Source organism: Gasterosteus aculeatus, chromosome 1 (genome assembly GCF_964276395.1).
Source record: "Gasterosteus aculeatus chromosome 1, fGasAcu3.hap1.1, whole genome shotgun sequence".
In the NCBI taxonomy this organism is placed as follows: Eukaryota; Metazoa; Chordata; class Actinopteri; order Perciformes; family Gasterosteidae; genus Gasterosteus; species Gasterosteus aculeatus.
Genome location: NC_135688.1, coordinates 27,437,410 through 27,566,935, shown reverse-complemented (window position 1 = coordinate 27,566,935; position 129,526 = coordinate 27,437,410). Strand labels below are relative to the sequence as shown.

At 45.6% G+C, this 129,526-nt stretch overlaps 10 protein-coding genes, 2 long non-coding RNA genes and 1 other non-coding gene across 22 annotated transcripts in view; 8 read left to right on the top strand and 5 right to left on the bottom strand.

The window, feature by feature from the left end:
- The first annotated feature begins 8,068 nt into the window (after positions 1 to 8,068).
- ccdc28a (coiled-coil domain containing 28A) lies at positions 8,069 to 12,837 on the top strand. Its single transcript, XM_040160255.2, has 5 exons — positions 8,069 to 10,536; positions 10,656 to 10,837; positions 11,003 to 11,157; positions 11,445 to 11,467; positions 11,615 to 12,837. The coding sequence occupies exons 1-5, from the start codon at positions 10,373 to 10,375 to the stop codon at positions 11,667 to 11,669; spliced, it is 579 nt and encodes a 192-aa protein (XP_040016189.2). The 5' UTR covers positions 8,069 to 10,372; the 3' UTR covers positions 11,670 to 12,837.
- Positions 12,838 to 13,030: 193 nt separating this feature from the next.
- On the top strand, positions 13,031 to 20,019 carry ect2l (epithelial cell transforming 2 like). 3 transcript variants are annotated; one of them, XM_040200169.2, is made up of 21 exons: positions 13,031 to 13,366; positions 14,267 to 14,379; positions 14,447 to 14,609; positions 14,696 to 14,963; positions 15,068 to 15,296; positions 15,424 to 15,541; positions 15,681 to 15,846; positions 16,090 to 16,218; positions 16,316 to 16,408; positions 16,541 to 16,747; positions 16,844 to 16,947; positions 17,058 to 17,231; positions 17,587 to 17,673; positions 18,018 to 18,127; positions 18,213 to 18,360; positions 18,440 to 18,513; positions 18,613 to 18,769; positions 18,876 to 18,941; positions 19,026 to 19,114; positions 19,224 to 19,396; positions 19,497 to 20,019. In XM_040200169.2, the coding sequence occupies exons 1-21, from the start codon at positions 13,247 to 13,249 to the stop codon at positions 19,628 to 19,630; spliced, it is 2,922 nt and encodes a 973-aa protein (XP_040056103.2). In that variant the 5' UTR covers positions 13,031 to 13,246; the 3' UTR covers positions 19,631 to 20,019. The 3 variants fall into 3 exon arrangements, 2 of the variants coding, with proteins under 2 accessions (XP_040056103.2, XP_077957053.1); XR_013467355.1 differs by having other exon boundaries at positions 13,047 to 13,366; positions 18,620 to 18,769; XM_078100927.1 differs by having other exon boundaries at positions 13,047 to 13,366; positions 18,306 to 18,360.
- Positions 20,020 to 20,461: 442 nt separating this feature from the next.
- Positions 20,462 to 67,118, bottom strand: filip1l (filamin A interacting protein 1-like). Of its 2 annotated transcripts, XM_040198105.2 has the most exons (6): positions 66,692 to 67,042; positions 49,747 to 50,079; positions 49,237 to 49,410; positions 48,979 to 49,157; positions 25,497 to 28,308; positions 20,462 to 21,194 (listed from the first exon to the last, which is right to left on the bottom strand). In XM_040198105.2, the coding sequence occupies exons 2-6, from the start codon at positions 50,071 to 50,073 to the stop codon at positions 20,991 to 20,993; spliced, it is 3,696 nt and encodes a 1,231-aa protein (XP_040054039.2). In that variant the 5' UTR covers positions 50,074 to 50,079; positions 66,692 to 67,042; the 3' UTR covers positions 20,462 to 20,990. The 2 variants fall into 2 exon arrangements, with proteins under 2 accessions (XP_040054039.2, XP_077957044.1); XM_078100918.1 differs by lacking the exon at positions 20,462 to 21,194 and having other exon boundaries at positions 24,728 to 28,308; positions 66,692 to 67,118.
- LOC144406161 (uncharacterized) lies at positions 50,362 to 51,826 on the top strand. Its single transcript, XR_013467361.1, has 3 exons — positions 50,362 to 50,830; positions 51,222 to 51,432; positions 51,513 to 51,826. It is a non-coding gene; the product is annotated as an uncharacterized LOC144406161 (long non-coding RNA).
- A 720-nt stretch (positions 67,119 to 67,838) lies between the features above and the next one.
- On the top strand, positions 67,839 to 72,118 carry LOC120835220 (uncharacterized). Its single transcript, XM_040204372.2, has 8 exons — positions 67,839 to 69,781; positions 69,972 to 70,044; positions 70,152 to 70,264; positions 70,351 to 70,449; positions 70,829 to 71,013; positions 71,197 to 71,254; positions 71,324 to 71,386; positions 71,466 to 72,118. Exons 1-8 carry the CDS (start codon positions 69,626 to 69,628, stop codon positions 71,931 to 71,933), a joined length of 1,215 nt encoding a protein of 404 aa, XP_040060306.2. The 5' UTR covers positions 67,839 to 69,625; the 3' UTR covers positions 71,934 to 72,118.
- A 9,968-nt stretch (positions 72,119 to 82,086) lies between these two features.
- LOC120826015 (uncharacterized) lies at positions 82,087 to 91,826 on the top strand. The gene is made up of 3 exons (XM_078100938.1): positions 82,087 to 82,147; positions 87,968 to 88,257; positions 88,880 to 91,826. The coding sequence occupies exons 2-3, from the start codon at positions 87,972 to 87,974 to the stop codon at positions 90,832 to 90,834; spliced, it is 2,241 nt and encodes a 746-aa protein (XP_077957064.1). The 5' UTR covers positions 82,087 to 82,147; positions 87,968 to 87,971; the 3' UTR covers positions 90,835 to 91,826.
- Positions 91,827 to 92,621: 795 nt separating this feature from the next.
- On the top strand, positions 92,622 to 94,751 carry LOC120826973 (protein jagunal homolog 1-B). 2 transcript variants are annotated; one of them, XM_040189614.2, is made up of 4 exons: positions 92,622 to 92,760; positions 93,316 to 93,413; positions 93,605 to 93,677; positions 93,760 to 94,751. In XM_040189614.2, exons 2-4 carry the CDS (start codon positions 93,325 to 93,327, stop codon positions 94,147 to 94,149), a joined length of 552 nt encoding a protein of 183 aa, XP_040045548.2. In that variant the 5' UTR covers positions 92,622 to 92,760; positions 93,316 to 93,324; the 3' UTR covers positions 94,150 to 94,751. The 2 variants fall into 2 exon arrangements, with proteins under 2 accessions (XP_040045548.2, XP_077957034.1); XM_078100908.1 differs by having other exon boundaries at positions 92,658 to 93,068.
- A 1,138-nt stretch (positions 94,752 to 95,889) lies between these two features.
- On the bottom strand, positions 95,890 to 97,784 carry LOC120826974 (uncharacterized). Its single transcript, XR_005713321.2, has 2 exons — positions 97,665 to 97,784; positions 95,890 to 97,362 (listed from the first exon to the last, which is right to left on the bottom strand). It is a non-coding gene; the product is annotated as an uncharacterized LOC120826974 (long non-coding RNA).
- A 4,205-nt stretch (positions 97,785 to 101,989) lies between these two features.
- LOC120825623 (cyclin-Y-like protein 1) lies at positions 101,990 to 105,737 on the bottom strand. 4 transcript variants are annotated; one of them, XM_040187356.2, is made up of 10 exons: positions 104,740 to 105,737; positions 104,563 to 104,637; positions 104,440 to 104,480; positions 104,186 to 104,289; positions 103,896 to 103,931; positions 103,460 to 103,511; positions 103,249 to 103,368; positions 102,973 to 103,139; positions 102,724 to 102,886; positions 101,990 to 102,633 (listed from the first exon to the last, which is right to left on the bottom strand). In XM_040187356.2, exons 1-10 carry the CDS (start codon positions 104,897 to 104,899, stop codon positions 102,517 to 102,519), a joined length of 1,035 nt encoding a protein of 344 aa, XP_040043290.2. In that variant the 5' UTR covers positions 104,900 to 105,737; the 3' UTR covers positions 101,990 to 102,516. The 4 variants fall into 4 exon arrangements, with proteins under 4 accessions (XP_040043290.2, XP_040043273.2, XP_040043280.2 ...); XM_040187339.2 differs by having other exon boundaries at positions 103,896 to 104,093; positions 104,740 to 105,560; XM_040187346.2 differs by having other exon boundaries at positions 103,896 to 104,093; positions 104,186 to 104,286; positions 104,740 to 105,560.
- A 32-nt stretch (positions 105,738 to 105,769) lies between these two features.
- trnas-cga (transfer RNA serine (anticodon CGA)) lies at positions 105,770 to 105,851 on the top strand. The gene has a single exon. It is a non-coding gene; the product is annotated as a tRNA-Ser (tRNA).
- A 417-nt stretch (positions 105,852 to 106,268) lies between these two features.
- Positions 106,269 to 113,611, bottom strand: gpr180 (G protein-coupled receptor 180). Its single transcript, XM_040189632.2, has 10 exons — positions 113,355 to 113,611; positions 110,601 to 110,744; positions 110,422 to 110,516; positions 110,216 to 110,321; positions 109,798 to 109,978; positions 109,674 to 109,723; positions 109,348 to 109,505; positions 109,057 to 109,254; positions 108,884 to 108,961; positions 106,269 to 108,433 (listed from the first exon to the last, which is right to left on the bottom strand). The coding sequence occupies exons 1-10, from the start codon at positions 113,491 to 113,493 to the stop codon at positions 108,278 to 108,280; spliced, it is 1,305 nt and encodes a 434-aa protein (XP_040045566.1). The 5' UTR covers positions 113,494 to 113,611; the 3' UTR covers positions 106,269 to 108,277.
- Positions 113,612 to 114,017: 406 nt separating this feature from the next.
- Positions 114,018 to 116,875, top strand: tgds (TDP-glucose 4,6-dehydratase). The gene is made up of 12 exons (XM_040191574.2): positions 114,018 to 114,260; positions 114,438 to 114,504; positions 114,585 to 114,653; positions 114,831 to 114,921; positions 115,027 to 115,175; positions 115,253 to 115,351; positions 115,427 to 115,486; positions 115,597 to 115,640; positions 115,730 to 115,895; positions 115,978 to 116,033; positions 116,142 to 116,239; positions 116,354 to 116,875. Exons 1-12 carry the CDS (start codon positions 114,214 to 114,216, stop codon positions 116,524 to 116,526), a joined length of 1,119 nt encoding a protein of 372 aa, XP_040047508.2. The 5' UTR covers positions 114,018 to 114,213; the 3' UTR covers positions 116,527 to 116,875.
- A 40-nt stretch (positions 116,876 to 116,915) lies between these two features.
- LOC120828139 (ATP-dependent RNA helicase DDX3X) overlaps positions 116,916 to 129,526 on the bottom strand; it is a 15,288-nt gene continuing 2,677 nt past the window's right edge. The window contains exons 4-20 of one of the 3 annotated variants that reach the window (XM_040191514.2): positions 129,208 to 129,411; positions 128,865 to 128,967; positions 128,354 to 128,485; positions 127,912 to 128,011; positions 127,686 to 127,821; positions 127,455 to 127,552; positions 127,189 to 127,287; positions 126,950 to 127,110; positions 126,713 to 126,857; positions 126,445 to 126,589; positions 126,078 to 126,128; positions 124,660 to 124,841; positions 124,434 to 124,551; positions 123,464 to 123,617; positions 123,258 to 123,382; positions 123,075 to 123,141; positions 116,916 to 117,608 (exon numbers count right to left, since the gene is read on the bottom strand). In XM_040191514.2, the coding sequence (XP_040047448.2) occupies positions 117,503 to 117,608; positions 123,075 to 123,141; positions 123,258 to 123,382; positions 123,464 to 123,617; positions 124,434 to 124,551; positions 124,660 to 124,841; positions 126,078 to 126,128; positions 126,445 to 126,589; positions 126,713 to 126,857; positions 126,950 to 127,110; positions 127,189 to 127,287; positions 127,455 to 127,552; positions 127,686 to 127,821; positions 127,912 to 128,011; positions 128,354 to 128,485; positions 128,865 to 128,967; positions 129,208 to 129,411 (2,126 nt within the window). In that variant the 3' untranslated portion in view covers positions 116,916 to 117,502. Of the gene's footprint in view, positions 117,609 to 121,773; positions 123,142 to 123,257; positions 123,383 to 123,463; positions 123,618 to 124,433; positions 124,552 to 124,659; positions 124,842 to 126,077; positions 126,129 to 126,444; positions 126,590 to 126,712; positions 126,858 to 126,949; positions 127,111 to 127,188; positions 127,288 to 127,454; positions 127,553 to 127,685; positions 127,822 to 127,911; positions 128,012 to 128,353; positions 128,486 to 128,864; positions 128,968 to 129,207; positions 129,412 to 129,526 lie in introns of those variants that run through there. The other 2 variants (XM_040191522.2, XM_040191541.2) reach the window with 2 other exon arrangements.

The window sequence follows — 129,526 nt, the reverse complement described above, 5'->3', positions numbered from 1 at the left end:
AGGGAGCGAGAGACAGTGGGGGGGGGGGTTGGGAGGGGTTGGCATTATATTCCTTTTTTCTCAATCCTTCACTTCCTCGCTCCATCTCTTCCCTCTGCTCGCCTCGGGCCATTCTCTGCCACGCAGGGCAGGAAAAAAAGAAAAAAGGAGTGTTGCACTTTCATCCTCTCGTCATCCTCTCTGTCCATCTACCCGACCCGCCGCCTCGTACGGGGAAAACGTGTGTGTGTGTGTGTGTGTGTATGTGTGTGTGCGTGACAGCGGGGGTTGACGTTTTGTTTCAACGCTAACATTAATCACACCAACTATTCCAAAGTTTTCCATATTTCATGAGTGTTCTTTGCATACGCGGCCGATGCGGCACTCTGCGATTCTCTTTAGTCTCGCTGTGCCTCTCTACGCGTTCCAGGATACCCAGCGCTCCTGTCAGTGTGATGGGGGGGGGGTTACAAATCCAACAGGGAGTTGGGCCAAAAATACCTCGCAGGGTTCACAGAATGCACTCGCGGTCGCAGCGGTGGCGTTTTTTCCGCAGTTGTTCGACTAAGTTATGGTTTGGCAAAGCTTGTCCGCATGAACAAATACGGCCTTGTTAATACAGTACAGAAAAAAAACCTGGATTTGGGATCAAATACTAAAAAACAATTAGTTGTGTGTAGTAGGAACAATGTTTGTGATGAAATGCCCTCAATATGTCACAGATTTGTTTGTTCAACAAAAGCCTTTAACGCTCACTGTTGGCTGCAAAGGAAACAAGTTCCTTGCTCTACTTACATACATGACATAAACATAATTTGGTTAACGACAACATACAACTGCACATACCCATGTATACTTATGTATACTTATATCTATGTTGGGCTCAATCTAAGCGTGTGCATGCGCAGAGAGCAACAACAACAACAAAAGATGATAGACCTTTACAAATATGTTGTGGTGATTATGATTTCTTGGCCTTCACTCCTTGGCTACATCAACGCTCAAGGCCGGCTGGAGCTAGACCCCGTCAAAATAAGAGCCGTCGCCGACTGGCCGACTCCCGACAACCGCAAGGAACTACGCAACGAGATCCCCTCACTCAGAAGCTGCATCCTTGTGCCTTCTTTTCCCGTCGACTCAGTCCCGCCGAAAGAGATTATGACGTGGGTTACCGCGAGTTGCTGGCGGTGGTTCTGGCTCTTCAGGAGTGGAAAGCTTCCCATCGGCCTCCTGCTGGTCTGCTGCGTCCTTTACCCGTCCCCAGCCGTCCCTGGTCACATTTCGTCACCGGGTTACCCCCATCCGAAGGTAACAAACCTTCTGACCAATCATGTGTTTAAGCTCCACGGGATTCCTTTTAGATATCGTGTCAGATCGTGGACCGCAGTTTGCTTCGCGTGTGTGGAGCGCTTTCTGTAAGGCCGTGGGCGCAGCAGCCAGTCTCTCCTCTGGCTACCATCCCCAGACGAACGGCCAGACAGAGCGGGCCAATCAGGATCTGGAAGCAGCACTACGCTGTGTGACCGCTCGTCACCCTGTCTCCTGGAGCTCCTTCCTGCCCTGGATTGAGTATGCGCACAACTCCCTCTCGTGCTCCGCTACAGGTATGTCCCCATTCATGGCTTGCTACGGTTTCCCAGGCCAAGAGGAGGAGGTGGCAGTCTCTTCGGTAGACAAGCATCTCCGGAGGGTTCGGGAGGTTTGGAGGAATGTGGAGGCGGCACTCACTCGCTCCGCCGAAAAACAACAAGCGGCTGGCCGACCGGCATCGCTCCCCTGCCCCTGAGTATGAGGTCGGGCGGAAGGTGTGGCTTTCTTCACGGGACCTTCCACTTCAAACGGAGTCACGTAAGCTGGAGTCCCGTTATGTGCGGCCTTTCACCATTTCCAGAATAATTAACCCTTCTTCTGTCCGTCTAATCCTCCCTGATTCGATGAAGATACATTCCATGTTTCTACCAATGACCTCAGCCCTCCGGCCGTTCCCCCTCCACCCCCCCCCGGCTCATCGATGATCACCCCGCGTATACTGTTTCCAGGGTACTGGACGTCAGGCCGCTCTCTCACTATCCTCACCTGTGGCCAATCACCAATCTGGCACGAGTCATAGCCTGCGGTCTCCCAGCCTCGTCGGATCCTTATCTCCCGTCGACGCCGCACGACTCGCCAGCACGCTGACGCAGCCTTTGCTCAGTATTTCCTTTCTGACCTCAAAACTTTCTGCTGGTTCTGCTTTTGGATCCAGTCCTCATTAACCCTAACATATGTATTAGCACGGTTTCCCCTTTAAAGCACATTTTAATCAAAAAGACTTGGATTGTAAAGACTGGTTGTGTAAACCAAGTTAATGATCCCGAGGTTGCTCATGATTCATCCTGAAGAGATCAGTGTGTGTCTGGAGACATTGCACTTCTTTCTGCCTCATCTTTTATATATTTCTTTAATCTGACTGAAGATTAGGCTGTTACTGTGTGTCTATGGGGCAGGTGTTTGTGTGTGCGTGCTGCGTGTGATGAATCAGTGATTAAATAAATAATGGTAACCTTTCCTCCTAACCTTTCTCCTCCTCTCCCTCCCCCGAGCCCCCGTCTGACCTTACAAGATCCACGCACATTAAAGACTTCTCTCTCTCCTTCATCTCTTCCTTTTTCCTTGCCCCCTTCTCTTCTTTCTTCTTTTTTGCATAACTCTCTCCGAGGCTCATGCACCTGTCAGGTGAAGACCTTTTCCTTTATTCCACATTTTGTTTGGAGCGACTCATGAGTAGAGTTTTGAAAGTTGTGCTCAAGTGAAAGTGTTGCTTGATCATTTAAGCGAGTGCTCAATAACAGTATAACTCTATATGTATACACACCAGACCCCCTGAAACCCCCCACCAGCCCCAGAATTAGGCATTTAGCATTAATCTGCGTGTGTGATCATTAAGATCTGCCGGTTCAAACGACTGCTCGACGCCGCGCTTCGCCACTGAACTCACCCAGAGGTCGCTGAGACACCGGAGTGTGCGTGTGTGTGTGTGTGTGAGTGTGTGTGTGTGAGTGTGCGTGTGAGCTGACTCCCTGCTCTCCTGCTCTAATACCCTGAGGACCTTTGGTTCCTCAACCATGGGAGGTCCTAAGCAACCACCACACACACACACACATCTTCAGAGGATATCAAAGATTAGACATCAATCATTCTCACCTCTTGAAGTCTTGAAGAACGAGCACCTCATGTGAAAGGTCAGTGCTCGCCTGGAGAGCCACGACGAGATCAATATGCAAAGATGAGGATGAATTATAGAAGCAGCGATGGTGGGAGAATGAGACGGAAACAAAGAGGGAGAAGATGTTGAGGGGAATAAAAGCAGAAAAAGAACAGAGCTGCTGACAGAATTGATATTTAACTTCACCTTTGACCCCTTAATAATGTCAAGCTTTTTTTTCCTAAATCATGATGTCTTTTTTCCGGGTGGTGCTTCGCGGCCCGGACACGGCGGGGACACGGCGGGGACCCGTCTGCTTCCCCTCGTTGCCGCGTGCATCGCCTGAGCGGAGTATTTCTTTACTTGTTGAAGTACAGGGTGATTGTTTGACCTTGGACCTTGGAGCTCAGGTCTTAAATGCTGAGCCCGGCTTTGCGCCGTAGCAGGAGTAATTGTACCACATGCACAAGTTTACAAGTCTCACATATTCCCTCCTTTATTCCCAAGGCCAGGATAACTTTTCTAATTTTCGGATGCGAGAATGACAGAGTGGTTTCTCTCCTGCAGGTTTGGACTTCGCTTGGCCCGGAGAGCTGAGTAACCGATGGAGATATGAGCAGCGGAGCTTATCTGTGAGCGCTTGGTGTGGGATACGTATGATGTCAGACCAGTTCTCATAATGCTTTCTAGGCTGCGTGTGCAGATAAGCTTTTGGATCTGGAGGAGGTAGAGACGCACGCAGGTAGCAAACAAGACACAATTGAATTTGGAGCGAGAGAAAGGGCCCATTTCTGTTTGTTTTTTCAAGTGTCTGATGTTCTACGCCGGGCCTACTTTAGCTCACCGAACTCCCTGAGCAGTGACCCGAGCGCTAAGCCCCCCCCGTCCAAGCACTGGGAAACTGGAACGAGGCGAGGAGAAAGAGAGGGATGGATGGCAAAGAAAGAGACCGACTGCGATGGGGGAGAAAAAGGATGGAGCGCAAAGAAAGGGAGAGCGGGAGACGAGCGGAGGCAGAGACAGACCGAGCGGCGGCACATGGAACGCCACGAAACGGAAAGAACTGACGGACGAATGGAACCCAACGAAAGGAGGAGAAGTGTTGGATGGAGGGATGAGAGGGAGAAGGCAAGGCCACCTCTCCTTCCCCCGTCTCCTCCTCTCGTCCCTCCCTCCACCCCCCCCCCCTCACCCCCCCGTGAGAATGCCGCCTGTATGTATGTGTTTTCTTCCTCGTCAGATCTGCCGCGCTTTCATTCGCACACAAAGACGGGACGTAGACGTACCTGGCACCGGGGGGGGGGCGTGAAGGAGCTGGCAGAGGTGTGTGTGTGTGTGTGTGTGTGTGTGTGTGTGTGTTTGTGTGTGTGTAGCTTACCTGGCTCGCAGACAAGGAGGCCTGTGAGAGGACGGTCTGTCTGTCTGAGATGTCCCACTTAACACTGACACACACTTAACCCGCTCGTCTCCAGCACGTCTCCTCTGTCTCCTCCCCCTCGCTTCACTCACATTCAGCATCCAGAGCCCACGCACAGACGCCGCGCCGCTGCCCCTCCAGTCAACCGCCGCTCCGTTCAGACACGACACGACGAGCGCCGTTTGCTTTGAACACAGGGTCGTTATATTTCTAATTGAAAACAACTAGCATATGCTAGGATGCTAACAGGCTAAATTAAGCAGATGGCCAATTTAAAACAAACTAACTGAAAACTTGTGTGTGTTAACGGGAGCTTCTTTTGAGATCCTGTGAGTACCTCGAGCTTCTTGCAATTAATCTCCACTGTAACTAATGAGGTGATGCCAATTTTGAAATTTATAGATATAACCCAGATCCTGCAGACGGGATACCACTATAATACAGTCTCTTCTTCAAATTGGATGAACCAGCTTGTGTATTAATCATTACTGTATTTAAAAGGAACTACTGCCTGCAAGATTGTAGCACTTTATAATAATAGCATATTATATTCCGTGTTTTCTAAGAATAGGGTTTAAAAACACAAAAGAGTTAATTGATCATTTTTACTGGATGAGATACATTTAAGGGCAGATCATTTTGCGTCCTTTTTTTTATTGGGGGGAAAAATTGGCTGGAAAGTCAAATTATTGCCTAACAGCTGCAGCACAATGAGTTTTAACGGCGGAGTGAAAATGTGTCCACGCTAAAGACATCGGAGGGTCTGCAATGCGACACAAACAAACAATAAACAAGGAAGCAAACAAATTGACGCATGCTTGAACACTAACACACACACACACACACACACACACACACACACAAAGCAATCTGCTGTGCTGCAATTAGCTTGTTTTAAAAGAAACAAATAACAGTAATTTCAACCGAACAGCATCCATAACAATTCACCGCTGGAGGGGAGCAGCTTTTTGAGCACACAGGATCCACTCATACATACGGATACTAACGTGCACTAGCACACACACACACACGCACACAAACGCAGTGGTCTGAGTGCAAGGATGCACATGCTAACACACACACTGAGCTCCAGAGCAGTAGAAAGGGTCAGCTCAGTGTCTGAGTTATTATGTTACTTTGTTCTGCCTCAGTGGGAAGGCTGCACCCCGCGCGCACACACACACACACACACACACACACACAAAGAAGTATTATCACCTATCAACACTCAAGGTGCAAATATAAAAGGGTTGGTTTGTTAATGGATTGAAAGAGATGAATAAAAGATTGGGTTTTAAAAAAAAAGGATGGTAGGATGATTGGCATCTGTGTGCAGAAGTTTGGCGAGGGGAGCCGGGGTCGCGTCTCTCCCTCTTTGCATGACCCCTCCCTGCCTCTATGCATCCCTTCCTTTCTGTCTGGGTGTGAAACAATGGCGGGAAACATCTGCGACTACTGGGTAATTATGGCTGAGCCAGAAACCAGCGGCACGCCGACGAGCTGCAGCTCCCCGCAATTAGTCGTGGACGTCCATCTCTCCCCGATGACCAGCGCGTTGTCTCCCTAGAGAGGAGAGGACTGATCTGAGGGGAAAGAACGCCACTAAACCGTCCATTTGGACAAGTCCTGTCCTACGTCCTAGTGGTGGCTGTCGTTGAGCAATAATTTAATTCAATTCCACCTACACTTGGTACTATTCGGTCTGCGTTTTAGATGCGAGTGTGCAAGCGAATGAACAGCTACAGAACAGGGCCGTGTACCGTTTCTCACTCTCTCCTGTCTCAATCTGCTCTCGTCTCCGTCTTGTAAAATCCCAGTTGATTCATTGTTCCACAAACTTTTCCACGGGGGGACGCGAGCTTCCCTCGCCTTCTCCCATTCACTGTGTCTTCATCAGGTGTGTTTGATTGGCAGGCGCACTGTGCACGCATTTACACGGGTCGGCGCGAGCTCTCCGCTGTCTTTGCTTGTGCACGTGCACCCTCAGAGTGTTTGTGTGTGTGTTTCTGTCTGCGGGTGCATTGTATGATGTGGACTCTTTTTCTCTTCCTGGTCCAGGAGTCCCCGTCAGGACCCTTAGGCGTCCCTGTGCCCGCCTGCCAAAAACGTCTGCATCTCCTGGACCCCCTCGATGCAGGGGACAGCCAAATGTCACTTGGACCCTCTACAGAGCGGTGAGTGGCGGACAGGCAGAGGCGGAAGGGGGAGAGGGGGGGGTAAAGGAGGACACAGGGAATTAAATGCGAGGGTGGTAAAAGTCAAAGAGGAGATAGGAGGATACGTAAAGTGGTGGGATGAGGAAATTGAATCAATATAAATGATGTTCAGTTCTTTTTTCAAGTTTTATTTGCTTCCTCTGCGACATGGAATGAAGATGCAGAGACTTGATGAAGGGAGCTCTAACATCTCCAGAGAGATGGGATTTAGTGGAAGATGCTACTTTTGTTTAAAGCTTCAAATCAGTTGAACTCTTCAATGCACTATATATGGAAACAAAGAACACTCAACATGTTTTTGTCAGTGTCACATGAAAACAAAGGTGACTAAATGGGTCGTGGAACCTGTCGAAAGGTAAAATCTCTGAAATGAATTGAGCCGAGAGCTGAATCCACGTTGGTCACTTTTAAAATGAAAGAGTATTGAAAACCACCGGGCATAATGTCACTCCAGCTCCAACAAGGGAAACATATTATATCCGGCGTGTTTTCCATCATACCGCATGTTTGTCACAGATTGTTCTGTGGCGAGGACGCTTTTCCTCAGCAGCTCTAATTTGTTTGGTGTGTAAGGCAATTAAATGTTAAATGCACTGCAACTCATCTAAATGACATCCAGCGATGTATCTGTCAGTCAAGCGTAAAAAAACTCAATGCAGCTTTTTTTTCTTCCTTCCGCCCGTTTCCCCCCATCCATCGCTGCCAGTCCTCTATGCATGTGAACGTGTCCGTCCCTCTGTGTCCATGCATGGGGGACAAAAGACACATGGAGTGTATATTCACACAGACGAATTCCTGATTCGTGGTTTTCTTCATCACTCTTAATAGGAAGATCCAGAAGATGTAACTTAGAATTATCAGTAAGACGAGGTGTGTAATTAAACAAGTTGTGATTCATTTACAATCCGATGCATAATTCAAGAGAAAAGAATGAACTGGCTGTAACTAGTAGCAGGCTCTCCAAACAGCACCTACACGGCAATTACACATGAGGGTGTGTGTGTGTGTGTGTGTGTGTGTGTGTGTGTGTGTGTGTGTGTGTGTGTGTGTGTGTGTGTGCGTGGGGTTACATCCACTAAGCTAATGGCTGTGTGGACGCGGCTGTCTAAACGTGTTCATCTGTAACATTTTATCCTGGTTCACCTCACTCAGCCACACGCCACAAGCACACGCACGAGCCCGCGAAGCAGGAGAGGGCAGGAGGGGAGACACAGCAACACGGAGAGGGGGGAGAGGGAGAGAAAAGGATCCACTTTACACAGCAGGGAGCTCCACCAAAACTCTTACAACTCTTTTTGTATTTACATTACATTTAGCTGACGCTTTTATCCAAAGCGACTTACATTGCATTTTTAATCCATGGCGTTTTACATTTTTTCCCCGGGGTAGCAATTAGAGGTAAGGTGTCTTGCCCAGGGACACAGCCGGGGCTCGAACCGCCAACCTTGCGTTTCCCGGCGCACCCTCTCTACCCACAATTCTTTCGTAAAAAATGTAAAGAGCTAATGTCGTGGAGATGGAACGACTGAATGATGCAGATTGATGAGGAACAGAAAAGTGATGGCTGGTGAATTAAAAGGTCCACTGAAGAAAGCGTCACAGTGTGTCGGATGTAACTCAAGAAGAAACCTTATTTTTCTTCTTGATTAAATGTATTCCCATTTAAATGCCAGAAAGCTCAGATTTAATGACATTCATTTCTTTTGATTTAATAATCTAAATTGGAGTTTGATAAACATGGGGTATTATTTAGTGACAAAAAACATTTAAAAAGCTTTAACTTAATATTTTTCATCAGGAGACACAAATACGGAAAGATCTTACGTATATCCTTTTTGGTAGAACGGAGTCCTGACCAAATGTAGAGAAAAGGGAAAATTTTCTCTCAAACTCTCATTTCCAGTGAATTATTTGGAGATGCAGCAACATTTAAAGCCAAGTCTCAATAGGAAGTTGCTACGAAGGCACCGCATTTTAAAACATCCTATTGACAGAAAAACAGGAATCTATTAATGAGACAGTTTCAATAAAGACGCTCCAAACTTTTACTGTTGCTCTATTTAACTATGAATCTGAGAATCCGGTGTAGGAAGACGGATCCATTCTGTGGCATTAGACCACTGGCATGCAGTCACAGCGACTAAAGTGTGACCTTTGAGTTTATATTATATTGCATTGGAATATTTTGGAGCTCTGTTTTTTCTTGACCCCTCAACGGGAAGCATTATCTGATGCTTTGAAATGCTTCGGAGTGACTTATAAAGGCCACCATGAGCAATGCAATTACAAACACTGAAAGAGAAATATTTTCCTTTTGGTGTCAGTAAAAGTGCTTAAAATCTGTGATTTGTGCATCTATTCAAGATTGTGACTGAAGTAGCATCACTTTACATAGTTTAATCCTCATTCAGAGCAAAATATTTGGTGTCCACTAATAATGGTTTGACGGTGGTTATGGAATAAAATTAATTACCGTTTCTAATATGTTCATGAAAATATGCACAGTTAATTAAATTGTACAATGTCGTTTCCGCATGTTTATCAGCTATTAATACTTCACTAAGAAGAACGAGATATGACTTATCTTTATTAGATGTTCGTCTATTTCCCCCTTGTGGCTATTTACTGAAACTACAGCGCAGCCATACTTTAGTGTGGTGATTTTAGATTTACATATCCACAAACTGAAAACCAGGACTAAAATAAACTATTTAATTTGGTGAGACCCTTAGAACGTGGACCACGTAGACTGAGAACTGAGACTTGTGAACGTGTAAGAAAGAGGAGTGCTGAGAGTGTTTCTCAATAATGAAGTAGAATTCGTTATTTGATTTTATTACCAATGTGTCAATACAAATGTTTTTTTGAATGCTTCAGACACGCGAGGCCACAGGAGGATTATCAAAATATCACGCGTTGATAGTCATTTGACTGAAGTTGTACCGTTTCCGAGATATTCGACACGACTGACGGAATACGGCCGACGTTGAGCCGCGTTCCAATTCGTAGCTGGGGGACCTTGGTGAGGTACAAGGCAGACTAGGTGAGCAACTTTCAATAGCATTTTAATCTTTCTTATAGGATATCAACTCTTATAATGTTCCAAAAGGCACCGCTCAGTTTTTAATCACCGCGTTAAGTGAGCTCACGTGCCGCACCTTACTCCGTGAAGTGGTAGTGAACACCTCCACATTTGGAACTCGGCCATGATCGGGTCCGTTGCGTCCCATCGAAACAGGAAGTTTTCAGAGCACAGGCGAGCCAGTTAGCCGCGGGCTACATGCGCGCTCTTCACGTTTCAACAAGTGATTGGTATGGTATTGACTATCCGTCATATGACGACAAGCTATAAACTCCGTGACAAGTGTGATTATTTTAGCGGGGATTCCGCATAAACAGCCTGGAGATTAGCCGACTAGTTAGCAGTTAAGCTAACAGTAAACTGGTCACGAAGCACGTAAAATAACGTTTACTGTCAGCGTGCTTTTTCCGCATGATCGTCCACATTGCGTTGCAGTGTCTTTTACCATCATATCGTATTATCTAGCTGACCAGACGGTACCGTAACATGAAGTTATGGAGGAGCGTAAGCTAAAGAGAAAGAGTCCCAGGACCTCCAACAACACCGATGCCCCGACCGGTGGCTCCGGCCGGAAGAACAACGCTTCCTCCGGAGGACGGCACGTCGGCTCCGGCCACATCGCCGGGGCTCGCTCCAGCCAGAGGAACAAAAATAGGAGGTAGCAATGCGGCTGTGACTGTTTTACCAACATTTGGATCCAGTATTTCACCCTTCCTCTTGAAGGGGGACTGTCACGATCTGTAATCGCTGGTGTTCTGTTGTCCGTGTCCCTTTCAGGGGAGGGAGAGACAAACCCAGGCATCACATGGGTGTAGGTGGCAGGTCTGCTCTGAACCAGGGCCAGGCAGCACCGATCATCCAGCACTCCTTTCTGACGGATGTCTCAGATGTTCAGGAGATGGAGAACGGCCTCCTCAGTCTCCTCAACGACTTCCACTCAGGGAAACTACAAGCATTTGGTAATTGTTGGACTTTTCACCAGAAAACATACTATGGCACATGTGTTACCAGCTGCAAACAACCCTGCACAACTTTAGAGAGTCATAGATATAGATGACACTGCATGGTAAATGAACCTTTATTATATGTTATGTAAAAGGCCAATAATGCCCCCTTCCTGTCAGACAACGAGTGCTCCATTGGCCAGATGGAGCACGTGAGAGAGATGCAGGAGAGGCTGGCACGTTTGCACTTTGACCTCTACAACGAGGTGGACGAAATGCCCGAGGACCAGAGGAAAGTAGCCTCCGACACCAACATGGACAAATTACTTCTTAATGTAAGACTGACATGGTCCTTTCTATTGTTTGATGACTGTAGCAACAGATGTTGATATGATAATGAGATGAAATGCAGCACATTGAGCTCATTGTGCCGTTGCATGTCATTTATAAAGCACCTCGACATCCCAGCGAGGACTTAGCAGCTTACCCTTCTCCTAAGGGTTAAACTCTTAAAGGGTTTAATTAGATTCTTGTTGCATATTGAACCGGATCAGGTTTAGAAGGTGGTCAAATATTTCGGCAAACTGCTGTAATGTATGAAAGGTGTTCTCTCTCTCCGCAGCTTGAGGAGCTGAGTTCTTCCATGTATCCTTTTGATATTCAACTTGCACCGGTTTCCCCTTGGAAAAATAAAAGAACAACTTCTCTGCCTTCAGGTTCCCGACCGTCCAGCGTTAATCTTGCGAAGCTCTTCCCACTTTTTGCTGTTGTTCCTTTACTCTGCTTCTCCAGTCAGAAACTGAACCTCGCCGACTCCCAAGAGGTCCCGAGGACTGCCAGTGTGTGATGCGTGCCACTGCAGCAGACACGGTGAAGCCAGTTCCAGGCACCTTTTCTCTTTAAGTATTGTGGCAGTTCACCAGCAACAGTACTGCAGGACGGGTCTCCTGTAAGGTGTCACAGCAGGGATGCACTAGATTCACTGCATTTACTATTTTTATCGTGGAATACTGTAGAATCTGACTAAACGGCAGGATGACAGTAATCAACCTCCTGAGATATGATTTCTTCTGATAAATCAGATACCGGGTTTTCTCACTCTCACAGTTTTATAGAACGAGTAATGTGAATAATATTTTAAGCTACAGTACGATGTAATCTTTAAAAATTTGCAAAGGTAAAGTCACGTTTTTTAAATGGTTTAGATGCGCAATGCATTACTAACCAAAGTGATATTGATATAAACCACTCACCTAGTTTTGTCCAACCAGCGATTCTTCCTTGAAATGAAAATCTTCAGTGTTTATCAGCTTGGATTTAAGTGTGTTGACTTTGACCTTGCTCCTGTAGCTATTCTCAGATGTATATATTTATCAAATCACTCTGTTGCACTTTGTCTTAATTGTTGTCTTGGCTCAATAAGTGTCTTTAATGCCACAAACAAACGACCGGGGGCAAACCTATTAAAATATAAAGTTTATAACATAGAGCTACCCAATCATGCATTTTATCTTAGACAATAAAAAAGGTTTCCTGGTGGCATTGTAGTGAAATTTAAACAATAGGAGCTGCGCCGTTCGATAATTAGCAGCAACCCCAGTTTGTGACTTTGCATCTCCTGCTCGATGGGAGCGGCCAGACATCAGCTCCAGCAGCCTGTGTTGTGCCGTGTTGAATATATTTGCACATATCCACAGAACATGCAAAACACATCACTAGTGTGTTGGTTTGACGCTTGAAATGACGCTGAAAAATGAGTGTTGACTCACAGCTATGCCTTAATGTTTGATTTAAATATTGTTGCGTTCTACCCTTTTGAATTGACTTGCACGGGGCAGGTTCTGTCTTAAGATAATATCGGATCATTTGATGCTGCTTTAAATGTGAATCCTACCTTATTTTGTCACTTCGTGTTTTAACCAGTGTTGGAGTGTTTTACTAAATGTTTGGTGGTTGTATTTTCATTGCCCTAATAAACATGTGGTCTGAATATACTGGCTACAGCTTTTAAGCAATCCATCGTTCCACCTCGTGTCCTCTGTGATGTCATTTTGTACTTGAATCAAAGCAACAAAACTTTGAAGCTACGACTTTAAGAACCCTGCAGATCACAGCATTGTAGAGCTTATGTATCAGGTTCTATTAACACCCGTATTCTCCTCAGTCTTCCTGCGGTATGCTGAAGATATGACACAGTCATAAGTCACTGCATTGATCAATTCATTGTAGTCTGAATGCGGTCATCAGACCAACGAGCTGCGTAATCGCGTGTGATCGCGTGCTTGTACACAGCGTGGACGGCTTTCGTTACTCATTAATGCGCACGAGGCCGTGTGAAGGAACGCGCCCGTCCTGCTGTTGGTGCGTCTCTAAGGTTACGCAGCACAGCGGTTTGTATCCCTGCAGGCCGAGGCGGTGGAGAAGATGGAGGCGAACGCGAGGTCCACCCCTCACGCGGGGAAGCGCGCGCAGCTCGGCGGGACGGACCGCGGGACCCGTTTCAGCAGCTGGACCCCCCTGAACCACAGGGCGGGCAACCTGCAGGTTCGACCCGGCCACTTCGTTTCTGTTGAGGGCCGCGGTGTCGTGTCGTGTCGCCCCGCAGCCTGCACGAGCCTCGCAGATTAACGCCCCGTTTTAACGCGGGACGAACAGGCTCGCGGGCCAATTAGTCTGATTGCAAACAGGTGCGCAAACCCGCTCTTCTTTTAACTTCCGTTAATGATGACGTTAAGGTAAATCCATTATTTGATCATTTAATTGCATATTTGGGAATATTGCGAGGTGGTTAGTAAATGCAATGTAGTAAATGCTTATTTGAACTTACTGGACTATTTTACGAAGACGGGCTTGTAGGAGTCATTCGTTGAATAAATGTCTTTGTCATGTAGCTAACTAACGTTATCTTTCTTTTCAAGCCAGACTCGACTTATAAAAACACAGTCAAGACAAATCAGACAAATTTTCCGCAACTGTTTTCAAGGAAATGTCAATTTACGTACGAATGTAAATTCTTACTAAAATGTATTAATAAAGAATGCATCTACACACAGACCAGTATGATGTCAAAACGACACTACATGGAATTTAAAACTTAAAGTGACTATCTCCACTTGGGATTGATGGCAGATCCCCCTCCGAGAATATCCAGTAAAACATCAAAATAAAAGCCCTTTAAATCGTATAAAAAGGCTTTAAGGATAACAGAGAAGGTGTCAAAGAGAATGATGACATTCTGATATAGGATTTAAAAATGAAAACCTTTCAAAATCTCTTTTGTGACCTAACTTCAAATCATATTAACAAGCCAGTCCATCTGTTGTCACACTGGATTTAAAATGAAATGGTCAATAGTTAGTTAATAACATGCCATGAGGTGCACCTTCCACATGTTCCTGACTAAGTATAATGCTTTTTTCATGTCCTTGTCCCATCTGCTTGCAGTTATTTGAAGAGAGGACCAACCTTGTGCTGCACTGGTTTGACCTGTGGACCGACAGACAGAGGAAGCACCTGTTGCACTCTCTGTTCACGCGCTGCACCAAGTCCCAGCTCAAGTAAGCGTTCTTGGTCCCTTCATGTCATCATGACATCATGTGTTGACACAACTCTGCATTTTTTCAGGTACTGCAAGGACTTGCTGATGGAGACGGTGCCTGTGACTGAAGCGGACTTCACGTCTGTGCTTCCACGCTTCCTGTCCCTGTATGTGTTGTCATTTCTGTCGCCCAGGGACCTTTGCTCCGCTGCCCAAGTCAGCTGGCACTGGAGGGTCCTTGCAGAGCAGGTGAGAGGCGAGGTGTTTGCTGTTTCCTGCAGTTTGCGCCTACTACATTCAGACATCTTGCGTTCCCTCCATCTCCCTCCTCCCAGGACTGTCTCTGGGCTGGCCGCTGCATCTCAAGAGGCTGGTTCCTTCCATACACTCCAGTAGAGAAAGAGTACGGAGCGTGGAAGAGCCACTATGTCTCCTGCGTCTCCACGCTGGACTGGCTCACCCCCAGGGAGGACGCCGAGCGGTACGGGACCCTCAATCGACAAAGCACAGAGACGATAGAAGAGGGTGAGGAGGAGGAGGAGGAGAGGAGGAAGGAGAGGAGGATACGACAGATGATCAGAGACAAACTAAGAAAGGAGAAGGGTGAGTAAAAAAACACAGCAAAAGACACACAATCTGAAAATCCTGCACAGTTATTGAGGTCATCAAAGATGCAGGTTTATTATTTTGTTCTTCACCCGTTGCAGAACACTCTATGAGAACCAGGAAACCCTGGGGCAGCTACACTAAGCCACAAGGAGGTGGAAGGGATCAGACGCGGAGGCCCAACTCTGGAATAACGTCCGTCTCTTTGCCCGCGCTCTCCTGGCCTCAGAGGACTCTGAGGTCTCCCAGCGTCTGTCTCAGCCTGGACAGGGAACAGCCCCTTGCTGCAACCCAGAGCTTGCAGAGAGTCCAGACCTCCAATCCTCACAGGTGATGGTCTGCTGATTTTATAATGCAGCCCAATGTCGGAGCTTGTCTTAGTCATGTTAGACACATCTGTTTACATTGAGACTGAAGCTGTGATGAGAATGTGAACTAAACCTCCATCATGTTTCAGTGAAAGACTCAGCAAAGCCAGCGGAGCGCTGTCCTCCTTCACCGCCAGACCTCCCCTGCCACAGGTGACCCCTCCTACCCTCTTGCTGCTGATCTCCAACAGAACTCCGGCCTACGAGGTAAATAGTCTTAAGTCAGCATCTATTTAGTATAAGAAAAAAAGTAGTGATGAAGTGTGGAAAAAATAAAAAGGCTCATGGGAAAGTGAGCGTCTCCTATTGCTCCTCGTCTGCTGTTTTCTCCCGGTGCTACATGTAGTTGGTGCTGAGTGGCGTGAAGGATGGCGTGGTTGTGGTTCTGTACGACCACAGAGGGACTCTCCCAGCTTTGTTAGCCCAGGTGGAGAGGACTCTTTCTGGGCAGAGAGCTCAGAGGCTGGGCCTGCTGGCTCCAGGCGGAACGGAGGAAGTCCATCTGCTCCTTGGTGAGAATTAATATTAGTTTGTATCTGAATGTGTGGAAACACTGCCGGGTTCATCAGTTAGGATTCTGTGAAGCACATCTGCTACAACCACTTGATGGCTTCTTTTATTATGATGGAACCTTTTCTACATTGTTATTTTGAACTGTACTGTATATAACTATTAATTCTGTTAACCCCCTAAAGAGCATTACTTTTCTTTCTATGAATCTGAATTCCATTTTGTTTTTTCTTTTGTCGCTTCAGGTTGTAGCCTCTCAGAGAGGACGCTACTGACCCCGGACCATAAAGGATTCTGGGAAAAGCTGGGTGGCTGGGTGGCACCAACTGGGGAAGGTGGAGGGATTGACATCTTCTGCGCGCTGGCTGCTTCTGGTGGGGGAATACAGACACACACACACACACACACACACACAGTCTTCTCTGTATCCCAGATCTTCCCACTCTCTCCTGCTTTCTCTCTCTTCCTCAGCATCTGGCATTGCTCTCATGCAGACTCTCTCTGCTCTGACGGGTCTGGAGGTTCTAGCGCCGATGGGTTTTGCCGCCGGAAGTTTCCAGAACAGTGAGTCGTCGACTGAAACACCTCCGCAGAAACCGCTTTATTAGACAGCGGCATCTAGCAGCGAGTGTGACATCATTGTCAAGCATGATGTCGACTCCGCAATAAATAGTCTGCTTCTTTCCCCTCTCTCAGTCCTGAGCGAGTGGTCTGACGGCGCCGTGCACACCGGACTCTCGGAGCAGCAGCCGGCCTCCCCGGCACGGCAGTTTGTGTGTGAGAGCGTTCTGCAGGGCTGGTGCAGACAGGCTCAGTGGATGGAGGAGGCTCTGGGGGAGCTGAGGGACTGCCGGGGGCCGCAGTTGCAGAGCGTGAGCCTCCAGGCCAGAGGCCGGGCGCTGGGTGGGTTTCATATGTGTTTGAAGATTTCAACAGCTGGAGCGTTTGCAAGTTAAAACAAATGCCGACGCGGACTGTGTCCTGTAAACCTCCTTACAGGTCATTTCCTTTGGGAGAAGATCTCCCTGGAGGAGCTTTGCGTGTCCAAAGATCTAAGCGAGGCTCTGACGGAGGGACTCACTGCTCTCACAACACAGGGAGAGGTGGGCATGTTTGCTCCACAGGAGCAGAACAAAAATAGAAGGTTATTCATGTGTGTTTTAGGTTGCGGATAACGGTTAACAACTCTTTATTTCTGCTCTCGCATCTTCAGACAAGAACTCTGGAGTTTCTTGCCAGGTTCCTGATAAGATGGAGTGATGAGAAGGAGATGGAGGGAGAAGAGACCCGTGGAGGAGGAAAGGGAGAAAACAAAGGATTGGAGGATTTCTCATTTGCGCTTCACGACTCAAATAAATGTGTCGGCTTGGTACTTGAGCTCCCACAGGTGTGTGCGTGTGACTTTAACATTCAGAGGAGGTTGAAGCAGCAGATTAGATTAGATTCAACTTTATTGTCATTGTACAGGGTACAAGTACTGAGGCAACGAAATGCAGTTTAACATCCAACCAGAGTGCAAAATAGCAATAAGTGCAGAGTATGTGCATATGTAAAGTGTAATAAGTGAATAAATAGATATGTACAGTAAAAAATAGTTTTGCAATATGAACAGTAAGAACAAATAGGCAGAAAACTACTATTTTGCAGATTCTGGAGAGACGCTGAGCCTCGCGTTGTTCACGTGCCGCCATCATGGAGCAGGCTTCCTCTTTTCATCTCGGGTTCTTTATATCTGTCTTCAGATGGTGTTCGATTGGAGAGGTGCAGCTGCCAGAGAGCTCCACCACAGCGAGTGTCTTTATCTGGGGAGACTGGGCTCCGTGCTGAAGGTGGGTAACTGGTAGACTATAACATGACAAACACCAACAGGAACTTCAGCTGCATGTTGAGAGGCTGAAACTGTGTGAACATCCTAAATAAATGAAGCAGCTGGACCCTTTCAGCAAACTGAGGATTTTATTTAATACCTTTCTAAACTATACATTGGTTGATGCTTTTGCAGCTGCATGGTGGACTTCTGCCTGCACATGAGATGGATTATTGAGACGTTTCAAGAGCAACCACACACCAAGCACGTGTTGTTTGTTTATTTAGATGCAGCCAAGGCTCAGAGATCTGTCATTATTAAATTATATCAATGCACTTATCGGACACTTGCTCTTTTGTGCTGAAGGTGTACCAGGAGCCGCTTACTGCAGCTCTCAACTCCAACAGAGCCATCCTCGGCTACGCTGACATACACATTGTCCTCAGCCCTGTCACACGAGTACTGGAGCTCAACAGGTACACGATCACAAAATATCAAAATATGTGTGTGACACTGTCTTGTTTGCGTGCCTGTGTGGACGTGATCGACGTGCGTTTGCAGGGTGTTTCATGCAGATTTACAGGCCCGGCTGCAGCAGTGGGGTGCAGAGCAGTGTGTTGGAGATGTGCTTGTAAAACTGTGCTCAAAACTCAGGGTCTACACCAACTACCTGAACAATTACACCACTGCCCTCATCACCATCGACAGGGTACGCCAATGCATGATTCCACCAACGGGTTCTGAAGCGTACAGCAGTCTGAGGAAGCTTTGCCTCTGTGTGATCTCAGTGCAGGGAGACGAAGCCTCTGTTTCGGGCTTTCCTGAAGAGAGCGGACAGAACTCTTGCAACACACATGCTGAGGTGAAGTAAACACTCATATTTTATTTTTTTAGAGGAAAGTTATCGTCCATACACCACCAAAACAGTATCAATTGATTGAAGCGTAGTGTGTTTGTGAAGTCTGCAGGAGCTTCTGCTGTGTCCAGCCTGGAGAATTCAGGAGTATGTGACTCTGCTTCAGGTGTTGTCTTCACACACGCACATCAACCACCCTGACCACACACACCTCTGCTCTGCCCTCAACACCCTGCTGGCATTCAGGGAGTTTATACAGAAGGTACAAGCCGCAGCACGGCAGCGTGGAGGCGGGACCTCGCGCTGTGTTTGATTCTGCATTTCTGTGCCGAGTCTCATGAACACGCAGATGTTTGCTTCCGTTTCAGTTGAAGCGCAACTCCGAGAGAGACAGCGTGATGGAGGAGACGCAGCAGATGATCCAAGGCTGCCCGGTAAAAACACAGCTCCCTCCTTCTCCTCCACGCTCATAAAATGTATGCGTTTGAGTGCCTTCAATATTTTGTGTGTGTGTGTAGAGCCTCAGTGAAGGAAACAGGCAGCTGATAATAACACAGGATGCTGCTTTGCTCAGAAGCTCTGATGAGCAGATTCCTGAGTCGCTCAGGTGCGTGGTGTTTTTTTATTTCCATTCAATGAAATATATATATATATATATACATATATTTTTATGCACTACGGTTTTGACTAAGTGGGTTTGTGTGGCCGCCGGTTAGGACCTACGAGCAGGTGTCCGATGTGGGTCTGTTCCTGTTTAACGACGTCTTGCTGTTGACGCGGCGGAACGTGCGTCACACACCGTTTGCGCTGGCTCACCGCAGCACACACACCTTCCTGGCCTCTGTGGCGCTCTGCAGCCTGGCTGTGAGGGGGCTCATACACACTCGCTGTGAGTTTTCACCATGGAAAGAACACGACGTGGGCTGAATGTTGGCACAACTTTCATTATCTTTGGCCATGTAATGGATTATAGATGTCTTTTCCTGTAGATGTGCGCCATGCTTTTGTCCTGGAGGGTCCTTCTCGTTCTTGGGTTTGTGCCACAGAAAGAGGCGAGGAGAGAGAGCGCTTCCTGTCCGTGCTGCGTTCGGCCATGAACTCTGCCCTGACTCAACACAAGTGACCACGGCAAACCGGCAAGAGGAGGTTTGAGTGCCACTCCTGGCCTTTTCTATATATGTTTAACGGCAATTCTTTTTCCACACCACCCATGACGTAAATACGTTGCACTACCGCCCCTCTGTCTGAATTCCACCTTGAAAGTATTCAGGTTACAGTTTAAAATATTAACAAATATAATGCTGTTGTCACAAAAATACTCAAAAATGGCATAATTGATTGTGATACATTTTTTTTGCATTTAAAATATTTTGAAAACATTGATTGATACAATCAAAGTATTTTGTCACGTTCTGCACACTTCACTCTAAATAATTTTTTTTCTTTTATGTATCCATACTTCAACACAATGCTGTTAAGAAAAAAAGCTAAATAAATCACAATACTCAGACAGTCTGGCTGATGCTGCCCGTTATTTCGGCACTGTGTTGTAGCTGAATTGCATTGGATATTAGCAAGTTCTTTGTTTGTTGTTTGTAGTTTCCTGTTTTGTCTGTTGTGTCTTGTACTGTACGCTTACTTACCGTAAACTGGGAACATGCGGGTTTTCCTTGTGTTGCATTCATATCATGCATTAATTCCTTTTATATTAAACCAGTAACATTAGCTGAACAATCCCAGCATCACAAGTAGCGTCTTCTCAGTAGATCCTTTATATCCAGCAACAATTTTAGTAAATTCTATGTCATTTTATCATGTGATTTTTATATAAATATATACTGATTATAATACCAATGATGTATATTTTAACTTCCTTTTTCAAAATGTTGATTACCAAATATATAAACTTGTAGATTTTTTTTCTATGAACATCTTTCATCAATCCTTTCATCTGTTCCAGGTATAAAAAGTTTATTGACACATTTCAGATATGATCACTGTCAAGTAGCTGCATTACGACACATCACTTATACACTTATGTACATTATTGCCACAATAATTAAAAATCTCATTTAATTGCTGCATCATTGTCAGTACGCCGACTAAACATCTTCATTACTGAGAGATCAATACAAAATGATGACAATAGAACAACATGTAGCGTACCTACTGATCAAGTATAACTTCTAACTTCACACCAATCTGTGACATTGGAACTACTTTTTACATTTTTGGTGAGTTTTTTGACAGATAAAGCAGCGTGGAGACATTAAACACATTGACCCAAAACACTGATGTGTGTTGGAGTCTTCAGAGCACCGCAGGTGAAGATTAGGTAATAGTGGAACAGTTATATTCTTAAGACTACAGAACTTTACTCTACTATGATTATTCTTTTCTCTTTTGTCTCATCTGTTATTTAGTTCATTATCGCATGTGACTTTGAGAATGATGTAAGCTGACAGCTTTAACATAATGTGGCATCACAGTCGGCGGTTCACCAGATTTGGGTTGTTGTTGTTGTTGTTGTGCTGATCGTTCCCGCTGACCGGAGGAGCGCCTGGCGGCTGACCCTTGCTCCGCGGCCCCGGGTTCGCCGCCGTGCCGCTGGTGCCCTTCTGGCAGCTGAAGCCCTTTGGCTTGGGGATTCTCGTGGGTCCCGGGCGCCGGATTGCTTCTAGAGGAATCTGTGGATGAAACACGGATGTAAACGAGTGACTTAAGGCACAGACGAGAAGGGAGAAGTGGAGCGGTGTGCGGTGCGTCGAATCGCTCCACCAGCTGAAGTGTTTTCAGTAGACTCGTAAAGATGTAATGCTGATGATGACCACTAGATGATATCAGATCCTATCTTATGGGCAGTAAGTGACCACAGTGCCAAACTGTTACCACATGACTGCTGCACTCAGGTTCTGACTAGTGTTCCAATGGAAATCATAACAACCTTTCAATAATGTTGCATATTCATGTTACATTTTAAATAACATATATATGTTATTTGGAATTACTTTTTACATTTTTGGTGAGTTTAATAACATATATATGTTATTTAAAATGTGCTCAACGTTGAAGGCTGCAATAATTGTGTTTTATCTTATTCAGTGTCACATAAGTGTGCTTTCATCAAAGATGGGTTGGAAAGGGAAAAAATCAGGTGATTGTAAAGAGGAATCTATACTGAAAATGATTGTTAGTTGCAGCCCTTGAAATTACATATTGTTTTTTATAGCTGTCTGGAATATCTTAGTTTATCACACAGCTATACACTTATAGCAGTGTGTTTGTTGCCTGGAAACCAGTGTTTGTCTTGAGCAGCACAATCTGCAAACAAGAGAAAATATCGTGGGAAACATCCCATTTCTCAGCTTCTCAAACTGCTTACTGCTGCGCCTGCTGTGTAATCACATTTCAATCAGTGTGTTTACTCGTGCCGCAGCGTGCCAGGAGACTGAGGTAGTATCGGCCCTCACACAGTAGAAACAGTATCCTGTTTACTGTGATAACATGTTTCCATCATCGCCAGTAACCTCAGCAAACGGAGCGCCGCGCACCCCTCACTCGTCCCGTTTTATGCTCCTCTCCTAAATACTCAACCGCGGTGATTTTGATAAACAGACACCGTGTGATACGAGCGATGATCCAAAGTGGAAGAAACTACCTGTTATTTAGTGCAGTACTCAAATATCCCTTCAAAATGTGGGTGAGTTGTAGTGTATTCATTGTTGCATTCAATCTTTTCAAGAAGCAAAAGCACAGCTTGGTTCTTTTTCCGTTGGCATTTTTGCAAAATTAACAATTTTTACACCACCCAAGACAATCTATTGTAATTACTGCACCGTTTTAGATACCTATATGTCCGATTGAGAAGGAAGAACCTTTGAGCTCCCTTTTCCACATAATCCCATCGATCCGGTCTACACTTTTGCAGCTGAGTGAAACTCCTCAGTGCTTCCATGAGTTTCTTCGCACCGCTCTACTCTCTATTCCCCAGCAGCGTCCCGCCTGACAAAAGCACTTGGCTGTGTTCAGTTTTTGAGATTTGACAAAAACCCGCAGTGAACTCTATCCTTAAATACTCATACGGGGTATGCATTTCAGAATAAATAGGGCTCGTGCTCCAGCGAAAGCTAATGGGCCGGAAAATCTGTACGGGCTGCGCGTCACAGGACTGTTGGCCTTGCTGCTCTCCTCGTATCTATCAGCGGTGCAGCAGGAGTTCAACTAAGTACTTCCTCTGCCCCGCGATGCTGGCCCGGCTGTTCCCACGGCAACCAAACACTGGGGTTTGTTTTGGTGCTGGTGTTGCGGTGGGAGCGAGGCTACTTCCACAGTGTCTGCCCCTTTTCACACGCAGTATGAAGCCTTTTGTTTAGAGAAAAGGCCCCATGCCGCTGCTTATTGTTCTTGCCTGGTTTTTACTGTTGCCTGTAGGTCAACGTGGGCAAACTCCTGCGCGGTTATTAGCATCGTCGGCTAAAAGGAGGAAAACCCGTTCTCGCCTGCAGTGTAATACACAACACGCCTTTTGGTATTGAAGCTTTATTCTCCGTGGCTGATTCAATCACGTTGGTAATGTGTAAAATTCCATTGCAATTTCATCCCCAAAGAGTGCTGCTTTTAACCAGCGGCGCATTGTGACGTTAGTGACTTGAACCTCTCACTGAGCAAACAGAAGCCTCACCGACTCCGGCCCAGCACGTCACTAGATACTCATTCCATCATTCTGGCAGCAACCAGACGAGTACGGTTTATGAATCGAGAATGTCTAAAGTTGAGTCGGGGTATTTATAATCCCAGCTGCTGGACGCTCTCGCATGCAGTGGTCCAATGAATAGCATCTTGTTTGCATCATCTCATTGCGCTGAGACGGCTTTGTGTCCGGTTTCTCCAGCTGTGCTCCTTCAATTTAATCATCTCTTCTTCGTATCGCTGGTGTGTTTGCGTGTGTGTTTGGGTTAGGGTTTGGTTTTGGGGGTTTTCCAGTTGTCTTTCTCTGTCTAAATGAAACTGATGGCTTGGTGCGCGTGTTTTTCTTTGTTGTCCAGTGAAGAGTAATGTTGCATTGAGTTCAAGCTCTCCAGATTTCTTTTTTACTTTGTTTGTAAGGGGAGGATGAATCCTACATATCGCTGACACTGAACACTGATGCAACAAAAACCTAATGTTGCTGTTTAACTTGCCACTTACTTTCTATTTAACATATATATTTTCTTAGATTAGCTTTGTATTAAGACAAGACATTAATGAATGTGCTGTGACAGATAATCTCATCCCACTGTATCCTCTCCCACATACCATCATCATCATAATCATCATCATCATCGTCTGACCTTTGGTCCAGATTTCATTTTTAAAAATTGCACGTACGTGGTAATGTTTCCACTGTGGGCACATGTAACCACATGTGGAACAACGCATACACATAGAGAAACATTTGTAAGTTTAACTGATGATTCATTTCAAAGTACATGATTCATGGGTGAAATGAAAATAAAACAGAAGTTTTGGGTTACTACCCGGTGAATAGCAAGCTATGGGAGACGTTTCTGCTGAGAGGTTAAACTTTCAACACATACATATGTGTTTCTGAAACATATGAGCTTTTCCAAAAGGGCTTTTTTATGTCGAAAGTCAGTTTCCTTCGTTTTTTTTCTTTCTCCCGGCACTGAAAAATGTGATTTTTTTTTAGGATTTTCTCTGTAATAACATGTAGATGCCAGATGGATGGTTTGTAGAGGAGTGCCCAGGCACAGACTCCCTCGCTCAAGGACACCTCAACATGTGGGATTGTTGCCACGGTAAACTAAAGTATTAATATCTTGGTTTGGGATGGAGGACCAGAGAGGGATTAACGCGTGTCATCTTGTGGCCTCAGCTGTGATCACGTCCTCAGTTGTAACCTTTTTTCAGTAACCTTCTGTCCTTACTGCGCTTCAGATTTAAAATAAAGTCCAGTGCAGAAGACCAACAGTCATTCTACCATATCGTGGACTTTTTTAGAATCTTCACAGCAGCTTAGTGGCGAACCAGTGTGAGGTTTCTGTGTGTGATTATGAAGATCACCATGGTTTTCATTCTTGGTCTCTGAGGGGTTTTTTGTGCTGTTTGAAGACACTATGACATCAGTCTATGATTTTAACTCGAGCAAGCAAACCCGTGAGAATCCCAGAAGGTTGTTTCTGTTTGTCCTGTAATCCGTTCACGAGCACAAAGGTTATTCCAGACAAATCTTCCACTTGGGTATCATTTAATTACGTCTAACAAAGGCGCAACAGTCTTTATGTTCCAATCTGAGGAAGTGATTTGTAATCTTTTGATTAAATACGGTGTAACATGAAGACATTTGATTGACAATCTCTCTTGTTAAGAAGTTACAGTGCATGCACCAAAAATATAATCAAACAACTAATTTCGATCTAATCACATGGTCTCGCATTACTTTTTTAAGTTTACACTTTCAGAACATGCTGGATTTAGTGAGTAAATGAAATATGCAAGCATGGATGACAAATTAGAAAACATAACACTTCTTTTTTCACACTTTAATTCTCATAAAATCCCAAAACTTAATCATAATGCAGTATGTGTAATATGAAGTATAAAAACTGGTATGATACATCAGTGTGAGTAATCAGACTACTTGGCAAATTTGCCACTGAGTACAATACAGTAAGTGCACATAAATTAAAACCTGTTGGTATGTTACGCTGTAGTGCTTTCAGATGGCACCGTGTTCTCATGCAGACAAACACTCGTTGGAACTTAATCACACAGAACCAAGCAAAGCAACCAAAGGAAAAAAGGAAACATTCAAACATGGGTTCCAGGGTGGGTCATACATCAAGTAAAACAGACATGTAAATGTATGGGGGTTTAGAGTTGGGGTTTAAGGGTCAATGGTTGAATTGGGTCTCACGGGCAGGATTCCGCAACAATGGATGGGATGGAGGGTCTTTGGGATTATCAAGTCAATCATAGACATTACTTACTGTAATTTGTGATGGTCTTTGGATTGGGGTGGAGGTGGGCTTAATTGTGATGCTACTTGTGATTTTGCTGTTGCCTTTTGCAGCAGGAGCGCTGCAGTTTGCAGTCGGAGTCCTTTGCTCCGGGGGTCCGGGTGTGTGGCATGGACTCAGTGTTTGTGACGGCGTGCTGAAGCTCTGAATGAAGGGGCTGCCTAAGTGAATGTGGATTTTGTTGTCCTCCGTGGTGATGACGTTGGGCCCGGAGCTGTTTGACCTCTGGACCTGCCAGTTGCTCTGCCTTTCTGGGGTCACGCGGAAGATGGCGTGCCCTCCAAGGACCTCCGCCGGCTCCGCGGAGATGGAGCGTTCGGGGGTGCCCGTCGTCACTGACACGATTTGTATCGGTGACATGGCTCTGTCTGGGGTCACGGAGCCACAGGAGTCCGGAGTCATTGCTCTGGAGTACGTGGCCACAGCGAATGGGGATAGAGCCCTGTCGGGGGAACACAGCTCGTCGGAGATCGGGGAACCTTTGGATTTCGGGGAAAGGGATTTAGCGGTCGGGGAAATAGAAGCGTTCTGGATGATGGTAATTCTCTGTTTGGGTGGACCTCCGCTTGTGGGTATGACGGCAGTGCTGGTGAACGACTGGATGTTCTCCGCGGTGGGACTGGTGATCTCTAGCGTTGCTGTGTTGAGTCCGTGGTCGGGAGTCACTTTGATGTGCAGAGGCTGCCCGGGACTGTGGGTCAGCAAGACGTCCCCCGGCTGAACGTGGTTGCCGTTCTGCCGCGGCGGCACTTTCCCGTTGACGTCTTTGTTTTTCAGGAACGGGACTCGGGCTCTTCTCAAGTTGTTTAGGTTGTTGACATTGGTAATCAGTGCCGGGCTGCACTTGGTGAGCTGAATCTCGTTGCTGTAATTGGCGTTATCCCCAGGTTCGCTCTCGCCGTACAGCTTCCCGTTCACCGCGGGTCGCTCCAGCGGCGCCGTCGTCGTGCAGCCGGGAGACGCGCCGTCAGGGGGCTCCGTTTGAACTTCCTTGGTTGAAACATGAAGGTCTGAAAAGCGCCTTCCATTCATGCCGGGACGAAGACTTTTGCTGAAGCGCCTGTATCTCTCAAGCTCCCTCGTGAGTGTCTCCATTTCTCTGGCCAGTTCTTTGTTCCGGACCTCCTGCTGGGTCAGTTTCCTCTGCAGGGCAGAGTGGTCAGTTTTCATGTGCGAGAACGACTCCTCTGCTCCCATGTATTCATGGATCTTCTCTTTCAGAGCCACCACCTCTCTGGTCAAATGACTGGACTTTGCCTCCTCTTCCTTCAGGCGTTTGTAAAGAACATGCTCCTGGTTGCACTCTTTCTTTTCAGCCAGTTGGTACTTTGAAAGTTCATTTCTGGATATTTCCAGCTCTTCCATCAAGGCTCTACCTTTTTCTTGTTCATTGGTGAATCTTTTCTCCAGGGATTCAAACTCCTCGGTTTTTAGGAGGTCTCCCTCTACCGCCATCATGTCCTTTAATTTGTGTCTGAGGCGCTCGACCTCCTGCGTCAAGTCCTGCACTTTGTTGTCTTCTTGCTGGAAGCGGTTAGCAATGGGTGCTTTGATGTTCTCCTCTTTAGCTTTGCTCCTCACGTGTTCTCTTTCTATGTTCTCAAGCGATTGCAACCTTTTCTTCATCATGTTGATTTTAGACTCTGAATCGCTGCTCTTTTTCTCTTCAGCGAGCAACTTGGCCTTCAAGTCATCCCTTTCCTTTGTAGCGCTGCACATTTTCTCCTCCAGCTCAGCATTTGACCTCAGCGCTTTCTTGCTCTCCTCAATTAGCTTCTCTGTGACTGACGTAACCTTGTCCTGCTCAGCCTGAAGTTTGCCAGTGCTGCTCTGGACCTTGGTCTCCATTTGCTTCAGCTTCTCGGCCATAGCTTTCCTCTCATCCACCAGCATGACTGTGAGAGTCTTCAACTTGGTTAGATCTTCCTTCAGGGTCAGCTCTGTCTTTCCCAGTTGGCTTTCAGCGGCCTCCAGTTCTTTGACCCTGACCTTCAAGACTTCCAGGTCACTCGTCAGGACCTTGGACACTGTCCTCTCCTTCTCCAGGTTACTTTTCAGTGAATTGCATTCTTGTTTGCTCTTGCTGAACGCGTCCTCTAATTTCTCCAAGTCCATAATTCTGTGGTTCAGTTTATCAAGCTCAGCCTTCAAGCTCCGGCTTTGATTGGCCTCCTTCTCCAGTTTCTTGTTGAGGTCCCTGCAGTGGTCTTCCATTCTGATCAGCTCTTCGTCCTTGCCCTCCATTTCAAGGACCCTTTTGCGTAGCTCTTCGAGCTCAGACATGAGGCTGGAGTTTCCACACTCACCCAGGCTGATTTTGTCCCTCAGCTCCTGCAGCTCCTCCTCAGCTCGACGCAGGGTCTTGTTGGTCTCCTCCAGCTCATCCAGCTGCCTGCTGAGAGTCGACAGCTTCTGGCGCAGTTGCCTGCTTTGGCCGTCCTCGCTGGTCAGTTTGGCCGTCATGGCCTCTTGTTCCTGATGGTAACGAGCGCCTTGGTCACGCAGCTCAGCCTCCAGGCGAAAGACCTTTTGCTGCTCTTCCTGCAAACGGGCATTAGCTGAGCTCAGCTCCTCCTGGGCTCGTGACGCACTGGCACTCAGCTCCTGGACCTGCGCCGTTTGCTGATTCAGCTGCTCGGTGAGACGCTGCTGTTCATCCACAACAATCAACGCAAACGACTTGAGTTTTGTCAGCTCCTCCTTCAGAGTTGTGACCTTTTGGTGATTCTCGTCGTCCTTTCTTTCTTGGTAGGCCTTATCCTGATCAATTAACAGCTTCAACCTGCAAAAAAACAAACGAGACAAAGGTGTTTTTTGAGCAATACAATTCAAACTTTCATATACAATCTATAAGCTACATTCATTTTCTTAACTTTCGAGTGAATATTGGAGCAGCACATATTTAAACCATGGATAAATGTAAAATGTCAGACTTTGTATTTGCTTATTTTATATATGAAAGGTGCACAATAAACTCTACACCCCCTCTGTCTTTACCTATTGGGCCCTCGTCTCCAAGCAGTGACACATCATAAACACTGTTATTTCCCCGCATTTGTGAGGTGGACTAACGTTTTTATGTCATGGAAAATTTAACACCTCATAAAAAATATTACTTTGACTTTCTCGGGTTTGGAGTCCGAAATACTAGTGGTTGCATTTCTTTTTGTTCCCTTGTTGCCAACTAATTCTCCTATGGTTTGGAAACCTGAGTTACTGCTGTAAATATCAGGCCTTGAGTTTAATAATCAGTTTCCACAGTATTTGACGGTGTAACATGTGGTCGATCAAGTCCTCCGGGAAATAATGTGAAAAGAAAGGCTGCCAAATTTCAACAATGACCTCTGAAAATGGTCTCTCCATATACGATTAGCAATACAATTGAAACGATGAGGACAATGTGCGAATTCACCACCACACACTACAAAAATCAAAGGCTGTACGGTTACAAATCGCTTTGAAAGCAGCAAAGACATTTATATTTCCACAACTGCTTTCATCTAATATTTCTGCACCCGAATGGGTTACAAAGCACGCGTGTTATGTCAGGGTACAGTGCACACGCCATTCCATGTAGCTGCAGTGTGCAGATGGGTTCAGAACAGGGCACACATGCCTCCGGTCCCTGTGGAAGGTACGTTATGTCTGAGTGTGTTCAGCTGCCAGGCATTTCCACACAGATGGCCCGCTGGCACCAAGCAATCCTTTAATTAAGGGGTTCCTCTCTCCTACCAACCCTCCTCCCCGCTTACCAAAACCAGCAGCCACCCTCCCTGTTTTGTTTTTTCTATACATTTAAAGGAATTCCCCCGGCTTCAAAGGCAATTACAGTCCCACAGAGTTCATACAGAACCCTCCCCCCCCCCACACACACACATACACTTATTCCACATGTACACTTGGATTGTGGGGATGACGTAAGTGTGAAAGGGTGGGTCACTTCACAGCAGTATGTCACTTCTTACTCCGGTAGCTGCTAAACGGGGGGGAGCGGCGGGGGGGGGGGGTGGACATGTAGCTGCATCCATGTGCTGCGATTAGATCCAAACAAACAACACTATGAAATATTACAACGGTATGCATACATACGGCTGCCTGAAGGGTTGATAAACTATTTCAATCAGCTTAGCTTTCAAGGACTCTTGATAACAACGTCGGGTAAGGAACCTTATCCTGGAACCTGCATGTGTTGCAAAATGACATTTTCTTTGAATGGATTGTGCAGGTAGAAACACAAAATGACTCAGTGAAACAAGCAGACATCTTTCCAAGCCTGCCGCTTCTAATCACTGTTTATTCAATCTTTTATCTCAGTCCTTACTGTTTTTCTAGTGATGTCATCAGCCAGAATAGAAATAGGAATGTATTCAGTTCCATTTTAGGGAAGGGAAATTCTGTTGTAATTGCTTCTAAGTCCTAAACCGGTCTAGTAGGACTCTCTGGACTATTAAAGGCAAATCCTTTGAGAGGAAACGACATGACTCATGTGCCCGAATCGCGCTGCCTGCCTTCCACCAGTGACCTCCCTTCTAGCCCTTTGGGATGTATGTACTAGGAAATGTTGGCCCAGAGCAACCGGTATTAATTGTAGTTCGATATCATTTTGTGTTATTTAGTTGGAGGGACAGTAGAGTCCTCTTTGGTCCCAACTCTTTTTATCTCACGGTGTTTAAGAGAACCGTAAAGTTTGACAGAACAATGTTTTGGAGGAATAAATAGTAAAGTGCTGCCATCAGTATTTCAAGCACCTGGCCACCCACGGCAGCCTGCAGTGGTTTCCCCTTAAAACGGATGCATGGCCGCCGTCGGGGGTCGTTAATGTGTCGTCGAAATGAGGGTTGCACAGATTTCCGGGGTGAGTTAGAGGCCCAAAGTGAGATCTCTTAACTTTACAGGGTTGATTCCTTGTTGCAAACGTGTGTTTGCCTGCTAACATTACTGACGTTAAAAGAAAGAAAAATAAACATCCATTTGGGAACAGTCTGGAAGACCCAAATAGCCACAGCTTCACAGAGGGCTTCCCTCTCGTCACGTGGCTCCCTGAGCTGGAAACTGTGGCTCACCCGCCTCTTAAAACCGTGTTACACGTTCCATATGTCATTTCCTAACCACAAGTGATTAGGTCATGTACGTACAGGCCGATATATCCCGCGCATCCACACATGGCCACCTCCGCTTCAACATGTGGACGGAGGGCGGAAAGCCCACATGTGGGACGGAGTTTGGAGGGCGGGCGCTGATTGATGCAGTGTGTGCACCGTACGTAAAGTCCACACAGGCTAAGTGATTTGCCCCCAGAGTGCAATCAACATGTGTCAAATATGTAAGTCTGATTTTTATGAACTTCCTGATAGTGGCGGTAATCTGGCTAAGGGACAGTCACGCTCCCAAAGGGTGGCGAGATGTGAGTCTGAAACCGTCGTTTATTAATGAGTAAGATGACACAGTGTTTGTGCATTAACATTATGGAGCTGTTTGCTAGTAACCAATTACATTTAGTGCTGTGCAATTGTGAGGTACTCGTACTTTACTGAAGTGTTTCCATGTTCTGCTGCTTCATAATTCAACTCCACTACATCTCACAGGAAAATATCCTACTTTTTAGTAATACAAACATGTGAATAAACTAATCATTAGCTAAGTTAAAGTTACCCACACGTTTAACCTGAAAAAATGGACGAAATATATAGATATATATAAAAATTATATATATATATATATACATTCATATATGGGTCTTTATATACTAAATGTGGCCCACAATTACTAGCTGGAAAATGAAGGGGCAAAGTCAGTACTTTATTTTAATCCAAATACTTTTTACTTTTGTAATACTTTGATGTAAAAGACATGGAATCCTCTTTTAAAACCATAGATGATTCTTTCCCCTAAACTCAAGTTCTTGAAGTGACTTTTAATTAAATTCTTATTAGTACTAGTATTTACTGAATATACGTTGTTACTGTTAAGCAGATAAGATTTTGTCTTATTATAAATTATTAAAGCCCCTGAAAGTAATCGATACCTTAAAATACCTGTAATGCCCGTTTGGTGCCGTTCTAAAAAACAATGGACAGTCCATAACGCCAGATATTAAATATAGTACGATCAGAATGTTTAGTGTAGTGTCTCCCGTACTGTTCCTGGTATACCGTGTTTTTACTTTACTCTCCCACATGATCTTTGCACTTTTGTATCTCATGTGCAAACTAAGTTGTCAGTATGAAAAACGTTGTGAAAAAATGTGACACGCTCTTACCGATAAGTGTGAGATTAATTACTGTACAAATAGCGAATATCTACTTCATGTCAGAATAGTTACTCCCAAATGTGCTTCAAAATGTTGTTTTAAAAATACTTTAAGCTTCCTTGATTTTGGTAAATACTTTGAGTTACTGGCGCTTTGCTGACTTAAAAAACATTCCATTAAGTGTGTAAAACTTCTTTGGCTGGTCGATTTAAAGATAAAGGTTTGAGAATAAACTTACGTAAACTACACAACAAATTGTAAGCCAAAAGTGCTGTTAAAAACACACTGTATGAAACTTAGTAGAACAAAGTACACACAACAGCAGCGTGAAACAATGCTGCGCCGAACATGTGCGTCTGTGCGTCTCCAATCCAATCAAAAGAAGTACTTTTTAAAGTGGAGTTGAGAGTTTAGTTTTAAAGCCTACCTGTGCCGAAAGCTTTCCCCTCTTCACCGCTGCGAGCTCATTATCTTCCCGTACAACAGCGACCCTCGACTCTTCCTCCGTGTGTGTGTCTCACGCGCCCAGCGCTCGTAATGTGGGCATTCCTCAGACCAAACAATGAGGGATGTGCTCCCTGCCTATGGACCATTACATCATCAGCATGCCCTTATATGGAGCTTCGCATCGCAGAGGCTCGCATGAAGGGGTTGCGCTTGCTCGCGTGGTGTGTACCTGTGCCTGTGTACTTCTGGGTGTTTTTTAGGGAGTGTCCCGAAGCGATTGTTTATCTTAAGGATGTAGCGGAGGAGAGGGAACGGTGGCTCATGTGTGAAATATCTGCTCAGGCGGCAGGGCAGTGGGAGACGAGAGACGCAGAGACTGAGTTACAGTATTTCCTTCTGCCTCTCGTCAAAGTCTTTTATTCCACCAAAGAGGAAGCAAAAAAAGAATTGGCTTTCATAGTTAATAAGAAGTCTTGCAAGGGGATTTGTAATTGAAACCAGAGCTGTTGAACAAGACAAGACATGCAAGACGTGTCTTTGACGTGTGACATGTGTATTCACATTTAGCTTAGCATAAAGAAAGGCGACAAAGGGAACCTGCTAGCCTGGTTATATTTAAAAGTAAATACTAAAATAACAGCTTTAAAGGTCACACTCATATCTTGTTTTTCTGGCATACAAATGCAAGTGTATAAAAGTACTCGTTTCTCTCTAAAATGTAGTTAAAATAAAGGCAAAACACCCCTAAAATGATATCCCTAATGCGCAGTCCTCGATTGCATGTACTTGCATGTTACTTTCCACCTCTAATACAGAGTTCCTCTCTGCTACCAACATTGTGAGAACATCTGAGCAGGGTTGGGTTGTTCCTACCTGTGGGTGTAAACGAGGCTTTAAGCTAATGGCTCTGCAAATAGAATAATGGATTTTCATGCAGCAGTGTAATTGTGAACTAAGCCAACACACATTGCTCTTTATCAGCGGCGCATTGTTCCGCTCACAATGCCTCAGTCTTTACTTTCATTATCAGATCACTCTCACCTAACTCGCACATGTCTCAGGCTATGCCTGATGATTAAATCCATCTTTTTTAAAAGTCTTAAGATGCTGCGTCATCCATTGTCATACGAGGGCAGCACATTTTAAAGGGATTTTGCACAAAGGTTATGGCTCAGTTATCAGTGTTTCTATTTGTTCTCACAAAAATGTGCCGTGCTCATTCACACCGTGAGGCCGGTGACGCTGTGTGGTGCAGAAAACATTCAGGCAACTCAAGTAGCGACTTCCTGACCAACGACGGGCAGCAGCAGGACCTGATGTTTGGTGAACGGGCGGCAATGCGTGAGGTGCAATAAGACAGCAAATGAGTCCCACGCATCAGTCTGTAGAACGCACGGCGTGCCCTGTGGCTGTGCGCTCTCGGCCCGTGTGTTGCCGCTAACTGATCCCAGGCGGGCCAGCCAATAACAAGGGCAAGACTCTTCCTGTCTCCTGCCTACCAATTGAAATATGTCATGGCTGCACAAAGGCTGAGGTCACTGTTGCTCAATGTTATGAGCTTTGCCACTCTGGATTCATTTTAACGCCATTATGTAAAAATACAAACACGCACTTGAGTCGCGCTTCATATCGCAACTTAAAGTTCTGCCAGAAGCTACGATGCACAATTACAAGACCACGGTCGGCCCCTCTGGGCTGTCATTCATTTCCAGCTCTAAAGGATGTAATTAGACATCAGAAGTAATGATAGGAAACCAGACGGGTTTGTTCAGCCTGGAGTCCACAGGCACCTCTCCATCATCCCCACGAACCTCTGGACAACTTAAGTCCGTACATTTACTTCCAGCAAAGTGTACTCGTACCTAAACTGTATTAGTTGCTTTCCAGATGTCGACAAACCCAACAAATGCCCCTGTGGACGTTGTTTAGTGGCACACGGAGCAGCTTTCGTGAGTCACAGCCGGGGCCGAATTCCTAAAAAGAGGCAAACTGAAAACATGTGGCCCCGACGACTTATGTAAAAACTTCACAGCGCTTTTAACCAATTGGAAGAGGCTGCTGTTGGATGGTAATGAATGAGGATGTGTTTGGACGGCCGCCTCGCGCACGCAGCGCCAACGGAAGCAACGGGAGTATTTCTGTTTGGTCGGGAACTCGCCATGTTGCCTGAGCAAACAAATTGGCCTTGGAGAGTTCTGCAAGTCTGGAGACCTTGGCCTCCAATCCCCCGACCACCACGATGAGGAGGAGTTTCCTCAAAGCACCGCATGGTGGTTGTCGCTTGTGTCGTTTGACGGTCGGGGACCGAGGGGATCAGAGGTTGGAGGAGTTTCGACCAGAAACCAGCCTCTCGCTCCTCAAAGAAATCGCTTCCTGTGTCCAGTTGACAGTATGACAGCTCGCTGGCTCAGAGAGGCTTTTCCCCGAAGCACCTTTTAAAGCAACATTTCAGTACTTAACACTAGGCCATGGGAACCGGGGAGCCGAGGAGCACACTCAGTTCAAGCAGGATTGATTTCGTGCAAGTTAAAAAACAATCCTTCAGTGTCACTCAGGCCAATAATCGAGCTCCAGCTTATGGCGGCAAATCACTGTCAAAATTTGAGAGCGCAAATCAGGTTGATGGGCGCGCGTAAATCAAACATCCGCGAGCAAATCTCTGTCTCGCGCGAGCAAATCTCTGTCTCACGTGACCAAATCTCCATCTCGCGCGAGCAAAAGTTTGTCACGTGTGAGATATTTGCTCCCTCGCGAAATGTGAACTTTCTCGCTCGCGAGGAGAGTCTCTGCTCGCGCTCGAAGGTGTTTTCTACGCGCTCGCTGTTTTTCCTTTTTGACAGTGAGGGGGCGGAGCCAGTCACCATGGTCTCTACACCTGATTGGTCTTTGGATTGAAAGTCGAAATTCTGAGATAAAACGTTGGCAAAAAGCAAACGACACCTTTATATAACCGTGGTGGACCGTAGATGAAAACCAGCTACAAGCATCATTTACCATCATTACCGGCACATTAAGAGCAATGCGTCCAGCTATCAGACCGGTCCGTCAGTCTGAATCTGAATATCTTGCCAACTTAACCGAACTATGGAGGAGCCTGGGCATATCTTGTATATCACATTCACTACAACCTCATAATTATTATTTTTTTTCAAAAAGTCGATCCGTATTGAAAGTTGGCTATTCACAGATTCTGACTTTTTTTCCGGTATTTTACAAATACGGACCGGTCTGCTAGCTGGACACATTGCTCTTAATATGCCATGAAATTTTGCTCGCGCGAGACAGAGATTTTCTCGCGGATGTTTGATTTACGCGCATGCATCAACCGGATTTGCGCTCTCGAATTTTGACAGTGATTTGCCACCATACCAGCTCCAATCAGTGATGTATTTTAGTTTGGTACTCTCTCCCATTTCCCTGCAACTAACTGTTTGTTGTTGGAACAAACAATTTGGTCATCCAAAATTAGATTCTATTCCTGGATATGGACATATTCCGGGCCCTGAGTGCTGTATACTTGAAACAGATGTTGGAGATCAAAACACAAGAGCGGGCCACACAAACATGTTTGCCGGGACGAGCCTCTGCCAAATGACAAATAGTGGCGAGGGGGAGATGTTTTTTTGTAACCTCTATGGGATGACTATCGCGCTGACGCGCCAGAAAAGAATGTGGAGGTTTTGGGTTTGCTTTGCACCAGCAACGTGTGCGGTTCTGCTAGGTAGTCGCTAAGCGCGGAGGGTTTCATTCCTCCTTTCATTTGCTAAAACTACATCGATGTATTTTTGATGGAAATTTGATGTTTCACGCAAACTGTGAAATCTTCTTCTCACCTGTCCTCACAGCAACTGGTTGTCACAGATACAATGATGTATTCTTTAATGTTGTACCAGTGAACACATGATATGAGACATTAAGCAGCATACGAGCTGATTGGATTGTGAATGCACACCTGAAAAGACACCTGGCTGATATTTTTCCGGTTTTGCACATTAATGTGCGTGCGTGTGAGCTGTCTGGTACGTGATATCTAACATTAATCTGATAAACCATTAATGACCAAACCAGATGGAAGGCTGATATTTCCTCCCTCTGTGAGAGCTGCTGTGGTGAATGCACATCTGTGTGCAACACATTTTCACCTTTTTTTTGTTTTTTTGTGCCCTGCAGTGATGAGTTTGAGACACACACTCACCCTCTCGCCCGTGATTGTGTTACGATGCCGCGTCTCGCCTCACAGCTCTGGGGCGATTACCTGACATCATCGGCTTGTAATCAACTCCATGTCTCCTTCCCTCGTCCCCTTCTCTCGCCCCGTCTCTCTCTTTCTCTCTCGCTGGAATTCTCTTTTTTTTTATCCACCTATGGGTGGATAACAGGCGTCATATGCCTGTTTCTGCTTGTTTTTTCTTTTATCTCTTTCTCTCGCACTCTTCTCCTGTTTTCTTCTGTTTGTCTTTGCTATCGGCCTCTCGCTTCTGATCCCAGTTGGGCTTTGATGTTAAAATGTGATTGCCAGGCTAAAAATGCTCATTTGCTGACCGTCTGTGGCCAGAATCTGTTAGTTTTAGTTTGTGTTCATGGTATTGTCCCCTCGCCATGCTGATTCTGCTTCACTCCATCGTCTTTTAGCTTGTATAAAAGTGAGTTTGGGGGTTGAATTTGACGGTTGAACCTTCTCAAAGTTGGTGTTGGGGACAAATGATCCCCTTCAGCCGCCCACACGTCATGCCACCATGCAGTGATACAAGATTAGAGGCCGGAATCAGTCTTGCAGCGTCAGATTGAAGGGCTGGACCGTGTAGACAGGCTGTCATTTACACACTGACAACAGCTATTGTCTAACAAAGGATACCACAGGTAGAAATTAAGAGAGGTGCGTGTTTGTGCGTCGTGGGCAGGGCAGCCGTGTGTCTGTGGTACAGCTGATAACCATTAACAAATGCATTTTATAACCGAATGAGTCGGTTATAAAATGAGTACTTTTAAACGACTTCGTTAGAGATTACTCACAAAACAAAAACACTTATTTCAGATCAAATCTGTAGAAGTAAATACTTCCATTCTTAGAGTATTCAACTAAAATGAGGTCCAGTAACTACTTAGTGCGATTAAATAGAGGGATGGAGTTGTATCAATATCTGCATGCAATCAATACACTACGAATCAAATGAATTTAGTACGATCAAAAACTCTATATCATTTGTCATGTAACAAAGAACTGTACATATATGTATGACTGCAAATATAAAAGATGTTCCCTCAATAACTAAATAAAAGTAGGGCTGCATTTCAAAATAAAAATAAATGAAATTGTTTAAATAAAGTGCTTCAATGAAAAGTTAAAAATAAAGGGAAGAAATGGTTACCTGGATGTTTTCTAACACAGTTAATTATATAGAACTCAATAAAATGAGCTTTTCCCCTCCAGACAAAGTGGTCCTGGGACTCTGGCGGGTGGCAGGTGTGTCCTCTGTAGAGGGCTACCAGAGAACAGTTACTAGTTACCGGGAATATCAATGGGTTTATTTTCCCATGAAGTGATACACACACTCAAACTAAGCTGTTCAGCTGTCAGGTGGGGACGGAGGAGCTGCATCCAGAGACTCTTTGATTCCCAATGGATTAGCATTGATCTCAAACGCTCTGCTCAGCCTCTAATCGGGTTTCAAGGAGCCGAGCTTTTCATGTCATGAAGCCGTTTTTCACACCTGTGCGCATGTAGATCCGCCTGTTAATGTATTTTTTTCCATCGTGAACACATCCATCCTCCTCTGCGCCCTAATCAGTCCATCCGTCTGCACCAAAACAACTCCGTGAAAGACAACTCCACTTCAAAGCCTGAGTGCTGGTCTGCACTTGACTAAATGCTAGTTCAGCCTGGGATCATTACACCACACGTTTTCAGGAATCCAAGTATTTTCTTAGAATTCAGTCAACTTTCGCATGTCCACCAACTCTTTCCAGAACACATTTCCAGAACGGTTGAGAGCAAACAAACTTCTCAAGTCCGTCATCGGCGCTGTGTATTCAACTTCACTCATGCTCCAACTTATCTACAAACACTGTCCGGCATCTTTAAACACAGGAAATGAGTTTCCCAATCTGCTCATCCTTTCAAAACGGCATTGATGGATGAAATCCCAAAATGGGAAATACGCTGCACTGATGGCTGGCACCACATCGCTACTCCAACCCCGGCCCGAGTGAAGGCCTGGCTCCGAAAGGCCGGCAGACACCAGGCTCTTTGCAGCAGATGAGCCGCAACGCAACGTGTTGCGCAACGGACATGACAACACACTGCTGGCACTTGTGCTGGGAGCCTCCTCGAGCTGTTCGAGGGGGATTTAGGTGTGACGCAGTGTGTGAAGGTGTGCCTGTGTAGGGCGTTTGTATGTCCCGGGTCTTTGAGTTGGCGTTCAGCAGGGATTCTTTCTGCTTTTTGTTTTCAGCATCAGCAGTCTATTAAGTCTGCGATGCCAGCGCCTTTTCAGGGAGGCATTCTTCTTCTCTATTGTTCTGTAGCCGGCGGCGCCAGTTCACCGCACGTTTCAGCCTCAATTGGAGTGTAAGCAACCTTTGCAGTTCACCTGCGGAGGGCTTTCTCAACATTAAGGGTCATGGTGGTAAATTATTTGTATGGCTGGCGAGTCTTTGACAAGAGTAAAACTAAAACATGCACACTTATATTTCCCCAAGAAGAAAAATAAAGTATATTATATTAATTATATTGTATAATAAAGTCTATTATTTTAATCTATGCAATAATAAAAATGTATTCAATTGGATTCACAAATTAAGGTTAGCAGCTGTCCCTCTACATTTGCTTCAAACCTGTCGCCTTTTTCTAGATTATTGACTTTGAAAAGCCTTTTTCCCTTTTCACATGTGTGATATTAACTTGCAGTTACTTTGATTAGTAAGTAAGTGGTGCTTTGATGGAACATGAGCAGGTTTGTCATGTAGCGTGCGTTGCCCCCGCCATAACCCTGAAACGACCTCGTAAGCTAGACGAGACAACTACCGGCAACATGCTAACAGGAGGCTACATGAAGGAGCGCACTGATGCGTGAATGCTTTTAAAGTTATAAAAATCAGAACTCCTGCTACGGTAAACTAACCGTTTTAGGTTTGATGCACTAATACAGTGTAATGTGAATTTCCAGTACGCTGCCCTTCATCAAACGCTGCCTATTGTCACTACTTGATCGTTTAGGTCTTCCTCGCCTTCCCTCTCCCGTCTCCCTCTTTCTTTTCCTCCCATGCCGTGTTAACGGCGTGCTCCCCTCGCAGCCTTTCCATCACAGCTGTCCAGCTGCTCGCTCTATTCCGGGACCCTCGCGCCCTCTTTGTGCTCAGGAGGAATGTAAAGGACAGTGATTCGGGGTGTGGGAGACAGAGCTGTGATGGACTATGAGTGTGTGATCGCCTGACTCAGTGGGTGCGTTAGCGTGACATCACTCCCCCTCCCAGAGAGGGGATCCTGGACAAAAGCTCTTTCTATTGTCTGCTCACTTCCTGTCCAGGCCTACAACTTTCATTATCCCACTTACTTGGAAACTGGCCTCGATTTGATACTTAATTACCTTGTGAGGAGAAGCAGACCGAGGCTCAAACCAGCAGCCGCCACGTCATCGCTCCAATTTTTCATGGACGTCGTCCCAACAAAGTTTTTCTTGGCAGCGTTTCCCCGTAGGTTTGTCGCATTTAATTTAATTGAGAGCTCCCAATAACTAGTCTGATTGCAGAATAGATGGATGCCTGATTGCACTTGGTGTTGTGAGGCAACTAAACAGACACTTCTCATGTATCGAGAGTCATTTCTTTTTTCGCATGATTCACAATGGAACACAATGTCGTCCTCGCCCTCGTCATCCTCGTCCTGTTTCTCTCGGGCCGACACTTGGCTTATTATCTTGTTTGCAAAACTTCGCCGGTTTTGGAAGCACAACTGCTCGGTTAGGGTCAGGAAAAGCATCATGTGTTTGTTTGAACCCCTCCTGCCTCTAAAAGCTTCGTACATTGTCGGTTTCATAATGCAGATAATTGAAAGCCTGCTGTGACCCACACACACTCTGAAGGGAGCCACACTATCTGATGCAGCCAGTAAATGGATATCTTTTCTTAACAGTCTCCAGATCATCTTTTATCCTGCAACCTGGTTTAAACGGGTCCGATCTGCTCCCTTTTGAGGCTGTTTTAACCATGACTTTATACTACGCCAGTCCATAAAATCTGACACCACTCAGGGAAGTAGAGGAAGGCGCATGTTACTGTGCTAAAGTGCAGCCCTGATGCTTTCTGGTCTCTTGGCTTCATTGGAATCCGCGTGGCAGAAAAACACTTAAAACGTTGATGAATTGCACCGGCGGGGACCACTCGCTGCGTGTCCCGGGGCTGCCTGAAAGGCTGCGATCAGCAGCGTTATTAATGGAAGGTCTGAATGTTCTCTATTCTGGGTGATGTCACCATCCGGATAGACACGACCAGCCTCACCTCGGTGACTGAAGACAACAGATGTCTCACATCTGGAGAGATTCCAAAGAGGCATTTCAGCGCAGTGGGTAACAAGGTTTAGCTGTGTCCACGGGCTTCCAGTGCAGATGAGGATTGATGGGGATTCTATTTTCTTTTAGTGCAATTAGCTCTGGCAGAAAGCCTAGTTTTACATATCTTTTACAAAATATAAAAAAATGTGAAAAACATCTGCTGCAGGTGCATCTTTATATGCCCCGATGAAAAAGGATTCTTTGGACTCCAAAATACCAATTCCAAAATAAGAGAGAAAGGCTTCCATTTAAAATACAATGTTAGAATTTGAAAGCGGAGCACTCTGTCTGGGGCGACGCTGAAGCCTAGCGTAGCTAAAGAATAGCAGCTACTTTTACGATATTACGGGTTGAGCCTAAAAATGGCTGTAATATACGGCTTCTCAAAATGTGATCTCATAATTTTCTTTGTTTAAAAAAATAGAAAAAAGTGAGCCTCAGGAATGAGCTCATGCTATACTTACATTAAATTAGAGAGATCCAGGCAGAGCATTTTTCTCTGTGTGTTTGCTCTTTGTGCAGACCGCAGATTGCGTACCTCCTGCGTGGCAAACTTTACAAGCCCTTGTGAAACTGTTGAATGCTTCTAAACAGACTAAGATGATATGAGGAGATATTCTCTACTGCAGCACTTTAACACTTCAATACTTTGTAATGAAACAAAACATTAGTGCATTAGTCTCTACTAGAGGAATGAGATAAGGAACTAGACTAAGAACCCAGATCAAGCGAACAAAGCACTAAACATTTACTGTTGACCTCGGCTCTCTGCAGAAGCCTCGTGAGGGCTTGGTGTCCAAACACTGACATGGAAACTTCCTCTTTGTCCCGCTGCACTAAGCTACAAGAGGCTTCTGAAACTGGATAGACCCTTTAAACCGTTTCCCCCCCTTTAGTCATACTACTCACCCACCATTTCCCACCTCTGCCAGAAGGACGAGCTCTGTTTCAAGCCCAACAAAAGTCAGATTTCATCAATTTGAAATCCTGGTGCAACGCGATGCGAAAAAAAGCATCTCTTCGTCCTTCAGAGTTACGAGGGGCAGCCAGCTGCTCGTGGCTCAAAGAGGCTGCGGCTCGTCACCAGGTCAACGCAACACCAGGACGGGACTTAAGTGGACTGCATCATTGAATCTTGGATAAAAACAGTGCAATTGAGGTTTTGGGCTTGGATCAAAAAGACGGTTTTACTCTGGAATCGACTTACGAGTGTGGTTGAGAGTTTCGGGCGGAGGAAGGTGGACGTAGTTTGTTTAGCTGTTATGACACTGCAGCTGAAAAATGTATTCTCATAACTTTTGTGTCACGGGAGCAGTCAGAGTTGTCGAGTGGTGGATTTGTTAGCAGGGCGCTGGTCTCTTCTGCCACAAAACGACTTAAGAAACCTTTTCTGTTAAGATGCATTACACTGAGAGTGGAATTACATTTCTGCAAAGGCTGAACGGGCTTGTAAACCGTCAAACATTGCTTCCACTTTGTTTTATAAACTATATTTCTCACAAATACGAAATGATTGAGTTGGAAGGACTTCCTTCAGATATGTATATACCATTGAGGGAAAGGTGTGTCTGAAAAGACAATGTTTACACTGGTTTCTCAGCCGCATGCAGACCGGTGCCAGCTATTCTCCCGCCTCCTGACCTCGCAGGAAGGCCTTCTCATCAATCATCCCCAGTAACTTGCATGGATCTGGGCGGGGAGGGAATTTAAAACCCCGCCATGGCTCTTGTTTCCTGGTCGGTCTGAGCGTCCCGTCAAAGCCCAGGATGCACTGCGACTCGCTGGTCCCTCTGACAGCTTTCTATTGTTCTCCGCCAAACGGTCAATGCGTTTCTAACTTTTGGTTTCCGTATCACATGGCGACACCCGAGCACCTGGTTCTCGACAGGTTTTCTAACACGGCCTCCGACAACAACCATAAACGACTTTTACATGCACTTATTTCCCCTGCTGCCTATGTTTAAATTCCTTTGAGATGATGAATGTTTGTATGAATACAAGAACATCCAACTCCCTTCGCCCCAAATAAAGATCTGTTTCCACCAGTAACTTAAAAACAGTGGCTTTGTTTTCCAGACAAACTTTGCTGCGGAAAAGTAAATGACACCCTGCTCCCCATAAACATTCCTCATTAACAGGCAGCACCTCCGAGTCAGGTGCTCCCTAACCCACTGAGAAGAGATAGTTCCAGCTTTACTCAAACCCCACAAAGTTCCTGCATGATGGCTCAAAAAAGTGTCTCTTTTATTGGATTAGAAAAAATGTCTTCAAATTAAGAAACTTCTCTGAGAGGTTGAATTGTTTGTTGAGGCCGTGTTCCGGGTGAGGTGGAAAGCTCCAAACGGAAAAGCAACAATAATTGCTACCGCTTATAATATTTGCTGCTTTGCCTGAACCGCGAGGTGTCCTTCATCAAGATGAGGGACGTCTGGTGGGACGTGAACTTCCCAAGTGAGAGAGAATACTTTTTGGCAACAATTTCCATTGTGTAATGTATTGAGAGAGAAAAACGCATCTAAAAAGTGGTCCTTTCTTGTGCCAAAAAGCGTCCCTTGAGCAGGGTTTTATTGCCTGTCAGGCTCGGCTGAAATGACTCTGCCTCTCAATGGTTGAAACAGGATATGAGGTCATGAGCTGTGCTGACATCAACGTCCTGAGTGGACTCATCTGCCAAGCTGTTGCAAGCCTATTTTAAACAAGTTTTTAGTTTTTCAAATACGAAACATACAATTAGTATATATTAGTACAATACATATTTTTTCATCACATTAAAAACACTATTAAACAAACGGTTACTTATTTTGGCTTTTAGTAACATATTTTATGTTGTTATGATTTTCCAATGCATTTTAAGCTTTCACAACTGATTTATAAACCAATTAAGGATGATCAATATAATAAATTATGTATTCCACTTATATTTTTTATTAAACGATAAAATTCTCTCTGACAAGAAAATGTACTAATCTATTGTAGAGCACATGAAAAATAGTATTTGTTATAGATTTGTAAGAAATGAATGTCCTCATGCAGCATAGTCTCATTATATGTAATAGCAGCCTTGTAATATCGTTATGAATTATCTTGTAGCCTTTTATAACCCAGTATGGAAATATATCATTGTTGACCAACACATGAAATGTCCTGCATCCAACTTCACAATGTGTTCAAGCCCGTGTATGTGCGCCTTTTTGAATACTAAATATGTAACTACTATATTCTACATCTCGGTAACGGCTTGTCTTTGCTCCAAACAAAAGACAGCGAGGCCCCGTCCACAGCTCCCATTCACCACAATGAGACATTTGAGCTCTTTCCTCCCTCCATATTTCACTCACTATCTCGACACCAAGTTGGCAGCGAGCGCGAGGCTCGTTGTTCAGCCGCCGGCTCCGAGGACGTAATGTGCGAGTTTCTCGCCGTCGCTTCCTTCCAGCCTGACAGGACGGGGGGGAAAAATTGCTTCCCTCTGCCACATTTTGCCGAGCAGTAACTCAAGAAGGTGTCCGCTAGAACAAACGTGAGGAGGAGGTAAATCAGAGAGATTAGTCCTGGCCTCTGGGTGAATTTATCCCGTACACGTCCTTCCTCGTATTTGCTCCGTTGCCCGTTGAAATCTGAGTGTGAGGCTCGTCTACCGCTTGGTTAGAGGCCGCGCGCGGGGTTCACGCCGAGCGGAGAAATGTCACGCTCACTCTGCATTAGCTGCATTTTTCACTCCCTTCCCTCCGCCCTCGTGCTGTTTCCTTTCACAAACAGAACGCGAGCTCGTACATCACTGCTGCACATTCCCAGTCACCAGAATCATTCGTCAGGCTTTGCTCTCCTCTTCTCCATCGCTGACAGACTGGCTGCGGCTCAATTTGACAGCAATATTTCATGTGCAGTCCTGGTCAGACGGAAGCCGTCTTTTGATGAGCACATGGGTGTCGCTGCAGACACCATCCAGTCCTATTCTGAGGCTTTTACCCCTTAAAGAAGTCCACTCATCATGTGACACTTATTAGAAAAGTGTAATGCAGACAATAACCTTTTATTTGGGCTTTCCGCAACCCTGTCTTTGAAACGAGAAGCTGCTTACATAGATTACTTCAAATTATTCCACTCTTACAAAACGCAAATGCTCCACTTATAGTTCTATTTCAAGGTTCCTCTCCTTGTAAAGCAAGTTGGAGAAAGGTTGGAGAGAAGCGAGCAGTGAGCCTTGCGTTCTTGTGGTCGGTGAGGTCTAATCGCTGCATTCTGTCAGGGAGATGTAATCGCATTACGCCATTCGATGACGACTCTGGGGCCTAATTACCACCTACTTTGCGGATGCAGTGGAGTAATACTTAGACTCTCACACACACTTTGAATACGGATGCGCACGTAAAAATGAGCTTTCATGTGAGCGGTGTCTGTTTTGTGTTACTGACTTTGGTCCCGTCACATCTACTGACCACGTGTCTCGACATCAGTGAGTAGTGGTGCACCTCTGCCTTTTTAAAGATGACATATGTGGGGTTTATGAGAATAGATACATAAAAGCAAGCAATGACAGAGTGTTGATCAGGAAATACGGCCAGCATGCCGTGTTCACACGAACGAGAGCAAAGCAACTTTCCCTTTAAATGCTCACCGATAAAACTAGGAGCTCAGTTCTTTTAACCATCGACGCTGTTATTTATATATCGCTCCCTAATACGAATTTTTGATGCAAATAGGCAAAATAAGGAAGTCTGTGTTTCGTCTTTGGGAAAGACCTCAAAACCATTTCAAACGCTACCAGAAATCCTCTTTTGCCCTTGAAATGGATTCTGAGCTTCATTCCCACTTGACAAAAAGCCCACTAACACCCACTAACACCTGGGCTCATTTTCAGTGGCAAAAGGTTACAATCTGCGTTCACTCTCAGGGCCGATTACTCTGCAGTAGTCAGGTGATGCTCTCATGTGAATGCACGATGAACCAATGAACAGGATGAAATGATTATGCACTCTAAGGACCATCGGGATCAATGACAGAAAACAGTTCATTCAATCTCGACAGGAACAAAAACTAAAAGAAAAATTGACCGTAACTGTCATTGTTTTACTAGCACTGAGTTCTGATTGGAAACTGAGGTTTTTCAAATAAATCACACTGCACAGAATCCTTTTCACTGCAGAGTCCTTCCAGTCTTTTTCTCTCTCTCTCTCTCTCTGGATTTGCCTTGTCAATCAATTCATTGTCCAGTTGCATATTTGTCGTCTGAACCAGAAGACATTCGCACAAAGTCTCGAGCTTCTTGTGGAGAGGAAGTCCAGCAATGACGCATTTGCCAGAATTTGGAACATAAAGGGACGTGTGTGTGTGCGCGTGGAGGCTGTTGCTGAATGTGTCACATTGGTGTGACTCCTGACCTCAACGCCGCTGGCGCTTTTAAGCGGACAACTGTAAATATTTTTAGTAACGTCAAACACTGTAGCCAGCCATTCAAGTTCCTTCCCTTAAATAGAAGTGCATTTCCTGTACCAACATTTCATAAACAGAACATATTTTACCCGAAAGATCGTTTGAAACTGACCAGATATATTCTCCACGAAAATAGCTCATCCTCTCATTTCTCACATGAGGCTGGCCTTGGAAAGGAATGTATGAAATGCAGCAGGCTGAGAGCGTTTTGGGAGGAACACAGGTGTGCTCCTCCTCAGTCAGGAACGACGTAACAGCCTCAGCAATCACATGGCAGCTGCTGTTGATAAATGAGGCAGAATCCAGTTTCCTCACCAGCAGTCTTAAGTCCTGATACTGTCTTAATGACTTCTCGGTGAAGACAGATCCTCCTCATGCGTGCACTGGAATATGTTTCAGCATCTGCTTGACAACTTCCTGAAACAGTGTGTGGCGAGGGGGCGGGGCCTTCTGCCGCGTCCACAACCTGCCTCTGAGGCGAACCGGCACAGACAGGAACAGCAATAATTAATAACCACTAAAATCCCAGATAGTAAAAAATGTAAAAAACGCTTTGCAGTCTTTCCAAGAACAGGGCAGGTCCGGGTAATAAGCATCTCAGCGATGGTGAGGACATCGCTGAAGAATGTTCTCCATTGGATGCACTCTAGTGATGTCACTCCCGCTGCATTTAATTCCCCCAGATGGCATGGAGATACATTGTGTGCCCTGCAAATCATCGAGACGAGGAAGGTCATGTTCTCAGCTACCGTGCTTTTTATTTCTACCCCCCCCCCACCCCCCCCATGCTTCCCTTAGAAATAGCGATTTCAACTTTTGTCATTACATCAGGTCAACAGGTTTCCTTTATGTCGTCTGAGGGTTGTTTTCCTGGCGCTTCTTTGGTTTCTATGGCAAGTTCACAGCGATTGAACATCCTCATGAAGGCCCTGGTACATTGAGCAAGCGTCATGACTAATGGAATACAGAAAATGACTGTGGATTTCTGTGGGAAAGTACACGCTTGTTGTAAAACACATCACATTGCTCTTTAATGGATGATTGGATTATTGATCTGTTAAACCTCAAACACAATCATGTTAATAAATACAAGTACCCAAAGTTTTGCAACGATAGCGGAAACAAATATGGACAAAATGCACATTTAGTGCAGGTTGTATTTTCTTCCTTTCAATGAGCCATTATAACTGTCAATTACAATGATGATGCCAAGATCTTATTAAAAATGTGAGACTTGTGAGACATCTAAAGAAACATGGATTCCGCAACACTAGACCCTTTAGCCTCTATTCTCCCTTCATGTAAAATGATCCCAGACCAGCTGGCTTTGTCAACACGAGAGCGCTGTATGCGTTTTACTGCCATGACATCACAGCATTCATGTCACCCGGATACATGGGCCTGCGGAGCTGCCGGGTGTAGCTTCACAGGGTAACGATAGCGGGAGGCTCGCCTTTCCACGCGGCCTCTGTGGGTTCAGCGCATCACGTGTCAACGTCAGCTGAACTCACACTGACTGCAGTCGGTGTGCTCCGAACCTCAGCGGGACTTAGGTTTGGTCATGCTGTGCGTGAAATCAGAGGATACAGATGGTCATAAAAGCAGTTTCTCTGCAGAAGAACAAAGTCGGGCAAAATGCACAGCGTGGCGTAGCTGTATGCAGCATGTGTGTGTGTGTGCGTGTGTGTGTGCACGCGCTGAAGGCATGCTTTGGGTAACATCTGTTAATGGTTAAAATTCCACCCCGGCTCTCACACCCCTGCTGCCTGCTGCTGCAGTACATGGCGCGTGATGACGAGGTCATTACTTCTTGGCGTCAATTATTCAGAGGGGAGCCGGGTTCATCCTCGGCCCCCCTGCACAGATGAACCTGCTTTGTGAGGGCTTCCAGTGTGAATCCTGCTAAGACGTAACGGCGGAGTAGAAAGGGCTGCAGCATGAGAGAAGTCTTGTAGAGCTTGAGCGTGTGCTTCTAACATGGAGGAGGGGTTTCCTCCGGGTTGCTGCAGAATATAACTTTCCAGGACCCAGTAAAAGGAAAAGATTACAGCTAAAATGCATCCTACAGTAACGCACTCGTACTGCACGGGTTGAGACATGGCCGCCGGTCTGAGAACACAGAGAGCTGTTACAGTTTCCTCTTGAAAGTCAAAGTTACTGCCTTTTTTGGCCTGGGTCTAGCCTTGTGGAATAATGTCGTGAAGGAGTGCGGAGCGCAACAGAAGCTGTTGCACAAACTGGAAAAACACAAAGACGATTTTCGTTGGAATAAATCAGCAGATACTGCACATCTTTCTACTTGCTGCTGCGTACTATTACTCATGCTTATGTCCGCTGTAGAACTGAAAATACACCCTCAGCAACTGTTTCCATGCTATGGTGACTTCCTGCTGAACATGACGACTGATTGATGCTTCTCTGAGCTAAACTATTAGCTTAGTTTTCCTCTTTTTTTTGTTCTCCCACTCTCACATAAATCTTTTGCCTTTTCTCACGCGGTAATTAGCTCGACGCTGGACGGGGGCCTATTTTTCGTGGCAGCCTGTCCTTCCTGACATGCCTGGTGACGCGGCGCAGACCGTCGTCACACAAGTCCGCCGGTCCAACTCAAACATTCTGCCGCGGCTAAAGGGCGATGATAGACGTTATGCGACGAGGAGTCGAGTGAGATAGTGCTGAAATCCGTCGAGACGGGTTTCCACCTCGGGGCTTAGCTGGCAATGTTAACGCCTGTCTTTTTTAGTGACTTCCTGCGGTCGACCCATACACCCACCTCTCGCGCTCCTGCTCCAGCAGGTTGGTGAAGTCGTCGCTCTTCTTCATGAACTCTCCGTGGTTCCTCTTCTCGTCCTCAAGCTTGTACAGGGCCTGTTTGTGCGACTGCTCCACCATCAGCAGCTGCTCCAGCATCCGCCGGTGCGTCTCCCTCTGCTTCTCCACCAACTTGTCCAGCTGTGGGGGCGGCACGACACCTGTCACATCTGGACTGCTCTGTGTTAGTCCGACACAGACCCCATATGCGGTATCTTACCTCTACCATGGGCTTCTCGTAGATGTCCTCCTGGAAGATGTCCGCTTTGCCCTGGATGGCGTCCCTCTGCAGGGACTGCAGGACTGTCTGCGGCGTGACAAAGCCGTATTTGGCCTCCAGCAGGGCCATGTCCATTTTCTCGGCCTTCAGCACCGTGATCACCTCGTCCCTGGCCTGCAGTGTGGGAAGAGAGCTGGATTTAGTTAGACTCCACTTTGTGAAACGGACGGGAGTTGTTTCGGTGTGCTTTTGCCCGCTTTGCTTCTTGAATCTTGCGTCTTTAACCTCAGCGGCAAGCCAGACACGTTCCTATCATGCAATACTATGCTTGGTTTCTGGATCCACTGCAGGAATGACAGGAAGTAGCCTCAGCTGTTGGCTGTCTGGTAACACAGGCTTTTAGTCTTTCTCAAGTGCCCGCTGCCAAACAAGCCATTGCGTCTGACTCTGTGTCCGACTGGGACCAGTGCCACGTCTGCTGCTCCCACAGCCCGGCCATCTCTTCATTACCTGCAGCTCTCCCTCCAGCAGGCTCAGGAGAAAGACCAGGTCGTCTCGGGAAAGGTCCCCGCCCTTCTCCCTCCGACCGCCTTTTGCAGCTCCGCTGGTGCTGCTGCTCCCAGTCCCAGTCCCAGTGCCAGTGCCAGTGGCGCCAGCACAGGCGCTGTTCTTGGCCTTCTTGGGATTCCGCTGAATGGTGCCGGTGTCGTCCGGCGGCTCCCGCTGTCGGCTGCGGCGTTCAGCCCTCCCCGATGGCTCGTCCCGCTCTTCTGATCTCTTGCGTGTGTCCGCCGTTGCCTTGGTTACGTCCTCCAGACTGTTGCTGCGGGATCGCATGTTCACCTGTTGAAGGAATGTTCTTTATCCAGATTACTCTGAATCACACAAACACAACAAAAGATTTAAATCCATGACCTTCACTTTAAAGAACACTGAATACGATCAGATGCTCTTAAACTGCTACGTAAACTGTGGTGTTTGTTGCACGGATGCCACTTTTACTCAAACAGCTTCACTCATTAAGGTCTTTATATATATTACAAACTAACCTGACCACTCCCAAGAAATGAGAAACTGTGAGCACACAACTGTACTTAAAGCTCGAAAGACACTAGGGGCCGGTTTCGGAGACAGGGCTTAAATCAAGACTGAAGTAGGCCTAAATCAGACTAGTTAATCCTGGCTATTTAAGTGGCTTGCATGAACATGGCATAAATTTGGCTTAGTTAGTCTGAGACTATGGAGTCCTGGAGTAAGCTTAATGAGAACACCTGGTTCAAGCCTCATTAGACTAAGTGGAAGCACAGGCTGTTGGTCCAATTGTGCTCATGAAAACCTGAAATGGAGTATGAAACACCATTGTTGCAGTGAATTTTGAGACAACACAATGTCAGAGGCAAAGAGAATTCGCTCCAAAAATTATAGTGAGCATGAAAAAGCACTACTAAAACTAATTGTATCGAACCATCCAGTCATTGAAAGCAAAATCCATACTGCTGCTATTGAACATAAGAAAAGAAGTGCTTGGACTGCAATTGGCAAAGAATTCAATGCAAATGAAGATGTCACCACAAGAACAGTACAACAACTGCAGGTGAGTTAATCTTCATTATTAGGCACAAAAATATGTGTTTGTTTCCTGTTGCCTATACCCTGCTTATTTATGGCCTACCCAAATACAATACTCCTGCTGCTTGTAGCATTCACATTGAATGAATATCCTGTTTAAAAGGATAGTAACCTATTTTAAAGGGGCATATGCATGTTAAACATGGTGGTAGAGTAAGATATGTTGCACAAAGGAAAATCCATACCTATATGTGAGGGGGAAAGAAATATACAATCATTTCTCCACCATGACCTAAATTATCAGGAGACAAACTTATTTTTATTATGCCTTATCAGTACCAGTATTTCAGATTTCCCATATTACTATTTTTGTGACATCAAAAAAGAAAACTAATGAATGATATCTGCCTTCATAGGTTCTATGGAAGAACATTAAACTGGGATTAAAAAAAGAGAATGCAGCAAGCAGAAGAGAGCGATTTATTACAGGTGGTGGACCACCAATAAAGGACACATGTGATGAATTGGGTGACTGGCTGTCTGGTATAATAGAGCACCAGCAACCTCTGGATGGTATACCAGACAATGACCATTTGGACAGTGAACATGGAGAACTGAGCACAAATGGTAAATATACCTTAGGAAGTAAATTGGTTACAGGACCATATTAGTTGATTTGAGTTTGGAACAGTGGTCTTTTTTTCCAGAGGAAACCAATCAAGAGCCAGTTCACAACGAGCCTGAACCCTCCACATCTGCTATGGCACCCCTGGGAGATGAAGCTGCTACCATCCAACAGAGACCAAAAAAGATAACTATGCATGAAAAGTTAGCCAGAGAATTTCATGAGCGTAAAATTGAATATTTAAAAGAAGAACATGAAATGAAAATGAGAATTCTAGAGGTTGAACTGGATATGAAATTGGGAGAGAGGGCTATGCTCCAAAAAAGAATTCTGCATACTAGTAGCCATGGTGAATATGAGGAATTGTGAAAAATAAAAATAAATGTATTGTCATTTGGCGTGTGAGTGAGTATTAATCATCACAAACTACATTTTACCCGACTTGGTTCACTAGTTTAATTTTGCTACATTATTGTAATTTTGTACAGAAACAGTATGCAAGCACCACCATACCATAATGGATACATTCCATATTTAAATGCTGAAGTGCTGCACTGTGAAAGCAGCTCTGTGTGCAAGTCCTCGCTGGTCATTGGCTGCCTCTGCCACCATGGGCACATCTGCATCATCCTGATCTTCCATTGGCAGGTCAGGACAGCCATGCTGCTTCAGGTAGTTGTGCAGCACAGCTGTAGCAATGATCACTTTGCAGCATCTTCTTGGCTTAAAACGAATCGTATTTCGTAAGCACTGGAATCGAGTTTTCCATACTCCAAACATACGCTCGATCATCCCTCCAGTACGGATATGAGCTCTGTTGTACCTTTGCTGCTCAGCTGTTGTGGGATTTAGATGTGGTGTGAATAAATAGTTACTCTGACCATATCCACTATCACCAAGTAGTAGTCCACTATGTTGTCCACTCTCAAATTGTGCACACAATGAAGAGTTGAGAAAAATCCTTGAATCATGGGTTGCACCTTTCCAACGGGCAACAATGTTTGAAAACTCCAAATTAGGAGTGCATACACCCTGAACATTGATTGAAAAACAGTTCTTACGATTCCTGTATTCCTCTGCATCAGGAGTTGATGGACACTTGATGGGAACATGACATCCGTCTATACAGCCAATCACTCCTGGAAAGTGCCCATATTCATAGAATTGCACTTTATAGTTGGCTTGCCCAGCAGCATCAGGGAACTTGATGTAAAGACTCCTCAGTTCACAAATGGCACTGCAGACTTTGTGAACTATTCTACATACAGTTGGTTCACTGACACCACACAAATCACCAGTTTCACGATGAAAGATTCCACATGCCAAGAACCTCAAAGTGATCAGAACTTGCAGTTGATTGGACACAGGCCTTCCTCTTTGAGACAGAGAGGAAAGTCTAGGCTCAAGCAAAGTAATTATCTCCAATGCATTTTCCTTGTGCATACGAAAGCGGTCTCGAAAAGTTATTTCATCAAACTGATTCAATGGATCACTCCTATCCAGCAGTATTCGTCTGGCTGGCCTTTGTCGTGCATGTTGGTCCTCATTTAGATATTCCAAATAGTCCATGCTCCCAAACAATCCAAGCTCAGTTTCACAAACAGTAGCCTAGCCTACTAAGCGGGAGTTAAACCTGCCTCCTTGGCAGATTAGTTTAAGCTTCAATTCAGTCCAATTTAGTCCTGGAGTAGCTCTAATGCTCAATTTTGCAATCGGCTTTGTTTAATCCAGAACAGGCTTAATCCACGAGTATTTTAAGCTACGTCTGTGCAAGTGAATTTCAGTTAAGCCAGCTCAAACAGCATTTTAGTCTGGGACTAGGCTTGAGCCTTGTCTCCGAAACCGGCCCTAGAAGTGTTAAAGTGATGAAGTAGTGCTTTTACACCTTTAAACCCTCGTGCAGTTGGATCTCGTCATACTTGCTGATATAACCTATGCCGCCGTGCAGCTCAGCAGCGGGTCATCGCTGCTCATCGCGTCATCGTTGGTCACTCAGCAATAACGAGTCGTCGTGTTGAACAAGAAGCTTGAATGTGCTGCCGGTCTCTTTTTTAAACACAGGACGTTCAAGCTCTGTTGTCGTGAAGCATTCTCGGTTTTTCCATTTTCCGATAACTTGTCGTTATTTATTTATTTATGATAGAATGGCGGCTTGCATCAGTCCCGCCAAAGGATTTTGGTGCTGTGGTCTTATTTTGGACCCTCTTTGTCTTTTCTCCAAATACGGAATTGTGGTCCGATGTGTTTAAGTCTGGAGAGTGATCGGAAGAAACTGCCAACAGCCGAGCAAATAAAAAGCATCATGGCTACCGACCAAGGTTAGTTTGGAGTGTACAGTGTGTGACATCTGCTTCATGAATGGGCCATTCAGTGACTCACTTATTCAGATAAAAGAAAAGAGGATGAATAGAGCGACGCCGTAAGCTCCTTCGCCAAGTCATTTATGGCTTTTTCTTTTTTGAAGTAAATTTATTCAAAGAGCAGAGAAGGACTGGATTAAAACAGGCTGAGACACATTCGTATGAGTGTGATGTGAAAACAAATAATTGGACCAAAGCCATGCCATCATCCATCATCCATTCAGTTCAAAAGGTTCCTCTTCTGCCTAAAGAAAGAATTTCACAACAGGAACTGACTTCCTTGTAGTGATTGTCTAACAGACAACACAGAATAAGGTGTGCATATCAAATTCAATTATAAACTTTATAATGACTGAAACATCTAGTGGCTAACTAATAATGGCTTTAAAGGTGTAAAATATCTTCATCAATGTCGTTTTGAGAGTGATCTTCCTGCGGTAAAAGGAGAGCTTTTAGTTCTGTGGCTCGCGTGTCAGAACACTCGTCCCATCAGGCAACTCAAAGACAACGAGGAACCGATTAAATCACCGATCTCAACTACTTCATAGTGGATACTTCTTCCAGCACTGCTGTGCAGGTCAATTTTTTCAGCCTCGGCGCACGTCGCCTCCAATGCAACTTCAATTTCCCAATTGGACCTCAGAAACCGTGTGTGCGAGACTCCTGCAGTTTGTGCGCAGCCTCGTTGTGAGGCCCTCCGACAGTTTATGAGCAAGAACGACGGCTGAGTGATCGCATCGTGCGCACTCTCGGCTCAGCGCCACATGACTCCGAGCTGAGGTAATTCCCTGCAGCCTCAGACAGACTCCACACCGACTTACACAGAGATCGGGGTTACAGGCGATGGAGGGAACATCCAGTGTATTTGTACAGATGTAGACATTCATATGATGTACAATGTGTAAAGAGCACAGAACAGGTTGTGTGTTTGTACCATTCCCTGTGTGTAACCTCCTGTGACTGCACTAGATACATAATTAAGTCAGCCATCAGTCACTCCTACACAACTGCAGCCGGTTTCCATGACACAGCAAACACACAGAGACGCTCACGCTGACGCACACATGAGTAAAAAGCTGGTGGGTGAAGATCCAGAACGGATCACAGACGCGTAACGCGACCTAGCTGGGAGTCTGACATGTATCGCGTATCTGCAAGATCTACAAGACGGATCAGAAATCAACATCACATCGAACCATGAACCGGTTCACCGAGAAGACGGCCCAATTAAACTGAATCATTTACTATGATAGATAAACATTTTAACTGTCTAGACGTTTGTTTTACCGAACAAATCGAAATATAGCAACGGTGTAAACAGACCTCAGCGGCGCCAAATAAAAGCACAGCTTCAGCAAAGATGCAATTTGGAAATTTCCTCTGAGCATTCCTTTGGAGGAGGAGGCAGAAACACTGGCTCTTAAAATGCTTGTGTACGTTGTTCGCACATATTTTCTGCATGACTGCGTCGTTAATGTCGTCAGCTTGGTGAAGGTGTGAAGACGAAGCTGCCTAAACGCAAAGTTAATTAGCCGCCATCTGTAGCGAAGAGACCTCGGGTGACTCCCACGAAGCCTTTTAGGAGATTACTTTCAAGAGATATCCATGGTGGTGAAAACATTGTGTTTTTGGGAAGGTGCTTTTAGTTGGAAACGGTATTGACACATTTCAGTATTTCTCATTCATTTAAGGCGATCATGTTTGTACCTGTTCTTCTGAAGCAATATCGATGCATCATGATCTCTGTTGAAGGATCGAGGGGCTGTTTGACATGTGTGAAAAGGCCCAGAGATGACTTAACCAGGCATGGTAATCCCATCCAGCCAGTGTCAGGCGTCTTTGTCATCATTTTTCATTCTGTTAGCGGGGATCCGTGCCAGAAGGTGATGTTATGATTAACAGGTGCTCGCATCTCGTACGAGGGACTGTGGCTGTTAAGCCAACACGTTGAAGAGAATCATTCAAGCACGAGCATGACAAACACAGGGGGAGGATTAATGAGGTATTCTTTTGGTTCAACGGCCCCTTTGACATTTCATTTTCGATGTGCATATATTTATACACGGACTGTGTGCTTTTCTCAAGGATCTGAGTTTTTGCAAGACAACGCTTGAGGCAAAGCAGCTCTTTCTGATTTATCCAAACTGCCGCCATGCTAGCGGGCTGTGCAACGCTCACAGTGGCATTGGCATTTGATAACACAAAATATAGCAGAGGCTGGTGGAAATTCTGTCGTAAGCTGAAGAATCGTACAATTTCTCATGTTGGCCGGATGATGCCGCTGGATGAAAAGTCAGAGGATCACTTGAGTTCGTTGGGAGTCATCCTCTCAGCAACATGAACGTTTGCACAAGCTTTCCCGGCAATTTATCCAATAGTTGTTAAAATATTTAATTCTGGGCCAAAGTGGTGAACCACTGCCATCCCCAGAGCTACACTGAAAATTAGCGTTATTAATAGAAAAACAGCTTATTCATTCATAAGCCCCCACCACCCCCTTTCCCTGAGGCCCTTCCATTACCTTGTCCTCTCATTAGGCAGTCAGGACATTGTCCGAAGCCAAAAGCAAAACTGTTACTGGAAAGGGTTGGCAGTTTGGACTCGTCTAGCCGAGACCACCATGGTTTCTTCGGCAAGCTACCGGGTCAAAAGGCTCTTTCATTCAAAGAGTTTTTACGCAATAAACTGAGCGAGTCAGCCGCTCGCTGGCTCGTAAAACCCTCACGAAGTCTGTAACAGCCACCGAGTCCTTTTATCACACAGCTGAACTCTGCAGGAAGAGATAACGCCTTTTAGATCGGTTCTGTTGGGACTCACAATCTGTTCCAGTGCCACACACACACACGCATAAAAAAACTTTCCCATATGTTATTCAAACTTTGTCAGTGCACTCTTAGCGCTCGCTGTAAAACAAGGCGGCGATGACTTCACTGCAGAGGGAGGCTCGCTTATGTGAGGAAGGTGAAAGGTGAGCAAGCAGGTGTGCTTCAAAAAATACACCTCTTGCCTCTTTTCTCCCCCACGCACACCTACAATGAAACACACACGCACATCCAAACAGGAGCCTGTGTGGTCAGTAACGCACCGCACATAAGCACACACTCATACACAGACACACACCGCTGCAGAGATTACAGAGTGAATTCCCGCAGCCTGACATCATGCTCCTGTCAACGTGATTGAGGGGGAAAGGAACGCGCATCAAAAGAGAGCAGAGAAGGGGGGAGAGAGGGGAGGGGAAGATGGAGGAGCCGCATGCAGCGTGGCTGTACGCAAAGTGTCCACTACATCAACACTCGAGATGAGACCTAATGTCTGCATTTAATGCTTCTCGGGTGGCACGAGTGGATTATGCAACGTCTGTAAAACCTTTTCGAAATCCCAGTGTGAGACGCTATTGACCAGCAGTAAGAGGAGCTTGTGTATGTTCTTCTTCAGCACCTGTGGAGAAATATAGCGGGACGGTCGGAGAGGAGCACGCCGAGCCGGAGGCGTTTCCACCCCCTGGCCTAAACAACGTGTTTACAAACAGAGCAGGGGTTGCCGCAGCAACAGGTAGCGATCAGCCTCCGGGCCTTCGAGGTTGACCGAGGGGCCATGAAGCCGTCGGAGAGGTTTCCTGTGAATGTTCGACTGTTCTGGGCCGTAAAGCGAACACGAGAAGCGGTTTGGGAATCGCTCTGGTCCTCGGACGTCCACAGCCGACCAACCGAGCTCGTAGCCGTTAACATGCCCGCGTGGAGAAAACGCCGTCACGGCGTCCTCTCCGCTAGATGATGCAATCCCAGGAAATAGTTGGACCGGCCACAAACGTTAACAGCGTCAACTTTGCACATTTCCCCCATGTCTCAGAGGCGGGATCGTGTTCAGAAACAGTACTTCCACTGTGCAGAGAGAGAGAGGCCTTCCAGCTGGACATGAAGCGACCATAAAACATTTAGCTCGTGCATGTGAAAGGGGCGGATTCGTGCCAGGAGTTGTCTTAACACAACGTGATGTGCGTGTCATGGGGAGAATGGGTTGTTGAGTGATCTCTTGTGGTATAAGAACATCTTCACCAGGGGGCGCCATGTTTCCATTAAAACGTCTAAACTATTCAGTCGGTAAAGGTTCCGTATGTGCAGAAATAAGTCAACAGAGATACGATACGATGGGAAGAGGGAGCATTGAATATTCCAAGTGATGAGTACAGCTGATGTTTAGGTGGAGATCAAATCATTTCCTTTGGATTGTCCATGTTCTCATTCTACCAGTAATCATTGTGTCAAATGTTCTGAAAGACGGATCCCAGCTGAGGTTTCTCCCCATTTTTTCCATTTTAACGTTTAATTATTTTGTGCTTGGAGTTTTTTTACAAACTGAAGTGAGGCTCTGATGATGAAGGATCTCGTAAGTCATTGTCAAAAGGCTTGTCTTGTTGCATCTTGTGTAATAGAATAATTGTTGGCTATTATTTCTCCTAATTGATGGTGATCTTTGTGTTTTGGACCAAACAAGAAATATCAAGATGTCACATTTTCTGAAACAATTAATCATAGTAACCATGAGCTGTTTGCTGTTAGGACAGTAGAGATGAGTCGTCCTCTGAGGACACACTCAGCCTGGACGGGGACCCACGCTTTGTCTGCCACGTTTACATTTGAGTTTTCCGTCTAGGAGAAGAGCTGATGTTAAAGCATGAAATGTGGCCCAGCAGACACACACTCTTTGTCGCGCTTTCTGTAGCAAATGTGTAAACTCACACACATACACATACACACACACACACACACACACACACACTGGCTGTCTGGTTGTTGGTCTGCTTCAGTGTGAGAATGTCTTTCTCATGGCTGTCGTCACATGCTGCGTTCTACAGTGTGTGTGTGTGTGTGTGTCTGTGTGTGTGTGTACACGTGGAACATCTGTATTGTGTACGTCTTCACTGACTCCATGTACAGGCTGGACCCCCCTGTCAGCCCGTGTGCATGAGCGGAACGCGCCCACGCGTTAGAAATCCTGTATTGACTTTCATGCCTGAGCAGGTTCTCCGTGCTCGGCGTCATCAGGATGTAACCTTGTCGGGCAGAAGCTGCGGGCGGAAGAAACATCACACGTGTGACGTATGACGACAAATACCAACCTGCAGAATGTGGTTTAGGTAGTTTCTCTTTTTTACAGACTGAATGTACTTTGTGATGTTCAGTTATTTGGAATTTGTTACATATCTGCTTGATGCTTCCTGTAAGTTCTTCTTACAGCTTCCTGTAGAATTCATGAGCCTGAAATCCACAGGAAGCAAATTAAAGGTTTTTCTCACTAGTACTTTAATCAGTGTTCTCTCGTACCAAAGTGACCTTCCATTCTCATTCTTCAGGCTGTTTGACCTTTTCAGAAATCAGCAGAGGGACACGAGCTTTGAAGATGAGCATATTTTATTGAAACTGCCTGAGTTGCAGGGGGCCGGACAGCAGGAGGCCACGTTGCTGCTGGAGCACACTTACTGAGCTGGTCAGTGTAGCACAGGAGGCTGGGAGGGAAAAACAGATGCATGAATTTGCAAATATATAAATGTTTAAGAAAAGTGTCAAGAAACCGCGTCCTGAAATAGGTGCTGTGTTTGCTACTCACTGCACAGATTGTTGTCCCAGGCGTCACCGCAGGAGGCCGAGCGTACTGCAGGTTTGCTCTTTGAAATGGTAAAAAGCAACACGCATTACAGCAGATTCCGAAGTCCCATCAGCCCAATGTCATTTTGATTTTTATTATTTTTTATTATTTTATTGTTGTTTCATCTGAAAAACTTGAATGATGATGTTTTTGAATGAGAATATTTTCTTTAATTTTAAGCTGATCTTGATCCATTTAACTCAGCCGACCAATAGCTTCTGTACTCTATAAATATTAGATAAGTACATGTTTGACTTTTCTATTGAAAAAGAGAATAATGCGTTGTTCCCACAGTGGGCAGTGCTGGCACACGTAGAAGTACCTGGAGTTAGTACAATAAGCAACAGCACAGCCAACCTTGTTGGAGCCGTACCAGACAACCTGTGCAGAGACCTCCGTTTTTAAAGATTAGTGTTGGCCCACATCAATGCAATCCATAATTAATAAGTGCTGTTCAGGCTGAGATCTCACCTGTATGCAGCGTCCGACTCGCCTCCATTGGTAGATCCCGCTCCGTAGCGCCAGTCCTTCACCTCGTCGAGTCCTGCCAGCTGGACATGTACAGGTTCCCTCCACAGCCGCTAGCTGCAGGTAACGAGACACTTTGGTCTTCATTTGCTATAAATAATGAATCACATGTGAATGAATCACGTTCTGCACCAGAACACGCTTTTATGCTGCACAAGGGAGCATGCTGTATGAAATCAAGCATGAGATGGTGAAAGTATTTGAATTTGTCGTGGGAATGTTTCCATCTCCAACATGGGCCGGACTCCTCAGTTCATCATGTTTGTTCACAGTAGCACTGTGTTAGTCTGGAATGTGTTAAACTTTGTGGTTGATCCTGCTGGTCCTAAATAACCAAAACACAGGAAGAAGTGTCCAGGTGTATGATTCTGATAATCCTAATTATAAATATTTCAAACACTCACCACCCTTCAGGGTTTTTTTCAGAAAGATTTTTTTTCACACATTTCCTACTAGAGGTGAAAATAGATTTGACTTACCTGCTTGGAACTCGATGCCGAGGCAGTGTAGGCGCACACGGCGCAGAGAAAGGTCAAAGTGTTGGACTGTTGACCTCCAGCGAGGTGTCCTCGATGTACAATGGGAAGCTGCAGGTCCGTGTTTAAGTGGCGCTCACGTTCACAGCCATCGTGAACGATCCGGTGTAGGTTATGGGCAGAGCGTGTGCGATATCCAACGGGTCACGGTATCTAAACCAAACCTCGGTGAAGTTAAACTAACGTTGAGTGTTGATGAGGTTAAATGTGCCGATGGGATTGTGGTGGAAATTTGTGGATCTAGCCCAAATTCTCCCCTGACAGGGATCACCGATGGTTCCTCCCCCACGTCTCACCATGAAAACAATATGGCAGGTTGCATTATTTCATTCAAACTGTCCGTCATCATTTCTGGAAATAACAATTCTGTATTAAATATGTTACAGTGTTTGCATTGGGCCTTATTAGGACACTTCATCCAGCAGAGGGCAGCGCCTTTTCAGTTTTTGGAAAAGGCGCTGCCTTTGCCTTAGAGTGTGTGTTAAATAGAGTATTGCATCGGTGGCCTCCAAACATCTTGAATCAACAACTGCCTGAGATGCTCACTGATTATTGTAATGTGGTGTTTTTAGATAGAAATTGTAGAGAGCCGTGGATCTGACGCAGTAGGTGTAACGGTTAACAGTGACGGCTCCACCCGCAGTACTTCAGAAAGAAGCACGCACTCATTCCTCCGCTGGTGCATTCCCAGTATGTCCACCCGTTGGTGGATTGACTGAAGAGAATTACGGGGTCACAGCGTCCATCATGTGGCCCACATGCCGTCACACACAACCTGCTTCCCACTGAAAGAGAAACTCAAAGTGCGTTTGTATCTCTAAATCCACAGTCGCCTCCTGATTGTATGATAGTTAAGTTTTAGACTCAGCACGAGGAATAATAATGTCACTTCTTACATGGAAAATGATATGTTAGAACATAAAATTCCCGTTGCTTTTAGCATGTAATCCAATCTGTCCAGTAGCCAACAAACCCCCGGCTAAAATTAGGGGTCATCCAATCCCCTGCACAGTAGAAGCTGGCAAAGGGAAGAGACCTCGGGAAACTTTACTGTAGTCTGCTGCATTCGTCCTTCAGCTCCCAAGGTTTCATTTATCAAGGGATAAAGGTACTTGTCACCGATCAGCCTAAATCACGATGTACAATGGGTTTGTAATGGAGATGCGATTTGTATTAAATCCCCAAAAATGAATTGTTGAATGAGGAATTCAGAGCTTCCGCATCAACAGCAGTGAGTCGTCTCTCAACCACCTCCAGACTCTAAGAAACCGACGTCTAAGGAAGTTTAGTAATGTGGGTCTGCAGCTGCATCTTCCAGATGTTAGTGTTTACAGCACAATCATCTGCATCATGGGAGAGCACAGCTATTAATTCCATATAAGGACCAGCTCTGTGCCGAATGGACTAATCAAAGAATACCAAAAATGATGATGATTACATTTTGGCTCTGCTCTGCTTTCCTCCATCTTTTTGTCCCTGCAGGTTTGCCCCCCAGCCCGGTTGCCCAGCAACCTCCTCAATAAGATGTGTGCTGAGTCATGCTTCAGGATTTTTTTTTAAGTCACATTCGACTTTATGTCAGGAATCACGATTTTATCATTTGGCGGCGCATATCTTCAGGGGAAGTGAGGGGATTTTAATATCGGTGCATCGTCAGCAGTTTAACCTGTACACTATAACTTCTAGCAAGCTGGTGATTCAGGGGGAAAGATGCTAAAAAAGAGAACGCCAGGATGCTTTGAAATAAAATCCTGTCGATTCCGGATGAGCTACACGGAGCCGAGGCTCCTCCTGCACAGACACCACACTCCGGAGCACTACCGTGGCTTTGGTCCCCTGCACAGTCTGCGTGGTCATCTTGGCAGATGTGCTGTAATGCGCCCTCCCGCGACCTCGCCGACACGATGCACTGCCAAGCCCCAGGGCCTCGTCCCTGCTATCCGCTCTCAACCAATCGCAGCCATTTAAGACCTTTCCCAAACAGCTCCAGTGTCCGGACTAAAGCGGGTAAATGGACTGTCCCGCGCTGCACCGCGGACATTTCTCACCACTGTGACGCCCCCGTTTTACTCTCCTCTGTTCCTTTTGCTCTCTACGTGTGTCTTGAGTAAGAGAGAGCAGGGGAAATGTTACTGGGTCAGCAGAGAATAGGCTGATAATTGACCCCGTCGTGTAGCGAATGCGAAAGGTACGCAAGTCGCAGCGCCATGCTACGCCTTCTCCTCTCAGCTGGGTCCGTTTCTGTAGCAACAGCAAACACAGAGTGGGGCAACAATGGGGCTTAAGCTCAAAGACGAGTGCTGCCAGCAGGGCTGTCCTTGTTCAGTCTTTTCTCCGGTGCATATTTAGCATCAAGCTGCCTCATGTGTCACTTTATCCAATCATGTTACATATGCCAAGAATTTCACAGCTAAAGCCGAGTCCTGGAGGGGGGGGGGGGGGTAACTTCAGAAATAGCAGGGATGTTCTTGTTGACGTTGGCATGATTTAGAGGTCTGTAAGGAGTTTATTGACAAAAGGTTTAGTAAGGCCCGTAATGTTGTTTCATCAGTGTTTCACAACTACATCTGGGGAGGAGACGGCGATAATGAAGGTATTTGTCCATCATTTGGAGCCGTTTCTTTTCTGTAGAGTTAGGTGGGAAGACAGATACCAATCTCACATCTGTTTGGAAAATGTAAGGATATAGGACATAGCAGATGGTTAGCTTAGCTCAGCATAAAGTCTAGAAACGGGGGGACAAAGGCAGTCGAGCTCTCATTAAATGAATGCATTAACAAAAAGGTGTGAATATCATATTCTCTCTTTTTTGGAGGTTACGGTTCCCTTCTACGGTTTAGTCTGGTACATAATCCCCCATGAACAACTTCTGGAGAGATTTTGTTCCATTAGTCCGAGTCAGGCTGGCTGTTTGTACGCTTTGTGCTAAGCTACATTCAAGTTAAGTGGCCGCTCCAAACTGCAACGCTTCAAAGTGCAGTATTTGACCTCTGACCCCAGACCCGTACACTAGCTGTGACGTATCCACCAAAAAATTGAAACATCGTATGTGATGAGTGGTATTTCCTCAAAGAATGGACATAAAGTGGAGCAGAACTCCACGGCGTTGGATGTTAATCCCTCTGACATGCAGACCAGTCAACAGCGGCTGAGGACTTGATCGTGCACGTGATCCCCGACCGGTGCTGCTGCATCATGGAAACCTGTCAAACCGCTCGCAGAGGAATCTTTGCGGTATATTTAACAAAGAACATGGGCACTAAATAAAAGCAACGCAGGTGCTGACGCACTGGCAAATTGGAGCAATGTAGGATGACTGACATTAGTGTTCGGAGATGAACTGGCTTGAGACCCTTTTTGTTGATTCTCCTTTTGATTAGTGATGTAAAACAGTCTCATTTGAAGTTGTGTGTCTGATGCTCTTTAAGTTCTTCTTGTCACAGCATTTGTTGCGTTTGTAGGGAAAATGTTTAAAACATGGACAGACACAAAATCAATTTGAGCTGTTTCACTGCTGTTAAAGGACCAGTAAAACGTTCAAAGCCAGTTCAAAGCGTTTGGAGTTTTTCTCATTTTGTTGCATTGTCACACATAACATTTGAGCGTCCCACTATCATTTCCTTGTGATAGCTGTTCCATGTTTCATCACTCACTCGCATCCGCAGTCCGCCGCAGCAAAGGCCTCAGAGATATGCACGTGAATTGTTGATGCACCTGGAGCAGAGGGTCAGCAATACGTTTCAACACAAAGATAATGGAACTGCGTTGCTAGACGTGGGAACGGGTCCTTCCAGCTGGTCTATCGGAGCCCAGCCCGCTGCACAAACGCTGATATCACTGCACTTATTTTGACTTCACATCAAACTGGGAGAGACTAATACGGGAGAACATAGTGCGTTTCTCTCTGGGTATATATAGGGCTCTTTTCCCAGAGCTGTGAGCCGCTGGTATCCTGCGAGAGAAACAGGATCCTCGGGACTCAAACCAGCCACTGTTCCTGCAGCCAAACACCACGTGTCCCTCCGTCATCGCTGCTCTTACACTGGGTGACCTCACCAGAGAGGAAGGGCTGTTCGATGCATTCAACACGTTTTCTCTCCGAGCAACAGATGAGTGTGTTTTTTAACTGTAATTATAATAACTTGCTGCAGTTACCGATTTTTTGGTATTTTGAATCGTGTGGTCCAGATCTGTCGGAGGGTCATGTGGATTTAGTTTGCTGCTGTCCAAATTATTATACTAATGTATATTTGAAGTATTTTTTGTTTGAAAGCACTTCATAGTAATGTCGTTTTGTGGCCCTTTTTGTAGTTATTTAAGAGTATAATAACTAACAAGACAAACGCTATTCAATATTTCTACATCTAAACATTTCAATCAACCTGCCGTTTGAGAGCTTTTTGGTCTCTTTTTCTTTATATTCAGCCGATCCCTCAATGACGTGTTTGTGAATAAAGGTGCACATTTATTCTCTAATGGCACTCGTGGAGGCCGCGGGTGGTTACGAGGGGCCGTTGCGGAATGACAGTTACAACCCTTGGCTTCTGCCCTCCTCGTATCATGTGACTGTTTTGTGGAGCATGTTTCTGGATGCTCTGTCAACATATGATGGGAATACGAGAGCAATAAACCGTGAGAAAGTAAAGTAAAAAAGTCGGTCTCTACGAGAAGTTTTGGGAATTCTACCAGTGACCGAGATTACGGCCATGAGGATGAGGCTTGTTCACGTTTTTTAACGGGTTAAACGAGAAGAGATTTGCTTTGACTCGTTCACACACACATTCTACCCGCCGGCACCAGGTTCTCCCCATTAATGCATCAAACCTGATGAATCCTCAGAGCCGGATCTTCTAATCCGACTTGCAGCTGCTGAGCTCAAGGTGCCAGGAGGCCTTCATTCGTGTCTCTGCCCCACTACCCTCAAACTGTCAATCAGGCTGAAACAAAAGGAGTCTGCAGCAATGTGCTCTGCTGCAGAACATGAAAGCATACAAATACAACACTGAGAATGGTTTTATCTAAATGATGTGTGGAGGTTATATTGGTGTGAAAGTCACTGAGTCCCGGTCATGTTTAGCGACCACAAACGTCACATTTGAGCCTCCGTGGCCAGGCACCATTCCCTCTAAACCTGCTGATCCATCAGTTTGTCAGCCGCCGTGTTGTTGGCTCACGGCAGATTAGGACCAGCAGAAGGCTGCGCCCGCTATGATACGCACTTAGACAGATTAACCTGTCACTTCCAGTCACAGGCCAAACCAGAGCCTTTTAAAGCTAGAGCGGGCTGGGGTGTCTCCTCGTGCATTGAGGAACCGTCATCCTGAATGGCTGCCGATGACACATCATGGCCGAACACATTGAACACGTCAAGCAAAGGCGGAGAAAACGCCTGCGTCCCAGTTTACTGAGAGTGCTTTTCCAAACTGAGACACAAGTGCCGGCCTGGTAACTTGACCCAGTCCCTCCCTGCACGTGGAAGCTGTCGCGCTGCCCTTTGGGAAGTTCCCTGGCTGCAGCCGCTCCACCCGTCCAGCCGGGAGAGGGTCGGTGAATCGTCACCTCGGCTTTGATGTGGTGGGCAGATTGGCCGCGGGCCGCGTCCCTATCGTGTTTAAACTGCTCAGCGAGGGTGCTTTCATCGGCACAGCGCCATGTGCAAATAAAACACCAATAGACTCTTTTGTTTGGATCTTTTGTCTTCTAGCCGAATATATTCAAGACAATTACAGCAAATCTAATCCAGTTGGATTAAAATAAGATCAACAGACATTCCCTGTGACCCCCCAGAGCCTCCTGTAGTCTCTCTGTTCTGGTGTCTAATCTCCCTCTCTCTCTAATTAGAGACAACCTTGCAGAAAAGCTGCCAGAAGGCAGATTACTTAGCACTCACTTAGTGTTCTGTATATCCACACAACATCTCCGTGCATCTGTACTGTAAGATATTGTTCATAAAGACAAACAGAAAAATAACATATAGTCCCCAAAAAAGCAATAATCACAAACTAAACCACAGTGATTTGTTTTTCATGTGATTCTCTAAAATGACTAACCTTCAACGCACATGGATGCAACCTTTTGCATGTTTGCCTCAGGAAGCGAACATGGGACTCTGTGGGGGTCTGAGCACAAACACACACACACACATCCTCGGCCACGCACAGCCTCCCAAAGCAACGCTCCGGTCTTACCTCTCACAGCGAAGCTTCAGCCCGCCGCGCTGTCGTGCCTCTGCGGTGCCACCAGCCGCGTCTCCAACCCGCCGCCTCCGACGGAGCGTTTTCCTCAGTGCTCGCCTCTCTTCCACGACGGGTTTCTCTCTATTTCGTTTGCGTCCCCCGCCGGCCTCTCGTACAATCCAGGTGGTCTGATGAGCTGGAGGAGAAGGAGAGGAGCGTGTGCTGACAGAGCGGTGGACCTGCTGTGTATGTGTGTGTGTGCGTGTGTGTGTTTCAGCTCCGTAGCAGTTAAATTTAAACCACCCTCCCTTCTGACACCTTGAGCTGCTCCCCTTCTCCGACACACACACACAGACACACACTGGGACGCATGCACATGGAGCGTTGATGGTACCATATGGCACTTGACAGCAGCCTGAGCCCTTGCAAGTCTGTGACTGTCCCTGAGGACAGAGCGGGGAGGGGGGGGGGGTGAGGGCTCTTTTTTTTCAGTTGTTGGTGGGGAAAATAAAGAAAAAATGGCCCCTAAAACTGCTCCGTCATGCGTTCAGTTTACTAGCATTCAATATGATGTGTCACATAATAAATTATATCGGAGAAACTCATCGGATGCATTTCACTGCTACTTGGAACATTAAACATGGCACCTTCTTTACCCACAATGCAAAAATACTTTGGTGTGTGAAGCCAGTTGAAGTAACAATCCAGCAGATACTTCTGACCCCACTGCCCCAGATTAGTTCCATGTTCCTTGCTGACTCAAGTGACATCACCCGAGGCGATCACACGTAGTACTTCTCCCCGAGGTGCGTAGCATCTGTGGAGCTCCTCTTTCTTTCCTCCTGGTTGTGGGGTGGGGCTGCACCAGAGAAATGTACCGTGCATCTCACCGTACTTTGTGATGCAGTCAGAGACTGATGAGTCACAGGCAGCGCCCTTCCGACATCACAGCCACTGTGGAATCACGGGCATTGTTCAGCTCCAGAGGGCACGCAGAGCTTAAATAAACTGCTTGTAAAGGATTCTGTTTTTTTTGGACAATAAAAAATATCAGACCAAGGTGACCAAATAAGGAATGACGAGTGTGTGAATGTGACTCCAGAATCCTTCAGCTGTCATTGGCTCTCCTCCTGGACCCCCTCAGCTGATAGAATATACTATATAAGATATTATTATTGTTATTATTATGCTTTGCAAGCCTACATCTTGCAGTTAAAAATGCGAACAATGCCAACTCTCTGTACCAAACTCCTTATTCCTCCGGTGAGTGTGGACGCCTGTGTCTGTCCTCACTCACCTCCTCCATCGGTGCCTCTCACGACCTGTCCGCTGCCCGTCTGAGCAGCTGTGAATTGCCTAGTTACGGTTGCTAAGCTAGGATTGGACCCCGGCTGCACATCTTTGGGTTTCAGCTCAGACAGTACGGGGAGAAAAGTGGAACTAATAGAAATCACCACGAAACCGCCCAGCGTGTTAACTTTTAATAAAACAGTAATTATTGGTATCATAATGTTTCTTTTCTTTAAATGTGTGACGTGTGTAATTATTTTCAAATTTTCATTTCCAGAACAGAAGTCATAACATTGGACGAGCCCAGGTTAAAAATGTGATGAAAACAATTAGAACATCTATTGAAAATGGGTGATTTATAAACATGGAAAGTAAGAAGCGCAACTGATAAAATAGATATCAGTATAAAATTGACATCACGAGAATCATTTTTCGTCTGATCAGCTTCATGTTACTCTGTGTTGCAAATGAGGCGATATCACGCGCTTCTAGGAGAAATCGCCTAAATGCTCATTTTAGATGTTATGGAAGACAAATTGACATGTAAACAGTTCTTCTTTTCAGCTGAATTGTGATTTCAGTGAAGGCGCAGACACACTGCGACCCCCAACGCCCCCCGACCTCTCGCCCCCCCCCCCCTCCCTCGGCATCATGGCAGCGGGCCGGTTAAAGGCAGAGGTATTTACGACTCAGCACTCGCCTCTAGAGTTCCTGGAGGGACATGTGGGACCGGCGGTTCAGTTTAAAGATAGACGGGGGTCCATCTGTCTGTGCGTCTGCACACCTGTCCGTCTGTCCTTCTGCCAGGAGCAGCAGGACCAAAGCGAGAACACGGACGAGCGCGAGCTTCTCCTCTACGTCGTGTGCTGATGTCACTGTCATGTCGTAGATTTTCATCTTAATTGTGTTTTATGGTTGTTCCAATAAGTAAAAGGGACAGTTAAACAATGTGAAAGTGCTCAAGTACAAGTCAAAGTCCTGATTGTATTTGAGCGTGTTCTCTGTCGAAGCTGTTTGAGGTGTTTGTAATTTGTTTGTTTTTTTGGTGGTTTGACCCATAAAGGGTTTGAAATGCTGACATTTAACGAGAGAAGCATATTGTTTTAGCGCGCCGGGGTTAGTCACTGACTTATAATGGCACATTGTAATTAAATTATAGTATTTGCAACGTTTATTGAAACACACGTAAAACAACAACCTGGAAATGTAAGTACACTATTTGGGTTAACATACTTTTAATGCTATTTAATGTTATGTGCAGAATAGGAGCAGAAGTACTATAGTGGCAGTCTAGTAGTGGAACTATTAGACTGAGGCAGTTTATTTAAAAAAAGATGAAGGGTAATTTTTCACTTTCAACTGTGGATAGTTTTTTACTTGTAACATTTTATTCACTTTTTTTTGTGACCTGATAAATAAACAAAATCTCAAGTGCAAAGGGAAAACTTTCTAAAACGACGTGCTCAACTGAAAGAATCTGTCGCCATCTACTGGTCGAAAGGAGCGATTGGTCCTCAGGTGAAAACAATGATGCAGTGATTTCTGAAAGACAGCAACTCCACCTGTTCCGAGCAAAGGGAGGAGGAGGAGGAGCTGCTGCTGAACACCAAAGAAGAAGAACGCCGCAGCTTGTTGCTTGCCAAGCAAACGTCGGCCATGTCAGAGGAAGAGACTCTGAGAGACGGCCGTCTTTCGTTCAACTACATCCCTTCAGGAAAGCAGCTCCCCAGGACGCCTCCCTTGATGAGTGTTAAGAAACAGCTGGATTTCTGTAACGAAGACTCCAACGAGGGTCTGCAGCAGAGTGCGGAGGTGTGTGTGTGTGTGTGTGTGTGTGTGTGTGTGTGTGTGTGTGTGTGTGTGTGTGTGTGTGTGTGTGTGTGTGTGTGTGTGTGTGTGTGTGTGTGTGTGTGTGTGTGTGTGTGTGTGTGTCCTCCCTGCACGTCTCCGTCGCATCCTCTGTCTTGCTGGTTGTAATCGGCTCCCTCGTCCTCGCCGGCAGGCTGGCGGTCGAGGGCAAGATGACGACAACCAAAACACAACGTTTGATTTCAACGCCTTTGGGACGAAACCAGGTACCAAGTGAATGAATACAGTATTTTAGTATATGCTGCTCCCTTTCAAATGACTTAAAATACAGTAATGTTAAAGTAGCAGTTGGATTTTTCCTGTCGCTCAACAGAAGCAGAAGAGCCAAACTCCATGCTGACGGGGATGAAGGGCTATCAGCTGACACAAACGGACCTGGAGTTTATGGAAAAGATCAGAGCAGAGAAACTTCTCAAGAAACTGCAGGTAATTTCCGTCTTTCTCTCGCCGCTGCTGCTGAACTGCAATTGCACTCTTCACTTTGATTGCTTTGGTGTTTTTCCCGTCCTCAGGGAGATCTGGAGGAAGTGCAGAGGTCTTTAAAAAAGGAAATGATGCCGTTGGAGTTGGCGTCGGCTTCCAAGAAAAAAGCAGAGGCCGAACTCCAAAAGGTGAGTTTTTAAGACCATGAACAGGATCCTGTGCACACGGGGAACTTTTTGGTGAATGTCTAAATAAAGCAACCGTGGCAGCCCCCGGGGCATGCTCACATGCACCTTTTTTCAATTTGTGATTACATCTTATTGAGGGTTGAGCAAGCACTCGACGATTCCTTGTAGTTCTGTAGCTGATACGACGGCACAAGAACCCATAACTTTCTCTAAATATTCACTAAATGTGTGTCGCAGGCGTTTTTAAGATCATTTTCATCAAGGTCCACGATCGCATGAATGAAAATCTGGTGTGTGTGTGTGTGTGTGTGTGTGTGTGTGTGTGTGTGAGAACTCTGCAGCTTCATTCATCCTGATAAACATGTCGTCTTTCACTCAGTTCCCATCCTGTGAGGAACTCACTGAGTGGGTCAAGCTGGTCCTCAAAATGACGTCGCCCTCCGCAGAGACAACGGACCTCGACGCCAAGTCGCTCCTTGCCATGGTGACCGTGAATAACATTCACCGAGCCCAGGAGGAGAAGAGCCGTGAGCTCACTCGCATGGAGAAGATGGTGGCAAACAAGTAATTTACAGCTTGCAATAACAATCATTTTCTGAGGATCAGCTTCAATGCAATGGAGACCCACCTTGTATTTTTATGCGAGAAGCTGTCAAAATATCCATATACAGCGTAGTTGAAGTAGCATTTGATATTGCAGGGAAACTATGTATACACGGTTAAACATTAACAGATTCCTTAAATTAGGAGGAAGAAGGAGGCTCAGGCGAAAGGGCAGCTTGAGAAACTAGTTGCCTGTGAGCAGGTAAGAGCGGCTTCAACTGCTGATTCTTTCGTGATGTCATATTTCTTAAATATCTTTTCTGCTTTACAGCTGAAGATACAGGGATTTATGAGCCTGTTATCAGACCTGAAGTCCGAACTCGCACAGCAGGAGGTGACAATCCGATTTGATCTTGTTTTTAAATGTACATTTGGTGTAAAGCTCGAGTGGATGTGCTGTACTTGTTTTACAGGAAGTCTATAGAGCTCTTGAAATACAAGTCAGCGCCCAGGAAGCAGCAGAGGTCAAAGCGGAAGACGCGTCGGAGGAACTGCAAGCCGCTAAAAGACCAGTGCGGGGCCGAGGGAAAGGAAGGACAAAAGCTCCTACATCCACAGAGCGGTTGAAAGATACAACAAACCAAAGCAAATCGACAAGGAGGAAACTCGGGGACAGTCGGACCAGCGGGAAAGACGACCAGGGAGGCGATGACGCGAGCCGAAGCGTGAAGACCAAAGAGAAGCGAGCCAGAGGGCCAGCGCAGAAGGTCCAGGAGCAAGAGTCCAGCTCCCGAGAGGCTGCGCGAGGCAGCAGGAAGGCTGCGGGGGCCGCAGCCCCTCGACGGGACCATCCGAGTCGAGCAGAATGCGGGGAGGCTGCAGCCGAGGAGACGCAGCCCCCCGCTCTGAGGAGGTCCAAGAGGATCGCCAGCAGGACGTAGCGTCCGTTAGACGGACTGCTGGTTCACATTTTACAGGCGCAGACATCGCCGGGTCAACGAGGCGTCGGATTCTTTTACTTCTGCTAAAATAATTCCCACAGTGGGCTTTTTTATTTGTTACTCTTGTGTATATTATTTTTTTTCAAGAATCTTATGAAACCATGAAATAAAATTTCCTTTAAGAAGTGCTTGTAATTGCATGATGATGCGCTCCACTTTAGGTGTAGAGTACATTTAGAACAGTATCATTATGAACTTGATTTTGGTCAGTCCCTGAATCTGAGAGTCAAACACGCCGACGGCTGGAACGTCTTAAAGCGCCTTCCAACCTCACAAACGGTGTTGGAACTGATGGTCAGATCTGCTGCGCAAATCTTTCTTTACAGTTCTGTTTCCCACTTTGGGTCTTGATCCTCAAGCTGCAATCTGGGAGGTGTTTTTTTTCCCGTAAAGTCTGACTGTAATCCCCAGAACCTCTTTTTTTCCCCTCATGGACACATTCACGATTGCAGGCCGGAGTAATACAAGCACAGGCTGGGAATCATGGTTCCATATCCTGCCATTACATTTAATAGTCTGATAGCAACATAGTCAGACTAATCGTGAGCAATGAGTTTATCCTAGAATGGGTTTAGTTTTCTTATTGCTGCATTATCTCAGTTTTCTCCTCTTTGGCTCTGCGGTCTATGATTTTTCTCTGCTGCCCTTCGCCAGACCTGGAATCCTGAATGGCTTTTTTAGAAATCGAGCCATGGGAATTGTTGGGGAAAATTTAAACGTTACCTAAAATGCGTCAGTTTGAGAAATTGGATCTTATTTACGGGCGTCCAAGTCCAAGCAGACGGCTGGGATCCCGGGCCGAGGACCTGAGGGTCACGGATTAAGGAGAACTTGCTCTGTTGCCTTATTGCTGGCTCAAGGAACTTGAAACGTTTTACAGGTTTGCAAAATCAATCAGCAGCCTAATTGTTGATATGTTTACTATGTTAAAGGCAATGCGTTGGAAGCTTTTAACAGTGTACAATATGCTTAAACTTCCTGTCATGTTTGCATCTGTTCAGTTAGTGAGCCGCCACTAGAGGGCAGTGCTACTGATGTGCACATGTTGCTCATTTTCATATTCAGATGGATATAGAAATCAATTCTATGGGGTTCTTGTTTCTATGTTGTCCTCTGTCAAAACATGTATAGATTTATAAGTGCATTTTTTGATTATTTGTTCATATCCTGCTGGGGAAGACTGGCTACGTCTGTTAAAAAGTAAGTGTCCAGTTAAGAGTGCGGTAGAATGTCTTTGTTGTGAGAACGTTGTTTATTCTCAGACGTCCTAAAGCATCTGCCCTCCCCGTTGTTCTTCTCCGTTCAGCCCGGACGAGACGGTGCCCCCGAGAGGAGGCCAGAGGAGCTGAGGCCAGTAGAGCTGAGGCCCGAGGAAGTGAGGCCAGTGGAGGTGAGGCCCGAGGAGCTGAGTCTACAGGAAGTAAGGCCAGAGGAGCTAAGGCCAGTGGAGGTGAGGCCCGAGGAAGTGAGGCCAGAGGAGCTGAGGCCAGTGGAGGTGAGGCCCGAGGAAGTGAGGCCAGAGGAGCTGAGGCCAGTGGAGGTGAGGCCCGAGGAGCTGAGTCTAGAGGAAGTGAGGCCAGTGGAGGTGAGGCCAGAGGAGCTGAGTCTAGAAGTGAGGCCAGAGGAGCTGAGTCTAGAGGAAGTGAGGCCGGAGGAGCTGAGGCCAGTGGAGGTGAGGCCCGAGGAGCTGAGTGTAGAGGAAGTGAGGCCAGAGGAGCTGAGGCCAGTGGAGGTGAGCCCCGAGGAGCTGAGTCTAGAAGTGAGGCCAGAGGAGCTGAGGCCAGTGGAGGTGAGGCCCGAGGAGCTGAGTGTAGAGGAGCTGAGGCCCGAGGAGCTGAGGCCCGAGGAGCTGAGGCCAGAGGAGCTGAGGCTAGAGGGGGTGAGGCCAGTGGAGGTGAGGCCCGAGGAGCTGAGTCTAGAGGAGGTGAGGCCAGAGGAGCTGAGTCTACAGGAGGTGAGGCCCGAGGAGCTGAGTCTAGAGGAAGTGAGGCCCGAGGAGCTGAGTCTAGAGGAAGTGAGGCCAGAGGAGCTGAGGCCAGTGGAAGTGAGGCTAGAGGAGCTGAGTCTAGAGGGGGTGAGGCCAGAGGAGCTGAGGCCAGTGGAGTTGAGGCCCGAGGAGCTGAGTCTAGAGGAAGTGAGGCCGGAGGAGCTGAGGCCAGTGGAGGTGAGGCCTGAGGAGCTGAGGCCAGTGGAGGTGAGGCCTGAGGAGCTGAGTCTAGAGGAAGTGAGGCCGGAGGAGCTGAGTCTACAGGAGGTGAGGCCAGAGGATCTGAGTCTACAGGAGGGGAGGCCCGAGGAGCTGAGTCTAGAGGAGGTGAGGCCCGAGGAGCTGAGTCTAGAGAAGGTGAGGCCAGAGGAAGTGAGTCTAGAGGAGGTGAGGCCCGTGTCTAACAAGGCAGAGGGTGCAGCCTGCAAGCTGGTTCTGGAGAGAGCCCTTAGCAAGACGATGCTCCCCGTTAATGTGGCTCAGCGCGTTGCTTCCAATCATTAGTGACGCCTTGTATCTGAGCGAAGTGGAGGAACACTGGTGAGAGCAGACAGTCCTTTTGTTTTGCTGCACTGATTAGAATCCACCAAGAAAGCACGAGAAGGGAAGGAAGTGTTGTAGGTGTTCAGAAAGAAAAATGCAAAGCACAATGCAATAGACTAAATATTTGAACAATGCCTGCAGACGCACAGGAATGCCATCTAGGGATGACGAAGGAAATCGATCCGGCTTTCAGGGGAAGTTCTCAGCAGGCCGCTGTATTTTGACTGGAATGAGTCAGATAACACGGTGCATAATTTTCTATGTTTATATAATTATTTTAGTGAATTTGTCGGCCTGTTAGAGCTTTGTTAGTCAGAGACGTTTGCTCTAAAATGCCATTGTGTCTGGTGGTCTGAATGAGGCACACACTGTATCCAACAGATATTAATATATCCACTAAAGGCCATCGCTGAAACAGCTCTGTGAAACATGCTATAAATACTAGGAGGCTTAAAAAAAAGAGGGAAATGGCCTCCACACACCTGTAGTCCATTATTCCCACTGCATGCTGTATCTCCTCTAACAGACTCGTCAATTAGCTCAGTGGGAGTTCTCACACGCACAGTTGATCTCATTGTGTATTTATATTCATTTGTAACAACTTTTATTACAAATTATAGTACGTGATTGGCACCAGATGCCATTTTTGCCCTTAATAACCCAGCTAGATGAATCCCAAAAGACCTTTTTTCATTCATGTGAAGAGGATATAATAAAAGGTTTTTCTTGCAAAAATCCCAAAACACATCAGATAGCAGCTGTAAATAACTATTATTTTATTTCTATGTTTTCCCTTACGGTGTTCCTTTTAAGTTGAAGTCTTGTTCTGCCACCCTTTTGGATTCGGTGCCTGTGAACGCCATCGCAGGTCGACTCAGCCTGTGTGTAATCTCCCTGCAGGCGACTCCTCGGAGCCAATTAAAACTTGTCCCCCTGGCAACCGAAGAGAGGGCGCGCTCGGCCCAGCGAAGCTGCACAAACAGGGTCCAGAGCCGAGGAGGCCCAGGACCACCGCAAAGACCCACAGTAGTCTGCCCTCTCCTGTTATTGTGTCCGTCTCGGCTTTGGAGTCTTTCTGCAGCGCCGCTCGTCCGTCAGAGGCAGGTCTGGGGTCAGTGCATCGGGAGGCCGGGATGGAGCTGATAATTATTCATATTCACTTGGTTGGTGACAGTCGGCTGTTGCTGATGGAAGTCGTATTATAAAGCATGGATGAGAATATTCTGCAACTTCCAAATAGTGCTCAGATATTAAAGTAGGTTTTTAATGTCATGAGAGGAGCAAATATAAAACAGACTTTCTTCACACGCGTTTTATATGAGACAATGAAATAGAGATAATATGATATGAATCCCAGGCTTTATGTCGTAAGTTGATATTTTCAGGGCTCAGAAGAGAAGCATTTACCGCTTCTGCGGCCGCCAGATGTGCAAAATTATCCAAGTCAAACAAACCAGATTGCAGGAGGAACAACTTAATGAATGTGATTATACCAAATGGTACACGTGGTAATGAGATACAGACACTAGAAACGCCGGTATGTTACGGGAAGAACTGCACAGCGCTAATGGGACTACAGTTGTTTTCTAACAGGCTTCTTATTTGGAGGCCGTCCCAATGGTGAACACATGCACACGCAGGCATCAGGCTGTGGGTCCGTTTGCTTTGCTCCTCGCAGGAATGCTGGGAATTGTTTGCTCTGTCTGCTTCAACTTCTGCTCCTTCTAGCCAGCTTAGTTTGGCTTTTTCCGGATGCGCACGCGCGTGCACACACACACACACACACACACAGTTATTTTGCCAGTCAAGAAATGCCCCTGTGTTTTATGTTGCGCCCTGTAGAGAGCACAGTTTCCTCGTTCCTATGGTGACCACCTGTATGTCTTAATGGTGTCCGAGAGGTTTTGGATGGGAGCAGAGCTTTTGGATGTGCGTCTCCGTATCACGTCTGAGTGTGTTGCTATTGAAGCCGCAGTGGACAGGATCTGGGATCAACGTTTGGGTTTGTCCTGCTGGCGAATGCAGCGCTGTGGTCGGGTTGGCGAGGCGTAAAAGTGAGCGCGTTTCTGAAGATATTAATGAAAGTTTTTGCCAAAGGCAGAAATAAAACAGGGCTTTGTGGCTTCATTTGACACACAAGCAGGGAGGAATTCAGCTTTTGTTTTTTCCACATGTATTAAAAAAGTATTTCTGTCCAACATCTTAGTTAGTTCACGTCTGTTCATGTTAGAAAATAATAATAAATGATGCGCTAAAACAAATATTTGGACAGCTAAGCGATAAATGCTCCAGCCGGTACTATAAGTTTGGGGTGTCATGTAGTTTTGATTGTGGTGAAGTGACAAAATAACTGAATGTGTTGTTTTCAGCAGATTGTGGCGACTTCCTTGAACTGAATTCATGTCCCACATTTGTCTGTTTTACAGGTTAGTGTGAATAATCTCTCACTAAACTGTTAGTGTTTGTGATGCCGCCAATAAATCCCTACCAATCAATCGACAGGGTTACATTAGTTTATTGCAGAAACATGAAGCTCCATTAAAGAGCTCAAGTCAAACTCCAGCTTGTTGTGCTGTAGAAGCATAAGTAGACCTGGGATCAGAATGCTGTTTTTTTTTTCCTTTTTAGGGAAAAATGCACATTAACTCTGAATGTATGATTAACGAGGCAAAGCCGTAAGACTAATAAGCCATATTAAATGTGTCAGAGTGTGGGAGGGTCGAGACTGACTCTTGTATGACGTTCAAGCCAAACATTTATTCGATCCCCTGGACATGACTCCTTGTTGGAGTCTAATTCCTGAGTGCAGACCGCTCTTCTACCCCTTCCAAAGGAAATTTACCTCATGTGTCTCCTCTGCTTGGTGACATCTGGATTATTTTATAACCGCTATACAATGCAGTACTATGTTTGTGATGAAACCTTTAATGCTCAATAATCTCTGCTTTGAAACTCTCTGACTTAATGACTCCAGGTGTTGTATTCAATGACCCAAAATAGGCTTTATGAATACGTTTGGTGTCACGCGTGGTCCATGTTCTGAGACACTAGCTTCCTGCCGACGGGGCTTCACCAAGCTTTGCATGTACACGTCCAGCGTGACATTCACAAGATAGCCTCGGATCCAATCGACAAGTGGATGCGATCAAAGGAGGAGGTAAAAAAATGCTGCAACAAGCTTCCCCTTAAACATTCGCCTCAACGCCAGTGAGCCCAGACTTTGGCCAGACTGCAGAGCGCATGAACAGACGATGACTCAGCAGCTTCTCAGGCTGTGGGCACCCTCTCTCAGCTTTGGAGCCACATAAATTTGATTCCCACCACCCAACAGCAGGCCTCTCCAGTCCACATGGATATTTGGTTCCCGTTCCAAAGGCAGCAGAGGAGGGAAACGCAAACCGAAACGTTTGGCTCTCCTGAGGCGGCGGCGCTCTCTCGCATACGTGCGCTGATCTTGGCGGACGGGCATCACATTCACGCTCAAGGTTGCTGAAGAGTACTCAGAGTCAAATGACCTCGTATTTTACGCCATGTGAATCAAAGTGGGGAAAATATTATTATTCTGCATTTATACCGTGGAAAGGATACTACTCTCATGTTCTCATGTCTGCCACTTTTAATCTAATTACTGTCTACTCCAGTCACATGTGTTTATGAAGGTATTCTAGCAGATGTGTGTGTGTGTGTGACTGACAAGCACATGAGCATCAGTCAGCAGCCACGCCCTCTTATGAAACTGAAGTAGAATAAGTAAACGTTTATAGTTCATTCTCATGATTTCTCATATAATTTATGTAATTTTGAAGGTAAGCCTGCCAAGAAACACGGCAAGAAAATTAAAGTAAATGTTGAATTATTTGTCACAGAACCTCCGTGGTTATGAAAGGTCAGTCATTTTGACCAGAATTGGTTTTCTGTTCCCCACGTTCATAGTTTTCCTGCATGCGCACTTGAAAGATTCAACCATGTATTCTGACATGTAGTGTGGCAGTAAAATCCCAGCGCAGTTCTACCAGAACCGAAGCTCATTCAACCATTAACCTCAGCCAGTGAACTGGTGCAGAACGGCTCATTCCTCCTGGCCTGCTGGGAACTAGACAGGTTTCCAGTGCAGTGACCAGAAAGGGGGGGCTTTGCAGCACCGCGTTGAGGTGATTCGCCCCCCAAAAAAACGCACTGTTTCTCCCTTAATGGCCTGAGGAAATGTTGGCGCCGTCTAATGATCCTTTTCCTGCCATGTCACGTTTGGTTTGCTCTTAGATTCCGCTAAGAAGTGCTCTGCCAGTGTTCTACGTCCTGAGGAGCTGCTACCCGGACAATCTCCCAACCTTCTTCTTTAGAGCGCCCCGTTACTGTGCCAGCATAGTAACACATTTTGATATCACAAGTACATGTGCGTCATCAAAAACAGATTGCTTCTGATTCCTCCGAGCAGTGAGGCGGCTTTGACACTGTCTCTGAACTGTGGATCCTTGAAGACCAGTTAAAACACTTAGCTTTGGTTTTTGTTTCATAGCGGCTAAACAATTCTATCCTATCTGTATATAAAATAGGCGGAATGGGAATTGGCTGCTTTAGCTTGGGGGGCCGTGTCTGCTTCATTGGTCGGTACCACCTGTGCTGCTTCTGCTGTGCGACGAGTCGAGATGTCTGCTGTTAAAAAGACTTATGAAGCAAGCTCTGAGAGTCTCATATTGTCTAAAACTTTTGACGCTGTACATTCTCGAGTTAATCTAAGAATATGCGCGTTTGGCGCTAAATGTAAGGGGGCTCAATCCTCTTCTTTTTCCATGCCAGACCTTTTACCACAGACTGCTGGCTTTGACGAAGGGTTGAAGACAATCCGTCGTCTCCAGAACCTTTTGCATCCGGCTGCCAAACACTCCAACCATCCACCCAACATGGGAACGCTGGAGTGCCGACTCAAAGCAGGCTCTGGGTCGCCAGGATTAACAACCAGACAGAACAATTCGGAAGGTGGTCATGAGAGAGAGAGAGAGTGTCTGTTCCAGCAGGAAATCAGCTGAAGTTCAGCAGACAGTGTTGACTGATATATAATCTTTACTTTGCCCCTGTGTGTTGTGACTGGAAACGCATGTGAAGTTCTGCCTCTGAGCTGAAATCATAAGTCATCTTGTAGTAGCATTGGTTTTGTAATGACATCATGTAGCCACAGTCAGGACCCCCACCTGTGAAGTGGCTTCCAAACCGTACAAAAACACCCCCAGAGGGACAAAAAAAATGTTATTTTATAAATTAATGTACACTCATCTGGCCTTTTTTATCCAACAAATCGAGTAAACCCAGAGAGAGATAACGAATCTCTCCACATCGGCTTTGGATGTAACTGTATCTGAGGTTTTTTGTGCTGGGCAACGTAACTCTCTTGCCTGCTAGTTACCAGAGCCTGCTAATGTGTAGCAGCTGAAATAATACTACAGGGTCTGTATTTGTTAAGAGGCCCTTGCAGAAACTGGGACTAGTCGACTCACTAAAATGCCAAATGGGAAAAAAACTCATCTTCAATTATCTGTTGCCAAATAAGTGGTCACATTTCATGGAACCCGACTGATTAAAATGGTCGTGCTGGTAAAACAGGCCATTGGCTCCCGTTTTAATTGTCACATTTTTCCAGTATATAATGATACCTGGATCGTAATTTGCTTCTCTCGCTCCTGAATGCCCATTGATTTACTTTCTCTACCAAATAACTAAGAGGCGCACTGGAGGGAGTGGAAGGTCTGCATTCCTCTGAGTCGTTAGGGAACGGTCGACCATCGGCGGCCAAAACTGGCGGCTGTGGGTCAGACGATCCTAGATGTCATCAAATACGTGTTGGAGCCAGAACTACGGTCCAATTATCTTTCATCCGGCTCTTTCTCTGTCCAAAATACCATCAATAATGTTCCTTTTGAGAGAATTTGCCCATTAGGTACAAAAATTCAAAATGACAGTCGAGTGGGCCTTATTACACCTAAACTTCAGAAATAAGCATTAAAAGATGAATGAAGTACATGTAGAATAAAGAACATGTAGAATGCCCCCAAATACGTTCCTGTTGCCCTCGGACGATGGTGCTGAAGAGAGGTGCCAGGAAAAGAAGTGGAGAGAGCGCCCGCAGAGATGTTTTCTTTTTTCCAATGTCCACATTTCAGTGTTTTGTTGGTTTTGCAGCACTGACGTTCTACTTTTTGACAAATGGTACATGGAAACCACGCTCACCAACAAACTATGTTCGTAATGACTGGACTGATCACATGTCGGCCAATCACAGAGCTCCTGTAACATTTGGAGAAAAAAAAGTTCACTGATTTTTTTTTGTCCCCCCCAACCAAAACATAAGAAAATAAAACAAACCTCTCACTTTTTACAGAAAACCTGCAAGAAATCAGAAAACATTGAACACAAACTATTGGAACAAAGCATCCAAAGCATCGCTGCAGGTCCGTGGAGGAAAGATGGCTGATTGAGGAACAGGAAAGGGGGGAAAACCTTTGCCAAGAAGAATTGAGTTTTCCTGCGCTTTGCACGTCGCTGAGGCCACTTGGCACTGAGATCTAAGTCGCAGGTTAATAACTACACGCACAGGAAGCCAGGCAGCAGACAGGTATGAGGTCAGTATTTCCACTCCGTTGATTCAAAGGCATTGCAAGACGGTCATAACAAACAAAAGAAAAGGTTCGTATGTCAGATTTTAAAAGTTGTTGAGTTCATAGGTGACAGATGTGTTTGTACAAATACGAGTCTTTTTCCGTCCATTTTAACCGACCAGTTAGCGAAGTGAAGTCCTGATTATTTGCTTGGCAAATTACTTTAACAAGCTCAAATTAGCAAGGCGACTTTAAAACAGTGCGACAGTAAAATTACTCCGGGGGGGGAACCAAAATGTTTTCTTTAGAAGCAGCTCCTGCGCCGACAGACCATGTTCAACAACAGAGACAGCAACACAAACAAAAACACAAAGAATCATTCCTCAAATGTGAACCAGCTGTTCCGGCTGTCGATGTTCTTCCCTCTGTCTCGGCCATTTGCTTCCATACAGTGGAGACATTTTTATATTTTACACCTAATGATCTGGCGTTGGTCTCACGCGGACCTACATGTATGTGCAGACTAAATTCTCTGAAGTTGTTCAAAAACGGATCAATCTCAATAACTTTGGCGATCCCCTGAATGTTCCTTTAGCGTCGCCAACGGCTCACATTTCTGTGATCAGGACACCAAGGTCACCGAATACCTCCATGTTGTTGTATTCACTGCTGTGTTCCATCTCAGCTGGACCTGCAGCCAGCTTCAGCTCACAGGTGAGATCCTGCCCTGCATGCAAAAGGAGAATCTTGCTCCTTGTGACGTAACGTTGTTCGGCTGATTGAGTCTCGGTTCACCCCTGGCTTCAATAACCTGTAACGTTGCAGGCACACAGTTCCTGTAGCGGTTTGTCTCGCGCACAGATCCTCTTTTCTGGTTTTCCTCCCTCCTCCTCATGCACAGATCCTGAGCTTCTCCTCTGAGCTCCACCCACCTCCGGATAAAAGCCAAACCCTCACCAGAGCTGCTGTTCAGCGTCTGTCCCAAACTCCTCAAAGCTTTCTGAGACTTGCAGCCTGCAGAAACACAGCCGAAGGTGAGTGATGCGTCGCAGCAGCATTTGTGGATGTTTTGGTTTGCAGCCCCGCCGTGATTTGGGTTTTTTGGTGCAGTAGAAAACATCCACTAAGCTCATCAGGTTGGATTTTAAAATTGTTTTTTTAAATGCATGCTTCTGCGATGGCAATAGCGTGACTGGATCATTCAACCCATTCTTCTTGAAATAAAACAAATAAAATCCACAAGAAAGACTTTTGGGATTGCCTGAGGAAAATAGTTACAGAGATAGAAAAGGCAGAGCAAAAATACATTCCATAAGACATCCTGAAGCTCTGCTGTGACGCCTCTGCTGACTGAGGTCTCTGTAGATAACCGAGTTGTCTAAATGCAAAGAACATACAAAATATGAAGCTGGGAAGAATAACAAATGCACAGTGCAGCATCTCGAAAGGATTCTGAAGACGACAGTTGGCCCCTTTGCAGTGGAAAGGAATACATTTAAAGTTGTGTGCTTTAACTATATACATATAATTACAATAATAATATAATAACACATAAATAAAAGAAGACATGATTAAAAGGGGCTTTTTGCAGCACATTTGTACCTCTTTACACCTCTTTTGTATTTTTATACCCACCTGTGTCCTCTGCTGAAAACAGATTGAATAGAATGGCTTTGATAACATGCTAGTTCAAAATACCGTAACCAACTTCTGCCCCAGCAAACTGACCAGAAACTCCAGTACAACCTCCCCATCTTCTCTATAACTTCAACACAGAACACCTGAGCGTGTAGTAGTGAACGTGTCCATGTTGAGGCTGTTGTGTCGCTTTCTTTTTGTGCGCAGAAAGGCTTTCTGATTGCTGCTGTAACTTGCCTGCAAAAGAATCTCGCAGGAGCATCGTTTCTGATAGAAGAGAGTAGAAGAGGTGTAAATGTGCCTGTGAGGCTAATGAGCTGCATTGGCTGGAGGTGATAAGTGTCTCAGTAAAAGTTTAGATTTACCCCAAAGGTCAGTTTTTATGGAACTAAAAACACTTTTCTTTGCAGCTGTTTTACATTTTCAGCTCGTTACTCCTAACAAAAGTTGCTGTGCTTTTCCTCTCTTAGAGAGAAAATTCATAACTAGGGAAAATGTGGGTAAGCTGACATAGTTGAGGTTAAACTAGTTGCACAATTAAGTCGCTGATTACCGCAAGTGCAATTCTAGGTGCTCGGTAAGGACTGTTGGCATCAGCAAATTGTGGTGCCAAGCAGCACCGTGGAAACACACTGCACACCCGTCTGCAGATCTGAGGAGGTCACGAACGCTCCAATCAAGAACATCTAGAGCTTTTCAATTCATGGCGGTACATTGAGTCTATATCTGATTGTTCTGGGAGAGGTAATGGGTGGTTTTAGTGCCGTGGTTTCGTTCCCAGAAGAGGTATGCATGCGTTTTTAGGGGTGTTTGTTTTGCTTTTCTCAGATTGCAAACTGTATGCATTTACTTTTCATGAAGCTCAGCTCTGTCCACAAATTATTAGGTTGAAGTTACCTAAAGAGGTCTACCCCAGGAATGAGTCTGAACTGTGTGTGTGTGTGTGTGTGTGTGTGTGTGTGTGTGTGTGTGTGTGAGTGTGAGTGTGAGTGTGTGTGAGTGTGTGAGTGAGTGAGTGAGAGACTTCAAGCCGGTTTCGGTTTGGCCACAAAGGAGCTTCATCGCTCCAAAATGTTTCTTCAAAACCATCAGCTTGTTGAAACAGCATTTTCAAATTGTAAACCATTCACTTCAAGGAAAAGAGAAGAACATCTCAATCAACATGTGAGCTTTAGATCCTTTCCCATTGGAGAGGTTACCCACATTTAGTGGGAGTGGAAGCTGCAGAAACTGTGAAGCAAGCCTGTGCCCGAGTTACACGTTTGTTAACTGTGCATTATGTGACTTTATACTTTTGTCACTGTGTTGATGTCTCTTGACGGTGTTCTCGGCTCCGCAGTCAGACTGCTCACCTTCTGAACAGGAAGTGTGTATGTGGCTCAGAGGGAATGTGTCTCTTGATCCTGCAGCTGCAGCCTCTGGGACTTCAGGCCATGTGTCCAAACATTCTCCTGCTACCGTGCAGAGCACTGCAGCCTCAGCAACCCAAAATACCAACATAAATCCTTCTTAAGCTGCAATTTGCGTTGTTGATCATCGGCATGTTTCTGCAAGCAGGGTGTCTCTCACATTACAGGGATCCATATGTTACGGTCCACTCTGGAATTAAAAATGTATATTTTAGCACATTTACTACAAAGTAGCTCTTATCGTCGCTTGTAAATACCCCACTGCAAAAACATCTGGACAGTAGGAAAAGGGAGGATCCTATTTTTTCTCTAAGTGGCATATTTCACGGTGTGACTGTGTAACACATTAAGCTTCCCGGGACTCCTATTCAGGCAGCCAAAAAACCCAATGACAGATCACCTGAAGAAGACGTTTCTGCTGTCAAAAGCTGGGAGGAAACCATCTTCAAAGTCAAATTGTCAGCAACAGACCCTCTTGTTCTTTTTAAAAAATACTCTGCTATCACCCACAAAATCCACAGATTGTTCCTCCTTTTGAAAGTCTCATTTGCCCACTTGTTCTGTTTGACCTAATGTAAAGGTGTAATCTGCAAAAGAGTACATTTGTGTGGTCAATTTGTTAGAGGTCTTCTCTGTGCCTCAGTTGAATGATTTTGAAATGGTGGAGAAAGTATTTGTATCTTTTATTTGATCACTAATAGTGATGATGAAGCTATAGCAGCAAAAGGAAGAAAACAGTAATTCTCTAGTTTAATGGTCACTGCGGCTGATGTCTTATCCTAAGTGATGATGAGATTAATAGCACGGCAGCATCGATGTGTAATCAGCACATCAGATATGTAACAAGACACTGTTTGTTTGTAATGGGCCATCAGCCCAAAGATTGGCTCACAGCTGGTTTAATATTACTTGTACATAATGGAGTTACCGCGCGTCGCTTTTTATGTAGTATCTTATAATAAATTGTAACCAGGCGGCTATCAGCTACCTTTAAGGGAGTAAAAGCACATTACCTCACACTCAAATACATAAAGAACTATGAAATGGCACAAAATGTGAAAAGTGAAGTACAAGTTTTTATATATGTACAGCCATTGAGTAGATCCATGTGGTTCCTTTAAACCACTGAAGACTACACGTGGCCTCCTGCACAGTATGCGCTGTTCTTTTCCCATTTACACAGTACAGGAAATATATTTATGCAGCTGCAAACTGCAGAATTCCCTTCTGGAGTCTGTGGTCTAAGCATAGTACGACTGATCGGATCTGATTATTGGCCAAACGGTGTTATTGCCTATGAAAATAATCGTTCACTAGCGGAGTGTGCCTCAGAGAGTAAGTCCAAATATGAGCAGAGAGCACAAAAGAAATGTGACCACATGAGGTGAGAGCTTGAATGACCTTTGGAAGTCTGAAGAGGATCGCAAGCGTTTCCTTCCTGCTGTAAAAGATAGTGGAGCAAAGCGTGTTGAATAAGCTTCAGTCAGTATTCAGCCTTTCCCTTTTCTCTCTAAAAGTATAAACAACTTCTGTAAAAGTATGTAGAAACCATAATCAATTCTTAGTTCTGACACCAGATACTTTGTTTTTGACAGCACTCACAGCGAATATGAAAATAATTATTTTCCCGCTCCAATTTTTGCCTGAAACGAAATAGCGGCCAGACATCGGGGGACTTGTGGTTCCCAGAGCTGCAGGAGGGGGAGGATCTGTCGATGAGATGGGTGTCTCAGAGCTGTTAGCGTATGTTGGTACATGTATGTTGAAGGTTGGAGAGGCAGTGAGCAAACAGTGCGGTTGCCAATTTGAAACTCATGCTCATGCTACTTCCCCTGGCGGTTATTTAGAGCATCAGTTTGAAATGGACTTTTCAGTCCAACTTAGAGGTCAGGTGACCTTTCGTCTGCTGCGTCGGAGGCTGTAGACGCCTCGGAGAGGATGACTCCGACCCCGCAAAGAGGTCGTGGAGGTGTGAAGGAATGCTGTAAGAGAACTGGAGCAGATGGAGACAAGCCTCTAGAGTAAATCACATGGGGACAAAGTCCAGAATACTCCCATAATCTGGTTAATGGAGTCTGAGAAGAATTGTGGAAAACGACCACAGTGCAGGATTATAACACTAAAAACTACCTGATTGTGCAAAAGTGAGCCGGCAAACACAGTCTGAAGTATTTAGTCTTTTTTCGCCCTTGAATGCACATTTGGTTCTGTAGACAAAAGTAAACAAGATATTTGTACAAGTGTTTTTTATGGCTTAAAAATCAGATTCAGTTATGGAGTCTGGCGCCCTCTAGTGAACTTGGCTTAATTGGCAGTGTGATCTTTTTTTTTTACTTGATGTCAAAATGTTATCTACAAGGATGCACATGGATGGAAAACTCAATTCATTTAATTTTGTATAGACAAAACCGCAAATTACAAATTTGCCTCAGAGGGCTTTACAGTCTGTACACAGGCGACATCCTCTGTCCCGAAACCCTCACATCGACACAGGAAAAACGTCCCACCATCATTACCCTAAAATTGTTTTGTTTTGTCTGACCCTAAAGATCTTTAATCTGCTATCACATAATCCACAGGAGCGCAACAAATATTTTCATTTTGAAAAAGCTGGAACCAGGATTTTTTTAGCATTGCTGTTGATGGAGCAGAAGAGAATCACAGTGCAGGAGGTGTTTTTCTTATAATGGTCAGATAGTCCACACACATATGCATGCAAATAGCCCCACACACAGGTACATTCCCCAGATGTTGTTTTGGCCCTTTTGCTGCTTCTGTCAGCTGATTGTTGCATTCGTTTGTGTGTGTGTCTAGCTGCATAAAGCAGTGTTTCAGGCCTTGATTTTAAAAAGCCAACATCTAATTATGAGCCCTCAATGATTAGGTGTCTTCATTCAAGGACGATGAAGGACGCTCTCATCAGAAAAAAAGGCCCTCTGCAATCAGTTCAAAACACAAAAGCCAGGCCTGACCTCAAGCAATTAAGACTGGCACCCGTAACTGTAAGCAATGACATGCCTCTGTTCCTCCTCGTTTGTTTATCGAGCGCTCGACTCCCCCATCTGGAATCGGTCGGCAGAGAAACACAGAGGAGAAATGGAAATTTGATTATTTTCGAAGCCAAGCCAGAGGTGATGAAAGACTTGTGGCTCACCACAAAGTGGGGCCGGCTGTGGTTGTAAGCGTTGGCAAAGAGGTTCAGAGGAGCCCACATCCATCACAGGAATGTCATCGGAGGGCGGAGGAGGTGTCTGAGGAGTTTTCGAGTGCGTGCATCATAGAGTGAAAGGAAGGATCGGGAGAGTTCTAAATGTGTTCTTTCAGTAACATGATGCACAATCAATACATGTTCTATCACGGGAATGTGAGCTGTCCTGTCTAACAGGATGTTGCAGATGTTGTATGCTGTAGTCCATGTTAGGATGTTCACGTAGTTCTCTTACATTGAACTCTTAATGGAAAACCAGATATATTTAACAAACTAAATGCTGTGTGTGCACAGTGTATTGCTTTGAATTGAGGCCTTTTCCTCACTAAGATCAGGTCAATCAGTTCAGTATTCTAGTGGGTTGTATGGCTCTGACATGACAAATTAAACTGTAAAAACACTATAATATTACAGGTGGGATTGAGTAATTCATTTATTTTTTAATTTCCTCATAAAACTGACTTACAGTCAAAATATTTGCCATAAACCCTGTGAAATCACCTAAATTTATTTAAATCTGTCATTGTTTTAAAGCAGTTTTGAGCTGCAAAATCATTTATACACTATATATTTTGTACTTGCTTTCTTCTCCACTGCAGAAAAATGGCAGCTGCGCCCCTCCCCCCTCTCTGTCTACCCCTCGTAGTGCTCCAGCTGTGGTCAGTACACCTGGCCCATGGCGGGGCGTACTATGGACATAAACTGCCTCCTCAACAGCACCAGCCCTTGCCACAGTACAGCGATGGGTATCCTCAGCAACAGTTTTTGGGGAATGAAATGCCACACCTTCCTTACGGCAAAGAAGTGCCCTTACTGCCTCAGTATGGAAAAGAGCTCCCTCAACTGCCTTTGCAAAAGGGTAAAGGGAGGCCACTGATCGAAGGCAAAGGTGAGGTTAACTAGTTACTGTGTATATATATATATATATATATATATATATATATATATATATATATATATATATTCACACACACACATTTAACGAGTAGTAGCTTTAAAGCCCAAACTGTAATATGAAATGATGAATCAGTATCACATTTTTCACAAAACATTTTACATTCAGCAGCCAAAACAGTGGAGAGAGGAGTCTCAATGCATCGTAAATTACTGGCAGTCTGAGTTTATCGCTATGGACACGAATATGGGTGGCTCAAGAAGAGCAGTGAATAGGGATCGGGATTCAAAAACAAAAGAAGTGAAAAGACACTGTGCCAAAGTCATAGCAGTATGACAGAGGGAAACCATTTTCCCCAGACTTTAAGCAGATTGTTGGTACTCAACCAAATTGCAAACTGTAATCTGTCATGGTCGTGGTATTATTACGCTTAGTTTCTGGAACACAATGCTCGGCCATTTGCTTGAGAATCTTTGACGACAGTGTTAGTCCCGCCCACGTTACTCACCGGCCTATTGTTTGTGCTTCTTTGGCACTAGAACTCGCCGATTTAGGCAGATTCTAGGGTCTAGACCCAGACAACATTGATCTACCAAATGTTCCCTCTTGTTTCCAGGACAGACATTCAACAGGGGGGCGAAAGGTCCAATTCACCCTATTCCAGGTGGAGAAGGTCTCAGAGAGGGACCACAAGGAGTCCAGGGCCCACCAGGAACACCGGGACCGCCAGGACCACAAGGCCCCCCAGGGCTACCAGGCCAGGGATTGCCTGGGCTACCAGGAAAAACAGGGCCTCCAGGTCCTCAAGGCTACCCAGGGATTGGAAAACCTGGTGTGCCAGGACTGCCAGGAAAACCAGGAGGGCCTGGGTTACCTGGACCAAAAGGGGAACTTGGTCCTTATGGTGGCGAAGGACAAACTGGACTTCCTGGGCCTCCAGGTCTCCCTGGTCCCCCTGGACTTCCGGGGATTTCAAAACCAGGAGGTCAAGGGCTTCCCGGCCAGCTAGGTCCTCTAGGGGAGCCTGGCACAAAAGGTCCACCAGGGTTCCCTGGTCTTCCAGGCCCCAAGGGAGAGAAAGGACATGATCAACCTGGTTTGCCAGGTTTGAAAGGACCTTCCGGACCACCAGGTCCACCTGGAAATGTAGGCATCCCTGGGATTGGCAAACCTGGCTTTAATGGTCAACCTGGACAACAAGGGGTACCAGGTAGACCCGGTGCTCCTGGGGAGTCAGGAAATGCAGGGCCTCCCGGTGATAGAGGTCAACCGGGACCACCAGGTGTTCCAGGTATTGGAAAACCAGGAAAAGATGGTTTAACTGGACAATCAGGGCCCCTGGGAAGAAAAGGAGAGTCGGGCCCACCTGGTTTACCAGGGGGTCCAGGATTACCAGGTTATGGTAAACCAGGGTATCCAGGACCTAAAGGTCACAATGGACATGATGGTCTTCATGGACCTCCAGGGCTAAAAGGTGATAAAGGCCATGCAGGTCTTCCAGGGGTCATTGGTTCCACTGGTTCAAGTGGTAGGCCTGGCCCACCAGGACCAATAGGGACTCCCGGTAGTCTTGGTTTCCCAGGGCAAAAGGGAGAAGATGGTGTTGGGGGACCAAAAGGATATCCAGGAATGAAGGGTGAATTAGGGCCCCCCGGTCTTCCAGGTCAGCCAGGTTCGTCTGCTGGGGGTGGACAACCAGGACCACGGGGTTTACAAGGGCCTATTGGCCCGAAAGGAGAACCCGGTATTAGGGGTTCACCAGGTGCCCCTGGTGGCGCAGGATTAACAGGATCAAGAGGAGAAGGGGGAAAACCAGGAGAGAAAGGCTACCAGGGACCACAAGGTATCCCTGGCCTTACAGGACCAGGGGGATCACTTGGACCTCCTGGGCTGCCTGGCCCGAAAGGTGAAACAGGCCTACCCGGGAAGCCTGGCTATCCTGGTGAGGGAAAGCCAGGACCCCCTGGTTATATTGGTCCTCAAGGAAAGCCTGGGCCAAGTGGCCCTACTGGACTTCCAGGACATCCTGGGCCCCCTGGACTCCCTGGTCCTCCAGGACTACCCGCCGCATCTCCCGACCTTGGACAGATCCTACCAGTGACCGGCCCCTACACCGGCCAAAAACAAGGTTACAAGAAGCCAAAAAATGGAGGCAACATTGGTGCTAATGGCGTTGAGATGCCTGCGTTCACAGCTGAGCTCACAAATCCGTTCCCTCTCGTTGGCTCTCCTGTCGTCTTTGACAAACTTCTGTACAATGGCAATCAGAACTACAATCCCCAAAATGGTGTTTTTACCTGCAGTGTACCAGGGGTCTACTACTTTTCCTACCACGTCCACTGCAAAGGGAGTAATGTGTGGGTGGCCCTGATGAAGAATAATGAGCCAGTTATGTACACATATGATGAATACAAAAAGGGATTGCTGGATCAGGCCTCGGGGAGCGCTGTACTCCCATTACGACAGGGAGACACTGTGCATATACAGCTGCCATCGGACCAGGCTGCAGGACTTTATGCTGGTCAATATGTCCACTCCACATTTTCTGGATACTTACTGTACCCAATGTAACAAATATGTGTAAACAAAGGAGATAATTATGACATTGATGATATATTTTGCCATATATATGGTAAAACTACAGGAGGTAAAATTGTGGTTCAAGTTAAATGGTTTACAATGAGTGGGGTCAGAATAATCTTCTTTCATTACTAGCAACATATGTCATTGAATTATTCATCACATCTGACATCAGTTGTCATAATTCTTGGAATTCTACATTGCGCATTTTATTTTCTTATATCCATCCACATACAATATATAGGTGATCATGTCACGGCTGGAATAATTCCTTGAACAAAAGCAGTAGATTGAAGAATTGTTCTCAAACTTTACTAATTTTTTGCTTTACAGTTATATTCTGTATACTTGGCACATAAGAATGTATTGGTTCCATTGTAAAATGTAATCCTCTTACAGTTCTTAAGTTATTGTAACTCATTTTTTATTTGGAAAATCCGACTTTTTAATCAAAAAAAATAAAAAGATTACATCATGTAACTGTAAAAAAAGTATTTGGGATTTTTTTTTAATCCAATTTCATACCCACCATAAAATATTTTGTCCACAATTTGGCAGTTGATCTATGATTAGATTGTTGTGCTTTCTTTGTAATAGACACGGATTCTTTCAAAAGGTTTTTGTCAGTTTGTCAGTATTCTCTGTAATTTATTTGTTTGACTACTGATTATTTGATATTGTGTTTATTTCTTTTTGTTGGGATGGCGAACAATCTCAATATATGGCGGAATTAATTTCAAAATGCAGAACATAGAGATAAATGTCCTGTGTCAAAAATGTACCAGACATATTGAAAAATGTGCTCATACACGTCCATACTGCCGCGCCTCTATTTTGTACTCTATTTCTCTATTTTTGTAATGTTGTAATGTGTTTTATTTGCTTGGGACAATAGTGCACAGCATCAAATGGGAAACTGCCTAAAGTATGTGAATTGTGTTTTTAGTGGTGGACTATTGGTTTATTAAAACAATCCAAACATTGTTGAACATTCTTTATTTTTGATTACATCCCATTTCAACAATGGGCTTTACACAATGGAAATGATCTTATCCCAAAAATTAGTTTTCTTTAAAGGTGCTTTCCATAACAAAATGAACCATTTGCCATTCTGTACACAGGGATATTACCACAAACCCAGTACTCTGAGTGTCATATTGCAAGTAAACATTATCATCATGCTATTTTCAGAATAATATCTATCGCATAATTGCATTTATAATTAAGTATACATTTATGTGTACATATCATATTCATTTAAATATGTTCAAATAATCCTAGTTGCTATTTTCAGAATAATATCTATCACATAATTGCATTTTTAATTAAGTATACATTTATGTGTACATATCATATTCATTTAAATATGTTCAAATAATCCTAGTTGCTATTTTCAGAATAATATCTATCACATAATTGCATTTTTAATTAAGTACACCTTATGTGTACGTATCATATTCATTTGAATATGTTAAAAGTGGGGCTTTTATTAACACAGTCATATACTTCCATGTTGCCTCATCTTTAATAATGAACCATAACTAATTTGTCAATCTATTGTGATATCAATAATCTGCAAAGTAAACAGTGACAAAATACATGTAATACGTGGAGTGGAGCAGAGAGTTAAATATTTTACGTACCTCTACTTGAGGTTTCATATTTTAAATCTTCCAAAACCACATTGAAAGTAGCCTAAATCCCTCTTTAATTGGGCAGAGTCACCTTTGTTAGCGAAAATAAAGGTTTGAAAAGTACTAAGAACCCGCGAGAGAACGCGAGAAAAGAACTGGCCAATCACAGTTTGAGACGTCACACTTCCGGTCTGTCGTCCCCTGTGAATGGGCTTTTCAGCCAGCTGGTCTCCATAACAGCGTATTTATGGTGTAAAGCTCTTTATGAACAACGGGAAATAAAGTAAGGGTTATGATACATCTTGTATATTTTCCGCTAAAAGTACGTGACAGTTTGGAACCTGAACGTTAGCTCCTAGTTCCTCCTAAGATACCTAACGTTAGCTTACAGCTACTTAGCATTAGCCCCAATGCCCAGCTAATTTAGCGTTAGGTTACTTTATTTCGTGCACACAACATGTAACGTTAAATCAATTTGCCAACATTAATTAATGATGACGTCTCAAGTTGAATTGAGTCTTTGTGGATACATTTGGACTGACATGTCAGTTCTGACGACGTGGCAGCCGTTAAACATTAACGTTACTCTTGGTAGTTTAGCAACTCAAACGTTAGCATGCTATCAAGTCACAGTATTGCTGCAGCTGTGCAGCTTGAGACATTAATTATACATTTTAGTCGAGATTATTGATTTATTTCTTTGTGGATTAGTTAGAACAACAAAGACATGTTGTGCAATCCACACTTCAGTCACGTTGTTCATATTTGTATAATTGACCCACAAACATCTTTTTGAATTTTGAGCCACTTCATCCTTGATGTTGTGTCTTGCCTACAGACAACCGCCATGGCTTCTCGAGCAGGCCCGAGAGCAGCCGGTACGGATGGCAGTGACTTTCAGCACCGGGAGAGGGTTGCTTCTCACTACCAGATGAGGTAGGCGAAGTAATTAATCAGTGTGTCAGACGTATATCAAGTGGTTACAAAAGAAAACTCGAATCTCTCGACATGAGTTCCCCTGCTATGATTTGATCCTGAGGTTTAGTCATCAATGCAAGGATCACTTTGGTTAGCTCGTGAATCTGTGACTTGTGTGTGATTGTACACGTATGTGTCCTTTGGCGCAGCGTTGCTCTGAAGTCTGAAATCCGAAAACTCAACATTGTCCACGCGCTGATCTGGGTGCTGATGGCCGCTCAGGTAACATCCCCCCCCCCCTTTAGCGTGACCGTTGTAACCGCTGTAACGCAGTATAAGTCAATGTGTCTTCATCTTTTCTCAGGTGACCGTGAGCCAGCTGAGCCTCGTGTCGCACAAGGTCGTGGCCTCTCCATACCAGTGGGAGTATCCTTACTTCCTGAGCATAATTCCCTTGGTCTTCAGCTTCTTGGCGTTGCCCCGCAACAACATCAGCTACCTGGTCATCTCCATAATCAGCGCCGGGCTCTTCTGCGTGGCCCCGCTGGTCTACGGCAGCATGGAAATGTTCCCCGTGGCCCAGCAGCTGTATCGACACGGGAAAGCCTACCGCTTCATCTTCGGCTTCCCCGCCGTGACGGTCATGTACCTGGTCATCGTCATCGCTGTGCAGGTGCACGCCTGGCAAATCTACTACAGCAAGAAGCTGCTGGACCAGTGGTTCACCGGCACGCAGGAGAAGAAGAAGAAATGAGCTGACCTTGAGGACGCTCCTCAACCCGCCACTGAACTGGTGGATCAAGACAAACTCTCGAAAAGAGTCTTTTCTATATTTATATTTGACAGTGGTAACTGGTTAATTGTTAGCTGAAAAGCATTCCCTGGACTGCCTGTCACTGCCGCCGTCATTCTGTACATTAATTCTCCATCATTCAAAATGTAAATCTGAAAATGTCGTGTGTTTATGCCTTATTTTAGATACAGGCAGACAAGTGGTACCTGGAGGAATACTGTACTCACATGTAAGTTAATGTTCTGTAAACAAATCCAAAAAGTAATTGAAATATTAAACAGGATCATTTCACTTTACGTTGCCAAAGCCAGACTTCAGAACGTGGTTTCAGTAAGTCTTCCGTTTTCAGTTTATTTGGCTCCTTCACCGTCTCTTTGGTGGTGTTTTGCAACACAGCTTCATTGCTCTCTGAGGCTGTTGTGTGTACAAACAAACCCTGAAGGACACCACATGTCCTGTGAGCAGGCTGCTAACTGAGCTAATTGTTTGCACCGCAGATCTGTAACGCATAAAACCTCTGAAATAAACCTTTAAGAATCTTCTGAAGGAGACGTTGATCATAATGTGTCTAATTGAATGATTTCTGTCGTATTAATTGAATCAAATAATCATGCAATCAAACACTAACACCGCCTGCTGCGAGGCTACATGGCTGCGAGGCTTCATGGAATGCATCATCCGATGAGATCATGCAAGTGGAAATAATTATCTCAACTCTTGTCATTTCTGTGTATGTCTTATTTATAATAAGAAATTTGATGAATTGAAGCAGTGAAAGTTTATTACGGGCAAAACAAACAGAACTTACAAAGAGCACAACGCTAGAGAAATGTACAGGATGAGAGACAGTCAGAGCTCGGCTCGGTTTGTTGTTGACAAGTTTTTCGTTGTGTTGCTATGGTGATTTTACCAAACTTGCTATTGTGGAATCAGAGCAGACGTTCCTGAGCCACACTTGGGATTCCATCCTTTCTCCTCCGGGTGCCGTGTGTTAAGAGTCAGCTACTCATCCGAGTGAGCTGATCCCTGAAGGTCAAACGTGTTTATTTCTTCTGGGATTTGTTCTCCACTCTGCTGAGGAGGAACCTCGGAGAATCCTCAGACGGGTTTGCTCCACAGGGGAGTCGGGACTGATCCTCTCACGCATCAGTACTATGACCTTATTTTAACCCCAGTACTATTATAATAGTATGGAGCGGTAGTGGCTTCCAACTTTAGAATCTGAAAGAGTATCGAGGTTCGACTTGCTGACTCGACAAACACCAGAATTAATGTGAGGTTGCAGTGTGCGGTGGAATAGCTCAGGGGAGCAGCTGCGAGGCTGAGGTGTGGAGGGTCCTTGGTTCAAACCCCTTCTCTCTCAGATGGAGCACATGAGTGCAGTCATGGATTCGATCAATAAGCTTTGAAACGGGTTAGAGAAGCAATCTCAAGTTTAAATACGAGAAACTGATATCAAGATGCGTGTGGTCAAATAGTGCAAGAGAATGACTTGAGGGCTGCTGTGGGTTTAAGCCCAGTCATGGGGATGAGTCTCAGCGTTTGAAAGAGTTTTGAGGTTTAACTCGCAAGCTGAAGGTTAAATAGTAGAAATGAGATCCAGATCAATGTGAGATGAGGTGGCGCAGAAGCAAAGCATCTGTCTCCAACCTCCGTTGTAGGTTGTGGGTTCAAGCCCACTTGTGTAAATGAGTCTTAGTGTTTGAAAGAGTTTTGAGGTTAAATTCACCTTCTCACGGTTAAATAGGAGAAACAAAGTTTATCTAGTGTGAGCAGGACTGGTGGCGTAGTGGTGCAGGGGCCCAAAACCTCTGTAAGTGCTAGTGGGTTCAAATCCCACCACTGCCAGGTCTTGTGTGCGCTACCGTGGAGGTAGTAGTGGGGGCTTTGTCCCCACTGGTTGTTTCAGACAAGTTGAGCCTGGGGGTTATGCAAACAGAGAAGGGGACATGCCCAGAGTTTAGGTGGCATTGACAAGCATCTTTTGAATGAAGAAGTGAACTAATTGCTTTAAGCTGTATGTATTGTACCTTTTAACGTTTTTTTTTCTTTTGCCTTTCATATTTCTATTTTTTCTTCTTCCTCTATGACATTTTAGTCACAACATATTTTGAAATATATTCAAATTTCAAAGTATTTTTCACAAATCAGTTTACAAAGATGAAGAACGGGATGTGACACAAAAAATGAGAGAAAATAAAAAAAAATAAAGCACAACAGAAACACCCACAGATGTTTTTTGAATGTTAAGTTTCCCAATAATAAAAAAATGAGGCCACCCACACAATAATTGTACCAAAAGGAAAAAGGACATTGGTAAGCATCTAAACAAGTACAGATTTAGGGAATGCATTCATTTTTATAAGCTGCACTGTTACGGTAGTGACAGGTAGGTTGCTCCATCTAAGAAAATCTTTTTTTTTCATACTTTCAACCGAGGGGTTAAAGCTTTTCATCCCCCATGACATGTTTAGGGTTACAGACATGTTACATACTGACATACGTGCCATGGGATACTTTTATTCAGGTTTTTTTAAAAACATTTTTCAATATTCCGTTTTTGACTATTTTCATGACAAAGGGGAGATTTCCATGACATTTAATTGGCATATTGTAACTTTTGACTTTTGTTTTCTCCATTGCATTTTTAGACAACATATTTTGGAATTTTGTTTTTGGTGTAAGTGGAAATCATTTTACAAAAATGAAGATGAAAAGGACATGAAAATACAGGAAACAAACAAAAATAGATTCCCATTCATTTACATAGAGTGTCTGCTATAGTTAAGTAGTTACATTTAGTTAGAGTTAATCAGACAGAGTGGAAATATGAAATGAAAGGTTGCCGTTTGTGAAGTGCTCATTACAGCCTCTGAGAGCACACATTTAAAAGTCTAAATATATTAGGTCAAAACATCTGAGGTGGAAAATGTCATGGGACAGATATTAGGTCAAATTTTTTTTTTTAAATAATCACAGTATAGCATGTTGAACAAACAACAGTAGAGCATGAAACAAAGTGTAATTGTCTGCCAGCTACGATGCATGTGTTGTTTCCACATGATTCAGTTTAGAACTCTTTTAAAGCACCAAAGCCCGTCGCTTCCGCACAGCAGCGTCAGTCCGGTTGATGGGTGGAGGGCGCCACCTGGCGTTCAACACCACGAAATGCATCTATTTGAGGATGAATACAAACGCCAACTCCAAATTACCGAAATATGTTGCAAACGCTGTTTTCCAAAGAGAAATAATATTGTCTAATGTTCACCTCTTATGAATCGGTTTAATTTGACCATTAGAGTTCGTTTATTCAACTAGTGAAAGAAGCGAGCGCACAGACGTCAGCACAAGTGAGCCGTAAGCTAACGTTAGCCCACTTAGCAATGGACGCCGCGACGTGTTTATATTTGTTTGTTTGTGGTGGTTTTGTTGTTGTTGTTTTCGCCCTTCGGCCCCAGGTCGACATCATAACTCACCAGTCAGTTCATCCAACTATCTTTCTTTAAGAAGGAGGTTCACAAACAGTCGGTTGGGGGAAGTTACAGCTCAGGTGTTTGTCGGCCATTTTGGTCGCGTCATCTGTGACGCTAGTCAACCTGAGCTAAATAGTGACGTCATTACTGCGCCCGGGCCTCATTGGGGACATTTCTTGAAGAATAATATAGTGTGACTTGAATATTTATCATTTGTGCACCTCCAATTTTCACGGCACTCGCGTCAAAAAAAACATATATGTGCGTTGGAGTGACTTAAATTAGTGACATTAAATTAGAAAAAAATTGTACTTCGGTCCGAGCCGCGTTGTTTCCTCTTCAACCTCCCCGTCGGCCGTGGCGTCCGCGACCCTCAACAAAGTGTCACTCCAAGGTTTTTTGAGAAGTTGAGAGCTCTGATAATAATATAACGTGATTTGAATATTTATCATTTGTGCCCATCACACCCGGCTCATTATTTAATTATTCGTTACTATTTTTGATTTGTGTATTGTGTAAGATTGTCAGAAACGGACAGAAAAGTCAAACAGATTGACAATATTAATGTATTTATCACTTTATTTTAACTTTGCACAAAGACGACATCATTTGACGGACACATTACATTTTAAAAAATCAACATTTTCGAGGACTCTTTATTACACAATATTTGTTGAATAAACTGCATTAAACAGTTCCAATGAGGCTGCCTTTTTTCTCAATTCCCGCTGCAAAAGAAAACACGACATAATTACACGATATTTTCACGGTACTCCTGTCCACAACAATTATATGCGTTGGTGTGACTTAAATTAATGAGATGTAACATCAGACAGAGACATGATTTACTTTTCAAATACATATAGAGCTTATTGATATTTATCACATCATGTCCAAAAAGCTGATACCTTCTTTGGTCACAAATAGAATATCACTGAGACGGTAAGCAGACTGATTTACACTGAAGAAGCAGTAATAAAAACAAAACTAATTCATGCAAGAACATCATCAAAAGTGAAGTGAGAGGACACCGTGTCGTGCTGCTCATTAGAGGTGTACGCTAAATATCAATTAATAAATGTAACAATTAAATACTGCAACAAGAAACACTGAAAAATCCAACAAGCCTTTATATTTTATCAGCACAAATACCGAATAACGGCGTCCATCACAAACTACTTAACATAGAACCAAATAGATAAACAAATGTAAACTTAAATTTGAAGTTTGAGACTAATAACAAACAGAAGCGGACGCCGAACCGAGTGGAGGAGCAGGTGCGGTCGCCGTGTCCTCCATCTCCAACGCGCGCTCTTCTGTCCCATCCGCGCTCCCGCGCGACACATCTGCGCTGCCCGCGCACCAGCGTTCCAGATGCAGCGCAGACAGGACCAGCGGCTTAATCTGCGGGTTCCGGATGAGATGGAAAGCTGCGTCGATGCACGACGGGAGAATTATTAGCTGCGGCGTCACTAAGAAAGTGGCGGTCGCGCAGAGGGACGCCGTTGCAAAGACGATCACGCATGGGGCCAGCTGCAGGAAAAAGGTGAACAGGTAGAATGCGACCGTGCGGTTGACACGATGGTTAAGGCACTTTACGGCCCCGCTCGCCCTGAGAGATGCGTGATACACGCGCCCAGAGCAGTAGCACATGGTCAATGCGCAGAAAGTCATCAAGACAAACGGGGGGACAAACACCGGCGTCAGTTCTTCGCGGGAACACGTGATGTTCTGCCTGGTGGTCAAAGCGGCCCACTGGAGCTCGGTGGTTGGCTGCTGGGAGGCCAAAGGGATCTGGTGCAACAGCAACCCTGCATGCACGCTCGTCGCCCCGCTGAGCCCCCACGCCAGCCCCACGGTGATGTGGACGCTGCGGGTGGTGACCGTGCGCAGGTAGTCGGTGCCGCGGCAGGTGAAGAGGTAGCGCTCCACCGCCATCAGGCATAAAGTCATTTGCGACGTCAGACAGAAACAGAGCAGCGTGCAGAAGTGTGCTGCGGACCACGATCCGGGGGAGAAAACAGCCAGAGCGGTTACAAAAGTCTTCCCAACAGCGCAGGCTGATGTGTGCTGCAGCAGGATGTAGTGGGGCTGCCACAGCTGCTTCTTCGATGTCAGAAAAAAGAGAAATCCATTTGCTGAAGATGCAAAAAGGGCAGAGCCAACAAACAGGTAAAGAAATGCCTGGGAACTTGGATCAGAATAAAGAAAGTCCCAGGAAAGATGGCTGGACTTTTCCTCCACATGTTGACTGGAGTGGCCTGTGGCTGTCATGTTGGATGAAGTGTAGAGATGGATTCAAAAGCACAATCTGAAAAAGACCAATGAAGCCGCGTGTGACTGAGTAAGAGTCTTAAACGTAGAGGAGGGGCCACGAAGTGACCAGAAGTGATGGCAGGAAGGTGGAGGGATTGTAAACCCACTCAGATGGGTTACCGTATTTAAAGACAGGGACGTGCTTTTTTATTTCGGTTTTATTAGAAGAACCAATAAGCAAGTTTTCAGGGACCGAAGCTCCAAATGAGGGATAAATACTATTATACCTTAACCTAAAAACACCTTATTAGAAACACCATGTAGCAAAGTCTCCACAAAATACTCATTAAGATTCTGACTATACTTACCAACTAATTAAGAGGATACTCACCCGGTTTGGACAATGACAATGATTCTAAAAAGAATTTCTAGCCAACATGTTAACCAGAAAAAAACAGTATGGGGTTCCACTCAAAATTAACTCCAATTTAATAAAAACCTTTTTAACTCAACAAGTTTGAGGAGGAATCCCCAGAAAGGGAATTGAACAGGTAATAATGGTATCATTAGAATAATCCTAAAAAGAAAAGAAAAACAGCTGTCACTCATGATTGCGCCCCTCAGTTGATGCCCCGCCCCCTACACCAGAGACAAAGTCTGAATGTGAACAAAAACAATCTGACGGTGAGCAAATATCAAAAAGCCTTTAGTTTTCTCAAAAAACGACAGCGCCTTATAATCCGGAGCGCCTTATATATATGGATCAATTGGTTAATCCGTTGATCCATACTGGTTGTACACGGCGCTCAAGGCGCTCTGCCGAACATGCCAAAGCTCGTCTACGACGGCGAGATGCTGAGCGGCGCTCAAGCGCGTGAGATATGGAGCTGCTTTCAGGGCGCGTCGGAGAAACAAAGCTGTCGTTCTTTCCGAGCACTTCATGAGATTAAAGAGCGAGAGACGGCGCCCTTTTCTCTACAGTAGCTGAACCATCTTAACGGGGAAAATAAGTTATTTAAAAGGGGCCCTTGGCAGGCGGCGCGGCTGGAGAGCAGCCGAAGATTTAAGGCGTGGAGGGCGAGGGGGGCGGCGGGAGCGGACGCACCTCGCAGCATCGATCGGACCCTGAAAGCACCGTCTCCACCTCCCCACATCCACCCGCCCCGACAGCAGTATCTTATGCCCCTTATAATCCGGTGCGCCCTATATATGAAAAATATTCTAAAATAGGTCATTCATTGAAGGTGCGCCTTATAATCCGGTGCCCTTTATAGTGCGGAAAATACGGTACGTTGTTGTATTTTTCAATGTTGAAGACTAAAACCGTTAATTGTATTTTACAGTTATGAAAAAACTTTGATACTGTTTTTTATCCATCGTATTTCAACATCTATTCATAAAAGTGTAAATAAATTGTCTGTGCACAACACATGTTTATTCACGCTGTATGAGGAGTTCGGTCCTCTTGTGTTGGAGACGTTTTTTGTTGCGTGTGAGTGAGTTTGTTCTTCCATGCTTCTGAAAAACTGTTTACACTTTTTCAGTTTACTATCGCATCGAATGAATACAATCAATGCGATCCCCAGAACAATCTAAACGGACATCAAAATGTCCGTTTAGATTGTTCCATTATCCGACTTCAATAATGAGAACCTGTTAAGGCAAAACGACAGCCGAGAACAAACTTCAAGCGTGTCTTGAGAACCAACGAGTAGCCTGCAATTTGCGGATGTTAAATGAGAAGAAAAGGAAAGAAAAATAACTCACATTCCGTTTCCAAGGAAACGCTCAGCAACTTTCACCACTTCTCTGCATCCCTGTGTGAAATCAAGACCCTTTAACGAACATTAATTTGGAAAATGTCGCCACTTAGGCGGTCCTTGAGATGAATTTGCTCACAAGCATAATCAGATGTAATTGTTACAAAATCAATGAAGGAATTCATTATGTGCTTTAGAAGATTCCGCAGTTCCGGCCCGCCGAGTAAAAAGAGCCAAACGCACAGCGTCTGTCTTTGACACCAACAAGGTGACTTTCCTTAAACAAACAAAAAACACAAAAATGGCGTCAACTTTGAACAGCGACTGAAATTTATTTGAACTAAATAAAGTCTTCATTTCACAGCTATAGGGGCCTACATAGTAAGCAAAACAAAGTCTACTCTTTGTCCATGTGCAGAACTACACCACAGGGTAGTTCAAGACGCTCTGTCGTTGTGTGAATAAAAGGTGAGAGGACAGCGGAGAGACGAACGCCACTCCTCAAGAGATCGGCTGATGAGAAAATAAATGGGGGGGGGAAAAGTCCTTTGATTGAGTGACTTCAGGAAGCATTTTCATGCGGATTCCTTTCACATCCACTTATAGAGAACACGTTACAGTCTGCAAAATATTTCCTCGAATGATCATGCGTTAAAAGGCCGAGAGCTAAAGTTCTTTGTAACAAACACATAGAGACTGGATTCATTGCACTTTAAAGATGTTACACGGTAAACGTTTGCGTTACTGATATTACGGTAATCTACTTTGGAAATGTCTCATGTCGAATGCTCTGCGATTTCCCTCATGTGGCGTCCCGTCCGGTGGCGCCGCTTTCCGACTTAAGACAGCACGGCCTGGGAGTTCTTGATGCCGGCCATGTTGTCCACACTCACGGACCTCCTCATGGTCGACTTACACAGGTCCTTGTACTTGTCCTCGCACAGCCTGGAGATGGCCTACAGGACAAAACCCGGGCATAAAAACGGTCACGACCTCAACGGGAAAACACGAGAAGGGGCCACGTTTTTTTTTTTTAACTCACTCACCTCCAGCTTTTGGGCGCGCTTGTTGCTCAGCGGCTCCAGAGGGAAACTGAGGTTGTTGTCGTCGGCCAGAGAGCGCAGGTCAAAGTAATACTTGGCGTAGACGCTTCCCGGGACGTTGATGTTGAACTGGAGCAGCTCCAAGAAGTGGCGCTCCATCTCATTCCTGCCGGAAAAAACAGAAAGCGGGTTCAACGTCGGCCGGCGCGTCGGAACTCGACTGGTTTTAGTGAGCTGCAGGGCGGCGCTCACATGTCCTCCACGGTCATCTCTTTGAGGATCTGGCAGTAGTCCACGTTCCACACGGCCTGGTCGTCCCACACCTTGGACGCCAGCAGAATGGCTCCGAGAACGATGCGCTTCCAGTTACACGGACAGATGTCCATCTCGGCATACGTCAGCAGTCTTTCCAGGTACACCTGACAACCCAAACGGCAGTTCACACAGGATGCGCACACACGGCGAGCAGTGATCCAGGTGGTGGTGGTGGTGGTGGTGGGGGGGGTCGACCGGTCGTTTGTCACCTACCAGGGTGACGATGGCACACTCGGCCGTCAGCTGAGCGGAGCTGAAGAGCGTCCGGATGAAGCGGTAGATCAGTTTGTGCTCCGGGTCGACCACGGAGTAGTCGTCCGGGACTTTCTCTCTCTGTGGGGCAGAGGACTCGTCGTCATTGGCGACTCGGCACAGAGCGAGCGTTGAGCGTGACTTCCTGGAGAGATGTCACTCATAAACTCACCGACAGAGGGTGCTTCTTCTCATCGAAGATGTCCACTGAGCGGTTTGAATCCCTGCAGAAGATGAAGGAGCCGGCGTTAAACGTGGAAACGTCTCTATTGGTGTCACATCCTGTCGGGCTGGCTGACAGAATGAGACATCGTTTGAGTTGGTTCCGCGCCTCCTTAAAAAGTGCCAACGACCAAATGGATCCAAGTGATATAGTGCCAATAGGTATAAATAACTTCAAGATCACAAACTCAGTTTCCTAACTAATTGACCAGGGTTTCAAACCCTGAAGAGTAGAGAAATGTTTCTATTTCCTGACTAACGGCCGTGAACAAAGCCTTGCTGTGACGCTAGGAATCCTAAGCTTTTCAACAGAACAACTCTCCAAGTATTAGTTCAAACATATAACAAAGGTTAATGCTCCGGCCCGTATTTCAAACTTCACCTACCTGTTCTTGATGTGATAGTATATGGCCAACGTGACGCTGAAACAAAGAGAAGACGACACACACACAAACGGTGCTGTGGTTTTAATCTTCACCAAACAGGAGCTCCTACGTAGCATTAGCATTTCACACGTCACGTCTTCCTCTCTCGCTCTCATTTCCTCATCCTGACACGTCGATCTCTTCCGTTGGGCAGGAGCGCTTGATGTCCAGAGTTTAGAAAAATTTGGTTTGTTGACTGAAATTACACATGTTGGGTGAATATTTAAATGAAAATGGGAAGAAGCACTTACCATTTGATCGTGCTCTTGAGGTTGGGCTGGCTGACCGTGCTGTCGTCCAGGAATATTGTGGAGCAGGAACTAAACTTTTTTGTCAGGAGCCCAGGGGACATCTGCTACAGGGAGGTGATAACACACATGGCACCAGTTTGAACATTTGAAATATAACTCTTGGCGTTTTACGGATGCAGTTTGCAGAGTGTGTGTGTGTGTGTGTGTGTGAGCATCCTTCTCAATCTCGCCGACTGAATAACATTCTCACTTACGTGATTTAAGTAGTTACTTTTCCTTTTCTCGCGCACTGAAACTGGGGGGAAAGAAACAAAAACTCAATCAGTTCCAAAGATTCAGAGAGAAATGAAAATAATGTTTAGCAGAGAAATACAGACCGTCTGTCTGCGACTTGTTGAGGAAGAGGGTGCTGGCTCTGGGGTGGTCGGATGGGTTGGACTCTTGGGCCAGTTCTGTGACATGCAGGCATGAAAGAGACATTTTAGACGTGGACGTAATGGATTTATGTGGGGAAATCCCAACGAAGAGGTCTCCAAAATACACAAAACACCGACCGTCGGGGAGCTCCCTGTCGCTGATGTGCTGCAGGTAGGTCCCGGTGTCCTCGCTCACGTCCTCGGCGGTGGTGATGGGACACTCCTCCAGCTCCGCCTGTCTCCGGCGGATCTTGGGACTCTCGCCGGGAGAGATGCAGCATGACACCGAACCTCCCATCGTCGACCTACAACAGTCCGGCTGAAGCCATAAAACTCGTGCTTGGGGGGGGAATCACTGACCAGTCCGACTGACAACAGTGGGCGTCTTGCAACGTATTCGCGCCAAAGCAAAATCCGGATGTCTGTGGTTTCAGCTGTTAAAAACCATGAACATTTTAGTCGCGCACATTAAGGCCCAGTGTGAAACCTGTACCGGTATGCGCAGGGCAGCTGACACATTCAGGGCGTGTGCGCAGCATAGCAGCGGTGCTCTCAGCGTTGAACACGAACTGCGAACGTCGGGCCGAATGCGTTTATTAGTAGGTAGTATTAACTCATTTCATGGGAAAGAAGGTAACAATACGAAGAGCTGCTCTGTCTCCCTCCATGGCTAGCCGGCTAACGCTAGCTTCCGCACCTCAATCCATTCCTGGCTGTTCGGCGACATGGCTCATTCCGTTTTCACGGCAGTTGGGGGTCGCACCGGAAGGTGAACGTGAGAATTCACGAACTGGATACAGCTCTGAAGATGACTAAGTCAGCGGAGAAGTGGCGACAATTGGAGTTTTTGATAGATAGACAAAGTTAGCTCTCATATCGTCGCATTCAGGCGATACGTCTTGGACGTCAAATCCACCGAAGAAGTTCAGAGGTCATTTCCGGCTATTGCTTTTCAAAGTAAAAGTCCGCAGTTTTTTTTGTGTGTGACAGTCATCATAAAAAGACCGGCAATAGTTCTCGCTATTGTTGCATGTCAAAAATAAAAGCTTATGACACAATACGGACCAAACAACTGCCCAAAGGAGCAGAAAACAGCACACTTACAGCCTCCACCATGTAGCGTCCATTGTAGATCCATATATGTTTTAAAACAACGCTTCCTCACGTAGTCACGGTGGCCGAGAGGTTAAGGCGTTGGACTCGAAATCCAATGGGGTTTCCCCGCACAGGTTCGAATCCTGTTCGTGACGATCTTTTGTGTTGCTTTACTGTCGACGCTACAACGATGTAACGTTTTTTAATATGCGATTCATATTTGGATTAACGATCAACTGCAGAATTACTCTACACAGATACATTTTCACTGGCTAAACGGGAGAAAGAGATCACTTACATATTTCCTGAAATATAGTTTGTAAATGTAAAACCACCATCTACATTGTGCTGCCCACTTTTAACTCGGAGGGGTCTCAATATTCTATTCTATTTATTTAAACAATTATGAAATGAGCAAACACTTGTGGTTATATGCTCTTCCTTTTGACTAGGGCTTCACTGAAGTGTGTCGTACACATCGCCCCTTTGCATCAAGAGTCCACCAAACCTCAAATTCAAAACAGTTGTTTTAGAAAATGGCCAATTTACACAATAGAGGACAGTATCTGAGGTTGGTTGCTTTAACAGTTATTTTATTAGAGTTTATATGATCACAGATCCACTATTTTACACAGGTTGCTGAGAAAATACATACATTTAATATATGGAAACTGGAGTGTGAATAATGAAAAAGAGAGGGAACGACTGGAAAGTTGTTTCCCTCTGTTTTTCTATTATTAACAATCCAAGGAGTCAATGTTAAGGCCCCATATTTTGTTAGTTAGAATAAGATTAAACCCAACGATAGTAAGCAATGATAAAACCTGTTTTGAATTTTTCTTCTGGAGGTAAAGTTTAGTGCACACCAACTTTCACAAATATGAACGATATAATTTACTAAAAACCACAAGCCTTTTGCCACTTGGCTTGAACAGAATGACCCTTAATTGTAGGACGTCACGCTGGGCTCAAAATAGAGCTGAATCATTTGAAAAGGTAAGAGTTTTAAGTGTGGCTTTAGAAATATGATTGCACCAGGTGGTGTCGTCATGCTCACGGCGAAGGGAATGGAAGAATAAAAAGGTAGAAGAACCATTAGTCACAGTGTGTTTCCAGCTATATCAGTAGGTAACAATCTTAAAAGGTTCACATGCTGTCAGATCAGAGAGAACTATTAATATAAAGTACAGATTCATATCCGGCCTCTTGGCTCTGTGGAAGAAGAGATACTTCCCTTAGTTTCATTTCATCTTTGTTTATGATGCTTTTGTAAATTCCTTGCTGTCATTCCTTTCCCAGAACCCCCTGTCAAAGACAGAAACTCATTTACATTGATCAACAAACCTCTGGAAGGTACAGTCAGGTTCCTGTTAAGAACTGGCGCGCACAGAGACTCATTAAATCAATCAACCGGTGTTCTTTAGAACAGACCTACAAATCTCTACAGACCTGTGAGCTGGGTACTATGGAGCTACTCAGCCCCTGTAGTGATCATTTCGACCTCCCTCGTTCGCCCTGAAAGCTCGGTCAGACGCCCGTCTTTTGAGTAACTTCTATTTTATTGCCTTTGTATGATCATGGCCACACAGCTAGCACTCTGGCCAGACAGAATTCACAGCCTTGTTGTGAACTTCGGCCTCCACTGCACAGTGAATAAAGCTCCCCTGAACCATTTGACCTTGTTGAAACTTTTCTTCAACAGCCCCTTTGGATGTACAAAGACAAAAATTACCCCAAAATCCTTATATTATATCCATTTCTTTACCCGCCTACATACTGAAACCATCCGTATTCCATTCTCCCTAATCATCTCTCTACATCGGTTTATCCATGAAACATCTTTCTACCGAAAATGATCATCTCTTGCTGTAAATAAATCCCCCGAACGGGCACATTTTCCTTGATTGTCTTGAACACGCACTGTGGTATGTTTGAAATGTATCATAAACACATAAAATGGGCCACCACATTAATAACCTGGATCTGAAAATAGTCCCCAGATATTCAGCTGCTTGAGTCGCATAAAAACAGTCCATTGCCATTACAAGAAGTTACTGAGCCTTTTTTAAAAATTAAACTATATCTTTTTGACATCTTCACTGGGACCAAGCGGAATTCATTGTTGGTTGTGGGTTTTCATGGGATTTGGTGCCAACAAGAAAACTATCGACTAAAAGCAGCCTTCCACTTAAATCCACAATAGATCCCTCCTACTTTAATCTTACGAGCTCTCTGTGGCGATCTGATCCAGTCCGAGTCCAGTTCAACGAGCAGAACAAGTGGAATGACCAGGATCCGTTGAGGAATCGCCCATCCGGCCGTTACGACACCCGGCTGGAATCAGACGTCTCTCCTCCGGCTCTGCAGCTTCCCCCCGGCTAGAAGTCGGGTGTCGCAGTAAATATCGTCCCGTGGTCATTTTGTGACCCGTGCTGTAGCTCCCTGGCAACCTGCATACCATCCTCCCGCCTTCCCGCTCGAGGCGTCTCCGTGCTCGGACACGGGCGGCGGGGGGGAGGTGCGGTGCAGCCCCGGGGTCGCCTTTTTTCCGCTCGCGGGCAATCGAGGGAGCGGGCGTGCTTCAGTAGCGCCCCCGTTGGTTCGCCCGGGACATGGTGAGCGGCAGAGACACGGAGGAGAGAGAGGAGACCTCCCAGTAGAGAGAGCGGGACAGGAAGAGCTGGTAGAGGATCACCATGGCGATGGACTGGCAGAGGACGACGCCGATGGTCACCACCTACAGAGGGAGAGGCGGCATGTGGCGACGTCAACGGACGGAGGCAGAGGAACTGGTAATAAAATAAATACCGGCACTGCTCCTGTGTCCTTTGCATTCTCCGTTAATGACGGTAGCTGCTTCTTTAGCCCTAGAAAATGCTTTTGAATTACCTTAAAATGCACTCAAATCCTGTGGTGCAAAGCAAACTTGATTTACCTCATGGTAGACGACAATTAGACAAAACTGCATTAATTCAACTAAGAAAACACTGCAAGGACGTGTTAGTTATTGTGCTTTCTCTGCACAAGAAGAAGATTATATCAAATGCAATCCAGTGATTTGAATGTGTGGCTTTAGGAACAAAGTAAACGGTCCCTCCAAATGACGTAGACCTCCACTACGGTGACAACGGTCACATTCCCCTCCCGGAAAACCCCCCCAGCTCAGACAGAGGGACGTGGTTCGAACCTTCTCCCTCTGGTACTCGTTGAAGACAGCCGACACGAGGAAGAGGACGGGGTGACAGAGGAACCACAGGAAGCATCCCTGCAGAGAACACCGGGGGAGACCGCGTGACCACAAGGAACGCTGTGGGCATCTGGTGCGCCTGGAAGGGTCCGGCGGCGTAGCGCGGCCGTTACCTTGGCGAAGCAGAGGTAGAAGTCTCTCTTCAGGGTGCTCCTCTCGGTGGAGGTGATCTGGTAGAGGACGGAGGCCAGCAGCAGGGCCAGGACCACCCTGAGGGCCATGAGGAGGAGACCCGCGAGACTCTGCTGCACGTGGTCGCTGTGACGTTGACTCTGGGACTCGAAGCACTGCTCCCACAGCAGCAGGGCTCCCTAAAGAAAAGGTCTCGGATGTTTTCACAGCAAAACGACATTCGGAACAAGTCCCCGAATGGTTTCATACGCTCCCAGCTTTACGCTGCGTACCTGCAGGACGCCTCCACCAACAGCCACCGCCGTGGAAGTCGGAGACCGCTCCCACTGCAGAGGTCTGGACTGAGGCTTCCTGCCGCGGCCCAGAGTCCAGCCCACGCACATACTCAGCAACATGTACAGCACTGACACCTGGGCCACCATATCCCAGACTGCACAGGGACACGGGGAATGAATGAGAGAGAGAGAGAATGAGGAAAGCCACATTAAAACTAGGGTCCGATTACAAATTCATCCGAAATGAAAGGTCGGCTATGTTAATAAACTGGGGCTATAAAGGGGCGCTTATGAGTATACGTGTTTAATAGGGAGGAACATACACTCTGCCAGGCTGCCCATCAGAGGAATACCAGTCCCATCTCTGGAATACCTGCACAACACATGAGTTAAATACAGAAAGGGATCAAACTGGTCGCTGGTTAGCGTCGACTGCACAGATCCCACCTGGCCAGGTGGATGTAGTTGCAGAGAGCGGAGCAGCCCTGCAAGGCCAGCGCCGTGGTCAGCACCCTGAGGACAGCGTGCATGGGCCCCCCTTTCCTCAGAGCCTGCCACAGAGGCCGGCAGTAGATGCAGCAGGCGACGAAGTAGGCCAGCAGCAGCAGGAAGTAGAAGCCGTGGAGACCTGGAGAGTATGACGAGTCAAAGGGGCAAACACCACTGACGCAGATCACTCGGGGCCGATCGCCGGCCTCTACCAAAGTATCTAAGATGCGACGGGTGGGAAAACCATTACGCACTTCCAACCATCTGCATATTCAGGGACTTATTGTTATCAGGCTCGGGACCCCCTTCTTTGCGGCATTAATAATTCGACATGGAATGCCCCCGGTGTGTGACAGCGGTCGCTGGAGCGTCTGACCTGCCTCCTCGGCGCTGAAGTGCTCCAGAGGATTGCCGGCCGAGTCGGGGTTCAACAGCAGCACGGTGAAACGCAGATCGGCGTGCTGAGGAATCACTGCACCCTCCTGGACACACGGGACGGGACAAAGGACGACGAAATAACTGTGCGCCCTTTGTTCAACTCGGGTTTAAGTCCATTTGTGTGTGCGTGTCGGGTGGCGTTACCTGACATGTGTATCGGTCGGCGTACAGCACCTGCCAGGTGGTCGGAGAGGACAGACGAGGGATCGACTGGTTGTGTTGTTCATCGCTGAGAGGAACTGAGGTGGGAGGACAAACGCAGCGAGGTGAGGGGGGGGGGGACCGCTTCAGGTGCCCGCGTGCGAGTGGCTGCTGGTTCTTACGGGTGAACTGAGATTTCTCGAGCCTCTCGGAGCAGCTGAGGTCGTCCAGGTCCGGGTCCATGTCCTGGTACAGCAGCAGCCTGGACTCCTTCTCCGAGGCCAGGGCAGAGTTCTCCAGCCGGCACGCCAGCAGACCGCCATCGCCTGCGGGGACACGGGTCAACACTCATGCACTCACACAATGGGTCAGCAATATGCTGGATGGACTCGTTTATAGAAACACAGATTGTGGGACCAGAACGGGAGCTGTTGTGGTGGTTAAAGTAGGCTGGTTTGTAGCTTTTAGGGTTTAAAACAGTGTCCTTTCAGCAAGTGACACAAACTAGAAAATGCATTTCCTGCAGAAAATGCGCTGGAATGCTGAACGCTTAAAGCTGAAAGCTAAAAGCTAAAATCAATTGCAGAAAATGCAGAAATGAGAAAAAACTAAATGAATTTGAAAAAATTGTATTTGTAGTAATATTAGTAGTAGTAGTTATTGTGGCACTGGTAGTACCTGCAGTAGGAGAAGTAGTGGTAGTTTTAGTATCAATTGCAGTTGAAATACTAGTAGTAGTAGTGTGAGTAGTAGTAATATCAGCTAGTACTAATGCTATTAGTCATAGTAGTATTTGTATTTATATTAGCATAATAAAAGTACAAGTGCTAGTTTTACTTATTTTATAGTAGTAAGCATTTACGAAAGCCAGGTTGCTTTAATAGTTATTTCATTACAGTTTGGTGATTTCCAGGTTGCGTTGTAATAAAATAACTGCATGTAATTTAGAGAAACTGGAGGGTGAACAGTGAAAAAGAGGAACTGTACGAATGTTTCTTTGTTTTTACATTTATTAACGTACGTTGTAATATCTTATAAACCAAGAACTCAATCCCCATATTTTGTTAGTGATTATTAGATAGGTAATTAACATACAATGACACACATTCTGAAAATCTTTTTCTGAAGGGAAAGTTTAGTGCACAAAAAATACTTGAATGGGATGTAATTTACTGACACCGCAGGCCTTTTTTGGCACTGGGCTTTTACGTTTAACGACCCTCAATTTCACATGTCACATCGGGCTCAACAGAGAGCTGAATTATTTGAAAAGGTAAGAGTTTTACATGTGGCATTAGAAATGTATTTGCGCCATGTGGTATATAGTCCATCTCAGGATGAAGGGAGTGAGGTAGGTGAGCACAATAAAAGGTAGAACAGCCATTAGTCAGCTATATCGGTAGGTAACAATCTCAAAAGGTTCACATGGTGTCAGCTTAGAGAAGAAAAACATGCTTAAAAGTACAGCTTGACATGTGGTCCCCTTTCTTTTCCTTTGGCCGGAGAGAATTACAGCTTTGTTGTTCACTTCGGTCTCCACTGCGCAGTGAATGAAGCTCATCTGAACCTGCCACAGAATTTGACCTTGTTGAAACTTTTCTTCAACTCAGCTCCCTTTGGAAGTCCAAAGACAAAAGTAACCGAATCCCTGTATTCAAAGGCTCATTGATTCCATTTCTTTACAAACCATCTGTACACTATTTTAACTAAGTGTCCATTCGTCTAAATCATCTCTCCACCTCCACTTTTTTTATCCATGAAACATATACTTCTCCCCGCATACAGACCCATTGATCTTCCCATATTGATCTCCATTCTTGCTGTAAATAAATCCCATAAAAGGGCCCATTTTCCTTTGATTCCCTTGAACACGCACTGTGGTATATTACATAGTACATATCACACATAAATGGGCCACCAGATTTATCAACAAATTAGTCTCAAACAGTTTCCAGCTGCTTCAATAACTTTACTGAAATTACTGATGAAGTATTTGTAGCACTATTGGTCCAATCCAAAAATAAGAGTATTTTCCGAGAGCCAAGACTGACGCAGTCATGTCCTTTATATGTCTGTGCGGTCAGAAGTATGACCCCTCTGGCAGTGCGCCAACGTGTGCCTCTTGTTTTCTGAGAAATGTGTTTGGCATTGGTCCCCGTGGAGCCAGAGTTGGACCTGGTCTGGATCATGGGGGTTCCTTATGTCTGTTGTTTTCCATAGCCACATGTCTTCCACCAAAATTGTGGCAATGCGGGACAAATGCGTGAAAAATAGAAAAATGTTTTGAACCAGATTCTGAAGCTGCTCTCCACTCTAGTTGTTCAGTCTGCCTCATACACACCAATGCAACTCTCAGAAACGGTCTGAAGAACTCATGAAACGTCAAATCAGTGATATTGAAAAAATTTGAACTAACTAACTAAAAATGTTGCTTTTGTCAACATTTTAAAGTTGGTTAAAATGGTGGCTCTAGCTGAAAGACTGAGGAAGAAGAAGTTTAATATTTGAATAAGAGCTGCATTAGAAAGCCATGTTCATTTTTTTTAACTTATATTAATTCAAGCTTAAGGGGTAGAAAGCTCCCCTCTCCTGAAGGAGTTGGATTTTCTAAATAGCTGAACGGTTTCTGTATCTTATATGTGAAGGAGGAGAAGCAGTCGAAAGTATAAAAAGAAGAATAAAGCTTAGAAGAACAATAGTTGGAATGCAGCACTCAACATTAAACAATAAAAACTCTACAGGAACAAATCAACTGGAACAAAGGAAGATGATTCAAAGAGTGCAGATGTGATCCGACAAAGTGATGGTGACACTCTTGTTTACGTACAGTGGTTGAATGATTAACAAAATCATTCGCTTCGTTCTCACGTGACGTCATGTTTAAAAATGAACCGCGGGACGACGTCACCGATGAACCGACACATCTTTGACGTTACCTTGGTACATGAATTTGGTGATGAGCTGGCCCTTCTGCCGTCTCGCCGCTTCGCTCTTAAAAAGTCCCGTCACAGTTTTCGCAAAAGCCCCCGAGGCGAGCAGCGACGCAACGACGAGGGGGGCCAGCAGACGCGACATCTTCACCCTCAGCGTTATCGACGGGATAAACGTTATCTGACGAAATCAATGAGCCACGAAGCCAGAAGCGAGCGAGCGAGCGGCGTCAAGTTGCCCTGGGTTACCGCAGACGAGACCGGAAATCGGGCGTTTGTGCGCTCAAATAAAAGGACGTCTCACTCTGTGCAGTGTTAATCATTCTTGGTGGACATTGGCGTAAGAAAAAAGAAAAGGATAAAGTTGGAGATATTATTAACTTTGATAATATTGCATCAAACTGTAAAACAATAAATTACCTAAAAGTACATCTTTTACGCCGTGTTTCAAACAGTAAAATAAGCGTTGTAATAAAAACTATGTAAACCTTAGAAAAACCTTACCTAAATGTTTGGTGCTTTTATTTTGCTAATACACTGTACATCCATCACAGCTCACTTGACACTGTTGCCTCGCAAAGCCGACACGATAGTTAGACAAAGCGACCAATCAGAGAGCAGAAACGAGTCTGCGGACGTCAGATGTCACGCCCCTTTCAACGTGTCAACACTGCCGTAAAACAACCGGTGCCTGTCGCAAATAACGCAACGTATCCAGTGTATTGAGGCCGTCAGAGACACTTACCGTTTCCTGTTAGCGTTCTGGTTTGACATCTGAATATAAGACCGAAATAACTGTCGTCTTCCCGTCGCTAGGATACCTTAAAATAAATGGACTGCAGCCAGTGTTCAGGGATACCGGAAGATGGACTTCAACAGGAAGGTGCTGGTGACTGGAGGCTCTGGATTCATGTGAGATTGTTATTGAAGACATATTTACTGAAAATGTATCTTGTCTACGGTTTTTATGATCCGCAGTGTGCAGTATTTGAAATCTATGTGTTATCAGGCGTTTATAAGCATAAAGTAGGAGGTAATTAAAATACTCAAGCACAGTATAAGTACCTCTAATGTTTTCTCTCTCTCTAGTGGCTCCCACCTGGTGTGTTCGCTGGTCGACAGACACCCTGACTGGAGAATCATAAACCTGGATAATGTGAGTCTGGTTGTGACACCGTAGCTGCACGCATGTCAGCGTGTACTGGAGCCTCTTCCCTTCTGTCTGATCTCTTGCAGTTGGACTACTGCTGCAGCCCCAGGAGCCTGGAGAGTGTTGAAGGCAGAGCCAACTACACTTTCATCAGGGTGAGCGGCTGCCGTTAGAATTATACAAATCGAGCTCAAATGGAGTAAACATACCTATTGTTTGTTATATTCATAAAGAATGACGTATGGAGGAACACGTTTCTGTTCATCCAGGGGAAGAGGGGCATTGGTACTTTTACAATAAGTGTCACTATTAAGATCCTCTTTCTTCATCAGGGGGACGTGTGCAACTCACAGCTGCTGAATCACATCTTCAACACAGAGAACATCGACGTGATCTTTCACCTGGCGGCCAAAACGCACGTCGGTGAGTAGCGAGTCGTCCCGACCGAGGTCGCTCCCGCCCCTGACTGGCCGACCGCACGGGCCTGCCGCGGTCCCCTTCACGCGACGGCCTCCTTTTTGGTTTCAGAGTCGTCGTTTGAAAGTCCGTCCGCCTTCCAGCGCGTTAACGTCGACGGGACCAGAGTTCTGCTGCGAGCCGCCCACCAGGCCCGACACCGGCCACAGCGCTTCATCCACGCCAGCACCGACGAGGTGTACGGAGCCAGCCTGGACCAGGTCAGTGCCCCGGCGGGTGGGTGTGTGGACATTGTGGTTTTGGAGTCATTGATGGATGTGGATATTTATGCGTGCAGGTGTTCGATGAGAGCAGTCCAGTGAGGCCCTCCAACCCATATTCTGCCACGAAAGCAGCTGCAGAGTACCTGGTTCGATCCTACTGGGACACGTATAAGGTACGCACACACCTGAACAGGCAGACACCTTCATCCAGGTCTTGTTCCTCAAGAGTTGTGTGTCTGTTTCACCAGTTTCCCGTCATCATCACCAGAAGCAACAACATCTACGGGCCCAGACAGTTCCCCGAGAAGGTACAGCACGACGACATTCCTAGATTTCTATTTTGGGGCAAACAAGTGGCCATGGGCAAGATATTAGCAGTGTTAACAAACTTTAACAAAGGGAGCGCCAATGTTTTCAGGTCATTCCGAGGTTTCTCACCCTCCTGCAAAGGAACAAGAAATGGTGGGTTTGTTTGAGCTTTATTTTGAAGAGGTTTCACTGAGAAACCAGCCAACTGAGTTAATCTTGCTTGTTTTTTTTGTCTGCCCAAGCACCATCCAGGGAACCCTCCCTAAATCGCGACATTTCCTGTTTGTTGACGACGCTATCGATGCCTTCCTGCTGCTTCTGGAGAACGGCGTTGTGGGAGAAATCTACAATGTGGGGACCAGCTGTGAGATTCCCATCGTGCACCTGGCCAGGGAACTCGTCAAGATGGTGGGAGCGGTCCTCCTCAATCAAACACGTGTTGGGAAAAGTAGAAAAGGTTCAGGAAAACTCAGTGCGTTTGTTTTATCAGGTCAAGAACGTGCCGGACTGCGAGGCGAACGACTGGCTCGAGTTTGTCGCTGACAGGTGAGTAAAACTAGTGCCGCTACAAGATTGGTGATGCTGTATATTTAGAGGTTATTATTGTGATTGTAAAATCCGCGTTCCATCTTGACCTTTGATCTCCGCCCGTAGGCCGCGCGTTGACCTCCGCTACCCCATCAAATGTGAGAAGCTGCAGCAGCTGGGCTGGAGGGCGCAGGTGTCCTGGGCTGAAGGCATCAGACAGACAGGTGAGGAGGAACAAAACAGACGCACCATCGCGCCCAACTAACAACAGGTGTCTCTACGAGATCTTTCCCTCCTCACACCAACCGGAGGATTCCCTGTGCTTTTGCGTCTTTAAGTGAAATGGTACCAAGACAACCCGGACTTCTGGGTGGACGCAGGAGAGGACCGAGAACAGATCAGAAGCCGGCTCGAAGACGCCAACGACTTAGTGGGGAACGCTTCATTTCTCGGCTCGTCGTCGGACCAACGGAGAGGAGGAGGAGGAGCCTCCCTTCAATCGAAGCCTTGAAATGACTGATAACCAGCAGCACTCGTGCGGCGGATCCTGAATGTACGGCGACGTCTACAGCGTGGGACTGATCTTTGCTCATTTCCTTGAGTGCCTTTTACTTCACGGTTCAAACTGGAGCTTAACTCTGAAAATCAGTGACAAAATATTAAAGTATTTCCTTCGCAAGCAAGTTACTCTGACGTGAGGAAGGCCGCGGGAAACCAGCTGCTCAAGTGCACGTAAACTCATCAGCAAATTTCACATGTTTGTCAGCGGCCTTAAGGGAGAAGGGAACGCCAACCATTTGTTTTATAGACATTCCAATGATGTTTTTGACTGAAATAAACTTTGATATTTAATAACTAAACGAGGTGCTTTGCATTTGAAATCACTTAGAAGACACCATGTTTACATTTGCAAATCCAAACCTTTATTTGTGGTAAAATCAGAATAGATGCACTTTTTTTTTTTCTTCGTGCAGTGCTCCTCTTCGTGCACGTCTACTAAACTAATACACAAAGCAAATACTAACTACCAGGCTGGAGGTGCTGTGTGTTCACATTGGGGGGGGAGGGTCTGGCCAGTCAGCAATGGTGACAACACTGCGCCTTTATCTCATTTCAATTCAGTCACTAAACAGCAACCACTCCTAAATACAACTACACACCTCTACTGTAATAACACTCTAGAGTATATTGAATTGAAAGTCAAATAAAGCTGCAGAGTCTTGATTTTCTTTGGTGTCCCAACGTTGTTTCCCAGAATGCCTTTGGTCATGAACTAGACACAAGCTGTGAGCTCATTGCAAAAATGTTTTGATGCGCATACGAAAAAAAGGTGACAACGTGTGACAATTCAGCGACGCACAATATCCGTCTCGGTCATTGATTGTGGGTGTGGCCGGGGCCACATTGCATTCTGGTCCGTTGGGGCTACCGTTAATGGACCCGTCCCTCTGCAGAGGGGCTGAAGCTGCGATACCATGTTGTATGGATCAGCTACTTGCGTTAAAGACGCACGGATGGACGTCGGCAGGTCGTCCTTTCCCCCATTTCTGATTGGCCAGAAGCTCCCACACATGAGCGTTTACACACTGACGCCTGAAAATATGCAAATCACAACAACATAGCGATAGAACCACAGTTAATTCTGTGTTATGAAGACTTTAAAGATCACCACTTGCCAGACATTCACAACAAGGGTATTAACGGGAAGGAAAAGTGTAAAGACTCAAATGAACAAAAAAAAAAAAAGACAACAGAAAAATAAACATCTGACTTGGAGTGAATCTGGACACTTGTTTTTTGTACTGCATGTTTGTTTTTTTACAAAATGGTCTTTGATCGTAACGTTTTGTCAATGTTATTATTTTTTATTAATCCAAACCTTGGCATATATGGCGGTATTGTCTCAAATTTTGTCTGCCAATTAAAAGTGGCGGTTGACGTTTGATTTTCATTATTGGCAATGGAACCTGTCGCACAAACAGGCGTATGGATCTGATACGGAGTCCAATGTGACTAAAGGTCACCGCGTAGGACCTCTCTCCTTATATGTCAAACGCATCCACTGTAATAACCGGCCGGGCTTCACTCTGAGGCCTCGTGTGACTTATCGTACCTCGTATGGTTGGAACCGACACGTCGCATGCTTCTTTAAAACCATGTTTCTACTGACGAGGGAGGAATAAGAGGGCTGCTGCGACCTCGACTGCTATCGAGGTGCCAGTTTAGCTCATTAAGTCCAAACTGTTTGAACGGCCTCAAACAGAGAATTGGTGTTTGGGGCTATTTGATAAACGTGATCTGTTTTTGGCACCGGTGTCGCCGTTTTTCTGTAGTCGCACGTAAGCCCCCCCCCCCCCGGATGCAGCGGTGACACATTTTAGGAGAAATCCCTACACATTGCATCTTTAACATTAAAAAGCTCACACTACCCCAGAAAAATAGAAATTTTCACTCATACCAATGACATTCAACATTCAAGTGCCAGTGTTTTTGTTTACGGTCTTTTGGTCAAGTCACTTTGTAAAATATCAACTTTTGTTTTAGGCTTATAAAAATAAATATTTCTCAAAAATGCCTGATAAATTACACAAACTAGCAGCGAAAGTAGACTCGAGAACTCTGTGTGCAAACAGCTGATTCCTGCGGTTGCTGATAACGACGACTCCACCTGGTCCCAAAAAAAACGGTTTCATATCCGGAGGAAAACACGCGCACGCGCACACACACACACACACACACGCACACACGCACACAGAACCTCTCTTTTTGACCTGGCTGCGCTACACTCACTCCTTTGAAGCACTCGGACTACAGAAGACTTTAGTCCAACACCCGACCAATTTTTCGGTGGAACCCGATGGGAGCGTAGCACCAAGAACGGTTCACTCACAATCAAACGTCTCCGTCGGTAACCGTGGTGACATGGAATCTTTCACAATGGCCACACAGTCAGTGACTGTTGCCATGGCAATGCTGTCTGCAGTGTAACCAACTACCATCTTCCTCTGTTGGGGCTGGGTATCACCCTTGAATTTAAGGCCACAAAAAAAAAAAAAAAAAAAAAAGGTTCTGAAAATATTAAAAAGGTGCTGGAATCCGAAATGAGAACGTTTCTCTCAGATTAAAGAAATGGAGCATAGTCTACTTTTGATCCGTAAAGCTGGTGGTCCAAACAAATGTAACATTTCAACTCGTTCACTGCGGAGGCAAAGAAAAACAAGGTAAACAAGGCCAACAGCTGGAGACTGTACAGGCTGTACATGGCACAGCTAAATGCGGCTCATTTTTGCTAAAGCAACTTCTTCCCTGAATCCATTCGTGCAGTCGGTCGCACAACAGCTTTTGAATGTCGCCACGGGGTCTGGACGCACCCCGCTGGGGAAAGGAAGGTGGGGGGGGGGGGCGCTACACATTTCTATAAGAAATCGTTAAGGTATTGAAAAAGTACCCAGCCCTAACCAGCGCGCCGGGTCTTAAATCAGTAATTGCAACACTTCAAGGCACCGCGCGCACGGCCGACTTTGGGCTGGCTTTTTTTCGTCTTTTCCTCTCTTCGCTTGTGCCAAACGGCCTGGGTGAAAGCAAAGTAATTGTCCATTGCACGTTCTGCCGAAGACGGGGGCGTGGGGCCCAGTGGTGATGCTCCAAACACAGTTCAATAGGAATTCCAGAAACCACCTGCAGCTCAAGTCTCGCAGCACATCAGCCATTCCCTCACACCTCCATCGCTTCACGCGGCATCTGATCCTCCTGAACGGGCCGCTGGTGGCGTCTACAAACTGGACCGGATCCATTTGAGCGGCTTCAATTCTCACTATTGGCCTCCCGTAAAAATAAAATTAAAAAAATAACGCCGCGGCAAAACCAGCATTCTAACATTATTACTAAAACACAAGAAGCCGCCCTCGCTGCATACCGAGTTTCTGGTTGGCAACCGCCATGGATTCAAATAACAAATGCCGACAACATCTCCTCTCACACGGGGAACAGGACAGCGCCAGCTGACGATTCAGTCGGGCGTTAAAACCGGGTTGTTCAGTCGGTATTTAAAAAAAGGTGGACAGAATCGGAGCGCGTATTCAACGGCGAGGCCCGGCCTGCCCGAGCGGATCCGTCTCCCGGGGGAGGTTGGAGGTCTAAAATCTGACACGGGTGTGACAGATTCAGGTGTCCCCGAAATCCATTAAAACCAGCGTAACTTTAGGAGTTATGCTGGTGTGTGGAGTGAGTCAAACTAACAGAATCCCTCATATTTGATTGTCATGTCCAATGCTATCTTCAACTTGTCCTGCTGCTGATGTTGCTTCTTAAAATCAGCGACGCCCCCCCCCGGCTGCGGCGCACGCCTCTGCTCAACAACTCCATCTCCAGTCCAACAGGGCGAGTGTGACCACACAGAGATCACGCTAACCTATTCACTGCGTGGCGCCTTCCGCTCAGCTTAGGGGAGCAGTCGGACGCGGTGGCGTCTCGTTTCCCGTCTCTAACATTGCATCCTTCGACAACTGTCCGTTAAGGGCCCCCTCCCGAAGGGGATCCAGATTTGGTGAGAGATAGCATAGCACTGTCTGCTTGAAGCATCACTGGAAACTCAAAATGAGGCTCCTCCAACCTCCCCACCCGCTGAACTCAAGGGAAATAAACTGCCCTGAACACTAAAAATCATAAGTGACGGGAAAGAAATCAGAGTCGTAACACAACTGAAGCCTGCTGTAGAATTGTTTCCATTTGCTTGGCATTTTTTTTAACTCCTTGACCAAAAAAACAACAACACTTGCATATGTTTTATTGTCTTGGTCCAGCCTTGTCATTTGTCAAACCCGGTGGGCAGTTTGAAGGGAACGACATCATTTCCCATCGACCGTTTGGATTGGTGCAAACATTTCCTTAAATAATATCTCAAAAGAATAATTCTGCCGACCGGTTGTCAAATTGCCCACCGAGCTGGTGACCCGACACTGGTCCAACGTCGAGTGATCAAACGTGATTTTTCTACACAACGTGTGCGGTTTCACTTGTAATTCACATTCTTTCTCACCGGAGATTCTTCTCTTTTGGATCTAAGAAGAGTTTAACTATTTACATTTAATCTATATTTTTTACTTCAACAGAGTTATAAATGTAAACAAAACAAATCAACACCATGATGGAAATGAACAATTTCCCCCTCCAGGTGGCAGCGGAGCATTTTGGGGCTTATTATGCTGCCGCGTTAATCCTGACCTCGAGAGATCGTGACAAATAAACTGGAATGACTTATATTTTAGAGAAGACTCTCCAGGATAGAGTGAGCGAGACATTTGTGAACTCTTTAAGCTTTTTTTAGTTTTCGATCCCCTTGAAGGAAGCTTCGGGGCGGAAGCGCAGCCCGTTTTCTCAAAAAGCATGGCGGCACCGAGTCGCCGAGCGGCTCGCTTTCAACCGCGGCCGTCTTCGGCAGCGGCCACGTGGCGATGTTTAAAGTCTACAGGCCTCCGTTCTGCGAGCGCGCGTCCGAGCGGTAAGGGACGTGACATCACGTGACGGCACGACGGGACCCGACAACTGGTGACAAGATGCGTTTGGGCGGGACTCGGTTTTCCCGAAACGCGCGACGCCACTGTGGTTTCCTCCGCGCACCGGACCGCTTCTGATTTCAGTCCCTCGCGATGAGGGTTTATCAAAATGACCTAGAAATGGGGTTACAGTGGTAATGTGCTTCTGGGAATCAGCTCATCAGAGACCCGACAAATTTGAACTCCATTCGACAGACGAGGAATTTGTTTCGAGTTTCCTCATCGCGGTTTGTATTTAGTTTTAGTTTTGCCAAGGTTTGATTTAGTTCAAGCCTAGTTTGTTTCCTTCCAAATATAAATAAAGAAAAACATGTTTAAACCCATACATGACATTAAATACATATTTCTTTTAGTCACAGTTGGCCAAAACTTGTAGCCACTTACCATTATGGCAATTAAAACAGAAATAAGAGACAAGTTCAAATTCTCAAAGGCACAGTACAGAAACAAATGATCCTCCATTATACTTCGTTTCAAACAAAGAAAATACTGTTTGCTAGCATCGTTGCTAATGGGCGTCCCACTGGCGGGGTGTCTCCGTTTGTCCAGCCCCTTCTTCCCTCGTCTCTGTTAGACATCCTCCTCAGATCTCAGGAAATCAAGACTTTGTTGGCTTTTAAAAAAGGTTTTACTAAACTAAAACATTTCCGTTTCTGCGGCTGCTTTTGAGTATCTATCATGTGGATGAAGGAGACTTCAGCCAGATCCTGTTTTGGAATTTATATGCAGACATATTTTGCTCAGATTCGACATCTCGCCTACCTCTGCGCTCTATTTTAGAAAAGTTTTTGGCCGGCGATTTACAACATGGCCGTGCGTTACATACAAAGATGACATGTGAGGGTACACGCCTGACGCCTGGCTGGCTTTGGGTGAATGCAGACAAAAACACAATGAGGCCAAAACTCGTATCTTCAGTGGAAAACCAAACAAGAAAAACAGATTCCCCCTGCTCTTCTCCAGCTGTGTTGTAGGACTATCTCGCTGTAGATATCGAATGTCCATCTAACCTCAGGGGGCTAAAAGGAACAACTAGGACTTTAAGTCAATTGGTTATTTTTCTTCAACACTGGCCACTGTGGGAAACTTGTTCAAAATGTCCTTACACCAAAAAGGATGATGCTAGCTGGAAGCTAGCTAGCGCTGAAAAGTAACCAACTAAAATTAAACTAAAGTATCCCTTTATAATGTGGCCTATTGTAAGAGGTGACATTTAGCAGAAACTAAGAAATCAAAAGAAGAAAATCGAGGGGGGAGTAAACACAAAAGGTGGAGATGGAGAGAACGAGAAAAGGAATAGAATTAAAAAGATCCGAGTGCTTGGGGATGGGGAGAGGGCTATATAAATGAGTATAAATAGTTCAATAACATGCATGTGAGTTCTAGGGTTAATGAGGGGGAGAAGGAGGATGGGACGCAGACAACAGTGTGTGGAAAGGAAGGAGGGTGAGTGAGAAGAGAGAGGGCTGAGGAAAGGGAGGAAGGAGGAACCTAGTTGCCCCACCAGTCCACTTGGGAGTGGGAGTAGTTTCCTCCGTAACCGTCGCTGGTGTAGAAGTTACCGAAACCACCTGAGAGGGAGGAAACCGGAGAAGACGCAAAGTCAACAGAGCGAAGGTTTCCAATGAACCAAAAGGACAGAAAATAAATTCAAATTGAGCTGCAGTTCATTATCCCAGATCCTCACCTCCCCCGAATCCGCGGGTTCCTCCATGCGCTGCCTGGTTGCGACCGCCACGTCCCCCGAACCCTCCCGCGGGGCCTCCGGCGGCCGTCTGACGATAATCACGGGCTCCAAAACCACCAGAGAACCTGGTGGAGAAATCAGACGCAAGCTGAAGGCCACTGCGTTCGGAGCAAACAGTTGAATAAGAGGAGATGGCGGGTGTGTACCTCTTAGAGCGCCCCCTGTTGCTGCTCTTGTGCTGGTGTTCATAGGCCAAGCTCTCCAGCCATGAGGGAACTTCCTGTTTGGCCTCGACCAGGATGTCCAGCAGGTCTTTAGTGATGTTCCCATTTTTATCGTTGAAGAACGAAGTGGCCAATCCTACAGAAAAAAAGTGGTGAGGGATGGTGGTGATAAAAACAACACACAATACTTAAGCCTAGTTTATGCTTCTGCGTTTTCAGAGAGACGCAAGGACACGCAGACGCAGGAGCCCCTTGCGTGTGCCTTGTGTGCCTTTTCACACCTCCTAGCGTGCGTCGACCCAGTCAAAGCGACGCAAGCCTCCTGCAGCCTACAAGGCTGCGATTGGTCCGCTAACTACGTCCTTTACAGAGTCTCAAATTTCCTGTTTCATAGCACAATACCGCCATTATTAAAACGAAGAATGTTTACGAGAGAACGGATCAGATTGAAGAGCTTTTTTTCGGAAGAAATACGTAAATATGACCACTTATACAAGCCGTCATTGGCGGACTATAAGGAGGCGCGGATGGCCTCTGATTCACGGAGGGAGATCTCCACAAACGTCTGTTTGCCGGTCAAGGGGAACAAAGTTGTGGAGGAAAATACGGGACAAATGTGTCCGCGATGAAAGCAGCAGTGGCGATGCACGGGGCAATAAAGTCTATGATAAATAAACAAACAATCCAACGACTTCCACACACAAAAGACGTGACTCTCTAGGTCGTCTTCAACAGAAACACGTTACTGCGCCTGTTGTTCTGGTGGTGAATTGCTCTGCAACACACACAAGACTTTTAGAACCATGAACTGAAACGAGTGCGTCGATGCAACGGTGCATAAAGACGCAGAAGCATGGGCCATCCTTAAGTGAGGTGTGGCTCAAAAAGCTCATTATCCATCCTTGATTTGGGCCCAACGTCAGTGACTGACTGACTTCAGCGTTAGTCTTACCCAGGTTTCCGACTCGGCCTGTACGTCCAATACGGTGGACGTACTCCTCTATGTCACTGGGAAGGTCAAAGTTGATCACATGCTTAACATTGGAGATGTCCAGGCCGCGAGCTGCTACCTGGATTTGCACGGAAAAAGGAGGAGTCCATCAAACACCTGTTCAGATAGACTCATCGACACTTGACATTTCTTCATGGATGTTCTCCTCTCACAAGATGTTACTGACCGCTGTGGCCACCAGGATGGGGCATTTCCCTGATCTGAACTGGCTCAGGGCCTCCTCTCGGTCCCTCTGGGAGCGGTCGCCGTGGATACTGGTGCAGGCGTAGCCCTCCCGATACAGGAAGTCCTCCAAGGCGTCTGCGCCTTTCTTTGTCTCCACGAACACCAGAGTCAACGAGTCCTTACCTGATGAGCCGGGAGAAAAGACACGTGGGTTAACAAAAATCAGCGACGGTTGACTGTTAACAACCTTACGTGTTTGTGGATAACCGCTGAATTTAGAACACGGCACGGATTTGTACTTTGAGAATTTAGTAGCTGTAGAGTGTGTTTTTAAACCAGTGATTACAAAAACTAAAAACAATGAATGAGAATTTTAAGTTAACTCAAGGCTAAGCGTCTCTACAAAATTTATAGCAAATGAAACTCCATACTTGTTAAAGTATCTTTTTTTCAACACAAGATAGAAACAGATCACGAAAAAAAAAAAAAAAAACGTCATTATGGGACAAGTTTTGAACTTCCCGTACAGTTGAGGATCTGACTTTTATCTGGGGGATTGTGGTACAATGAAAGAACCGCGCCAGGAACAACAACTACACTCAAAACGTTGAGGTCCGCTTTGACGCCATCTTTTGCATCAAACATGTTTTGACCAAAAAGCCACAACAATCTGGATTTCTGCAGCTGGCAAACATTTGAATGAAATTCTCCATTTTCCTGTAGCTTATTATTATTTTGCAATAAAGGCCTTGCTGCAGGAACAGAATATTTTTGCATTATACTGAAAATGTATAAATAAATAGAGGCTACGACAGGCAGGTTATTGTTAACGGGTGAGGCTGCTTCAACCCCTATAGACAAATTTTGATAACATGCACCCAATCTACCTTGAAATGATCACATGACAATAGTACGTTTTCTATGAGGGCAATAGTGAAACAGGCAGCAGGGAGTGCAAAAAAAAACAATAAGTACAAGAAACAATAGCTAACAGCATCAGCAGCACGGTGTCGTCGTCGTCGTCAGCCACTGATGGAAAGAGTTTGATCACAGCTCTTCCTGATCATGAAGTGATGGGCATTGAGGCACGTTCGTATCCGCTCGTTAGCGGCAGAGACGACAGCGGAACCAGACTCTCTCCATCAAGGCTTCGTGTCTGACATGAAGACACTACAGCAACATACCGTACACGCAAAGATGCCACGATAAACTCGACAGAAAAAAAACAAAAACAAAAAGCACGACAAGCACGGAAGATTTATGGCTGCGCGAACCGGACCCATGAGATGGTACACAGAACCAAAAAATAACAGATTGAAACAAAAGGAGTCTCCATCCACAGAGAAGAACACCAAAGGGCAGGCAAAATGATGTAAAATTTGAAATGACAATTACAGGTTTTCCCATTGAGGATCTTACCAGGTTTCTCTATGGTGTCTCCAGTACCGTCCTGTACCTCGCTGGGGATGACTTAGGATAAAACCACACCAAACCACCAACATGTCAACTGCACTCAATCAGCAGGAGAAAACCAACTCTGTATGTTTGATGTCCCCGAAGTACTCAACGCTCGCCTCACTTCACCAAATGTGTTGTGCTAAACATGAGGACACAGGAATGCATCGGCTGAGATGGGAGGACGACAATATGATAATGGCAAAAGGACTGGAGGAAATAAAACCGCACCGTGTGTGTGTGTGTGTTTTAGCAGTAGCTCTAAACCGATGAAAGTGTTTTGTCTGTTGTAGTTCTGCAGCGTTGGGACATATCCACACAACTGTCTCACCTGTAGCACTGAGCAGGTCCAAGAGGAAGGACCTCTTGTCACTCTCCTCGACCCACACAACTTTCTGAGTGATGTTCTCCGAAGTGGAACCCACTCTGCCCACCGCCAGGAAGATGTACTCCTCCAGGAAATCCCGGGCAAGGATCTGCAAGCGGAGCAGAAAATGGGCTTATGAATACATTTTTAACACTTCAGGCGCCTCTAACCATTAACGCTTTTTACAGCGGTTACATTTTGCTTCCTGTTCCTGGAGTAACAGTAAATGTACCTGGATCTCTTTGGGGAAGGTTGCGCTGAACATCATGGTTTGTCGGATGCCTTTGTGCGGCATGGTGTCCTGTTCCACGATGCGTCTTATCTGTGGCTCGAACCCCATGTCCAACATGCGATCTGCCTCATCCAAGACCAGGTAGCTAAAGTGAGGCGGAGACAAGCGGGAGATGAGGAGGATGTAATCTTGAGTGATGGCGTTAAAGTGAACCACTCCCTCCGGTTCACGTCTTACTTGCAGTAGTCCAGTCCGATCTTGCCTCGCTCCATCATGTCCACCAGTCTCCCGGGTGTGGCCACCAGCAGGTGGCATCCTCTCTCCAGATCTCTCATCTGCTGGCCGATGTCGGCCCCTCCGTACACCACACAGGGACGCACTCTGGAGCGGTATGAGAACTACAGAAGGACAGGAAACGGTTGAAGAAGCGTACAGATGAACGCGAGTCCACATTCCGTGCCGTGATTGCGTCTCACCTTCCTGGATTCATCGTATATCTGCAGTGCCAGTTCTCTGGTTGGAGCCAATATCAGAGAGATGGGGTAGTGCTTGCGACGCCCATACTTTCCATTATCCTGAAATAGGACAACATTTATACTTAAACTAGCTCATAATAAGTTATACATGCATGCTTTTGCTTTAGCACTTAAAAGCCCCCCCCCCCCCCACCATCCATGTGTTTCAGGGGATTTTAAAACCTTGAGGAACAACAAAGGACATGGTTGTGTCATTTATTTCTGACCTGTCCAGACGCTTTGGCTGCGCTGACGGCTTCTCCTGGTCCTTCACAGTAAATCTGGCTGAGAATCGGCAGCAGGAACGCTGCAGTCTTCCCAGAACCTGCGGACACAAATTAAACCAAAAGAGTCAAAGGGAGCGTCTCAAAAATCAAACTTTAATGTATCCCTTACTTTCTAGAAAATTGGTGTACAGTGTGTGTGTGTGTGTCCTAGTGTGCGTGTGTGTGTCCTACCTGTCTGTGCGCAGGCCATGAGGTCTCGCTTAGACTTGACAATAGGAATGGCATATTTCTGGACAGGGGTCGGTCTGGTGTAGCGACTCAGAGCAATGTTACTCATGACGATCTCACCCATGTCCACATCTTGGAACTACAGAGCAGAAAATGAAAAAACACTGATCATGGAACTGGTAACTGAGGGTAATATTGTTGGACTCCTAGTCAACAAAAAGCAGCTTACACTCTCGATGTGGTGAGGGCAGTTCTGTCCTGTGGCCTCTACAGGAATGTCATCGTACTTCTCAAAGTTGATCCCAGTGTTACTGGCAGAGAACAATTCACTAGAGAGGAAGAACACAAGAGAAATGATGACGATAAGGGTTTACTTTGAACACATTTGACTTTTGTTTAAATAAAATCTGCCAAATCATTGAACGGCGGTGATTGATATTAATTGAGTATCACCAAAATCTGCAGAATAACTTTCTCAGTTAATCTTTTGGTCCATAAAATGTTAAATAGAAAGGGTAAAGGTACGAAACCCTCACTTTATAATAATAAAAATACAACATTCAAGATGTATTCAAGAGGGAATCCTCACATAAACAAACCTGGAACTTCTGAATTGAGAACAGGACTTTGATTATTGGATATCGAAACAGAGAGTGAAAATACAGGCTCACTTTTCAAGGCGCTCGTTACGTGGCGTTGGTTTGGACCAGTCTCCCTCCTCTCTGGGCTCCTCCACCCAGCGGCTGTTGTTTCCTCCTCCTCCTCCTCCTCCTCCACCACCACCGAATCCACCATGCTCAAACCTGAGCACAACACACAGACAACGATACACAATCTGTGATGCGGCTCCTATTTTTAGCTAATTATATAAATCGTGTTTCTCTGGACAACAATAGTTTAGAATTTCATTTACTTTTTTTTTAAAGTTAAATACTAAAAAAGGTATTTAGCCTTTTTTTGAAAGACTACTTTGGTATCAGACTGCAGTCCTCCTTGCATCTGGCTCTTTTTACTTGCCGTCTAACTTGTTGCTTATTTTTTTCGTCTCAATTCACCTAAAAACTCATTTTTCACACTGTTATACAGACACAACGGATAACTCAAGGTTAAAGTTCTGTTGTAAAGTTGTTTCAGTACAGTGACAGAAGTTATTCAGCAAGACGCTGTGCCTCATCTCCTTACCGCCCTCTGTTAGCGTTGCCTCGGTCATTGAAGAACGCAGACTTCCCTCGGTTGTTGCCAAAACTGCCATAAGTGTCTTTGGCAGTGTTCCAGCCGCCGGCATCTGACGGACAATGAACACGAAACAATTAGACGACACTTTCACAGAGAGTATTATTAGAGCAGTATTAAACGGGGTGTAGGGACAACTTCAGCTGGAATACGAGATTCTATATACAGTCAGAATGTCTGCAGAGATGAAGTGCATGATCAGTGAGATATGCACAGCAGGGTGCAACAAATATCTTAGTGCTTTGCTTCATCAAAGATAAAAACGTTCCGTGGAGTAAAATCAACCCCCAACCTTTATTTTCGTAGCAACCAAAAGCCATTGGCTGTGGAGGGTTAATGGGGTTGAAGGCTCCGCCCCTGTTGCCGCGATAACCCCCTCCGACACCACCTCTGCCCCGCTCCATGCGAGGCGGGCCGCGGTTGAACACGTTACCGCCAGCCATGCGGTTGTCATGGTAGCCATTAACAAAGTTGTTGCGCCCTCCATCCCAACCATCTACAGAGGGAGGGAAAAACAGACAATGAAAATTATATTAAAATGATGTTTTTATCAAACACCATCGGATTATTGCTCGTCACTGCGGTGAATGCTAATTACTTAATACCCCGCT

Coding starts and splice junctions, on each gene's coding strand:
- ccdc28a (XM_040160255.2), top strand. CDS start 10,373: ATGGAGGAGCGTAAGCTAAAGAGAAAGAGTCCCAGGACCTCCAACAAC. Junction 11,158..11,444: donor TGGACAAATTACTTCTTAAT/GTAAGACTGACA, acceptor CTCTCTCCGCAG/CTTGAGGAGCTGAGTTCTTC. Junction 11,468..11,614: donor GAGGAGCTGAGTTCTTCCAT/GTATCCTTTTGA, acceptor CTGCTTCTCCAG/TCAGAAACTGAACCTCGCCG.
- ect2l (XM_040200169.2), top strand. CDS start 13,247: ATGGAGGCGAACGCGAGGTCCACCCCTCACGCGGGGAAGCGCGCGCAG. Junction 15,847..16,089: donor GGAAGTCCATCTGCTCCTTG/GTGAGAATTAAT, acceptor TTGTCGCTTCAG/GTTGTAGCCTCTCAGAGAGG. Junction 18,514..18,612: donor CTTGCAACACACATGCTGAG/GTGAAGTAAACA, acceptor GTGTTTGTGAAG/TCTGCAGGAGCTTCTGCTGT.
- filip1l (XM_040198105.2), bottom strand. CDS start 50,073: ATGCGATCCCGCAGCAACAGTCTGGAGGACGTAACCAAGGCAACGGCG. Junction 49,158..49,236: donor ACGAGAAGCCCATGGTAGAG/GTAAGATACCGC, acceptor CCGCCCCCACAG/CTGGACAAGTTGGTGGAGAA. Junction 28,309..48,978: donor CTGGAGCAGGAGCGCGAGAG/GTGGGTGTATGG, acceptor GTTTTTTTGCAG/GTTGAAGCTGTTAATTGATC.
- LOC120835220 (XM_040204372.2), top strand. CDS start 69,626: ATGTCAGAGGAAGAGACTCTGAGAGACGGCCGTCTTTCGTTCAACTAC. Junction 70,265..70,350: donor AACTTCTCAAGAAACTGCAG/GTAATTTCCGTC, acceptor TCCCGTCCTCAG/GGAGATCTGGAGGAAGTGCA. Junction 70,450..70,828: donor CAGAGGCCGAACTCCAAAAG/GTGAGTTTTTAA, acceptor TCTTTCACTCAG/TTCCCATCCTGTGAGGAACT.
- LOC120826015 (XM_078100938.1), top strand. CDS start 87,972: ATGGCAGCTGCGCCCCTCCCCCCTCTCTGTCTACCCCTCGTAGTGCTC. Junction 88,258..88,879: donor GCCACTGATCGAAGGCAAAG/GTGAGGTTAACT, acceptor TCTTGTTTCCAG/GACAGACATTCAACAGGGGG.
- LOC120826973 (XM_040189614.2), top strand. CDS start 93,325: ATGGCTTCTCGAGCAGGCCCGAGAGCAGCCGGTACGGATGGCAGTGAC. Junction 93,414..93,604: donor GCTTCTCACTACCAGATGAG/GTAGGCGAAGTA, acceptor CCTTTGGCGCAG/CGTTGCTCTGAAGTCTGAAA. Junction 93,678..93,759: donor GGGTGCTGATGGCCGCTCAG/GTAACATCCCCC, acceptor ATCTTTTCTCAG/GTGACCGTGAGCCAGCTGAG.
- LOC120825623 (XM_040187339.2), bottom strand. CDS start 104,899: ATGGGAGGTTCGGTGTCATGCTGCATCTCTCCCGGCGAGAGTCCCAAG. Junction 103,512..103,895: donor TACTATCACATCAAGAACAG/GTAGGTGAAGTT, acceptor CATCTTCTGCAG/GGATTCAAACCGCTCAGTGG. Junction 103,140..103,248: donor AGTGTGCCATCGTCACCCTG/GTAGGTGACAAA, acceptor TTGGGTTGTCAG/GTGTACCTGGAAAGACTGCT.
- gpr180 (XM_040189632.2), bottom strand. CDS start 113,493: ATGTCGCGTCTGCTGGCCCCCCTCGTCGTTGCGTCGCTGCTCGCCTCG. Junction 110,745..113,354: donor CACCAAATTCATGTACCAAG/GTAACGTCAAAG, acceptor GTGTCCCCGCAG/GCGATGGCGGTCTGCTGGCG. Junction 109,979..110,215: donor CTTCAGCGCCGAGGAGGCAG/GTCAGACGCTCC, acceptor CATACTCTCCAG/GTCTCCACGGCTTCTACTTC.
- tgds (XM_040191574.2), top strand. CDS start 114,214: ATGGACTTCAACAGGAAGGTGCTGGTGACTGGAGGCTCTGGATTCAT. Junction 114,505..114,584: donor GAATCATAAACCTGGATAAT/GTGAGTCTGGTT, acceptor GATCTCTTGCAG/TTGGACTACTGCTGCAGCCC. Junction 115,896..115,977: donor CCAGGGAACTCGTCAAGATG/GTGGGAGCGGTC, acceptor TTGTTTTATCAG/GTCAAGAACGTGCCGGACTG.